This window comes from Salvelinus namaycush, chromosome 5 (genome assembly GCF_016432855.1).
Source record: "Salvelinus namaycush isolate Seneca chromosome 5, SaNama_1.0, whole genome shotgun sequence".
NCBI classification, from domain to species: domain Eukaryota; kingdom Metazoa; phylum Chordata; class Actinopteri; order Salmoniformes; family Salmonidae; genus Salvelinus; species Salvelinus namaycush.
In genome coordinates, this window is record NC_052311.1 from 54,040,500 (window position 1) to 54,184,678 (window position 144,179).

The 144,179-nt window shown below is 44.9% G+C and overlaps 2 protein-coding genes across 3 annotated transcripts; one reads left to right on the plus strand and one right to left on the minus strand.

The window, feature by feature from the left end:
• Positions 1-989: 989 nt before the first annotated feature.
• LOC120047189 (C-C chemokine receptor type 5-like) lies at positions 990-2,629 on the plus strand. The gene is made up of 3 exons (XM_038992719.1): positions 990-1,027; positions 1,230-1,301; positions 1,585-2,629. The coding sequence occupies exons 1-3, from the start codon at positions 990-992 to the stop codon at positions 2,627-2,629; spliced, it is 1,155 nt and encodes a 384-aa protein (XP_038848647.1).
• A 16,624-nt stretch (positions 2,630-19,253) lies between these two features.
• Positions 19,254-105,028, minus strand: LOC120048492 (triple functional domain protein-like). Of its 2 annotated transcripts, none has more exons than XM_038994503.1 (53): positions 104,956-105,028; positions 104,158-104,272; positions 102,507-102,699; positions 97,585-98,133; positions 96,622-96,744; positions 88,279-88,470; positions 86,614-86,745; positions 86,147-86,377; positions 84,192-84,314; positions 80,391-80,582; positions 76,246-76,415; positions 75,675-75,849; positions 69,236-69,431; positions 68,165-68,331; positions 66,249-66,368; positions 65,197-65,388; positions 64,702-64,966; positions 64,353-64,468; positions 63,325-63,447; positions 62,491-62,688; positions 62,120-62,235; positions 59,308-59,374; positions 58,938-59,047; positions 58,622-58,691; positions 58,421-58,510; positions 57,861-57,953; positions 57,430-57,541; positions 55,845-56,035; positions 55,520-55,621; positions 54,567-54,706; positions 54,249-54,348; positions 50,583-50,838; positions 36,359-36,642; positions 36,024-36,194; positions 32,908-33,003; positions 32,377-32,525; positions 32,086-32,152; positions 31,616-31,719; positions 31,434-31,503; positions 31,118-31,207; positions 30,783-30,926; positions 30,533-30,610; positions 27,653-27,844; positions 27,291-27,468; positions 26,115-26,902; positions 24,705-24,952; positions 24,339-24,477; positions 23,877-23,904; positions 23,389-23,551; positions 23,078-23,199; positions 22,667-22,946; positions 22,218-22,356; positions 19,254-22,048 (listed from the first exon to the last, which is right to left on the minus strand). In XM_038994503.1, exons 1-53 carry the CDS (start codon positions 105,008-105,010, stop codon positions 21,491-21,493), a joined length of 9,162 nt encoding a protein of 3,053 aa, XP_038850431.1. In that variant the 5' UTR covers positions 105,011-105,028; the 3' UTR covers positions 19,254-21,490. The 2 variants fall into 2 exon arrangements, with proteins under 2 accessions (XP_038850431.1, XP_038850432.1); XM_038994504.1 differs by having other exon boundaries at positions 24,339-24,480.
• Positions 105,029-144,179: the final 39,151 nt, after the last annotated feature.

Below are 144,179 nucleotides of genomic sequence, written 5' to 3' on the forward strand. Positions count from 1 at the left end.
AAATTCAAAGATGAGACAGACAACAATCCTGCTATATCTGTCAATAGGCTCAAATCGTCTTTACAGTAGGTTTACTTTAATTGTTTAATTGTTTGGATCCAGAAAACACACATATCAATCTAGTCATCATAAAATCGATTTTAATTGTTCAAAGACAGGAAGTATATCAGCAGTCACCATATTTTGACAATTGAATGCTAGCAATGATGCTAGAACTAATGCATCTCTCAGTCATGACTCAAAATTATTTCAGTCTTCAGCTAACCACTTCTCAGTAAAGTTAGTTGCCTGAGCAACACTATGAGTATGCGTCTTCTACAGGATATCCTGCTTGGTCTGCATGTCTGCTGCACAGATCAAGCTTTTGGGAGTAGTGGCACTCCTCTGTTCAAAAAAGATAATACATTAATGATCTTGAAAAAGGGTCCACAGTGTTCAATAAACTACACCTGCAGCATGGATTCCTCCAGCTTCCTGTAGTGGTCCAAGCATTCATGATGCACAGGGAATGTGCAGGTACAAATGCATGCCTTTTGGACTTAAATCTGCACTCAGCTATGCAGTATAGTTTGGCCACATCTACCCGCCCACACCACCCCCCACCCCTGCCAAACACATCTGTTGGAGAAAAAAACCCTGCAGATATAGGTTCCCTTGATCACCCACCTTGTTAAGAGTCACTGCGGCCCCCAGAACTAGTGTCACACTCAGAGAGACAACTCAACCCAGTTTGACAGTGAGTATATTATGCTTACTGAATGTGAGGGTTGGCTTTAGGATGCTTTGCAAAAGTTACTCTTCTGTGCATAGTGTTGTACAGTATCTTGAATCTTCAACACTTCAACACTTGCCATTCAAGTTATTTTCATTTATTTATTTTTTTAATGTAATTTTATTAGCAAATTTCATAAAATGAATTGCAGTCCTGTAATTAGCAATGAATAAATCAAAACAATTTCATTGGTCATTTTTTACATTTTATTTCAGGGATGAATATCACTGGATTTCCTGTTCACACCACGGCAAGGTGGGACTTTATATGTTTTATTTGACAAATAGCTCTATTTGAATATTAATAGTGTCATCAATTAATACATTTATCATAATAACTTATAATAATTACATCATTGCTGTAAATAATGTAATGTCATATTTTATGCTGTACAAAATGGGCCATTGATACATGCGCCTGTAATTGAGAAGCTCAAATCATTGGTAATGAATTTCAGGGGGAACACCACGACCATTCCCTGCAGCTCTGTGAGTGTTGAGAATGGGAATTCATCCAGTTATGCATATGGGTAAGTTAAGGTCTAAAATGTCTTGACTTTTAGAAACACACATTTTGAGGAAAGAGTACAATTGGTGATACAAGATTTCTGCCCCAATCTTCCAATCATGTTTTCAAAAATGAAATGTTGCTCATAGAAATAAAGTACTATTTGCATTTACTCCATTGTACTGTAAATATTGTTGTTGGTGGACCACATTTTGATAATAAGCACAACTTTCAGATTGTGGCTTTAAGAATGCTCATTCTTATCATTGCTGCTTGGTTCATTCTCCTCGTCTGATCTTTTACAGCACACATTTTGCAGACGCATTTGAAGTAACCACATACGACTATAGTGACTATGACGATGGTGTTTGCAAGTACAAGCCACACGGAGCCAGCTTCCTGCCAGTGCTGTACTCCCTCTTCTTCATCCTGGGGTTTCTGGGGAACGTTCTGGTCTTGTGGGTCATCCTGATGGGGGTGAAACTATGCAGCATGACTGATGTGTGTCTCCTGAACCTGGCCTTGGCTGACCTGCTCCTGGTCTGCACCTTGCCTTTCCTGGCCCACCACGCTACAGATCAGTGGGTGTTTGGTGACGTCATGTGCAAAGTGGTACTCGGCGCCTACCACATTAGCTTCTACAGTGGCATCTTCTTCGTCACCCTGATGAGTGTGGACAGGTACCTGGCCATAGTCCATGCTGTGTACGCCATGAGAGCCAGAACACGGAAGTACGGGGCCATCGCTGCTGTCGTGACCTGGCTGGCTGGATTCCTGGCCTCGTTTCCTGAGGCACTGTTTCTTAAAGTGGAGAAACACAACGAGAAAGAAAATTGTCGCCCTGTCTATGATGGACACACTTGGGGAATTTTTGGCCTTTTCAAAATGAACACACTTGGTCTGCTAATCCCCCTCGTCATCATGGGGTTTTGCTACACACAGATAGTGAGAAGGCTGCTCAGTTGTACATCCTCCAAAAAGCAGGCCATCAGACTCATTCTCATTGTGGTTGTGGTGTTTTTCTGCTGCTGGACTCCGTACAACATGACGTCATTTTTCAAGGCCTTGGAGTTAAGTGAGGTCTACTCAAGCTGTGAGAGTAGCAAAGCCATCAGACTCACTCTACAGATCACAGAGGCCATGGCCTACTCCCATAGCTGCCTGAATCCCATCCTCTATGTGTTTGTGGGGCAGAAGTTTAGAAGGCCTCTCATAAGACTGATTAACAAGGCTCCCTGCAGGATGTGTCAGTTCATGAAAAACTACCTGCCCTGGGACTTCAGAGCCTCGAGGACAGGATCTGTCTACTCACAGGCCACTAGCGTGGACGAGAGGTCTATTGACGTGTGAACAGAAACTTAACTGCAAAGACAAATACATCTAACATCACATGTACTGTTCATTCCAATACATATGTAAATACCAAATCCAGTTTCAAATGCAATCATCCGAAAATAATAGGCTCTGATTCAGGTGCATGGCAAAGTCAGGAAATTGTCACTCATCTCAGAGTTTCACACCAGGGGGTTGATTTTTACAGAAATCAACCCAATCAATATAAATTCCACAAACCATTTAATTTCCCTTTGTACAGTATTTTCTCTAGTACAGTATATCTATTTGAATATTTTTGGCACATTTTGCAAAGTCATCATTTTCTTTTAAAATGTATTGTAAATCTGCTAGCACACGTTTCCTATGTAAATACAGTGATACTTTTTGATTCTATGTAAATAAATGTATTACAGTAACTTCATCCCCTGTTGCATGTAGCAAATTATTCAAATTAAAGTACTGTCAAGATAATGTAATCAAGATATACTCAATGACCTAGATGTTCCCATGTGTCAGTGCTAGAGAATGTGTGAATGATGGTGCCGCCACAGACCGATATCTCTTACACCTGTTAGCAATCTCACCACAAAGAGTGAGACACCGATTGTGCCTTACAATGTGTACACAAAATCTAATCCTAATGTGATTCACTGCAATATTGTAACATGTCTTATATAACATGTTTATATATCATTATAATGGGGATGCAGATGACATTTAGACTTTAACACATTCATCTGTTTTACCTGCAAGAAAATATTTTAGTGGCCCCCAAAATGTGGAGACAATTGTTTTTGTTTTAAAGTTAATTTCATGCAATTCTACACATTCTGCCATGGTGTGTGAAGAAAATGTTGTAAGTTTTCTGCTATTTTGCCATTGGGCGGAGAGAAAACGTTGCAATTTTATAACACATTTCTTGAAATTCTACTCACTTTGCCATGGTGAGAGAGAAAAAAGTGCATTTTAAAGCAAATGTCCTGCAATTCTACACATTTTGTAATGATTTATGCCATGCTAATATCATATCTGAGTGAGAATGACTAAGAAAACCTATGGGGGCCCCCTGGAGGTCAGAGCCCCTGGGCAAGTGCCCTGCATGCCCGGTCGGTATTCGGCCAAAATTACTACAGAGAAAAACTGCTGATGCACAACCAAATTTTGAAATTGGACCTGCTGTATTCTACTATTGTTACTCTCAATATTAAGTTGAGACCAGAGTTCCTAAACCTTTTTTATATATATATATATAAATATATATACTGTATATATACAGTGCATTCGGAAAGTATTCAGGCCCCTTGACTTTTTCCACATTTTGTTACTTTACAGCCTTATTTAAAAGTGGATTAAATTGTTTTTTTTCGTCATCAATCTACACATAATACCCCATAATGACAAAGCAAAACTTTATTTGTATTTTTTTGCAAATGTATTCAAAATAAAAAAACGTTAATAAAGATTCAGACTCTTTACTCAGTGCTTTGTTGAAGCACCTTTGGCAGTGATTACAGCCTCGAGTCTTCTTGGGTAAGACGGTTCAAGCTTGGGACACCTGTATTTGGGGAGTTTCTCCCATTCTTCTCTGCAGATCCTCTCAAGCTACAGTATGTCAGTTTGGATGGGGAGTGTTGCTGCACAGCTATTTTCAAGTCGCTCCAGAGATGTTCGATCGGGTTCATGTCCGGGCTCTGGCTGGGCCACTCAAGGACATTGAGACTTGTACCGAAGCCACTCCTGCGTTGTCTTGGTTGTGTGCTTAGAGTCATTGTCCTGTTGGAAGGTGAACCTTCACCCCAAGCTGTGGCAGGAAGGGAACGATAAGACCGGAGCGGTCTGGAGCAGGTTTTCATCAAGGATCTCTCTGTACTTTGCTCCATTCATCTTTCCCTCGATCCTGACTAGTCTCCCAGTCCCTGCTGCTGAAAAACATCCCCACAGCATGATGCTGCCACGACCATGCTTTACCGTAGGGATGGTGTCAGGTTTTGTCCAGACTTAACGCTTTCCGGGGGCCCTAAGCGACCGCTGATGTAGCTTATGCCTGGAACTGGACCTGAAAGGAAGAAATTATTAACTGTCCTTTGGTATACTTAGTTCTATTAGAATAGGCTCACCTACTATAGGGACTGTGGCTACAGTCTAAAACAGCCCAGTGATCTAAACACACACAGATAGATAGCTGTTTACCGCTTCCTGTTGACAGGCCTACATGGCGATATAAAACCACAACTTCACACATATGACAATATAATCCACAACAATGTATTTTTTGGGTTGAGCCAGCCAGACGGTTTTGTGTAAGCTGAATATAAAATGGGGGGGACTAAGATAATGAAAATAAAGGAACACAAAGACAGAGGATTGTGCCATGTAAACATTTTTGCACAATTTAGCAAGAAGCAGTATTACTGAACTTGTTTCAAAAAGAGCTAATTGCAGGCAGAGCTTTTAAATCTGTGGGAAGGTCATGCTCTGATACTGCTAATGTAATTACAGATAACCAACAAAGAACTCTAACCAACAAAGGACAAATCTTGCACACATGCTAATATTTTTTTAAAGTTACATTTCACTAAAAAGCATCAGATACGGAAGCAATTGTGATGGGTCCACACTCAAAAGGATGTCACAAAGATGACTTCATAAAATTTTTAAATAAAATACATTTTACTGAATCAGGATAGCGTACAAAGATGTTTTGGCTAAACAGACTTCTCCAGTGAGTAGGTAAAACATTTATTTAATCAGGAACAACATTTGTATATGAGCACCTGTAACAGTTTTGCTTCTGTCCCTCTCCTCGCCCCTACCTGGGCTTGAACCAGGGACCCTCTGCACACATCAACAACTGACAACATCGACGCCTATCGCTCCACAAACGCCACGGCCCTTGCAGAGCAAGGAAAACAACTACTTCAAGGTCTCAGAGTGAGTGAAGTCACAGATTGAAATGCTATTAGCTAGCCATTTCACACCGGTTACACTCACCCCCCTTTGATCTCCTCCTTTTCCGCAGCAACCAGTGATCTGGGTCACGGCACCAATTGAAACGCTACTAGCGCACACCACTAACTAGCTAGCCATTTCCCACCGGTTACACAACCAGTGAGCAGCAGGTGCTTCTAAGGTTGCCAGTCAATTGCCAATCGGTGATGTGGCTTCTCTGGTCTACCTGTATATGTGTTACAATCACAAATAAATACAAAATGACAGGATATGGGAGCGGGCACAAAGGGCAATTGGGGTTATCAGGTGTGAACCATTCATGAATCAATTGCCTTAGATGTCCGCTCACTTGGGTATATTTATCAATTCCTGAGATAGCTTTCCAAAGAACATCAGGCTAGGTCGTTCATACACCACTGTACTGTTTTACACCTGTTGTATCCTGTGCATGTGGTAAATAAACTTTGAAACTTTGGCCTATAGGAAAGAGGTGGAATCTTTTCATAAATTCATACTCTTATACAAGAACACCGTCCATATCATATTTTATCATTTTTGAGTCAGCCCCACATTATGTAGCTACTGCTACTAGTACTACTATTACATTTGATCAGCCAGCCTGGTCTCATAGACTAGACGTAACATAGTAAATGTAAATCAGGGACACCCAAATTAGTATGATATGTAACATTTGGTATGGTTACATAAACCAGAGAGTTACTTAAGGCAAAAAAGAAAGTAGGGTGGTTGGTCGGGGTGGATGGGTGGGAGTTCGAATCTCATCGAGGACAACTTTAGCATTTTAGCTAATTAGCAACTTTTCAACTACTTACTCCTTTTACCTACTACGTCCTGCTCCCTCCAGGATTTCCTCACAGGTCCAGTCCTCCTGACCACGCTGCTTGGTCCGTTGGTGGTGGGATCTTCTGTCACATCCGTCGTTCGAATGAGACCAAGGTGCAGCGTGGTAGGAGTACATTTTCTTTATTAAAATATTCCACCAAAAAAAACAGTAAACAACTCAACGAACGAAACGCTTAGGAGTGCAACCCATGCAACAAACAAAGACAAGATCCCACACAGAAAGTGGGAAAAGGGCTGCCTAAGTATGATCCCCAATCAGAGACAACAATAGACAGCTGCCTCTGATTGGGAACCATACTCGGCCAAAAACAAAGAAATAGACAACATAGAATGCCCACCCCAATCACACCCTGACCTAACCAAATAGAGAAATAAAACGGGTTTCTAAGGTCAGTGTAACGATTGTCTAGTTCTTCCTCCTCCTCGGACGAGGAGAGGAGAGAAGGATCGGAGGACCAAAATGCAGCGGGTTGTGAATACATAATGATTTATTTACAGACGAAGACGAAACACGAAGAACACTTGAAATGATTACAAAATAACAAAACGAAAACGTAGACAGACCTGAACTCTGAGAACTTACATGAAACACGAAGAACGCACGAACAGGTACAGACTACAACAAAACGAACGAACGAACAAACCGAAACAGTCCCGTGTGGTGCGCAGACACAGACACGGAAGACAATCACCCACAAACAAACAGTGTGAACAGCCAACCTATATATGATTCTCAATCAGAGGAAAAGTCAAACACCTGTCTCTGATTGAGAACCATATAAGGCTAATTACCAACCACCTAAACATAGAAACACAAAACATAGAATGCCCACCCCAACTCACGCCCTGACCAACTAAACACATACAAAAATAACATAAAACAGGTCAGGAACGTGACAGAACCCCCCCCTCAAGGTGCGAACTCCGGACGCACCACCAAAAGTCTAGGGGAGGGTCTGGGTGGGCATCTGTCCACGGTGGTGGCTCAGGCTCTGGGCGTGGTTCCCATCCCACCATAATAAATCCCCGCTTCTTTATCCCCCTCACAATGACCACCCTCCAAATACCCCCACCTAAATTAAGGGGCATCACCAGGATAAGGAGCAGCACCGGAATGAGGGGCAACACCGGAATGAGGGACAACACCAGAATGAGGGACAACACCAGAATGAGGGGCAACACCAGAATGAGGGACAACACCAGAATGAGGGGCAACACCAGAATGAGGGACAACACCAGAATGAGGGACAACACCAGACTGAGGGACGGCAGCTCCGGACTGAGGGACGGATCCAGGCTGGCTGGCTCTGGCGGATCCTGGCTGGCTGGCTCTGGCGGATCCTGGCTGGATGACGGCTCTGGCGGATCCTGGCTGGATGACGGCTCTGGCTGGTCATGGCTGGATGACGGCTCTGGCTGGTCATGGCTGGATGACGGCTCTGGCTGGTCATGGCTGGATGACGGCTCTGGCTGGTCATGGCTGGATGACGGCTCTGGCTGGTCATGGCTGGATGACGGCTCTGGCTGGTCATGGCTGGATGACGGCTCTGGCTGGTCATGGCTGGATGACGGCTCTGGCTGGTCATGGCTGGATGACGGCTCTGGCTGGTCATGGCTCGCTGACGGCTCTGGCTGGTCATGGCTCGCTGACGGCTCTGGCTGGTCATGGCTCGCTGACGGCTCTGGCTGATCCTGTCTGGCGGACGGCTCTGGCTGATCCTGTCTGGCGGAAGGCTCTGGCTGATCCTGTCTGGCGGAAGGCTCTGGCTGATCCTGTCTGGCGGAAGGCTCTAGCGGCTCCTGTCTGGCGGACGGCTCTGAAGGCTCATGGCAGACGGGCGGCTTTGCAGGCTCAGTACAGACGGGCGGCTTTGAAGGCTCAGTACAGACGGGCAGTTCATGCGGCGCTTGGCAGACGGACAGTTCAGACGGCGTTGGGCAGACGGACAGTTCAGGTGCCGTTGGGCAGACGGGCAGTTCAGGCGCCGTTGGGCAGACGGGCAGTTCAGGCGCCGTTGGGCAGACGGGCAGTTCAGGCGCCGTTGGGCAGACGGCAGACTCTGGCCGGCTGAGACGCACTATAGGCCTGGTGCGTGGTGCCGGAACTGGAGGTACCGGGCTAAAGCTACGCACCTTCAGGCTAGTGCGGGTAGCAGCAACAGGGCACACTGGACTCTCAAAGCGTACTGTAGGCCTGGTGCGTGGTACCGGCACTGGTGGTACCGGGCTGAGGGCACGCACATCAGGGCGAGTACGGGGAGAAGGAACAGTGCGTACAGGGCTCTGGAGACGCACATAAGGCTTGGTGCGTGGTGCCGGAACTGGAGGCACTTGGCTGGATACACACACCACAGGGAGAGTGCGTGGAGGAGGAACAGGGCTCTGGAGACGCACTGGAAACCTGGTGCGTGGTGTAGGCACTGGTGGTACTGGGTTGGGGCGGGGAGGTGGCGCCGGAAATACCGGACCGTGCAGGCGTACTGGCTCCCTTGAGCACTGAGCCTGCCCAACCTTACCTGGTTGTATGCTCCCCGTCACGACCAGTGCGGGGAGGTGGAATAACCCGCACCGGGCTATGTAGGCGAACCGGGGACACCATGCGTAAGGCTGGTGCCATGTAAGCCGGCCCGAGGAGACGAGGAGACGTACTGGTGGCCAGATATGTAGGGCAGGCTTCATGACATCCGGCTCAATACTCAATCTAGCCCGGCCGATACGAGGAGCTGGTATGTACCGCACCGGGCTGTGCACAAGTACAGGAGACACCATGCGCTCTACTGCGTAACATGGTGTCTGCCCGTACTCTCGCTCTCCACGGTAAGTACAGGGAGTGGGCGCAGGTCTCCTACCTGACTTCGCCACTCTCCCTTCTAGCCCCCCCCCCAAGAAATTTTTGGGGTTTACTCACAGGCTTCCAGCCACGTCTCCTTGCTGCCTCCTCATGCCACCGCTCCTGGGCTTTAGCTGCCTCCCTCTCTTCCTGAGAGCGGCGATTCTCTCCTGCCTTAGCCCAGGGTCCTTCTCCATTAAATATCTGCTCCCATGTCCACGAGTCCTGGTTTCTTTGTTGCGCTCTCCCCCGTCGCTTGGTCCTAGGTTGGTGGGTGATTCTGTAACGATTGTCTAGTTCTTCCTCCTCCTCGGACGAGGAGAGGAGAGAAGGATCGGAGGACCAAAATGCAGCGGGTTGTGAATACATAATGATTTATTTACAGACGAAGACGAAACACGAAGAACACTTGAAATGATTACAAAATAACAAAACGAAAACGTAGACAGACCTGAACTCTGAGAACTTACATGAAACACGAAGAACGCACGAACAGGTACAGACTACAACAAAACGAACGAACGAACAAACCGAAACAGTCCCGTGTGGTGCGCAGACACAGACACGGAAGACAATCACCCACAAACAAACAGTGTGAACAGCCAACCTATATATGATTCTCAATCAGAGGAAAAGTCAAACACCTGTCTCTGATTGAGAACCATATAAGGCTAATTACCAACCACCTAAACATAGAAACACAAAACATAGAATGCCCACCCCAACTCACGCCCTGACCAACTAAACACATACAAAAATAACATAAAACAGGTCAGGAACGTGACAGTCAGGGCGTGACAGTCTGCATAATCAAATAACATTGAACTCAGATACCCCTACATACCCCACAAGACATGCCCACAAGACTCTTTACAGTCCTCAAGTCCTAAAAGAATTCACAGCAATGCGCAGTTTATCGAGAGCCATGGAACTCCCTTCCATCTCCAATTGCTCGGACAAACAACATTACCTTTAATAAACTGATAAAAACAATTAATGTGAGGGACACACACATAATGATTTTGTTTTATTGTTTGTATTATTTTTTAGTTGCATCGTTTGTATATCATTGTATTTTACATTTGTGTGACTTTTGGCACATGCACATACCGATGGGACGCATTGGAAGATAATAGCTCAGTTTTCTACCGTCAAAACCATGATAATATGTAAAATCCGGACAACATCTTTTAAATTAAGCCTTTAAAACCGATAGATCATTATATCCACAAGTAACCGGGAGAGAGTGAGCGGTCAGTTATACACAACAGCAAACCAATCTGTGAGTAAAGCAACTCTGAGACTCTAACCCAACACTCCGTGGCTTCCCTTAGTGGAGAAGACAAAGAACAACTTGGAGATGTAAATGAGAGCAATGAACAGCTGAATGATATCCAGGGGAAAAAAATGCTTTCAATGCTCACCAAAACAAACAAACTGCTACAATATGTTGTTGAAAAAGTACATTTGCTCGAAAGGAAAGTAGAGTCTCGTGTCAGACATGCATACATGGAGGGCGCATGGATGAACAAGACAACAAACGTGGCCTTCTGGAAACAAAGGTGCACACTTTAGAAGATGAACTGGATCAGCTAAAAAACTGATCGAGACAAAATCATATGAGAATATTGTCCCTACCGGAGGATGAGGGAAAAGGGGACCTTTCCAGCTATGTGATCAAGCTGATATCGGAGGTGCTTGGCGTGGATGGATCACCGCAGGATCTTCAGGAATGCCATCGGATCAGCACGAAGCAGAAGAACGCTAAACACCCTCGCATAGTCATCTTAAATCAAAGTCAACATTCTGAGGGCACAGGGGGGAAAGGAGATTAAGGTCCAGGGCCAGTCCATTTGATTAGTCCGGAACCTGTCTTCTTGGCTGAGGAAAATCCGCCAGCAATCAGACAGTCACTGGAGTAAAAAGGAATTAACTCTCAACTAAATTCCCAGCAGTACTGCAGGTATGGAAGGGCCAAGTGCTGATGAAGCCCTGAACATTATAGGAAACATTTCCAGTTGAAAGAGAGCTCATTGCACTGAGGAGAGGCAGAAGCGGATAAAACGGATAAGCACACTAGGCTACATACAGCGGTGTCCAAGACTAACTTATCGTAAATTGAGACAATATTCCTTCTCCCTCCCATCAATACAATCTAGACTCTTTTGTCCCTAAGTAATATAAAAGAGGAAATATGGCATGTAAGTCAATAATTGTCATAATTGCTATATGGATGTATATGTGTGTGTGTGCGTGTGCGTGTGTGTGTGCAAGAGGGCAAGAGGGTGTGAGTGGGTGTATGTGTGGGTATGTGTCTGTGCATATGAATAGGAGTGTGAGGGATGGTGAATATGAATGCTTGTAGGAGGGCAGGAGAGAATGGGTGTGCGGAGGCATAGGGTATATGTTGTGTGTGAATGAAGGAGAATTGATGAGTAAGTAGATGTATAGAGGGGTGTACATGTGTTTGGAAGAAGGGAGGGAGGAAAGACAGAGGTTTGGATATACTAGACCTTGGTGGGTAAGGGAGGGCAAGTAGGGGAGGTGGTGATACGCTTGGCTTGGGGGGGTAAGAGGGAGTAAAGATGGAAGGTGGGGATAATCTTGGCTTAGGTTGAGTAAAGAGGGGAGAACAAGAAGGAGGTGGTGGAGAGGGATGGGGTGACTGGGAGGGCATCAGACACTTGAGGTGTGCATGGGGCCTCCACTCATCCCATTTCAGAAGACCCACTCACCCTAAGTAGACCCCCACCAGCCACTACACTTAATTTATAAGGTAATACAACCAACCACAGTACTTAAGTGGCAGTCTTTCTTTAAAAGTATGTACAGTGGGCTCCAAAATTACTGGCACCCCTGACTGGCAATGCACAAACAATACTTAAAAAAATATAAACAATATAATTATAGAGATAAACTCAAAATACCAACATGTGAAAAATACTTTATTAATGTTTCAATGGAACCCACCAAAATCATTTATTGATTTAATTAAAAATCAATATCCTCCAAATCAAGGTTTCACAATTAATGGCACCCTTAAATATTGTTGTAAATAACATCTACCAAAATGAAACCAGGAATTAAATACCACTTATTTAAGTTCATCTAAGTGTTAAGGAACTATATAGAGCCATTACATCACTTCCTTTTTCACTAGGGTATAAAAATGAGGTAACACGCATCAATATCCCTTTGTCATCCAACACCATGAAGAAAACAAAAGAACTAGCAGTTCAAAAGGGGCAGATGGTCGTAGACCTTAATAAATCTGGTAATGGCTACAAGACGATCCACAACCGATTGAATATATGACTGAGCACTGTCAGGGCAATTATTGAAAAATTCAAAAGATATGGAACAGTTTAAATCCTCACGGGTAGAGGAAGCAAATGCATTTTGCCCCCCAGGATAGGGAGGAGGATTGTGAGAGAAGCAACAAAATTCCCAATAATCACTGTGAAAGAATTGCAGGCCTTGGTGGCATCTTGGGGTCACCAGGTTTAAAAAAGCACCATCAGACACCACCTCCACAACCACAGGCTCTTTGGAAGGGTTTCCAGAAGAAAGCCCTTAAGACACAGACGCAAGCGCTTGGAGTTTGCCAAACGTCATTTAAATTATGATTGGAAGAAGGTGCTCTGGTCAGATGAGAACAGAATTAAACGTTTTGGTCAGATACAGCATCGGCATGTTTGGCGTCAAAACAGAGATGCATACAAGGAGAGGCACCTCATACTCGCGGTGAAATACGGTGGTGGGTCAGTGATGTTTTAATTCCAGAGATCCAAGGGCACTGGTTAAGATTGATGGCATAATGAATTCCACCAAGTACCAGGCAATTCTGGCTGACAATCTGGTTGCCTCTGCCAGAAGGCTGGGACTTGGCCGTAGATGGACTTTCCAACAAGACAATGACCCAAAACAGACCTCAAGATCCACACAGAAATGGTTCTGTGACAACAAAATCAATGTTCTGCCATGGCCATCTCAGTCACCGGTCCTCAATCCAATCGAAAACCTGTGGGCTGAGTTGAAGAGGGCAGTTGATAAGCGCAAACCCAAGAATGTGAAGGATCTTGAAAGGATCTGCATAGAGGAATGGTCCAAAATCCATCCAAATGTGTTCCTTAACCTTGTCAAACATTACAGGAAAAGACCATGCTGTTATCCCTGTCAGAGGTGGTGGCACTAAGTACTAAATGAGGAGTGCCAATAATTATGAAACCTTGATTTTGGTGAAATGTATTTTGTATTAAATAATTGTATGATTTTGGTGGGTTCCATTGAAACATTAATAAAGTACAGTATTTCTCATGTTGGTATTTTGAGTTTCTCTATAATTATATTGTTCAGCCCACTGTACAATGTATGTATCTACATTCTTTTTTCTTAGTACATTAGGAGAGGAGATGGCGCTATAAAGCACTAAAAAGGCATAGTGCCTCAACTACAAAGATATACTTTGCTTGATGTTACTTTTTTATATTTTTGCTCTATATACTCTATGTAATGTATACAATAACTATGTATTTATACTATGATCCTCCTATTCATGGAATGCCCATCGCCCTATGTCATGTCTGCTAAAAAGTTTTACATGGTTCTTTAGTGAGACGGAACAGATAAGGTTAACTTTGATTCTATACATGTTAAGACCAACAAAATCCAACTTATCACATGACAGGCTCCATGATGGGGGGAAAAAAGCACATGGTTCTCAAACACCTAAAATATAAGGGCACAAGGCGAGAACCAGAGGCAGATGGTTGGAGTCTAAGAATTGTTTCCATTTTTTATTTCACCTTAGTTAACCAGGTAGGCCAGTTGAGAACAAGTTCTCATTTACAACTGCGACCTGGCCAAGATAAAGCAACGCAGTGCGACACAAACAACAACACAGAGTTACACATGGGATAAACAAACGTACAGTCAATAACACGATAGAAAAATCTGTATACAGTGTGTGCAAATGAAGTAAGGAGGTAAGGCAGTAAATAGGCCAATAGTGGCGAAGTATTACAATTTAGCAATTTACACTGGAGTGATATATGTGCAGATGAGAATGTGCAAGTAGAAATACTGGTGTGCAAAAGAGCAGAAAAACTAAAACAAATATGGGGACGAGGTAGGTAGTTGGTTGGATGGGCTATTTACAGATGGGCTGTGTACAGCTGCAGCGATTGGTAAGCTGCTCTGACAGCTGACGCTTCAAGTTAGTGAGGGAGATATAAGTCTCCAACTTCAGTGATTTTTGTCATTCGTTCCAGTCATTGGCAGCAGATAACTGGAAGGAAAGGTGGCCAAAGTAGGTGTTGGCTTTGGGGAATTTGTCCTTTGGTCTGATTAGTCCAAATTTGATATTTTTGGTTCCAACCGCCGTGTCTTTGTGAGACGCAGAGTAGGTGAACGGATGATCTCCGGATGTGTAGTTCCCACCGTGAAGCATGTGTGATGGTGTGGGGGTGCATTGCTGGTGACACTGTCTCCCACTCCTTTTTATATTCTGGTTAGAGCCAGTTTGCGCTGTTCTGTGAAGGGAGTAGTACACAGCGTTGTACGAGATCTTCAGTTTCTTGGAAATTTCTCGCATGTAATAGCCTTCATTTCTCAGAACAAGAATAGACTGACACAAAAAAAAAGTTTTTTGTTTCTGGCCATTTTGAGCTTGTAATCGAACCCACAAATGCTGATGCTCCAGAGACTCAACTGGTCTAAAGGACAGTTTTATTGCTTCTTTAAACAGAACAACAGTTTTCAGCTGTGCTAACAAAATTGCAAGAGGGTTTTCTAATGAGTAATTAGCCTTTTAAAATGATTAACTTGGATTAGCTAACACAACATGCCATTGGAACACAGGAGTGATGGTTGCTGATAATGGGCCTCTGTACGCCTATGTAGATATTCCATTAAAAAATCTGCCGTTTCCAGCTACAATAGTCAATTACAACATTAACAATGTCTACACTGTATTTCTGATCAATTTGATGTTATTTTAATGGATAAAAATGTGCTTTTCTTTCCTAAGTGACCCCAAACCTTTGAACGGTTGTGTATATATACTCAGCAAAAAAAGAAACGTCCTCTCACTGTCAACTGTGTTTATTTTCAGCAAACTTAACATGTGTAAATATTTGTATGAACATAACAAGAACTGAGACATCAACAACTGAGACATAAACTGAACAAGTTCCACAGACATGTGACTAACAGAAATGGAATAATGTGTCCCTGAACAAAGAGGGGGTCAAAATCAAAAGTAACAGTCAGTATCTGGTGTGGCCACCAGCTGCATTAAGTACTGCAGTGCATCTCCTCCTCATGGACTGCACCAGATTTGCCAGTTCTTGCTGTGAGATGTTACCCCACTCTTCCACCAAGGCACCTGCAAGTTCCCGGACATTTCTGGGGGGAATGGCCCTAGCCCTCACCCTCCGATCCAACAGGTCCCAGACGTGCTCAATGGGATTGAGATCCGGGATCTTCGCTGGCCATGGCAGAACACTGACATTCCTGTCTTGCAGGAAATCACGCACAGAACGAGCAGTATGGCTGGTGGCATTGTCATGCTGGAGGGTCATGTCAGGATGAGCCTGCAGGAAGGGTACCACATGAGGGAAGAGGATGTCTTCCCTGTAACGCACAGCGTTGAGATTGCCTGCAATGACAACAAGCTCAGTCCGATGATGCTGTGACACACCACCCCAGACCATGACGGACCCTCCACCTCCAAATCGATCCCGCTCAAGAGTACATGCCTCGGTGTAACGCTCATTCCTTCAATGATAAATGCGAATCCGACCATCACACCTGGTGAGACAAAACCGCGACTCGTCAGGGAAGAGCACTTTTTGCCAGTCCTGTCTTGTCCAGCGACGGTGGATTTGTGCCCATAGGCGACATTGTTGCCGGTGATGTCTGGTGAGGACCTGCCTTACAACAGGCCTACAAGCCCTCAGTCCAGCCTCTATCAGCCTATTGCGGACAGTCTGAGAACTGATGGAGGGATTGTGCGTTCCTGGTGTAACACGGGCAGTTGTTGTTACCATCCTGTACCTGTCCCGCAGGTGTGATGTTCGGATGTACCGATCCTGTGCAGGTGTTGTTACACGTGGTCTGCCACTGAGAGGACGATCAGCTGTCCGTCCTGTCTCCCTTTAGCGCTGTCTTAGGCGTCTCACAGTACGGACATTGCAATTTATTGCCCTGGCCACATCTGCAGTCCTCATGCTTCCTTGCAGCATACAAGGCACGTTCACGCAGTTGAGCAGGGACTCCGGGCATTTTTCTTTTGGTGTTTTTCAGAGTCAGTAAAAAGGCCTCTTTTGTGTCCTAAGTTTTCATAACTGTGACCTTAATTGCCTACCGTCTGTAAGCTGTTAGTGTCTTAACGACCATTCCACAGGTGCACGTTCATTAATTGTTTATGGTTCATTGAACAAGCATGGGAAACAGTGTTTAAACCCTTTACAATGAAGATCTGTGAAGTTATTTGTATTTTTACAAATTATCTTTGAAAGACAGGGTCCTGAAAAAGGGACGTTTCTTTTTTTGCTGAGTTTATATATGTGTATATTTTTTTCAGTCATGGTCAGCAAATAAACAACAAGATACAGTTATAAAGATGTCCATATGTTGTTACCATCCAGAGCGTCTTGCTGTAATTGACTGACACAAGGTTCAGAATTGTCATGATGCACTTATTAAACACCAGCTCAGTATGCCCTCTAGTGGCGAAGCCAGTGTGTGCGTTTGAGTGTGTGTGTGTAAACATTGAAAACAGGATTCGGTCTCCCTACTGAGATAAAATCTCTGAAGATCACCTGAGCTTGCTGAGATGCCTCAGTAGCTGTGGTTGCATGCAAAGCAGCTGCTACTTTCGCTCTAAGAGCAGCTCTGTTGATTTCACACCTGATAAGGCAGAAGGGAAGAACATGCGCCACACATCGGTTAAATACAAACACAGGAACTGTCCCTAAACAACCGTCAAATGTGTAACTTAAAAAACATCCACACTTGATACATTGCTACAAGAATATTGAGTTAAATTTCCTTTTTTCTGCATGAACAACATGATTAACAGAACAAAACATATAATTCAAGATCAATTCATAATTTGAGCAATCAATAAGGTTAAGCAGATGATTTTGGACATTAATAGTTAATTGACATTTGCTGAGTTTTTTAAGTTAATAAAAAAATGACTTGAACTTAACAACCAAATCCAAGGATGGGGTGAACATCTATGATCTTTTCCGGCATCAAACATCATAGTTTGGACTTAACTATGATGTTTGATGCCGGAAAAGATCATAGATGTTCACCCCATGGTCTGAAAGGAAAATGTACATCACACCTACATGAATTGGTAATCATTCTAAAAATCATGAATGACCTTGGTTTGTAGCGCCTGTTGAAATAGATGTGGGGGAAAGAACAGTTCAGTAGTTTTTCAAACACATTTCCAAAGAATAATCTTTGGTGCAAATTGACTGCACAACGCCTGCACCTTGGAGATAAGATCACAGACGCTCACTCTGGTTTCTCATATCTTGTTTATCATCGATAGAGATCTGATTCTGATGAGAAACATCCAGTTATTGTGGACACCATTCACACCTCTTATTCCATTTCCTTCAATAATTGTCAACAACTGTCACCAACAACGTTGTCAACCATGTTGATCTCAGATATAAATGTTTATAAGGTTATAATTAGCTAAGTCTGCACCATTTGCAGTGCCTTCACACCACTTGACTTTTTCAGCCTGAATTTAATATAGATTAAATACCCTATACCCTATTAAATACCAATACCCTATAATGTCGAAGTGGAATTCTGTTTTAGAAATGTTTATAAATTAATAAAAAATGAAAAGCTGAAATGTCTTGAGTCATAAAGTTTTCAACCCCTTTGTTATGGCAAGCCTAAATATGTTCAGGAGTAAAAATGTGCTTAACAAGTCACATAATAAGTTGCATGGACTCATTCTGTGTGCAATGATAGTGTTTAACATGATTTTGAATGACTATCTCATCTCTGTACCCCACACATACAATTACTATATCTGTAAGGTCCCTCAGTTGAGCAGTGAATTTCAAATACAGATTCAACCACAAAGACCAGGGAGGTTAAACAATGCCTCGCAAAGAAGGGCACCTATTGGTAGATGGGTAACATTTTTCAAAAGCAGACATTGAATATCCCTTTGAGCATGGTGAAGTTATTAATGACACTTTGGATGGTGTATCAATACACCCAGTCACTACAAAGATACAGGTGTCCTTCCTAACTCATTTGCCAGAGAGGAAGGAAACCACTGAGGGATTTCACCATGAGGCCAATGGTGACTTTAAAACAGTTAGAGTTTAATGGCTGTGATAGGAGAAACTGAGGATGGTTACTCCACAATACTAACCTAAATGAAAAGATGGAAACCTGTATAGAATAAAAATGACTCCAAAACATGCATTCTGTTTGCAATAAGGCACTTAAGTAAAATTTAAAAAAATGTGGCAAAGATATTAGCTTAATGTCCTGAAGCGTTATGTTAGGGGCAAATCCAACACAACACATCACTGAGTACCACTCTTCATATTTTCAAGCATGGTGGTGGCTGCATCACGTTATGGGTATTCTGGTCATAGGAAAATATTGTACAATCCAGGTGTGCAAAGCTCTTAGAGACGTACCCAGAAAGAGTCACAACTGTAATCTCTGCCAAATGTGATTCTAACATGTATAGACTCAGGGGTGTGACTACTTATGTAAATTAGATATTTCTGTATTTCATTTTCAATACATTTGAAAACATTTCTAAAAACATGTTTTAACTTTCTAATTATGGGGCATTGTGTGTAGATGAGTGAGAGAAAAAACATATTTAATCCATTTTGAATTCAGGCTGTAACACAACATGTAGAATAAGTAATGGGGTATGAATACTTTCTGAAGGCACTGTACATACATAAATATAAAAAAAACTTCCAAGGGTATGTTCCATACGTTTAATGGCAAAATAACTGAGGACTAAATCAAATATTTACAGCAAGTAATGTGTAAACTTAATTTCTGTACAAAGAAATATACATGCAAAAGTAAAAATAAGTAATTTAACATTCAAAAAAACGTAGTATGTATCAAATATGATGAGGTTACATCCAGGTTCCCATGTTCGTCGTCCATGTCTGTACAGCTTTACACATGAATAAATAAAAGGACACAAAATGGGACTGTACAGGTTAACAAACACATTCATTGTATCACTGTGACTACTGCCTTGACATAGACATGAAACTTTGATAACCTTTTCAAGCTTAAAAGGAAATACAGCTGTTTCGTCCGCCTCTCCAGATCAGTTGACTGGCACATTAAAATCAGTTTGAACTCATACAATGATTAATTTACTGAAAACAGCTAGGTCATGGTCACTCTCAGATATAGGTTAGGGTAATAGCGCCGCAACGCCCATGCACAATTGTAACGTTGGTACAATGTTGTGGGCAGTTTTTTTTCTTCTTCAAACCAAAGGCTCGGCAAAGAATGCTACCCCAAGTTTCAGTTAAACCAAGATGTTGATCATTGCAACACAATGTCTAGCGAAATACATAACTTAAAAAGTCTAACAAACTTACACAGCAATCACCACTTTGTGCACAGCTTGAGAAGAGAAGTGTTTGAAATGTTAATTAGGTATGCAGTAACAACCAACCACTAAACAACGTTCTTACAATGCTAATAAATAAAGCCACTGTGAACCAATGTAAACATCTATCTCTAGGTTCAGCATGGTTTTCATAACTTAACATGGTACATTATATAAGACATTTAAAGAGGGTAAAGTACAGTTAACTTTGGTATAGTTACAGAAAATAAAACAAAAACAATGACAAACTGAAAGCATAAGTGCCAATATAGATACAAATCTTTTTTCTTATTTTACATTATTTGCGAAACCTGCATTTTAGGTTTCCAAGATATTAATACTGAACTTAATACGGAAAAGAGTAACACAATACACACATCTACTGCAGTACCAGGTACGTACATGCCTTTTTAGATTACGGGTACAACACAAGTCTTCATAAATAGTTGCATACATGTTAAAGCTGCAACATTGCACATGAGAAATTAACGCAAAATACGAGTGCATTTATAGAAGTATTTCTGGTAGTGAGGGTTTATGTCATTTGATTGGCATGAGGAGGAGCTAGTCTCCCTCAAACCTCTCTTCCATTGGCAGGACTTACTACTCAGCTAATGAAACAGCGTTTGAGACAAATTCTTCAAAATGAGAATGAAGGCAGGAACACATTATTTACAAAGTAAGGCGGATGTATCAGAAATCTAAAGAGCTTTTCCAATAGTGTTATAGCTTTTTGTTGTTTGTTTGCTTGTTTATTTCTCTGCTGAGGTCTGACTAAAATAGCATAATTGTACTAACTGTTACAGGTCCATACAATAGCAAGGCCAGAACAAACCATTTGCTGATTTATTGTAAGTTAATCAACTACAACTACAATGAGTTTGGTCTCCAACTGGTTCTAGAAGTAGTGTTCTGAAGCAACGACCCTGTGGTGGGTCGGTGGTGCTTTGTTCATATGTCACATCTAGAAGTAGTGTTCTGAAGCAACGACCCTGTGGTGGGTCGGTGGTGCTTTGTTCATATGTCACATCTAGAAGTAGTGTTCTGAAGCAACGACCCTGTGGTGGGTCGGTGGTGCTTTGTTCATATGTCACATTCATTTTTGTTTTCATTCTTTTTATTAATAACCTTTGTTTTTGAAAAGGTATATGAATAAAGACATTTCTTTGTTTCTTAACTATACATTTTCTTTACAAAAAGTAATCTCTCATTACAAAAACAATTTTATTATATTCAACCAAAAGTAACCCGATATTACAGTATCGGTTTGTAATACTATCCAAACACAAGGCTTACTCTCACTGGCTCTCGAGAAAGCTTTGTTCTCCCTGTTAGTGAAGTTTGAAATACTTTCAAATAGTTCATACTTTTGTGCAGGCATATAGCCATCATCCATACAAAGGTGGGGATGGAAGGGAAGTATTTAAATCTCTTGGGGGGAAAAATCTCAGTCAAAAATATTCAAAGCAGTCAGCAGCAGCAGGATGCTGGGTAACATAGTTCTAAGGAAGTGGCGTAGTCGGCTGAGAAAGGATGAGATCATCATTGTGACTCGGTTGTTTCTGGGTACTGTAGTCCTCTAACCTGCTCATATCTGGTTGAGGAGTCTGCTGTGAAGGAAGGTCTTGATGCTGCCCACGGGCCTAACGTCGTTCTGGTGTTTCCGCCGCTCGATGAAGGAGATGAGTCTGGAGGTGTCGATGCACCCTGGGTGCTGGTTTTGTTGCTGGTGGGAGTCCCACGGCTGCAGCCAGGGCTCCTGAAGGCATGCGGCGGCCGAAGGTCTCCGGTCCGGCTCGCCCTGTAGGAGGAGACCCACAAAGTCCCTGGCCGCCTGGCTCACACCCTGGAAGTAGTCATGGGGGAAGCTGAAGTCCAGACGACAGATGTTCAGGCATGTCTCCTCAGCGCTCTCATCCAGGAAGGGAGATGCCCCACTCAGTACCACGTATGTTACAACCCCCAGGCTCCAGAGGTCAGAGGTTAAGGATACGGGCTGGCCCAGCACCAGCTCTGGGGCTGAGAACTCTGGACTGCCCAGTAGAGGGTGGATGTAGTGGCCGCTGTTCAGCTGGACGGCGTCTCCGAAGTCTGTCAGCTTGACCACAGGCTGGGCAGAGTTCTGCTCCACTAACACGTTCTCGGGCTAAAGGGATACACACCGATACCCATCCACATACACGCAAAGAAAGATATGATTAAGAATTTACCCATAATTTGAGTACTATCTTTGCTTAAGAACAATCAGTTAGACATCATACAGTACAAAATCACATTTAACTCCTACTCTACATGTCACAGCCTTTGTGCCTCACCTTCAAGTCCAAGTGAGCTATCCTCCAGCTATGCAGGTAGTGTAAAGCTTCAAGAATGTCCCTAAGGTACAAGGCCACCTTCTCTTCAGTGAGGTTACCCCAGCTGACTATGTAGTCCAGGAGACGGCCTTGATCAGCCCTGCAGACACAAAGCACCAGAGCACGAGAGAGAGACATTAGCCCACCGATATGGTAGATGTACAAGAGGGCTGCTTGAACATGATTCAAAAGCACAACACAGTGAATAAATATATACAGTAATATATTGTTCAAAAGGGTAATCAATTCTATTTCAATTCAGGAATTCTAATTACAATTTTCCTCAATAATCATAATACATACAGTGTGCGCGTCCCAAATGCTATCTATCCCTCTGTAGGATACTACTTTTGATCAGTTATAGGGAATAGGGTCCCATTTGGGGCCCATCCACAGTTTTTCTAACGTACATCTCCAGCACTAGCACGTAGCTGGTGGCTGTCTCGAAGGTGTCCAGCAGGCCGACAAGGTGTGGGTGTTCCAGACACTGTAGTATCCTCAGTTCCTGGAGCACCTGCTCACGCCGCATCAACCGCTTGTTGACATGTTTGGCTGCTACGGCACGCTTGCTCCCACGCTGGTCACAGCGCTTAGCCACTGAGAACCTTCCCCTGCCCAGTTCTGTGACCTCTGTGTAGAAGGACTCAAAGTTGTTCTTCCAAATCACTTCACTCCCATCGTCGGAGGCCTCTGGGAAAATAGAAACATTGAATGTTACAATGCAAAAGTACTGAAGAAGTAGTGTGAATATAGAGGATATACTGTACCCCCACAGGAGTCTACAACTCAACTCAACTTAATGTAACTCAACAGTGACTAACCTGAGACTCTGAGGCTGGCGGAGGATGACACGCTGCCCACTACGTTGGTGGCAACACAGGTGTACACCCCGTCATCCTCCACAGACACACCCATGATGAGGAGAGTTGCCTCGCCCGTGTCACTGCAGAGAGAGAAGGGAAGTCACAAGGTAAGTTTCAACAATAGCAACACTTCCTTTAATTCAACTACAACAGAACATTGTCTTCCAACAGCTAAGTCATTCTAACACGTTGCAATGATCACTGCAAATCCCTCTGGAGAAGAGTATCTGCTGAATGACTCAAATGTAACGTAGAATGCCGATGTGTACCTGTAGGTGATGCTGTAGTGTCCGTCGTTGCTCAGAGTGCTGTGGTCAGGTCCTCTCCAGGTGACCGAGGCTTTGGGTCTTCCACAGACCTTACTCCTCAGAGTGACACTCTCCCCCAGGTTACAGGTCACATCACTCAGAGGCAGCAGGAACTCTGGGGGTACTACAGAGGTGACAGACAGAGGACACGTGAGTTTGACTATGTCACATGCTAACTAGCCTTGCAATATACTAGCGTCCTGTCCATTGGGTGTACTTTCGTTTTTCCAGCTGCCTCACACTACAGAAACAGGAGACAGGCTCCATTCCTACACACTGTTCTGGCTCGGAGGAGGATACTTACATGCAAACTACACAATCCAACATCTGAGCTACCCAATAGACAATAAAAACGTGTTTTATTGAACCCCTGGTATGTGAAAATATAGATGTGTCATTCAATTACTGTATAGTAAAGCCCAAGCAAAAGCATATACATGTATACATACCATCATAGATGTAGTTGGGGTTTAGAAGCTGAAAGAAAAATAGGAACACAAATAAGTTTCTTCTCCTAATTAGTTTTACCACAAAGACATTAAATAATTACAACATGAATCCATTAAATGAGGTTAATGTAGAGAGGCTTTAAGTCTTACAGCCATACTGAGGTTAATGTAGAGGGGCTTTAAGTCTTACAGACATACTGAGGTTAATGTAAAGGGGCTTTAAGTCTTACAGCCATACTGAGGTTAATGTAGAGGGGCTTTAAGTCTTACAGCCATACTGAGGTTAATGTAGAGGGGCTTTAAGTCTTACAGCCATACTGAGGTTAATGTAGAGGGGCTTTAAGTCTTACAGCCGCACTGAGGTTAATGTAGAGGGACATTAAGTCTTACAGCCATATTGAGGTTAATGCAGAGGGGCTTTTAGTCTTACAGCCATACAGGTGATTATCAAATCAACTCTACCTTTACAGAAACTTTATTAGTCAGACAGTCTTGAGACTTGCGGTAGCCGTTTTCCATCTTATTTTCCTTCCTGGTCTCCTTTTCTCTCTTCTCAGACTTTCTCCTGATGCGGAGTGCTGTGTGCCACGAGGATGACTTCCTGCTCCAGACAAGAGAACGAGAAAGAAAGGGGAAAAGAGAGAGAGAAAGAAAAAGGAAGAAAAGAAGAGAAAAGTTTAACTTGTGATTTCTACATCTTTGTCTACTGTTTCACTTTTATGATGGCAGAGCTCATGATGTGAAAATGGAATTGTCTTTGGGATGATAAAGCTTTTCATTCAGTCATTCAGGTTGGTACATGGAGTAGCAGCAGTGTCTGTCTCTTACTTGATGGTTCCTTCGGGGAGGTCGGGGATGATGGTGGAGGTGTGACCCAGTACGTAGCCGGGGATCCAGCCCTCGGCGGCAGGGCCCTGCTCGATGGCAGCCCGGAACACCAAAAACATGTTCTGCTGATTGGAGGCCAGCATCTGGACCACCTCGCCCTGGGAAACACTGATCTCATCCTCCTTCAGGGCCACGTAGTCCTGGGTCACCAGCATGGTGCTGATGCTGCTGCTGCTACTGCTTTCACTCTGGAGGAGGGGGAGGCAGGGGAGGATGGGAGGCAGGGGAGGAAATGGAGTCAGTAAGGGTTTATAGGTAGGGTTACACAAAGAGAGAGGCATAGAGAGAGAGAGAGAGGACAGACAGACAAATGCACACACACACAAACTGACTCTAAAAGACTAAACAAATTCAAATGTTATTGATTTGATTGCACATGAGCATCATGTTGTTCATCTGTTTATATGCTAGAGCTCATGCACAAAGGACTCATTTCAAAGCATTCATTACAAAAGGTTCATAAAGTAGAGTGAGGAAAGTCATACTGTAGCAACTAACATCTGGTTCCTACATGTCTCATAACTAGACCTTCTCATTTGTATAAGCGAAGACAAGGTATCCAGAAGTCAGAGAGACAGAGGAGAGTTAACATGGAGTGGGTGTCTCTCAAAGACAGTGAGAGTAGAGAGGAAACAGTCCGTTTCAGAAGAGACAGAGCCTGAAATAAAGTTTGAAGTGAGGCCAAATATATTTGGTGTGAGTCAAATGTATTCAGGAGCAAGGCAAGGAGAGAACGGGAACAAGGATGTGTCATCAGTCCCACAGGACCAAGACATAAAGGAAGCAGCATGGTCAGAGCAAGAGCTAAGAGAAAACAGGAGAGACGGCAAACGTTTCTTTTTACATCAGAGCTCCTCTTCTTGCAGGCAGGTGAAGTCGAAGTCAAATATCAATCTTCCATTATATCAGCATTCATTTGCATTTAACCCATAAATACCTTGATGTTTTTTTTTTAGATCCGACCACAATAGGCTGAAGCAAAGGGACAGCAAAAATTCAGGTCATGTCTAGAAAATGTTAGAGCCAAGACAGAGCTGGGTGTGTGAAGTTAGGGAAGCAGAGGCAGAGAGTCATACTGGAAACACTTACCAAGGAAGAGGAGAGGACACCAACATACAGTACAGCAAGCTGAGTTACTGTAGCAGTTAGCTGCTGTACCAGCCAAAAACACACTGTTAGTAGAGTCTGAAAGACCGCAGGAAGGAAAACTCACACCATAGGCAAGTTAGTGTACTTAGATAGTTTAGTATGCACTTGTGGTTAAGATGACCCAGGAGAACTTCTGGTCAGCCAGTAAGGTTAGTAGGGACTAAGCCGGACAGAAGCCTGGGACTCGAGTAGGGCTCTTACCCCGTTACTCTGCATGGACTGTACGGACTGCTCACTGGTGGAGGAGCATGTGCTCATGCGGTCTATATCCTTGCTGTGGGTGGAGTGGTGGTGGCTGTGGCTCTCCCTGTGGCCCAGGGTCGAGTCTCCACTATCACTGTGGTAGGAGAAGGAGCCAGGCCGGCTAGCTGGGGAGGCTGGGACCGCGGCGGACCAGAAAAAGGAGCCTTTCTGGGCTGGGCTGCCCGGGATGAATTCCTCCTTTATGGGGCAGGTCAGTGGAGAGACTGTCCCTACCCGAGGCTTGGCAAGATTCAGAGGGGCCATAGCCAGCCGTGGGATGGGGATCTGAGGGTCCTCCCCAAGGTAGCTCTCCTTGAAGCTGCCCTCAGCAACGCCCAAGGACTTGCCATTGCTGTTGCTGCTGGTTCTGCTGCGGGGCCGGGGACCATCCAGCACTCGCATCTTGGGGACATCTTGGGGCCCCAGGTCCCCCTCTGCATGGTCAGGAGGACAGGGGGTCTGGGAGGAGGAGGAGGGGGGTTGTCGGGACCACGTACCTGCTGTTCTGTCCGGTCCGTCAGACCCCGGGGGGTGGTGGTGGTGGACAGGCTGTGGGATACGGGAGGAGGGCTGGGGGATGCGCGAGGGCCGGCGACTCTGGGGGCCACACAGAGAGTTACTCCCAGGGCCCACTACAGAGCTGCTGCAGCCACCTCCTGCCAGGCCACTGCTACTGCTGGGGGCCCCCAGGCCTGCTCCGCTTGCCCCCACATGGTTCCTCTGGTACTCGATAGGGGATGTCAGTGCTGGGGGACACAAAGAGAGAGACAGACAGAGAGAAAGAGAGAGACAGACAGACAGACAGAGAAAGAGAGAGACAGAGAAAGAGATAGAGACAGAGAGAGAGAAAGAGTCACCTCAGTGGTATGAGTACACACTGTCTAGCTATGAAACAAAAATATAAAAGAATTCTTTGCATTTTGCATTCTAGTACATCATGCTATAGTCCATTTAATTGTGTGTTCTAAACACTTATTTTCTCAGAACGTTGATACATTCTATGGAGTGGATGACTACACAGGGAGACAGATGAAACATTGTAATCATATGGTATGATTATGCTGCCACCTGGGAGAAGCTAGCATAATATCACTACACAGTTACACAGATGAACCGTGATGTGTCTTTTTTTACCATTGAGAAAGTTGCGTTGGCTCTCCAGGATCTGGGTGATCTGGTGGACCCACATCTGGCTGACTCCAGGATTGGCTGAGTGCATCACGTAGGTCTCCACACCGCCACTGGATGACCGGGAGGTCAGGGTGAACTTACAGGGGTCGTCTGTGCTCTCCTCCAGGCCCAGCCAGCTCACCTGGACACAAGATACAGGGGAGAGGAGGGGATGTGAGTGTTTTCAGAATCAGACAACTATTCAAATGACTTTGGCTCTTAGGGCAATTCCTATCCCAGCAATGTCCAGCCCCCAAAAATACATCCACTGTAATATGATCTAAGTGGATTGATTAGGGGAGATGATCACAATCGATGCTCCATACCTTGACGCTGTTCTTGAAGAGGTATCCCGGCTGGGAGTAGCCTTTCTTCTTGTCCAGGGGCTCGCTGAAGATGACGATCTGTTCGAAGAGGAAGACCCTCCTCTCCTTCATCCTTGTGAGTAGCCCCCCGTCCTGATCTGATACCATGAAGGTATCCTGGAGCAGTAGTCTGCCTTGGGCCACAATCTTGCCCTGCATGGGGGAATACCAATGTATTGCCTGTCTGGTTAAACAAACGTTTAAGGCCCAATGCAGCCGTTTTAAATCCATATCAAAATATTTCTGGGTAACAAGTAAGTACCTTGCTGTAATAGATCTCCATTCAAATGGGCAAACGTAGCTTTTAGCAAAACACTATTTCTCAAGCAAGAATTTTGCCAGGAGTGGGAGTAATCTAAGTGGGGAGGGGAAAACTGAAAAGTAGCTGTTATTGGCAGAGAGGTTTGTAACTCTTTGTTGTTGGTCGATTAACCAATTTACACATGGTGATCGCCGCGGGCCCCGGACAGGAGGGCGACTCTGGCGGCTCCGGACAGGAGGGAGACTCTGGCGGCTCCGGACAGGAGGGAGACTCTGGCGGCTCCGGACAGGAGGGAGACTCTGGCGGCTCCGGACAGGAGGGAGACTCTGGCGGCTCCGGACAGGAGGGAGACTCTGGAGGCTCCGGACAGGAGGGCGTCGCTGGAGGCTCCGGACTGGAGGGGCGTCGCTGGAGGCTCCGGACTAGAGGGCGTCGCTGGAGGCTCCGGACTAGAGGGCGACGCTGAAGGCCTCGTGCCATAACTCCTCACTGGAGGTTTCGTGCCATGGATCCTCACTGGAGGCTTCGTGCCATGTATCCTCACTGGAGGCTTCGTGCCATGGATCATCACTGGAGGCTTCGTGCCATGGATCATCACTGGAGGCTTCGTGCCATGGATCATCACTGGAGGCTTCGTGCCATGGATCATCACAGGAGGCTTCGTGCCATGGATCATCACAGGAGGCTTCGTGCCATGGATCATCACAGGAGGCTTCGTGCCATGGATCATCACAGGAGGCTTCGTGCCATGTATCATCACAGGAGGCTTCGTGCCATGGATCATCACTGGAGGCTTCTTGCCATGGATCATCACTGGAGGCTTCTTGCCATGGATCATCACTGGAGGCTTCTTGCCATGGATCATCACTGGAGGCTTCTTGCCATGGATCATCACTGGAGGCTTCTTGCCATGGATCATCACTGGTGGCTTTTTGCCATGTATCATCACTGGAGGCGTCGTGCCATGGATCATCACTGGTGGCTTCTTGCCATGTATCATCACTGGAGGCGTCGTGCCATGGATCATCACTGGAGGCTTCGTGCCATGGATCATCACTGGAGGCTTCTTGCCATGGATCATCACTGGAATGCAGAGACACACAGGAGGCCTGGCTCTGGGAGAAGGCACAGGACTCACCAGGCTGGGGAGACATGCAGGAGGGTTAGGGCTTAGCACAGGCACCGGATGCACTGGACCGTGGAGGCGTACTGGCGGTCTCGAGCGCAGAGCTAGCACAACTCTTCCGGGCTGGATCCCCCCTGAAGCCCGGCAAGTGCGGGGAGTTGGAACAGGCCACACTGGGCTGTGCTGGCGAACCGGGGACACCATGCGTAGGGCTGATGCAGTATACCCCGGGCCGAGGAGACGCACTGGAGACCAGATGCGCTGAGCCGGCATCATCCCTCCTGGCTCGATGCCCACTCTAGCCCGGCCGATGCGAGGAGCTGGGATATAGCACACCGGGCTAAGAACGCGTACTGGAGACACCGTGCACTCCACTGCATAACACGGTGCCTGACCAGTACGACGCCCGCCACGGTAAGCACGGGGAGTTGGCTCAGGTCTCCAACCTGGCTCAGCCAATCTCCCTGTGTGTCCTCCCCCCCAAAATATTTTGGGCTGCCTATCGGGCTTCCTTGCCAGCCGTGTTCCAGTGTAATCCTTGGCCCCTCTCCTAGCTGCCTCCTCAGGACGGCGATTTTCACTCCTCTGTCCCCAGGGTCCCTTGCCTTCCAGGATTTCCTCCCATGTCCAACTCTCCAGGTAACCACGCTACGCTGCTTGGTCCTCTTTTGGTGGGTAGTTCTGTCACGGCCGTTTAAAGGAGTGGACCAAGGCGCAGCGTGATTAGAATCCATTCTTCTATTTATTTAAACGAAGAACACTTAACAAGCTCACAAAAACAACAAACCGAAACGTGAAGCCAACGTAGTGCTCACAGGCAACTAAACAAGGACAACGACCCACAAAACCAACCTGGAAAATGGCAACCTAAATAGGCTCCCCAATCAGAGACAACGATAAACAGCTGTCTCTGATTGGGAACCCATCCAGGCCACCATCAACCTACATACCCCTAGACAATACAAAATCCCCATAGATAACAAAAAACCCTAGACACGACAAAAACTAAACAAACCACCCCTTGTCACACCCTGACCTAACCAAATAATAAAGAAAGCAAATATAACTAAAGACCGAAATCAAATTTGTTCACACTTTTACAGTGTCAGTTTAATATAAAAAACAGGAAAAAAGAATTTTGACTGTGCTGGGCCTTTAAATAAAATACATACAAATAAAAGGAGAGAGGACAGAGGACAGCCTCAGACTCATTCTTAGCCACTCAGGTGAAATATGCATATTATATGCATGCTATTATCATATAATACAACGAGTGAAAATAAAGAGAGAGACAGCAAACCCAAGCCCTTCTCCCATGTATCATATGATCCTTATCGGCTGAAATCATATTCAAGTAAGCTATTTTGGAGAATTTGTGACCTAAACTGAGCCAGATCGAACTGAAAGACTACATTCTCTATTCCCTGAAGAAGACAGAGCCTGTGAGTCTTACGTCGAAGCCTTGGAGACGCCCAACGTTCATCATGTCGTTGCATCTTTTGGGCACAACACACATGACCTCCACCGCTTTCTGGGAGAAACAGAGAAGATAGAAAACACAATTTTAGAGGGAAAGAAAACATAATCACAGCTTTATAACAAGTATAACTTTCAGGTAAAAACAAAATCATAGCAATATTAATGCTTGTCCATGTTATTAGGGGTGGAAGGCCATCAAATCAAACCCAGATTGTAGTTCTTACCTCCAGCTCCGTAGTATCTACTGCAGCCTTTTTGGAGAACTTAAGTAAATCCTTCAGTAGGAGCTGGTACTTCATGATGCGCTGCACAGGCTTAATGAGAAGATCAGTGATCTGGAGTCTGTGGCCCAGACGCTGCTTGAGCTCCTAAAATACACAGGGAGCCATTAGATTTATTTGCACACAGTAAAAACAAAGGACTGCGTAAAAATATAACACAAGGTATGAGAACAGGAAACAATGAGGCTCTTATGATGAAATATGTGCTCCGTTCGAGAGACTGGAATAAACCCACTTGTGGGGCATGTGTGGGGTGGAGGGAGTGTGTGTATTCTTACCTCAAAGTAAGTGTCTATGTACTCAGACACGATGTGCTCCGATTTGGGCTTGTTCTGACAGTACACGATGTACATGTGTAACCGTCGCTCCTAGCAGGAAAACAAGGGGGAAAAAACAAGGGAAATGGTGAGGAAGTGGTATTATGGTCCTTGGTATCTGGAATCTTTGGGATGTCCATACCCCATTTCAATTTAAATGAGGGATTATGGTTAAGGTTAGGGGTTAATGTTAGGGTTGAGCACTAACCTTGATGCACAGCGACATCCACTACTGATGGTATATTTTGGCCAATGAAAATCATCAAATCTCTCTTACTTGTTTGACGAACAGGGGAGCCAGCCTATCAGGATCCTCCAGGCACTTCTCTAGCTCTCCTAGGAAGAAGCTGTGGCCAATGAGCGAAGAGTATGAGAAATATTAGTGTGATAAATATACTAATATAAAAGTCAAACTAATAATAACGCTAGTACTGTAGGTAGGTACTATTCTCGTCTTACTCTCTATGCCAGTCGTATATCTGGTGGATATTCCCAAACACTATCTTGTCTTTTCCCCTCATGTCGTCTGGCACGCCGTCCTCCTTCATTTTGCTGATGTAGCCCTGAAGGGGAGATAAGACATTCAGGTGACCACAGGACTAGACACAATGCCAAATTCAGCCAATACTATTCCAATGCCCTATCCACAAACAACCTCTGTCCCTTATGGCACTTGTGGTGATCTGATCTGATAGGTATATGCACTAAATGTATGTTTAGAGGGCAAGGTGGAGCTGTTACCATATTGATTTTACCTATACGGTTCATTTCGATTTATATGGAGAGCCTAGGGGTCGTAAGGATTAGGGATTGTTTTGTGGACGGGACCTAGCACTTTGACCAAGTCTAGAACGTGAACAGAGTGTGATGGAGAGGAGTGAGTCATTGATTATGGGCCTACAGTAAAGTAAGAAAGAATGTGTTCTCACCTCCACCACTGAACCCAGGTCTCTCACATAGTCCCTCTCTGTCTCCACCAGCTCCAGTAACACATAGCTGTAGGGGAGAGAGGTGTAAGTAAACAATGAGAGGATTGCTTAGCTAGACCACCACAGGACAGTTTTATCTGATGGCTCAAGGCACATTGTAGGCTTTGAGACCCTAGAAATAGAATGACTAGAAAAGGACCATCATTACGGCCTCATTGGCTTGAATGAGGACGACCCTTCTAGTCATTCTATTTCTACATATGAGACGTTGAGGAGTGAAACTGAACTCACTGGCGTCTTTTGAGGAAACCCGACTTGCGCTCATCCATCTCATCGATGGGGGAGGAGGAGGACAGGAGGGAGTTGTCGGAGGGGTTGAGGGAGGGGCTGCTGCTGTCCCCATGTTCCACAGAGAGAGAGCTGGGACGGTCCTCCAGGGACTGAGAGAGAGAGAGCGAGAGAGAGAGCGAGAGAGAGAGAGAGAGCGAGAGAGAACTTACTGTATATTCATTGTGAACATGCAGTGAGTAAGCTGAGCTTCTCCATACAATCACTGTGCTAGCAGAGAGAGCAGTGGTGTTGCTGCTATGAGGGTGTGACAAAGTATGGCAGCATTAAAGTGCTGTGCCAGGTCTTATGAAGAGAAGGAGTCAGTTGGTGTGGTGACTCAAATGGTTCACAGATGACTGGTGGGCCATGGCACCGTCACACGTCACATCCACCCTGGCACCAGACTGGCCTGAGCTGAGCTGGCAGTGTGTGTGTGTGTGAGTGTGCGTAACTGACAGCAGTGTGGTAGACTGATGGATGGCTGGGTCTTACCATCTTACTCTTGACTAGCTCCTCGATGGCACTGACCAGCTCAGCCGCACTGGGTGTCTCTGAACTACTGGGTCGGCCCGATAGACGAGAGGCCGCCTGGAAGGGAGGGAGAGAGACAGAGTCAGACAGAGACAGAGAGAGAGACAGACAGAGAGAGACAGAGAAAGGAGAGCGAGCGTGAGAGAGACAGAGAAAGTAGAGAGCGTGAGAGCGAGAGAGAAATTAGAGACCGCGAGAGAGAGAGTGTGAGAGAAAGAGCGAGAAATTAGAGAGAGCGTGAGAGCGAGAAAGAGAGGTGTGTGGTTTAATGTTCAAATCAAATCAAATGTTATTTGTCACATGCACCAAATACAACTGGTGTAGACCTTACAGTGAAATGCTTACTTACAAGCCCTTAACCAACAATACAGTTGTAAGAAAAATAAGTGTTAAGTAAAAAATGGATCAGTTAAAAAAAATATATATATATACAGTTGAAGTCGGAAGTTTGCATACACCTTAGCCAAATACATTTAAACTCAGTTTTTCACAATTCCTGACATTTAATCAGAGTAAAAATTCCCTGTCTTCGGTCAGTTAGGATCACCACTTAATTGTAAGAATGTGAAATGTCAGAATAATAGTAGAGAGAATGATTTATTTCAGTTTTTATTTCTTTCATCACATTCACAGTGGGTCAGAAGTTTACATACACTCAATTAGTATTTGGTAGCATTGCCTTAAATTGTTTAACTTGGGTCAAACGTTTTGGGTAGCCTTCCACAAGCTTCCCACAATGAGTTGGGTGAATTTTGGCCCATTCCTCCTGACAGAGTAGGTGTAACTGAGTCAGGTTTGTATTCCTCATTGCTCGCACACGCATTTTCAGTTCTGCTCACACATTTTCTATAGAATTGAGGTCAGGGCTTTGTGATGGCCACTCCAATACCTTGACTTTGTTGTCCTTAAGCCATTTTGCCACAACTTTGGAAGTATGCTTGGGGTCATTATCCATTTGGAAGACCCATTTGCGACCAAGCTTTAACTTCCTGACTGATGTCTTGAGATGTTGCTTCAATTTATCCACATAATTTTCCTCCCTCATGATGCCATCTATTTTGTGAAGTGCACCAGTCCCTCCTGCAGCAAAGCACCCCTAAAACATGATGCTGCCACCCCAGTGCCTCACGGTTGGGATGGTGTTCTTCGGCTTGCAAGCCTCCCCCTTTTTCCTCCAAACATAACGATGGTCATTATGGCCAAACAATTATATTTTTGTTTCATTAGACCAGAGGACATTACTCCAAAAAGTATGATCTTTGTCCCCATGTGCAGTTGCAAAACGTAGTCTGGCTTTTTTATGGCGGTTTTGGAGCAGCGGCTTCTTCCTTGCTGAGCTGCCTTTCAGGTTATGTCGATATAGGACTCGTTTTTACTGTGGATATAGATACTTTTGTACCTGTTTCCTCCAGAATCTAAACAAGGTCCTTTGCTGTTGTTCTGGGATTGATTTGCACTTTTCGCACCAAAGTACGTTCATCCCTAGGAGACAGAACGCATCTCCTTCCTGAGCGGTATGACGGCTGCGTGGTCCCATGGTGTTTATACTTGCGTACTATTGTTGTACAGATGAACATGGTACCTTCAGTCATTTGGAAATTGCGCCCAAGGATGAACCTGACTTGTGGAGGTCTACAAAAAAATATTCTGAGGTCTTGGCTGATTTCTTTGGATTTTCCCATGATGTCAAGCAAAGAGGCACTGAGTTTGAAGGTAGGCCTTGAAATACAACCACAGGTACACCTCCAATTGACTCAAATGATGTCAATTAGCCTATCAGAAGCTTCTAAAGCCATGGCATAATTTTCTGGAATTTTCCAAGCTGTTTAAAGGCACAGTCAACTTAGTGTATGTAAACTTCTGACCCACTGGAATTGTGAAACAGTGAATTATAAGTGAAATAATCTGTCTGTAAACAATTGTTGGAAAAATGACTTGTGTCTTGCACAAAGTAGATGTCCTAACCGACTTTCCAAAACTAGTTTGTTAACAAGAAATTTGTGGAGTGGTTGAAAAACAAGTTTTAATGACTCCAACCTAAGTGTATGTAAACTTCAACTGTATATAAAAAATATATATGTTTACACTACATTTTATTAATATTTTCTGGAAAGTATTTGTCACTGTATTAAAGATGTTTCTACATATTACAGCACATGATGACATCACCGCATCATACATTAATTTCTTAGAGAAGCTCACCATTGACGTGTTTTGACACCGCCCGACATTCCAAATGTCCCCAAAAGGAATGGGTATGGTCTCCCTAATCAGGGCCAAATAGGGGCCTAGTGGGGCCAGGCTAGCATGGAGGATACAGGGGACGAGGCGGGGGTTGGGGTTGGTTGGAGCAAGGTTCTGAGCACTGGCACCACAGTGGAGCACATGACTGAACAATGTATATGTGCTGTTAAATACTCCATTACAACAGGGGTAACACGGGCAACAGGCCAGTCACAAGCACAGCTAGTCTGGCTAAACAATAGCAACAGGCTAAACAAGGCCAGGTTTTTAAAGGGGTAGTCAGTCAGTTCTAGTCAAACTTCACTAACTACAGCAAATGGAGTATTCGTCACATCCGCAACATTAGTCCTTGAAAAACATAGGGCAGCGAGGGTGAGGAGATAGCATGACTGAGGATGGATGGCTGGGAAGTAAAATAAAGACTGGGTTGGTTGGTTGGTTGGGGGAGTGTGACTAGAGCATAGGCAGTTACATGGAGAGGTACGGGAACTGAGACAAAACAGAGGCAGAACACAAATCAACATAAAGCTATGGTAAAGTTACAGCAAAGTTAAGAAAGAAGAGAAAACAGTGATATTAGTGTCAAAGAAACGCCCATCGCTCTAGTTACAATAACTATTCTGTGATGATGAGTGAATGAAGCTAAACTGCATAGGTATAAGATATCTACCTTTTCAGACAACCTGGTCTAAAATAAATACATTCATTGATTTACCAATGTCTCTTTTTATTTTCCAAAAGATTTTACAGGAAAGATGATTGTCCCCGCTTTGATATTCTCCAACTAAACCTCATGGAGGCCTGTTAAGTGTGTGTGAGTGTATGTGTCTCACCTTGTCGTCCTGAGAGTCAGCCTGCAGCAGGCTGTGTTGTTGGATGGCCATTGGGGGAGGCAGGGGTACAGCATCAGCCCCCTCCTCTCCCTCCTCCTCCCCACAGCTCTGCATCCCAGAGGAGGAGGACTTGGACAGAGTCCCACTGCTCAGCCCCTCGTTCCTCATCCTCTGTAGAGGGACAACGACAACAGAGCTTACAACTACATAGAACACAATCGGCTCAAAATAAAGGAGAGAAGGAAATTAGGGAGATATTTAATGTTGAACAGATCATGTAAAAGAGAAAGAAAGGAAGTGATATATGAGTGATAGGGGTGACCAATCGAACGGACCTCCTCGATGGTCTCGTCCTGTGGCGTGGCGGCGTTGTCGTCCGAGTCTTTCTGGGAGCCGACGGAGTCTGCGTTCTTGCTCCGTCCGTCGCGGTTCTTCTTGTGCTTGTGGGCCAGCTTCTTGACGTGTCCGTCGGCCTTGCCGCTGCTCAGGCGCCTCACTGGGCTGGTCAGCCACTTCCTCAGCGTGTTGCCCGGTCGCTTGGGCCCCGGGGAGCTGTGGAAGCCCAGGGTGTGGCTGGCGCCAGGCTGGATGGCATCGTTACTGGACACAGACAGGGTGTCTGCAGGGGGAGAGACATGGAGAGAGAGAGAAAGAGAAGGAGAGAGAGAGAGAGAGAGAGAGAGAGCGAGAGAGAGAGATAGCGAGGTCAGTCACAGTGCACAGTATCTTGGGAATGGGTCTGAATTCAGCTATGAGGGTACCAATGAGATTAGATGCACTTTTGCAAGGTACTTCATTACCTAGGAGGCATAATTATTTATGTATCTATACTCAGACATTCCATTTTAGTACATGTTGGTTAGAATGGAGCATCGCATCCTAACATTGCGTGTCCACCCTCTGCATTGAAGCGTCTATCGATAGACGTTCCTCCTTTGAAAGTGAACTGGATGAACCTCATTTTAAAAACCATGGAATACACAACATTATATAAAAGTTGCATAAGCTATTCTCTGTGTGTGTGTGTGTGTATCTACTTTATGCCCACCACCTCCCTCTTCTGTGGTTCTATCTCCCCTGAGAGGTGTGGGAGAGGACTTGGCTAAGGCTGTGGGTTTAAATGTGGTGCAGTGTGGGGTGCTTCTGCTGATGTAAACTGAGGGATGCTACTCAGGGTGGATAGATTGCCCAGGTCCCGGCTTCATAGAAATGTTGTATCCTTCAAAAACAGAACTTTTGATGAATAGACGGATACATTCTCCATGTGTTTCTTCTGTCTCTGTGTGGCCGGGTTCTTAGCCCACTGACAGCAGTAGAGTAAAGTGTCCAGTGAGGTGACCTCTGTGTTCTCAGCGGTTGGTTCTGTCTCTCAGTGAACTGAACTCTGTGTGACCAGATCCTCCTACTGATCTGATCTAACCACAACAGCTTCTGACAGGGCATGATGACCATCCTGGAAGGGTCAGGGTTCCCCAACAGTGCACCCACTCGCTCAGTAAAAATAACATGTACCTACAGTATGCTGCCATGAGAAAAGACAACAGGCCTTTAAGAATCTTAGAACTTCTAACACTGAGAAACAAATCAATTCAAAACAACAACATATGAGCTGAGAAATCTCTAACAATCCTATACAAATCTGAGTGGGATAGAAAGTGATGGCTCTGAATTGACCCCATGATTATCATGTACTGATCGGGCCTTTGGCATGGACTGATCACACACGCATTATTAACAGGGTGCTGCTGCACTAGTGCATCGTGGTTCATAGTGGGTCTTAGCAAGGAGAGAGGAGTGTGTGACTTTTCTTTTTCATTTGTACAGTGAGACTCGGGCCAAACGGAGGATACACCCATGGCCATGTCGAAAGGGTTTCTCTTAGCAGCCAAGAGCAATCTCAGGAGATGTTCTCAAGCCAGGCCATGGATGATTTCATGAAGTTTCTACAGCTGTTTTCCTAAAACCACAGCACAGTAAATTACTTCCATACTGTTTCAAAATGTTGCGCAAACAAGTCAGGCTGAATGGTGTGCCAGATGAAAGACAGTGTATGAATAGAGTTAATAACCTTCCCTTCAGTTCCAGATGTATTTGATACTATGTTGGACTATGTTGTTTTAAGAATAGACAGTTTTAGTTTACAATCGTTTTGATGTGCATGCAAGGGTGCCATTTTCACAAAATTATTCAAGGTGTCATTTGACTGCTTTATGATGTCACAATAGGTCTGCTGAGATGGTCTGGGGCTGCATTTCATTGGCTCAGGCTTTGATACTCAGGCAGGGTTGGATTGTGACATCATGACAGTCTAACGATGTCAAATGGCACTCAAATGATGTCACAAGGGGACCGCTGAGGGTGATCTGAGGCTGCCACTGGCCCAGGCCTTCATTCGTTCCTCAGACACGGTTGCATCAGACTGACACATCTATAGACCTACAAAGAGCCCAGGAGCAAATAAGCCCAGGAGCCTTTTGGGGCTACTTCATCCTCACGTTTAGCCTTACTTCTTCTCAAGATGGTGTGCATTGACATTGGCGTGCAGCACTGCAAACTCCCAACCTGGTCCAGAGTTGGCATGGATATGACACCAGACGAGTTGAGACATGTGGTGGACAGAAGGGAGGAGTACAAGACCTCCATCCTGGACTCCATAACCATGCCTGACGTGGACTGCACCATCCTGGCCCTCGGGGGGGTAATTCTGGTCATCTGCCTGGTTTGCCTTTGGCTCAGCAGGAGGAAGTGGACAAGGCAAGGCCAAGGGAAAGGAGGTCTGCTCCAGTGCCAGGCTAAAGGGGACAGCAACAAGGCTGTTCTGATGATGGAGCTTCAGGAGAAGGTTCTGCTGAGGATGGAGGGCATGGAGCAGCGCCTCGACGCCATGGAGGACTTCATCAGGTCAGTCTCAACTCTTAGCCTAAATGAAAGGGTGCTTGGAACCGAAAATAGATCACGTCAACTATAGATAAGGGCCAGAACTCACTTCCATATAAGATGAAATTGAAGGTTAAAATGTTCATCTCATAGCAACATGTATTAATAGACCACACTGATTGGTACGTTTTGCCTTGTGCCTTCCTTAGCTGCATGGGGAAGAAGAGGACCATGGAGAAGACAATGTACGGCAAGCAGGAGGCTGCTGGTGACAAGAGCAAAAGGGATGCCCTGCGCTTCTCTGACTGCTCTGACAACTCCAACTAATGTCTCAAGACCTGTTTATGGACACTGTGCATTTCTTTAAAAATACATTCAACTGATTTGAAAATAAAAGATTGAAAAATAAGTAACTCTTCCTCTCCTCTTTTCACTCTGTGGGGAATAGCATTGTATGTAGTTACAGTATATTCTGATAGACACTTCACATGTGGGTCTTTCGTGACAGTGAACATGTGTGTCACAGGGTGGGGTGGATGGTGGGTTTTGAGGGGGATCACAATCCTTAGTTAAAATGGCTTCAGGAGACCTATATATTGTAGTGTAATATCCTGCTGATATAAAGCATGTGTTCGCTCTACTCTCGGTCTAACCCAGCTGTGGGAGTCCGAGCCAGTGAGCCTGAGAAGATGAGGTGTTCACACAGCCCTGTACTTTTCTAAAATGGTGTTCTGTGTCTGCAGGGGAGAACCAAGGGCTTTCAAGAGACTTGTAAATAACTCATAGCAGCATACCATGAAAACCTGACTCCATTTATCAAATGTGTTGCAATATTACTGACATAAAGGAAGGTGCCATTACGGGCTGTTTCAGTCATGCTTCAGGGTCCTATCGACCAAGTGGAGCAGTAGAAGGCCAGCAGGACCATGTGTTACAGTAACACTGGATGTGTACAGCAGACTATGCCAGACCCACTAGGCAGACACCTCCAGGCCAGCCCAGCCGTACCCAGCCCCATCCTCCATTCTGAGAGGAGGAAGGAAACAGGCATCAGATCTCCACCTGAACAAACCTAGCCTTCTAGTACACCACAGAGACAGGGCTCAGTGTGTCCCTCCCCACAGGCCCACCTTCCCTCTACTTACCTGAGGGAAGTACACTCATGCCACAGTGCCCAGTAAAACTTTCCTTCTCTCCAATACTGTACAGAGCTGTCGCACAGTGTATCAGTGTTATTACATTGAAGGAGACACACAAATAACTTACTCCGTGTCCATATTGTCTCATCTAGCTGGCTAAAAGGGTACAGTTATAGTATATCTCTCACATTTACATCAAATGCTTTTGAACTCTTCCATTAAAAAGCCCTGCCAGTGGGTTAGTGGCAGGGGGGCAAACTCAGTCTGGTGCACAGTTCTACACATGAGTGTGTATCCACTCCACATATTGAGCAAACAGGACCGAGGCATGCAAGGGGCCTGACCCCTGGTGTAACAGCGCTATTTGAGAGTAGGTCTGAAGAGCTCTCACAGGCTGCGGGCAGCCCATCAATCACCTCAGAAAGTGGGCTACGGGGTATCATATACTGTATGAAGGAAAAATAACTAGCCTGGTTGACTGGGACACCAAAAGTATTTTCAGTGAAGAACACAACATAACTTCTCTTTTAATATTGTATTTGTACTCATGTATTTTTGTGTGGTTGAGACAAAGATGTCCAAGACCAATTTCCCCTCAGGGACAATAATGATTATCTGATCTTACAGTCCTGTCACAGCTACAAAGCAGTGTCACTAGCTAACTTTGAAGTGCTGCCCTGAGAGGTGCCTCCTGGGGCGAGATATATTATTGGTTTGAGAGATCTGCGTGTCCTCGTAGACGTAGACAGTGATTTAACAGAAGGAGGGTCACCAACCTTGACACATTTCTGTCCATTGTTTATTCAACAGGGTGTAAAATAACCCCAGACATCACAGACATGCCCCCCTGTGGGACACTGTCTCTGTGTCCCTAATGGCACCCTTTTCCCTATTTAGTGCATTTCTTTTGACCAGGTAGTGCACTATATAGGGGATAGAGTGCCTTTTGGGATGCATCCTGTCTCTGGGTACTGGGTAGGAAAATAAGCACTGCGGTGACCTCAGTCTGATCTCCCGCCAGTGGGTCTTCATCAGTCACCTCAGTCACTGAGCTCACTACTGCCACCTGTCCCAAACCCGGGTCTGCTGTGACTATGTGAGCCCGCTGAGCTAAAGCCTAGGGATTAGGAGACACAATAGGTTCTGGGATGACACATACAGTACGTTCAAACACATGTAAATATGGTATCCCTGTCTGCCTAGTACATTTCAGGTCACTATCAGCAGTAGAGTATGAGACAGAATGGGGGTGAGCAGTAGAGCTGGCATGGATTTTGGATGACGGTTATTGGCCAGACAAATGCCCGCAGTCACCGTAATAACCGTTCGAATAGCAAAAAATAAATAATAATAGTATATATTATTATATATTTTTGAACATGTTTTTTTTTCTCCTCTCCTCTGCTCCTGGCTGCATGTGCTGCCATATAAATAGAACAGGCGTCCCCAATCAAGTTAATGATGGCATAATGGCTGGACTGGCAGCAATTGAGAAAGTACATATAGAAGAAAAACAGGAAGAAAAGCAAGAAGTAAAAGCAGGAAGTGTACCATTAATATGTGCTGTGATTTGTTGATTCAACTCAACTTGTATTACAAAAAATGCATACCATTGCATGAGCCACATCATGAATGAATATTCTACATTACCATGGAAATTATTGCATCACAATTAGGGTTGTGGCGGTCACAAAATTTCGTCAGCTGCTGATTGTCAAGCAAATAACTGCTGGTGTCACGCCCTGACCTTAGAGATCCTTTTTATGTCTCTATTTGGTTTGGTCAGGGTGTGATTTGGGGTGGGTATTCTATGTTCTATTATTTGTATTTCTATGTTTTGGCCGGGTAGGGTTCTCAATCAGGGACAGCTGTCTATCGTTGTCTCTGATTGAGAACCATACTTAGGTAGCTGTTTTTCCCACCTGTCTTTGTGGGAAGTTGACTTTGTTTATGGCACATAGCCTTAAGCTTCACGGTTTGTTTTGTAGTGTTTATTGTTTTGTTCGGCGTCTTTTCTAATAAAAAGAACATGTACGCTCACCACGCTGCACCTTGGTCCAGTTCATTCAACGGCCGTGACAGCTGGTCCCACGGTAATTGACCGTTAATGAACCTAAACACATTTATAATTTCCTGGCTTCCACACATTGTCTACAAGCCACTGATGCTGACTTTTGGAACATCTACATTTAATAAATCCATGTAATATAGCCTACACCTTCACAAAAAATCTATTATTTATTTTAGACAGGTTTAAAGAAACATGATATGAAGAAAATGTAGTCTATTTCAGAGGAACAGAATAGCATACTCTGAGTTGTCCTTATGTTAGGTCCTGATCTGGATATGCCATATGGCTGTGGGCTACACTAGTTAATTTAGCAGACAAGATTTGCTTAGATTTCCGTGGCATTATTTTATAGTATGAAGAATACAATTGCACAAAGCTGAATAAAATAAAGGATATTTTCTCCAAACGATTTGAGGGAGTGCGCACATGCAGCTATTCAGTGTTGAGCGGTTAACAAAGAAACAGGTACTCCTATATGTTTAATTTAGAGTTATTACGTAACTTTAGTTGTGGTATTTGAGTTTTAATACATTCTTAGGCTACATGACGTGACTCTAATGATGATTTGAAAAAAGTTGCATTGAAGGCATGAGCTCTGCTTTGTTTTTTTGTGCAGGCTGTACACACTTCATCAGTCTCTCCTTCACAATTTGACAAGCACTTGATAATGACTCGAATTTCCCGGCAGCATCCCCTTTTTGTGGCCGTAATGCCCCCTAAAAAAAGACATGCCTTTTGCGGCTCGTGGCCGTTGTGCTGAATATAATAATTGTAATTCCCTTCTCCCTGCGTGCTGTGTGCTCCAAAGCACCTCTCACTCACATTTCTCTCCTTCACCTCATCGAGTCTTTCTCACAACTGCGCGCGTCCTTATCCAATTCCGAGGAGCATATTGAAGATATTGGAAGAACTGTCCACATTTACATTTCGTCAGCCAACAAGATGAGTAGGCCTAACGAACAACAAAAGCACTAGCCTATGTCAATCTACTATCCCCCATAGTACAAAAGTTGACCTATTCTATTGTTGGGGTGGCAGGTAGCCTAGTGGTTAGAGCTTTGGGCCAGTAACCGAAAGATTGCTAGATCAAATCCCAGAGCTGACAAGGTAAAAATCTGTTGTTCTGCCCCTGAACAAGGCAGTTAACCCACTGTCCCCTGGTGGGCTGTCATTGTAAATAAGAATTTTTTCTTAACTAACTTGCCTAGTTAAAAAATAAATATATATAATAATAATTCTGTGCGAGAAATAAATATTCCAAACATAGTCTGCGACAGTTGTGGGATGCGATAGATCCCAAATGAATACAACCACTAGCATAAAAAAAAAAAGCATTTTACTCAATGAGGCTGACGCTGTCGTTCTGCCCCTGAACAGATTAAAATGTTGATAAATTATTAGGCTATTTATTTCTTCACATTATAAGCGCAGCAATGTGCACATGGAAGTAGGCTATACGCGCAAATGTTCCATTAGCGAAAAAACACCATTATCAAAAGTGACCACAAAATGTGATTATGCATGTAATGCTTTTATTATAAAGGTGCATTTTTATGGTGAAAATTATCTTCCCCAAACTTGAAACTCATGCGCTGTGTATGTATGCCAGTTAGGCTCTACACCCATTGAAAAGCAGATTAATGTGCTTAATTTTAAGAAGTTATTTGGCCACTTTTGTGATACAAACCTTATCAAAACATATAGGCCCATGGGATAGGCTACATAAGGTGTGGGACTATGATTTGAAAAAGTCGCAAAAAAAAAGGTGTTGTTTCATGCCTTACCTAAATGCCTTACCTAAATGCACCTAAATGCACCTAAATGCACCTTTATAATATCATTCACAAGTGATAATATTTCATTCACAAGTGATACGCTAATATTGTCACCCATCAGACTATTCTTGATTTAATCTTGTCTTTACATATACTAAATAATATGTGTGAAATTTGTTTTGATTTAGGATGCACCATTATCATGCACGTCTCAAAAACGGGGTCAGGAAAAAGATATACATGTCATCTATGCAATTAAATAGCAAAGGAGCTTTTCCCGTGGTTCCTGTTGTTAAGAGAAGCATTGTGCTTAATATTAGGAAAGTTGAGAAATAAATATAGTAGGCCTAGCCTATAGAAAGCTGATGGGATTCTCCTCTATTTAATAGAGGCCATCACTCTGTTTTCTCAGGCCTATAGAATTGTTACGCAACATGAGCTTATGGGCTCTCATTAAGTGTTTGATTAGATTTTCGAATACATTTTCATTGAGTTCAGGGTGATTAGAGGGATAATAGAGTGCTGAGTACAAGTCAGTTAGCAAGTTTGGTAGGCTACCAATGACCATCAGCAGCATCAGAGTTTGGAGAAGCCTATTTACTGTGAATAAAAAGGTAACGTGGAATTTGACTGCCTTCATGACTTGTGATTGCCGGTGTGGCGGTAATATGGTCACCATAACAGCCCTAATCACAATACCAGGGAGCCATTGCGAGTGTACCCATGAATTTGCCAGGGTTCGCGGTTCCAAGCATGTTTTATTCATTCTATTTATACGTTAGCTATTTCTACGTTTGCTGCAAGGAGCAGCAAAGTTTCATTATGTTGTTAATTGTCCATGTTACCATAGAAACGGACTCAACCACAAGAATGCCCGGCAGTCCCATCTCTCTCCTGTGTTCGTTCCACAAAACCAAAAAACGAATTATTTAAAAAAATATAGTTAAGACCAATATTTTATTCTCACGACGTTTACACGGTTATACGGTTATTGTGCCAGCCCTAGTGAGGAGACATGTGGCACAGTCCAAGCCAATCAGAGTGGTGGCTCACTGTCCTCTGTCACAATTGGATTAAGATGTCTGGCCCACTTCCTGGGAAACCTAACAAGGCTCATTAGACACAGGACAGGAGGGCACACAGGCTAAGCCAGCTGTGTGATGCAGTGGGTGATACTGTGTGTGTCTGTCTGTTCTCCTCATGTTTACAATAACAAGAATATCACCAGAGGGGTGGATCATCACAAAGCAAGGATCAATCAGCCGGCTAACATGAATACACATTCAGATGTAACTGTTGATCAGAAAGCTATGGGTTATTGACCATGTCAAGTTATTCATACATTTCTATTTCAAGTCAATCTTTCTCTATGAGCTATACGAACTATGGAGTTTTTAAAGATGATTCAGGAAAGTGAGCTGGCTAACTATTTGATCCCGGTGAATGGGCGAGGAGGAGGATAGGGTTTGGACATCACTGAGGTGGGTGGGATGCACCAGGAACAAACACAGTTACTACAGCTGTATAGACTGTTCGTTCCGTCAACAGGTAGTAACATGGCTGATTCAGTCAGTCAATCAGTCAGCCAGCCAGCTTGCATGCCTTCCTGCCGGTCTGTTTCTCTGTCTGTCTGGTTGTCTGTGTCTGTCCCACATGTGACTCAGAAGCTCTTAATCTAGTCCAAAGCGTGCCAGCTTTAATACGGTATTTCAATCATTTTTATGCACCAATATAATCCACTCCATAACACCCATTCAATCAATATAATAGCCTACTGTCCTTATCCCCCAGGCTCTCACATACAATACAGGCATTATTGTTTATATGTACTCTACAGTAGGCTGTGAAAAAAATGTATGCTGCAAAATAATGTCAACAATAATTCAATATTTTACTTCATTATACCAATGATCACAACAATAACAATCCATTACAAAGTTGGAGCCTGTTCTACACTGTTAATGGACTGGAACACTTAAAGGACTGGTTCTATGTAGGTCCTATACAGTATCGTTACATACCCAAATCCAGCAGCCAGAATTTGCAGTTTTCTGAGGGTCCCGCTTGAGAACTCATATGGTACAGAGGACTAACAGCAAAAATAGACTGTATTCCATTTGCCATGGCAACCTGCCCTGGTACTATTCAAGTTCTCACACTGTTTAAATCCAATTCTTCAAAATAATTTTATAAAACAGATAAAGTATCATGTAGTTTAAGAAAAAGCTACAGGAAGCAGCTGTATCCTCTAGCTCAGATCAGTCTGCTGTGTTTGTGGGATGGGATCTGCTCTCTCTTCTCTACTCTCCCAGAGAGTGGGCTGTTGTACTGTGAGGGCAAGCCTCCTCTGTCCCAAAGGAACATTTAGAATCAGACGGCACACTTTACCGTAAAACCCCTAGTAGAAGCTCCAGCCCTCAAACAGCATGGGCTCAGCTTCCACAAATCAAATCAAACTTTATTTGCCACATGCACCGAATACAACAAGTGTTGACTTTAGCGTGAAATGCTTACTTACAATCTCTTAACCAACAGTGCCTTACAAGAAGAAGAAAATATTTACCAAGTAGGCTAAGATAACAAGTAATAATAAAAAGTAACACAATAAGAATAACAATAATGAGGCTATATACAGGGGGCACCGGTACCGAGTCAGTGTGCAGGGGTACAGGCTAACTGAGGTAATCTGTACATGTAGGTGGGGGCGAAGTGACTATGCATAGGTAACAAACAAACAGTGAGTAGCAGCAGTGTACAGGGGGGGGGGGGTCAATGTAAATAGTCCGGTGGCGATTTTTATGAATTGTTCAGCAGTCTAATGGCTTGGGAGTAGAAGCTGTTGAGGAGCCTTTTGGTCCTAGACTTGGCGCTCCGGTACCGCTTACCCTGCGGTAGCAGAGAAAACAATCTATAACTTGGGTGACTGGAGTCTCTGACAATTTTATGGGCTTTCCTCTGACACCGCCTATTATCTAGGTCCTGGATGGCAGGAAGGATGGCCGTTCGCACTACCTTCTGTAGCGCCTTACGGTCAGATGCCGAGTAGTTGCCACACCAGGTGGTGATGCAACCGGTCAGGATGCTCTCGATGGTGCAGCTGTAGAACCTTTTGAGGATCTGGGGGCCCATGCCAAATCTTTTCACCTCCTGAGGGGGAAAAGGTTTTGTCGTGCCCTCTTCATGACTGTTTTGGTATGTTTGGACCAAGCAGTATGTATTGTAGAAATGTAGCATATATAGTCGCAGCTTTACTTTTCAGCACAGTTGCAATGTCCTTATTTAAGCTAAGCTCAATACACTTACATTAGTTTTATTGCTGACAAAAACAATGCACAAAGAGAACTTTCAGCAGTGTGACTGATTGTAGCTGCTAAGGTGCCTCTCACACATTTGTACAGTCAGATCTCAATCTACCCTGCAGTGCATACAGGGCTGGAGGAGTAAAACAGACAGCCCACACAAAGCTCTCCCTGTTCAACTGTGTTTTCTCATCAGGATCTCTGGGCACTAACCACAGAGCCTGTTTCCTGTAAGAACCAAAACACACGTGTGCAACGTGCACAACGCACACACGTGGAACACACACCCGGAACACACACCCACACACACGTGCACCACACCAAAAAAGCTAAGGCCTCCCTGGTACCTTTGAGAAGGTAACCGTTTTAAGCTGAATCAGCAACTGAAGGGAGATGTTGCTATTGTCTCTTTAGCACATTTTAGAAATACGCTAAACGTATTGATGGTCCCTAGTCCCCCTACTGTACACTTCGGTCCACACTGATCTAGCTGGGGATAGTCATAGTGGCATTTCCTAGTCCAGGGATCCTCATCTAGATTCAGCTGCGGGACAATTTTTTCTTGGGCGGATGGTCTGGGGCCGGAACATAATAAAAAAATATATATTTAGAATGCAAACTGCCCGCAAGAAACCTAAACAGATCAAATATTTGACAAAAATATGAAACATAATTTCAAACCTTAATTACATTTGTCCTGCGTAGGGTGCCGTCTTTCAGATGGGATGTTAAAAAGGGTGTGCTGACCGTGTTCACCCCGGTTTCATGGCTAAATTCCCAACCTGGCCACATTCCATCATGACCACCTAATCCCCCCCCCATTCCTAATTGGCATATATCACTCCTCACCTCTCCACCTGATTGATAGCTGATGTGTGGTGAGAGTTCTGGCACAAAAATGGCCGCCATGCATCACTGAGGCGGGTGCTACACATTGATGGTGGATGAGGTGATTTCCCCCCTACTATGTAAAGCGCTTTGAGTACCTCAGGTGGTATAAAAGTGCTATATAAATCCAATCAATTATTATGAATTATAATTATTTGTATACGATCACCAAAGTCTCTCTATTATGCGTGGGAATACTTGGAAACATGTTTCCAAAATGTCAATCACTTGGAGCTGATTTTCTGGTGTTTTTAGTCTTTTATGTCCAACAATGAAAATTAAAAAAAATATATATATATATAAATACATATATACATTTTTTTGCCCAGAAAACCTGGGGGACCAAATAAAACCACCCGCAAGCCACCAGTTGGGGAACCCTGTCCTAGTCCATGGTCCTATAGTTGGAAAATACAAAAATAGCCAAAAAGCAGTAGCTTTGTCTAATTCAGTTTACAAATTTAATTGCAAAAACATCACAGGAGTCACATCAACAGCATTTTCTGAGAACTTGTGGGGTTTACACAAGCTACGACAGCTACTAATTCACCACAGGCAACCAGCCAGCAAGGGCTTTGTTCTAATTCCAAGGGATGGGGAATGCAATGAGGAAAAACAACGAATGAGGGCAAACCTCCTGCTCACAGCCTGCACTCATTCTGGCCCAGCCATGCATCTGGGTGACAGCACCAGTCGGGAGTAGGACGAGGAGAGTTCCCAGATCTACACCCAAACCCCTAACCCGTCCACTGCCCTGAGAAAAAAGCCTAGGCCTACATGCTCTGCTTCAAGGACAAAGCACCACAAAGACAAGGGGAGCACCAAGGACAGGTTCAGCCTCCTAGTTCTAAAAGAACTCTGCTGAGGGGAGTCTTCAGTCTGTATAACAATTCACTGGCCATTACAGAAAATAGGAAAGCTCTGGCACTGCGCGGGTATAAGAACGGACCGTCTAAGAAGTTCTGATGCTCCTACAGGCCCTCAGGAAAAACATGGGAAAAAAGCACACATGAAACTTGAAGGTAGCACAATAATAAAGAACTGGATGGGAAATCCTAAAGTTTGTTATTAGTTAGAGAAAACCATCCAAGTGTGTAACATGCATCAAACACTACCTGGTTTAAGCCAAAATACAGGATTCCCCACTCCCTTATAATGATGAAGAGCCTAATGTTCAGGAAACAATGTTATCCTTTATTTAACTAGGCAAGTCAGTTAAGAACAAATTCTTATTTACAATGAAAACCTACCGGAGAACAGTGGGTTAACTGCCTTGTTCAGGGACAGAACAACAGATGTTACCTTTGTCAGCTAGGGGATTCGATCCAGCCACCTTCGGGTTACTGGCCCAACACTCTAACCACTAGGCTACCTGCCGCCCCAGGTAGCCTTGTGCCGCACCATGGAAACCACCAGTATATAGTACACAAACATCACCTCTACCTTATTACAGACAGGACAGGAGGAGGGCGGGCCGTCTGACAGGAACAAAGCTTTACTTTGTGACTCAGTCAAGACAGAACAGAAGCTCCAATTGCCACCCAGGTTTCTTTGATCTCATCCCCTGGGGTCTGGAATGGGGTCAGGTCATGGAGCTCAAGAACTACTTCTCCTTTGAAGAAAGATGAAGAAAAACCACTGTCTAGTCAAAAGGACAGGGTCATATTGAAGGCCACACGGTAGCAAAACGTTTTGTAACAGAAAACAAAAATGCATGTGTTTTATATTGGACAAGTTCAGGTAGTCTCTACCTGTTTCAGTCAGTTTTCTTCCGTTTGGTGCCTGACGAATATGGACCATGAGAGACAGGCCACGTATGCAAAGTATGAATTCCCAGAGTTAGTCATGTCTATATGAATTCCCACAGAATAATGTAGGTGGTAATCAATATGTTTTCCACAGCAGCACGTGAGTCATCAACACCTCCTCTACAGACCGTAAACCAGGGAGCACCTGGAATCCTTCACTGACTGCAAGTACACACTCGCCCACTAGAAACCCCCTGGGACCAAGGTACAGACGGTGCCTGTGTGTGTGTGTGTGTGTGTGTGTGTGTGTGTGTGTGTGTGTATGTATGTATGTATGTATGTATGTATGTATGTATGTATGTATGTATGTATGTATGTATGTATGTATGTATGTATGCATGTATGCATGTATGTATGTATGTATGTATGTATGTATGTATGTATGTATGTATGTGTGTGTGTGTGTGTGTGTGTGTATGTATGTGTGTGTGTGTGTGTGTGTTTGTGTGTATTTGTGTGTACATGTGTGTGTTCCAGACCTAACGGTAGATTGACGCCAGACTTTTAATTTTTTTTAAACTTTTGCAGAACATATCATTTGATCTCCAGCACCTGCTTAGAACCATATGATGTGTGCATGTAATCGTTTCCCGTACTGTATTCCAGGTGCCTCACAACAGCAAGGCTGACAGTGTGTCTATGTATCTGTGTCTGTGTATCTGTGTGTGTTCCAGCCTTCTCAGTCCCAACATCAAGGCCTACCTTTGTGGTGGTGGTTGAATAGTCCTTCCATCTCCATACTGGAGCGTGAGTGAGCGATGCAGAGCATGGCACAGGGTACTATGCCCTCCTGGGCAGGGGAGCGATCCGTGGTCCTCACCAGGCACCAGTCTGGCTTGTCATGGAGCCTCTCCAGCACCTCCACCGTCTGACCCCTCCGTAGAGTTAGCTCAGAGCTGCTGCCATTACTAGCCACAAAGTCATGGATGACCACGGTCAGCTCACAGCCACCAGAGAGCTGGAGAGAGGGAGGGATGGAGAGGTAGAGAGAGGGAGGGATGGAGAGAGAGAGAGGGAGGGATGGAGAGGTAGAGAGGGAGGGATGGAGAGGTAGAGAGGGAGGGATGGAGAGGGAGAGAGGGAGGGATGGAGAGGGAGAGAAAGGGAGGGATGGAGAGGGAGAGAGAGAGAGGGAGGGATGGAGAGGTAGAGAGGGAGGGATGGAGAGGGTGAGAGAGAGGGAGGGAGGGAGAGGGAAAGAGGGAGGGATGGAGAGGTAGAGAGAGGGAGGGATGGAGAGGTAGAGAGAGAGAGAGGGAGGGAGAGGGAGAGAGGGAGGGATGGAGATGGAGAGATGGAGGGATGGAGATGGAGAGAGAGAGGGAGGGATGGAGAGGTAGAGAGGGAGGGAGGGAGGGATGGAGAGGTAGAGAGGGAGGGATGGAGAGGTAGAGAGGGAGGGATGGAGAGGTAGAGAGGGAGGGATGGAGAGGGAGAGAGGGAGGGATGGAGAGGGAGAGAGAGGGAGGGATGGAGAGGGAGAGAGAGAGAGGGAGGGATGGAGAGGTAGAGAGGGAGGGATGGAGAGAGTGAGAGAGAGGGAGGGATGGAGAGGGAAAGAGGGAGGGATGGAGAGGTAGAGAGAGGGAGGGATGGATGGAGAGGTAGAGAGAGAGGGAGGGAGAGAGGGAGGGATGGAGATGGAGAGATGGAGGGATGGAGATGGAGAGAGAGAGGGAGGGATGGAGAGGTAGAGAGGGAGGGAGGGAGAGGGTGAGAGAGAGGGAGGGATGGAGAGGTAGAGAGGGAGGGAGGGAGGGATGGAGAGGTAGAGAGGGAGGGATGGAGAGGGAGAGAGAGAGGGAGGGAGGGGGAGGGAGAGAGGGAGGGAGGGAGGGATGGAGAGGTAGAGAGGGAGGGAGGGAGAGGGTGAGAGAGAGGGAGGGATGGAGAGGGAAAGAGGGAGGGATGGAGAGGTAGAGAGAGGGAGGGATGGAGAGGTAGAGAGAGAGGGAGGGAGAGGGAGAGAGGGAGGGATGGAGAGAGGGAGGGATGGAGAGGGAGAGAGAGAGGGGGGAGAGTGAGAGAGGGAGGGATGGAGAGGGAGAGAGAGAGGGAGGGATGGAGAGGGAGAGAGAGAGGGAGGGATGGAGAGGGAGAGAGAGAGGGAGGATGGAGAGGGAGAGAGAGAGGGAGGGATGGAGGGTGAGAGAGAGAGGGAGGGATGGAGAGGGAGAGAGAGAGAGAGAGAGGGAGCATGTCAGATTTACTATAAACATTACATGACATAAAGGAATAGTTTGAGGTTATGAAGAAACAGACTGAATGTATTGATGTTTAGGAGCAGTATCATAATGAGGGTGTGAAATATAACTACATGTCATTAAATTGTGAGATTCTTAGGATGTACTAATCAGCAATAGCGAGTTTATTATTAGCATGTCAACAACTGAGTTCTTATATGTGTTTGCAGGTCCCCAAGTCCCCCTGAGAATTGCTGATTTGCCACTTGTCAGTCATTCTGTTTCTCCAGACCCAGTCTCAGTCACAAGGCTAGAGTAAGAGCTTATTCTGATGGCCATCAGAGCAGACGCGCAGCACAGTGCAGGCTCCAAACCAACCACATACTGTAGCTACTGTAGCTCAACTGTACTGGGTTGTACTGTAAAAATGTCATTCTGGTGAGTCACTCGCCACACATTCAGATGCCTCAACATGACCTAAGAAACGCTCTGACATTCTAAAGCAGTAGATGCAGGGGGAAAAAAATGTCCATTAAACTGCCATATACACTATTCCATTCAAATATACATTGACGATGATGGACACATCAGGGACGTTTCAAACAGGGAAATCAGTTACAGGAGAATGACGATCGACCTCGGCAGTTCCACACTGACAACACGTTCTTCAAATGACTATCAAATCAAACCAATTAAGGACTCCAACCAACATCCAACCGACATGGCTAGTTAGTAACTGCTAGAGATCCATACATACCCATTGGTAGTGAGGCAAAGCCAGCGAGTTCAAAAGCTGAGTCACCGGACCTGAGTTTTTATTGTTCTCCATGATTCTGTCCTCTGTCCTCTTCTCCTTCATACTCTGATGCTCCTGATGCTGAATCTAATCCATCGACGCGACACAAGGTTAACTTAACACTGAACCACACTGACCTGAGGTAACACGCAGGCCCACCTACTCTCATATCCCTCCGCCCGATGGCCCTACAATGGTATCTAGGCACTATATACCAGAGCCAAAGCACTCCCTTCCTTGTCTACTGTACCAGCTGTGCCTTCTCCAAGAAGAGGCTGGAGATATGACACTGACACAGAGAGTGGTACAGCTAGTGGGAGGCTGACACACTCGTTGACGCGTCGCCGACACACAACTCCACTCTGTCATTGCCTCTCATAGATCTCACAACACCAGGCGAAGAGGCAGAGAGCGAGAGAAAGAAAGACAAAGAGAGGGAGGCAGAGAAAGAGAGGGAGAGAAAGAGAGAGTTGACTGTGAGTGATTGTGCCCTGCATTAAAGGAACCATAGCCCATTAGTGGACATGAGAGGACACAAGGAATCTCCCTCCTCACCTCTCTGTGACCTTGACTGACCCTCTCTGTGTTGTTTTCTGTACCCTGACAGAACCAGAGCTACACTGTGTCAGGAAGGACACTTACAGAAAGGGACATACTATGCATGTCTTCCAAATGTCACCATATTAATTTTGCTGTGCATTATTTTTGACCAGGAGTGCACTATAAAGGGAATAGGGTAGCATTTGGGACTCAACCACTGTGGCTAAGTCAATTTGAACCTAATTCCTTGAATTAGGAGCATAGCTGCATAGAGCAGAATAACTGCTAGTCCAGCTTTGGCAGGGAAACATGGTCCCTAAAGAGGCAGAGTGTTTGTGTGAGAGAATATAGCTCTGACTGTGAGTAGGAGTGGTATCCTTCTGTGCTGTTATTGCCTGATACAATCACACTATCTGTTCCTTCCCGAAGAAGAGCCATGTTTCTCATGTTCATCTCTGAGATGGAAAGGAAAAGTCTAACGAAAGTTTGGTTTTCAGACAGTCCCTTATCAGGCAACAGGTTCACAGGAAGCCAGTCCAAATTAAAATGTCTTGAAATAGTAATTTCTAATTGACTTGTCTGGTTGCGGTCTCCCCTAAAAATGACTGGATTTAGAGGCTACAGTTTGAAACGCTGTTGAAAAGACGTCTCTAGAGTCTAACGTGTCAAATGATACTGTGAAGACCTCCGCTGTCCACAACAGAGACCAACAGCCATCGTTGGTGAAGCCCTAAACTGCAGGGATTGTAGCAGCAGACCATTGTCTTACATCAGACTCCGGAGTTGGCAACGTGTCGTATTTGAATGGCGTAGCTGTTGGAAGGCAATGGGCAGCATATGATGACTCACCTTATCGCTGTCCAGTGTGTTCTGAGAGGTACGGGAGGCGATAGAGATGGTGTCTGGCTGACTGCTGGCATCACCCTGGCTGTCCAGGTCATCTCCATGACTACAGAGGGACAAGAGGAAGAAGACGTCAATCAAGATAGGGCGGAGCAGCTCTCACAATCATATACTGTTGGGGCACTTTAATGTTAGGTTGTGCTGCGGTATTGACGGAACAATAACTGTAATGTATGAAACCAATGTTCAATGCAGTCGGTCCTGTATGGTCCGTAAGAAAGGCTGTGAGAAGTGCTGAGGTTGATACAAGGTGGAGCACTGTACCTTCTGCCCTTGTGTTTGGCTGTGGTGGCCTTGGGGATGTGAATAGGCTCCTTCAGGGCTCCTCTCAGGTGGATGGTACGCTCCTGGATCACCTCCCGGATGTGTTTGATCCAGTCCTGCTTGTTCTCTATGCTGGACGCCTGAGGGGACAGACGGACGGACGGTCAAGACAGACGGGCGGGCAGAAAGATCTCAGTCCACACATTCCCAATATTTCGACACGATCTATGATGCAACACTAACTCTACACTCAGAGCTGTTCAGTCAACACAGTCGACCCTGATGCCTTCATCGATGCGTTCACTGAGTCACAGTAATTATCCCAATGCTTACTATTTTTTACCAGAGTACATGGACAGAACACACAAAGGACATTTTGTCATGTTCCTGTCATTCAGTAAGACCCTTTCAATCGATTACAGTATGTTTCACAATTGAGGAATTCCGAGGAGCCATTTAAAGGGCCCTTCAGTGCTGTGTGAATGATGTGAATGCGTGGACACACAATTAGCATATGACTCACTCATGTCTTCATGGGAACTATGCAACAATAATCAAGAGTATGCTGCTTTTATATAACGGACAGATTAAGATGGGCAGTCTGCCATTATATAATGTGTATAATATATACATAGCATGTGTGTGTGTGTGTGCTGTGGCTCACAACGCATCAACGCGCAGATATGTTACTAAGTGCATGAACTGTTATGCAAATCTTCAAACTTGAACACATAGGCCTGGTAACGCCCACTCAAAGAAATATGTTTTGGGCGGATTTGTAGGAGTACATTTAGTGGTCATCAAATCTTAGTGGGTTGAACTTAAATCTTTAAAACACACAGTAACACCCACTTAAGGGAATACGTTTTGGGCAAAAGTGTGAGTAAATACATACATATTCATTGTGCTTGACTGTGTGCTGGGTTACTGTTAAGTCATAATGTCCCAGTTACCTTCAGCACCATCTTGTTGTCTGAACTGGGGGTCCTCCCAACCCAGAGAGCAAATTTACACGGATCCCCCTCCACGTGTTCTGTGACACCCAGCTCTGAAGTCTTAGGAGCAGAGACAACACAAAAACAGAGTTAGAGAAAAAACAGGAAAGAAAGAGAGTAAATATAGGGTTGATAAAAATGTATTGACTTGAGATCCGCGCAGGCAACTATTTTGGTAAATCCTTCATTGATGTGAATGGGAGACTTTAATTTAAGTTAAGCGTGCAGATCTCAAGTCTGAGTTCCAGCCATTGTGATGAGAGAGTGGACAGGTTGTGCTTACAAAGAGTTTGCTCTTGTAGAGGTACTTGTTGCGTCCGTTAGAGTCCTTGACCTCCTTGCTGAAGACCAGGGACATCTCAAATAGGAAGAGGTGGCGCTCGCGTCCCTTACGGATCAGAGTCTTGGGATCCCACACCTGGAAGGACTCCTGCAGGATCAGCTCTCCTTGTGAGTCAATATTCCCATCGAACCCTGGAGGGGGGAAGAGGACGAGGAAGAGAGGGGACTGTCAAGTCACTTGATTCAAATAATAATTTCTAAAGCTACACTACAGTGCAAAAGTTTGTGGTCACTTAGAAATGTCCTTGCTTTTGAAAGAAAAGCACATTTTTTTGTCCATTAAAATAACATAAAATTGATCAGAAATACAGTGTAGACATTGTTAATGTCGTAAATGACTATTGTAGTTGGAAACAGCAGATCTTTAATGGAATATCTACATAGGCGTACAGAGGCCCATTATCAGCAACCATCACTCCTGTGTTCCAATGGCACATTGTGTTAGCTAATCCAAGTGTATCATTTTAAGGCTAACTGATCATTAGAAAACCCTTTTGCAATTATTTTAGCACAGCTGAAAACTGTTGTTTTCTAGGCAGAGTTTCTCTGTCCAGTGTCTGTGTTTTGCCCATCTTAATATTTTATTTTTATTGCCCAGTCTGAGATATGGCATTTTCTTTGCAACTCTGCCTAGAAGACCAGTATCCCGGAGTCGCCTCTTTGCTGTTAACGCTGAGACTGGTGTTTTGCGGATACTATTTAATGAAGCTGCCAGTTGAGGACTTGTGAGGCTTCTGTTTCTCAAACTAGACACTCTAATGTACTTGTCCTCTTGCTCAGTTGTGCACCGGGGCCTCTCACTCCTCTTTCTATTCTGCTAAGAGACAGTTTTGCTGTTCTGTGAAGGGAGTAGTACACAGCGTTGTACGAGATCTTCAGTTTCTTGGCAATTTCTCGCAAGGAATAGCCTTCATTTCTCAGAACAAGAATAGACTGATGAGTTTCAGAAGAAAGTTCTTTGTTTCTAGCCATTTTGAGCCTGTAATCGAACCCACCATTGCTGATGCTCCAGAGACTCAACTAGTCTAAAGAAGGCCAGCTTCATTGCTTCTTTAATCAGAACAACAGTTTTCAGCTGTGCTAACATAATTGCAAAAGGGTTTTCTAATGATCAATTAGCCTTTTTTTTTATTAACTTGGATTAGCTAACCCAACGTGCCATTGGAACACAGGAGTGATGGTTGCTGATAATGGGCCTCTGTACGCCTATGTAGATATTCCATAAGAAATCTGCCGTTTCCAGCTACAATAGTAATTTACAACATTAACAATGTCTACACTGTATTTCTGATCAATTTGATGTTATTTTAATGGACAAAAAATATGCTTTTCTTTCAAAAACAACGACATTTCTAGGTGACCCCAAACTTTTGAATGGTAGTGTATATTCCATGAAAGCGTCCTGTGAGTTAGCCCAGCCTGCTCGACTAGGAGCTAAAAGAAATGTCCAGGAAGTCAAGGCCTAGTCCTCCTACTACTGATAAAAGGGGAAACCCTTAGCTAGTTCTATGTATATTTACTCCTACCGTCCATCATGCTGAGGTGCATGGCGTCGTTGGCTCTCTTGGGGACACTGAGCATCACCTCCAGACCATCCTTGATCTCCCCCTTCCCCTCCTCACAGCAGGTCAGCAGCTCCTGAAGAGGAAACGCAAACACACACACAGAGAGAGAGAGAAACAAACACAAAACTTCAGTTGCATTTCACAAACCTCAAGGTCCAACGAAAGATAAAGGCTGTACAGGACTGTGTTCCATGCAAGATGCAGTTTAGCTTCCAACACTGTAGCTTTGTTGACAACTAGCGATGTGTTCTACAATAAACAAGATCATTATACAAGCTAGATTACAGAGGGTGAGAGAACAGAGGGCGCACCAGAACCTCCTGTGCTGTATGTTACATACTTATTACAGAGAGTCATCTAGCGACTGTTTCTGTTTGGCCAGTGTACAGTACCTTGAGAAGCAGCTGATACTTGGTTATTCTCTGGACAGGCTTGATGAGGTATGAGGATATGGAGTTGGCCAGCCGGTGTCTCTGTTGAATTTCCTGGAAACCAAAAGACAGAGACGTCTTAAAGGGCGCAGAGACGCCGAGGCAGCAGCCGCCAGCGTAATCCTGCTCCTAGACCTAGACAGACAGCACTGATGGAGATACCCCTCTCCTCAGAGCTGGAGGTCACTGACAGCAACGTAAGGTCAATTTTCTGTGAGTATGCTTCATCTACCCCTCTTCCTCCCTCCTGTACTACAACCACAACTCCTGTTAAGATCAGCCTCACTGCCAAACACCCAGAAATCACCCGGATAAGCCAGATTTGGAGGCTACCGTCATAACTGATATACCAGCATAATATTGCTTCTTTGCATTTATTCAAAACTATTAGCATAAATAGTACTTCAAAGGATCTGATTCAAAAGACCATATAATAAGACCTCGCAGAATTTGATTAGTGGTTCAACATTTGATGTATTAAGTATTATAGCATGCCTAAGTTGGTACTCATCTACACGTACATCAAAATAGGGTCCTGCATGCTCCAGAATGAGCTGGGTAGAGTCTGGTTTGTTCTTGCAGTAGTTCACATACATCTGGAACTTATCTGCCTGCAAAATGGACACACAAATGTTAAGAGACACAATATTCCAGCAACATCTCAGCCATGTCAACCTATGTCAGTGTTGTAAGCTGGCTTGTCCAGACAGTGAGACACTCACCCAGGTGACAAAGCAATGACCCACATCCTCAGGTAGCTGTTCGTATTTCTCCAACTCCTTCAGAAAGATGCTGTACAGAAAGGGAGAGATCAGGGTTGTATTAACTAGGATCCGAACAGAACTAAACGGGGCAAAACGAGGAGGGACTACCTGAACTTGTCCAATAAGAAACACTTGTTTTCATTTTTATTTATGGTGTGTACTAATGAATAGGACCCAGGTTGAGTTACTATAGACAGGCCATAGGTTGACCACTCCAGTGCATCTAGAAGGCAATGGGAGTCCGGTGTGGGTAACTCCAGTACAGAACACTAACTTGTGGTGGAACTCGTAGAGGTCCAGCATGTTGCCAAAGATGATGTGCTCTTTGTTGACGATGCCTGGAGGGATCTCCTCAACACCGCTGGTCATCTCCCACAGGTAGGTCTGGAAACCACACAGAGAACAACACATCATCTTTACCTGGTTGTATTCCTGACATTTCTACAACCAGAAAACCACCAGATGACAAACTAAAACTAAACCAGATCAATCAAGCATACCTTTTGCATTGCCCCTGGGCCTTGGCTTACATAATGTTTTCCTTTCAAAAAGTCAACCCCTTAGGGGCCACTGTATAAAGTCTGTCAGTAAACGAGTGTGAATATGCCACAAGTTGAATGGAGTGGTGGTTTCTCAGTACTTACATCTGTACACTCCCGCAGGTCTCTGACGTAGGCCTTCTCTGTCTGAATGAGCTCTGCCATTATGAACCTGGGAAAAAAAAACATTCAACTTGTGGGAACTGCAGCAGAGAGAGAGAGAGAGAGAGAGAGAGAGAGAGAGAGAGAGAGAGAGAGAGAGAGAGAGAGAGAGAGAGAGAGAGAGAGAGAGAGAGAGAGAGAGAGAGAGAGAGAGAGAGAGAGAGAGAGAGAGAGAGAGAGAGAGAGAGAGAGAGAGAGAGAGAGAGAGAGAGAGAGAGAGAGAGAGAGAGAGAGAGAGAGAGAGAGAGAAAATGGCTTTTGTTTGGGTCTGTTTTGTGTGAGTCAGGGGCATAGACAAATGTCACATGTGACACAGCAGTGGTTTCCTCTTTTCGGAGGAAAGGAAAAAGTTGGGAACCACTGATATATTCTACGTCCCAAATGGCACCCTATTTCCTATATAGTGCACTACATTTGACTAAGGCTCTGGTCAAAAGAAGTGCACTATTTAGTGAATCGGGTTCCATTTGGGATGCAGATATACAGTACAGTAAAACCCCTGAAAAATATTGTTTTATTGTCAAATACACCAGATAGGTGCAGTGAAATGTGTTGTTTTACAAAGTCAGCCATAGTAGTACGGTGCCCTTGGAGCAAATTAGGGTTAAGTGCATTGCTCAAGGGCACATAGACTTTTCACCTTGTCGGTTCGGGTATTCAAACCAGCAACCTTTCGGTTACTGGCCCAATGCTCTTACTGCTAGGCTATCTGCTGCTCTTTAAGGTGATAAAGGGAAAAGGGGAAGAGAATGAGAATGCTCTAGCTGCTATGCAGTTTGAGGTGATAGCATGACCTTATTCTCATGGTGATAGTATGACCTTATTCTCATGGTGATAGCATGACCTTATTCTCATGGTGATAGCATGACCTTATTCTCATGGTGATAGCATGACCTTATTCTCATGGTGATAGCATGACCTTATTCTCATGGTGATAATATGACCTTATTCTCATGGTGATAGCATGACCTTATTCTCATGGTGATAGTTTGACCTTATTCTCATGTTGATAGTATGACCTTATTCTCATGGTGATAGCATGACCTTATTCTCATGGTGATAGTATGACCTTATTCTCATGGTGATAGTTTGACCTTATTCTCATGGTGATAGTATGACCTTATTCTCTTGGTGATAGCATGACCTTATTCTCATGGTGATAGTTTGACCTTATTCTCATGGTGATAGCATGACCTTATTCTCATGGTGATAGTTTGACCTTATTCTCATGGTGATAGCATGACCTTATTCTCATGGTGATAGTTTGACCTTATTCTCATGGTGATAGCATGACCTTATTCTCATGGTGATAGTATGACCTTATTCTCATGGTGATAGTTTGACCTTATTCTCATGGTGATAGTATGACCTTATTCTCATGGTGATAGTATGACCTTATTCTCATGGTGATAGCATGACCTTATTCTCATGGTGATAGTTTGACCTTATTCTCATGGTGATAGCATGACCTTATTCTCATGGTGATAGCATGACCTTATTCTCATGGTGATAGTATGACCTTATTCTCATGGTGATAGTATGACCTTATTCTCACGGTGATAGTATGACCTTATTCTCATGGTGATAGTATGACCTTATTCTCATGGTGATAGTATGACCTTATTCTCATGGTGATAGCATGACCTTATTCTCATGGTGATAGTATAACCTTATTCTCATGGTGATAGTTTGACCTTATTCTCATGGTGATAGTATGACCTTATTCTCATGGTGATAGCATGACCTTATTCTCATGGTGATAGTATGACCTTATTCTCATGGTGATAGTATGACCTTATTCTCACGGTGATAGTTTGACCTTATTCTCATGGTGATAGTATGACCTTATTATCATGGTGATAGCATGACCTTATTCTCATGGTGATAGTATGACCTTATTCTCATGGTGATAGTATGACCTTATTCTCACGGTGATAGTTTGACCTTATTCTCATGGTGATAGCATGACCTTATTCTCATGGTGATAGTATGACCTTATTCTCATGGTGATAGTATGACCTTATTCTCATGGTGATAGTATGACCTTATTCTCATGGTGATAGCATGACCTTATTCTCATGGTGATAGTATGACCTTATTCTCATGGTGATAGCATGACCTTATTCTCATGGTGATAGTATGACCTTATTCTCATGGTGATAGCATGACCTTATTCTCATGGTGATAGTATGACCTTATTCTCACGGTGATAGTATGACCTTATTCTCATGGTGATAGTATGACCTTATTCTCATGGTGATAGTATGACCTTATTCTCATGGTGATAGCATGACCTTATTCTCATGGTGATAGCATGACCTTATTCTCATGGTGATAGTATGACCTTATTTTCATTTCAATTTAGCATGCCCTAAATTTGTAAGTCTTACACAGAGCAACATCAAACACTAAGTCCCAAAAGGAAAGGGCAACTAAATACAAGTAGCTCAGAATTTTTCGACGGCCTCATTATTTCAATAACCTTCTAGTGGCTCTGACTTTGAAGTTAGATACAGTATGTCATATTTTTTTTTTTTATCTGAATACTAATTATCAGATTTCATGAAAATATCTTCAATGAAATAAATGGTAAGTGTTAGACAATACTAATGTTAATTACTGCAGTATGAATACGTTAAATATTTCAGTCACCCGGCGCAAACTTTCCTGTCTGGTATTCCCAACTGCTAGTGCTTTGAATAACAATGATGCTTCTCCACCAAACTGTGTAACCACTGTGTATGTGAATGCTTACTCTTTCCTCCTGGCAGACTTCCTCTTCTCCTCATTGAGTTCGTGGGCAGCATCCCTCAGCTTGACCTCTGACCCTGGGACGCTGGCGGGGATGATGTCCAGCTGCAGCCCTTTACTCTGTAGGACAGACAGGGGACTTTACGAGGCACCGCCCGCCGAGGGGACACGGGCACAGACACACACAGATACAGACTCACGCACAGACACAGAGACACACACTCTTACACATGAGCGTGAGCACGCAAATACACACACTCACCACCTTTCATCTGTTTCAAACACACACACACAACCTCCCCCTCCCACACATACACCATCTTCCATCTCAACCCTCCACTCCAACATTCCTCCACCCTGTCCTCCAGTACTCACGGCCTTGTTGGAGTCAGAGGATATGATGCCCAGTGCTTTCTCCAGACAGGACCGGTACTTGTCCATACGGAGGGAGAAGTCTCTGTAGCGCTTGTCCACAGAGGTGACCCATTTCTTTATCTCCAGCGCATGGGCGTGCCCTTTGTCACAAAAGCCATCGGCCAGCTGGATCAACAGTTTCACCCTCTCTTTGGTTTGCTGTCAATACAAAGAAAGAGAGAGAGAGTGAAAAAGAGAATGAACGGGGGCTGTGGGGCGTGTGTGTGTGTGTGTGTGTGTGTGTGTGTGGGTGTCAACCCCGTGAGCCAAATCCCACTGTGCCAGAGGTTCATGACTACAATAGAGTTTTCTGCCACACAATAACTCAGGAGGCCAGAACATCAGGGACAATGGGCTGCCCTGTGACTGGGCCTCATAGATACAGCATCATAATACCTAGCACAGGGCCGCAAACAGGGCAGGGCAGCAAAACACACTACCCGGCAGGGTCCCAAATGGCACCCTACTCCCTAATATAGTGCACTACTTTTGACCAGGGTACATAGTGCTCTGGTCAAATGTAGTAGGTGGGGAAGAGGGTGTCATTTGGGACGCGTACACGCAGATGGCCAGTACCCTGCACAACCTAAACAGATCCTAGACAGCCCTACGCTAGTCCCTTTACATCTCAACACACTGGCTAAGGTTCTTACAGGCGTCACAGTCTAAACAACCCATACAGTCTGATTCAGAACTACAAAGGTTATACAATACATAGATTACATCCAGTAGATGCCATTTGATTGAGTGAGGTGGTGTTTGATAGTGTTGGACACTGCTGGAGGGGACCTTCACCTTGGCTGTGATCTGGAAGTCTTCGTGCTCCTTCAGCAGCTCCTGTGTGTGGTGAATACTGGATCCGGTGGAGGTGTGGGTCGACAGGTAGAACTCTCCCGTGTCGTGGATCCACTCCAGAGCCTGTGGACCAATCACAAGGAGACGAGGTCCAGATCATTTATCTGTCATCACACTAATGTTTAATTCCTATTCCCTAGCCTTCACCCTTTGAGGAAGTGTGCACTTGTTCACGCCCCCTCATGGACATAAAGCTAGAATCCTTAATTGAAACAATATCAAAGCGGACTCCCTGCCCCTGTTTTGCTAAACAACTGAGGGATGGGGCTAGAGAAATGTAACCACTCTCAAATTCATAGACAGAGCTATGGATGCAAGGACTGACCATCCATGATATCAAACGTATAGTTTTAACCATGTTTAGAGGCTATACAGTATTTGTTTACAAGTAAGTTGTTTACAAACATTGCAGTAAAACAAGCTTATATTGTGGGTTCCTTACACCATTCTATACATTTGACATCTACGCGGGGATAGGAAGTTGCACTCTTCACTGCTGCCTCTCCAGACCAGTGTAATGCTAACACCAGACCACATGGGGGAGCAAACAGTCTACAAACGAGATTTAGTTGTCTGCTCTGCGGCACACATTTGGTCCGTCAATCAGCACTGACTAAATGAGAGGAGGCGGTTTGGAGCGACTGAGGACAAGAAAGACACTGCACTACAATAAGCCAGTGTTAAAATGTAGGGCATGTAATTATAGCTGTGGTAACACTACTGTTGTGTTGTTACCAGTCTACCTGGAACGTAACCAGATTTGGAGGCTTTGGTTTGGTCAGCCCTTGGTCAAAACATTAGACCAACTAGTGCTTAGCTGAGCAGTTTGCACAGGGTTCAACATGGTGGTATGTTATATGACCCGCCATATTGTTATATGTCTACTTTTATAGCTTGTGTGTGACCGTGTTGTTGTAGTCATGAATGTTACCGTTCTGGTATAGTTCTCCTTGAGGAGCAGCACTGACCTGCTTGGCGCTGCGTTCAAACACCACATACTGCTGACACTGGTCCAGTCTCCTCTTCCTCATTGTCCAGAAGTGCAGCACCCGGTTCTCTCTCTGGAGCAGCTCATTCAAGATGTCTGACAAAACCACAACAGACACGTTTATCATTTAAACCATGGCTATGTCACAAAAGGCAAGCTAGTCCTACAGTCTACTACTAAAGCACTTAAGTAGTGCACTATATAGGGAATAGGGGGCTATTTGGGGACACATCCCATCTGTCTAAAAGAAGAGGGCAGCTGAAAGGAACACCACAGTAAAGAACGATCTAAGGTGTATTTGATTGGGAAGGGAAAAAAGAGCCACTTACTTTTGACCTGTGTTTCAGGAGCCTTGACGTGAGACAGCATCCCTGGCATGTTGACACTGTTTCTGTGCAGGTACTTCAGGAAGACGTCAGCGTTCCGCCTTGCTAGTGTACAAGCCTTGAGGAAGGCCTCCTTCTGCTCCAGGTGTTTGCTGATCATGGGTGTGACATGGTCTGACTCACTGTTCGGGCCCAGTTTATCAGCTCCCCCACACCAGTCCTCCTCACGCTTATACTCCTGCTCCAGGCTCTCCAGCACACTGCACACCTACAGAGCAGCACACAGCACAGGTCAAAACTACACTACCCACAATGCACCACCGAGCCCAAGCTAAGTACATGAACGCAAATACATGGCAAACTGCAGTGTAATACCATATAATACCACCCTATCTAGAGTGGTTAATATACCCTAATCTGGGCCATGTTACTGGACTAGGGGCCAATGGGCCTCCTCTGGCGGGTTGCCATGGAAACAGTTAGCGATGTCCCACCCACCTGCTCGGAGGTCTTGTAGAAGGCTACAGAGGCGTTGACCAGTTTGAGCCGGTCCTCCATCTTGAGCATAAGCTGCTGCCAGTGGTCGGCCACCTTCTCTGCACAGTCCCGGATCATGTCCATGTCGTAGTGGTTGGCTTGGAGTAGGGCCTCGGCCTTCTGCTGCACCTGCAATGCACTCTGGTGGGTTTTCTGAGGAGAGGGAGCGCGAGAGGGAGCGAGAGAGGGTGGAAGGTGATTAATTAAAGCGTTTCCACTTCATAAATATTGTTCACATTAACATCTTCAAATTTTCACAAGAACACGGAGGAATGTGATTGGAGGCTACAGCTACAGGAAATGAGTCTGAGTGTTACATACTGTGTGAGTCTTCTGCTACCATGACTGTTAACACACCACAGCATTAGACAATATCATTACAATCCCATAATCAAATCCATCGAGTAACTGGGACTAATAATCTCCAACAGGGTTTTTTCCTCTCCTTCCACAGTGAGTAGATGACTCCAGAAACCTGCTTGCATAATCTCAGCCCTGCAGAATGTAGTCCTTTATACAGTACGGCTGCATTTAAAATGAGCCCTGCTCAGAAGAGTTCAAAGGAAACATGTTCTGGGGTGAAAACAGGGGCCTGTTTCTGGTGAAATCAGAGAGGGTGATGATATATGACCAATAGAGGATGAAAAGAGGAGTGGGGGAGGTTCGGGTTTTTACTGAGGTGTGTAGGAGGAGGGTAGAAGGAAGGAGAAGAGGAGGAGGAGAATGAGAGAAGGAGGAGAGGAGAGGAGTACGAGGGGGATGGAGATGAGGAAAATAATAATAATTTGCTGGGTGTTTATATTTGTCCTATTTCACACATGTACAAGTGTGAATTAATACGCATGTTTGAATCGGAAGTGTGTTTTTTACATATCCCACTCTCCCTGAGACATCCTCGGAGAGTGGGGTCATGGCCAGGGTCACGGAGGGAGGAAAAGAGGAGGAGGAAGAGAAGGAGTGGAGAGGGATGGAGAAGAAAAGGAATACATGAGAGAGATGGAACAGAGAGTTACCTCTATGGCATGTTGGAATTGCTCGTGTTCCTTCTGTAGCTGTTCTGCCTCCTGTAGAGAGCTGGCTGTGATCAGACCTGCATTCAGCATGGACTCTCCATTACGGATCCAACCCAGCACCTGAAACACACACACACACACGCACGCACACACACACGAAGAGAGAATCAGTAATGGGTCAGACGAAGATAAACAGTCACACACACAGCCCCTACATTAACCACAGACACGTTGATAATGGACATGATAATCATCATCACAGATAAGCACAACCTCCAGTATACAGGCCTAACCCACCATGTTGTCAGGCCTAACCACAGTATACAGGCCTAACCACCCTGACACACACACACACAAGGGAATACATCAAGCGTCAGGGCAAGGTCAAGTCAGCTGTGACGCGTCACCCCCGACACTTTCGCCTCCCCACCTCTCCCCCGCCCACCCTCCTCTTTGTCCACACAGGGACGGCCTGCCAGAGGCCCCAGGGAGGATTCCACACCGTCTCCTCCTCCGGGCTCCGCTCTGAGTCAGCACTGCACACCTGCTGTGTATCTGACACATGCTCTGTGCTATCACTGCTGCCAAACTCCTAGCTCAGCATAGCGGCTGTGTGAGGGAAGGGGCTAAACGCTGCTCAGTGAGTAACAGACAGACAGAACACCTACTGCTGTATTCTGCCTGGCCTGCTCTCTCAGCTTATAGCCACAAAAACACACATAGGCCTCTCTTCCCTTCCAGGACACGGGTAATCTCTCGCTCTACAACAATGACCGAATGAGGAAAATAAAATAAATGAATAAACAGAATAAGATTAACAGATGATGCTCCTGCTGGCCTAGTTTCTCTTTTTTCTCATTTTCGGGCCGTTGGTCATCTATAAAGGACTGCTCTACTTTCCCAGCACACATTGCAGTGTTTCAGTCTTTCAGAGAGCAACTGCTGGCCAGTTGAGTTCAGATAGAATAGAACAGAAGAAAGATGTTGTGTGCTATTAATGCAGAGAAGAGATGCTAACTGATATATTTATTGGCCTTTGAGAGTTTATCTATCTTAACTGTCTTTTTATTTGTATTTTATTTGAAGAAGATCTGGGTTCCAATCCCCTTACGCATTTGATTGTTTTTTGACAGGACAGGTGTAAGTACAGAGTGGGAGATAGGCATGGAGAGGGGTACAGAAAGTGGTTAAGGGCACAGACAGTCGGGGCTCGAACCCCTGTTGCCAAGGGGACAAGTGTGGTCTGGATAATAGACAGCCACACCAGACTCCGAAATGAAAGTGGCTCAGTGAAGATATTCTCGAATATACTGTAAATGGTCAATGCCATAAGTCATGACCATATCGACTGGTCTCATATTTCCCGTTGTACAATCTAAGAGAATCAACCCCGTAGATGTCAATACATCTGCTTGGAAAAGCATTTCACGCTTAATATTACATGCACAGAAAGCAATCTATTCATAATCACGTGCTCTTCACATAATAATACACCTTCACTTATTTCACAACAACTGCATCTCATGGTTGTCATCCCACATTCACTACTGTACTTGGAAAGAGAAAAAGAAAGAACGAAAGAGAAAGAGACAGAAAGACGGTATGTGAGTAAGGGATTGAGAGAGGGTGTAAATGAAAGAGAGAAAAAGTGAGAAAGCGAGTGTGAGAGAGAGAGAGAGAGAGAGAGAGAGAGACCACAAGTGAGAGCAAAAGTCAAAAGTAAGAGAGAGGGAGAGAACACAAATAGGAGAGAGAGAACACAAGTAGGAGAGAGAGAGAACACAAGTAGGAGAAAGAGAGAACACAAGTAGGAGAGAGAGAGAGAACACAAGTAGGAGAGAGAGAGATAACACAAGTAGGAGAGAGAGAGAGAACACAAGTAGGAGAGAGAAAGAGAGAGAATGACGTATGTTTACCTGTTTGACCTCGGCCTGAAGGTGGCGTAGCTGGACACACTGTTCCAGATGCCTCCTGTGCTGCTCGGCCGCCACGTCCAGCTCCTGCTGCTTCTCATGGAGGAACTCCAGCAGGTCCTGAACACGAGTAGCCATGTCCACATCCCTGTCACACAGCAACTCCACACCTGGACAGAGAGAGAGGGGGGGAGAGAGAAAGAGAGAGAGAAACAGAGAGGGAGACAGAGAAGGAGAGTGAGAAGGAAGGAGAGAGAGAGAGAGAGAAACAGCGAGGGAGACAGAGAAGGAGAGGGAGAAGGAGAGAGAGAGAGCTCATCAGCTACTGTAGCAAATCCTGAAAACAACACAAAGAACAAGAGCCATTATGCAACCCAAACCTAACAAAAATATTAAAAGAGAGAAGCAAGGTCTCTCTCTCTCTCCTCATACAAGACAATCAGTCTCGACTACATGTAAAAGATTGACAGTTAGGTAAGCATAGAGACATACATCAGTAATGCCATATGTCCAGACAGTCACACACACAGGATTGAATCTGCCATTAACATTATATTACTTACATTTCACTCCTGTGTTCCAGACCTGCATTGGGCTGCATGGAGTACAGAGTCTGTGTGTCATAGAAGCACTGTGTGTCTGTCTCTTTGGTGTCCAGGAGAGAACTGCTCTGGGATGCATTCTGATTATGCAAAATCCCCTCTGTGTATGTCGTCATTGACGTGTGTGTGTGTGCCAATGCAGCCTGTCGTCCTGCAGCACTGCCTAGTGGTTTTACTCAGCGACATGAGTTCATAGGATTACTGTGAAATCTGCTCGTCTGGCCTTGGCCTGCTGCCGCTACTGTGCCGAGTTCTCCAGCGTCCGATAGCTGGGTTAAACAGCCCTCCCCATTCCTCCCCTCACCATATCTCCTCACCCACAACGCTGAGCTGACCCGGCCTGGCTTACAGCTCATCTGCCCTGGCAGCAGCAGCAGCGCTTTGGCCCATCCGATGTGTCGGTGTGTGAGAGTGTACGACAGAAAAGGTGCATGTGTGTGTGCATCCGTCCGTGTGTTTCTCCACTACTCACCGCTGGCCTGGACCTCTGTAACGTACTGCAGCAGCTCCTGTCCCTGATGGATGACGTCGAAGGTCAGGTTGTTCATGGTGAGGGCCTTGTCAGCATGGTGCTGGAGCCTCTGCTCTGCCAACGTCAGGTCCTCTGTATCAAACTCACCCATCTGCTGGGACAGCTCCTCATTCCACGACTCCAGGTCTGAGATGATCTGGGAGTGTGTGAGGGAAGGAAAAGGGGTAACACTTCATTTGGATAGTCCTCTATAGAGGATCTATAGACACTCAAACTATCAACTGCAACAACAAACTATCTACTGCAATGGAAGTGTACAAATAGACATAGAAACACTGATCACTGGGATCATTGTAAATTTGTTTGAAATAAAGGTGACATAGCACGTACAGGACAACCAGATGTACAAACACACACACACACAGATGATCATTCCAACCCTCCAGGTGGAATATGACCTGGGAGGGGTGTAAACTAAATCGGCGTCAGAATGAAAGGATTTGTAATAATATCAAAACACCAGCCAAGCTGATCTTCGAGACAGTAGCTAAGTGTTTAGTGTTTCCTAGAACGATACACTTCTCCCTTGGTTATAGAGGGACTACCCAGACTAGCTGGCATGACCGTAGGCAACACTGTAGATGGAGCGTCTGCCTGTGATGTTAGGACTTGTTTACGGACCCACCCACGCACACTTGCTGAAGGAGGGTGAATCATGACGCCCATCCATCTTGGCACAGTGATGGGTACTCTGTCAGTCTATTCTCTGTGATGCCAGTGTGGGTGGTGCCTGAATGGGCTTACCTTCCCTAACCTACAGCACTGCTTCATTGTTGCCCTCCACATTCATTGGAATGAAGTCAAAATCAATCAATCAATGTAGTGACCAAGGACCAAGAGGGAAGATGCTGGGTGGTGATTCTTTTTATTGCCAAACCGATCCGAAATATCATGGCTGCTCACAATGACTGGCTTTCCATTTCAATTTGTCTTTATATTATACAAATCCACTGTCTGTTTTACAGAATCGCTTTCCTGATGCTTCAGAGAGAGACAGGCTGGCACTAGTCTCCATTCCACACATGGATCACAATCCCATTCAGCTGCTGCTCAGCCACATACTTAAGAGCTAAATGTAAAGAATGTGGCCGATGGAAATTCAAGGCGTCCAGAGTGATGGTCGTCGAGGGGAAACTATGGAAAAGTAATACGGGTCATGAACTAAAGCGGTGGCTGGCTATCCAGCAGACGTAGTAAAAAAGAAATGACTGGGAGGAAATTGAGAGGCTCATACAGCTGCCTGCATCCATTCACATGAGCAGTGAAATCAAATCTCAAGGCATCTGACAATGAAGAAGAGAAGAGGAGTCAGAAAAGGAATGGGAGAATGAGAGGATTCCGAGGCAGGAATGGGAGAATGACAGGGTTCCAAGTCAGGAATGGGAAAATGTTAAAATCCAAACCGCAGTACTGCGAAACAAATAATTATTGATTCTCTCCACTGTGCCATTTAATTTCCTCTGGATGGCCCTCTGCACCCTCTGCTCTGCTCCTCAGGCTCCGGCTCTACTGTACTGTATTATCTAGTACTGTACTATATTATCTATTACTGTACTGTATTATCAGGTACTGTACTCTACTGTATGATCTAGTACTGTACTGTATTATCTAGTACTGTACTGTACTGGTTAGAGAATCCCCGAGCTGACAAGGTCAAAATCTGAGCAAGGCAGTTAACCCACTGTTCCCCGGGTGCTGAAGACGTGGATGTCGATTATGGCAGCCCCCCGCAACTCTCTGATTCAGAGGGGTTGGGTTAAATGTGGAAGACACATTTCAGTTGAATACATTCAGTTGGACAACTGACTAGGTATCCCCCTTTCCCTTTCCCTACTGTATTATCTAGTACTGTACTGTATTATCTAGTACTGTACTGTACTGTACTGTACTGTACTGTACTGTATTATCTTGTGCATTACTGTACTTTACTGTATTATCTAGTACTAAACTGTATTATCTAGTACTGTACTATATTATCTAGTACTGTACTTTACTGTATTATCTAGTACTGTACTGTACTGTATTGTATTGTCCTCTGGGGGAGAACATGTGAGTGAGGAGGTGGAGGGGAGGGTTCCATGTGGTAAGGGCTATAGGGCTAGCTCTAACTCACTGAGCGTATGGCTGCTTCATGGAAGGGCCAGGCTACAGGGGGCTTAGTAGTGTACACTCTCACTGTTTATGTACAAGTCAGAGACTAAAACGCGGTAGTAATTAACCACAAACTCCCTTCAGCTATGATCCATATGCTAATCCATCGCTGATCACCGTTTAAGATCTTAACCTGGAGATAATGTAACAGCAAACCAAGCCTTTATCATCTAGCCTAAGCAAATTGATAACTGGATCAACATAATATCATAATAGTTTTTCACAGAAACAAAACATAGACCTGTGGAGATATAGGATGTGGATTGTTGGCTTCTCATGATTATCATTATGCAATAGTAGTTCTTTGGCAGAAGTATTTTCTGTCTATCTTTGAGATGGTTTATGATTGAAACATGCGACAGCGCTCTATAGTAAGCAACCTGTACGGTCAACCAAATATCTTTGTAATTTCATAATCCAAGAAGCTGTGATACTGAGATCTACACCACCTCAATCAATAACAGAACAGTTCTTCTCTTGTTTTGACAATATGAGAGAGAGTCATGCCTGCTACCACAGACAGGCACAAACACCATTATTTATACTGCACTTCTGAGGTTGAGAACGGCCCATTCTTTGCACAAGGCAAACAGCCAACAACAACTGTCATAACAGAAAGGTCTGATGAAACCTCATTAAAACACTGCAAAGCAGACAGCAAAGCAGACAAGGTAACGTCAGCAGTGTAATGTACAGGTAATAGTTGCTCTGTGGACACAAAGTATTCAGCAAGCATGTACTAACAACCATCTAAAGACATGTACATACGACATCCAAAGATATCTGTACTTCCAAGATTACTTCTCCTCAATTCTGATCAAAAACTAGTGATGGGGAAATTCGATATAGTTACATATCGGTTTATTGTTTTTGACAATATATCGTACTTTGTCGTTTTGACAATATGCCAATATTATTTTTGTGCTAGTTGGCTGTACCTGCACCAAATCTCCAGTATTTTTCCTTCATAGCTTGTTCTCCATCTTCTTTTTAAATAGGGAGTCCATTTGTTTTCAGCACTTTTATTTCCATGACTGATCAAAACTTGTTTTCTCATGGCTCTCTCTTGTCCCTCTGCAGCAGACATACAGTATGGTGAGAAATATGTTTGGAACATCAAATCGCAATAAAATCCCAGTATCGAATCTCAATACATATTGCATCGGCACCTAAATATCGTGGTAATAAGTATCGTGATAATATTGTATCTTGAGTTCCCTGGCAATACCTAGCCCTATCAAAAACCCTTCTCAAAACATTACGATCCAGTCCAAAGTGCTACAACTCCAAAAATCCCAAACTCACTAATCTCTCTTGAAAATGTCTTGCTGACTGTTCTGTAGGAGTCATATTCACTTAACTTATTATGGCTGGGGGCAGTATTGAGTAGCTTGGATGAATAAGGTGCCCAGAGTAAACTGCCTGCTACTCAGGCCCAGTTGCTAATATATGCATATTATTAGCAGATTTGGATAGAAAACACTCTGAAGTTTCTAAAACTGTTTGAATGATGTCTGTGAGTATAACAGAACTCATATGGCAGGAAAAAACCTGAGAAAAAATCCAACCAGGAAGTGGGAAATCTGAGGTTTGTAGATTTTCAACTCATCGCCTATCGAATATACAGTGGGATATTGGTCATATTGCACTTCCTAAGGCTTCCACTAGATGTCAACAGTCTTTAGAACCTTGTTTGATGCTTCTACTGTGAAGGAGGGGGGAATGAGGGCTCTTTGAGTCAGGGCTCTGGCAGAGAGCTATGGGCTGACCACGCACGTTCACGTGATAGTTAGACCTGCGTTCCATCGCATTTCTACAGACAAAGGAATTCTCCAGTTGGAACATTATTGAAGATTTATGTTAAAAACATCCTAAAGATTGATTCTAAACTTCATTTGACATGTTTCTACGAACTGTAATATGACTTTTCGTCTGAACTTTCGCATGGACTTGCCCGCGCGTCGTGAGTTTGGATTGTGTACTGAACACGCAAACAAAAACGAGGTATTTGGACATAAATGATGGACTTTATGGAACAAATCAAACATTTATTGTGGAACTGGGATTCCTGGGAGTGCATTCTGATGAAGATCATCAAAGGTAAGTGAGTATTTATAATGCTATTCTGACATCTGTTGACTCCACAACATGGCAGATATCTTTATGGCTTGTTTGGGCTCTGAGCGCTGTACTCAGATTATAGCATGGTGTGCTTTTTCCGTAAAGTTTTTTTTATTTTTTATCTGACACAGCGGTTGCATTAAGGAGAGGTTTATCTAAAGTTCCATGTATAATACTTGTATCTTTTATCAATGTTTATTATGATTATTTCTGTAAATTGATGTGGCTCTCTGCAAATTCACCGGATGTTTTGGAGGCAAAACATTACTGAACATAACGCGCCAATGTAAACTGAGATTTTTGGATATAAATATGAACTTTATCGAACAAAACATACATGTATTGTGTAACATAAAGTCCTATGAGTGTCATCTGATGAAGATCATCAAAGGTTAGTGATTCATTTTATCTCTATTTCTGCTTTTTGTGACTCCTCTCTTTGGCTGGAAAAATGGCTGTGTTTTTCTGTGAATAGGTGCTGACCTAACATAATGATATGTTGTGCTTTCGTCGTAAAGCCTTTTTGAAATCGGACACTGTGGTGGGATTAACAACAAGTGTATCTTTAAAATGGTATAAAATACTTGTATGTTTGAGGAATTTTAATTATGAGATTTCTGTTTTGAATTTGGCGCCCTGCACTTTCACTGGCTGTTGTCATATCGATCCCGTTAACGGGATCCCAGCCATAAGAAATTAACTCATAAGCACATTACAGAAGGCTGAATGACAGCGAGGCAAAGCTCCCAGGCATAAATACCACAAGCCTTTAGTCATTTTAACATATTTTCTTCCCCTGCCACTCTCCTCTTCGCTCCCGTTCCCTCCTTCCCAGGCGCCAGGATCCAACTTACCGGGCCGGGCTGCTCTCACAAAGCAGAGTAGAAACCCCTCTCTGAGTCTAAGTACACACACCATCTTTCGCTCCTCCTGGCTCATGGAGAAGAGACTGGCTCCGTGAGGACTGGAATCCTGCTCTGGGACTGACTGGGACACTGTGTGCCGTGCCTCTGCCTCACCTTAAACCTGAACCTGAACCAGCGCGTTGCTGCCTAACCCCTCAGTGGGAGCCAAGAAGGAACAGCGTCCCAGGAGTGTGAAGAGGAGGAGTGGAGGGAAAACAACCTCTCCCTCCCTCTCTCCTGTGTTATATTGACTGACTGACATATCGCTCCGTCCCTCCCACAGATCACAGCTAATGTGAAGGCTTTACTGTACTGCACCTCTGAGGTGAAAATACTGTACCAGTCTGGCTGTGGTCTCTTACCACACAGACTAGTGTGACTGCTGCACAACTATTTTGACATTACACCTCAGTGTGAGATGGGCTGCATGTGCAGACTGGCAAGGGGCAGTGTGTGCCAAGCACGGGTCGATATTTTACTGACTGTAGGTTTCCACTTGGGAGAGACATGTGAGACATCTTTATGAGAAAAGTAATAGGAATATGAATGCAATGTCATGTGATTTGTTGTAATGTCAAACTGCACTGTAGTCTACTTAATGTGCCGAAAAACGAAACGTCCTCCTCCTCTATCCGATGACCCTGTTATTGCACCACAACACACACACACACACACACACACACACACACACACACACACACACACACACACACACACACACACACACACACACACACACACACACACACACACACACACACACACACACACACACACACACACACACACACAGCCTTGAATGAGTCATCACCTCAGTACAATAACTTCCCAGAAAGGGGGATGATTACTTCATGAATATCAGTGGTCCAGGCTTTATCATTTCAAAGGCTGCTGTGGTTAATGCTTCATTTCTAGGATGTGAATCAATATCATTAATCAACCACTGTACTGCTTCAGTCCTTTGATGGTGTAACAGGACTGAGAGAGATTAGAACAACAGCAGCAGCAGAAATAGTCCTTTGATTCTCTCAGCAGGGACTGAAGGCCTTACACTATCAGATAAAACTACTACAGAAACACTGACTGTGAAACATTCAATCTCTGGAGAAGACACCGGTCAGATACGGCCAACAGAGGACATGATAGATTGATTGATTGATAGATTGATCGATATTAACTTTTTTGACATGGGTGCCACTTACGTCGATGGCGTCCCTCTCGAAGATGCGTAGCTGCAGGAAGAGTTCCAGTTTGATCTTCCTCTCCTGAAACAGGTCTTCCATCTGAGCCTGGGCCTCGTCCAGCTGCTGTAGGACACTCTGAATGTGGGCCATGGAGCTGTTGTGGGGAGTCTTGTTACTGGAGATAGCAGAGTCCCTGTGTGGAGGCCAGAGTCAGAGGTTAGATAGGTCAACAAACACATTAAATGCACTCCTTTCAATATCATGAATGACATGTAACATGGTAGGTGGTGAAACAGCTAGCAGAGTTTAATTATGTGTTAGACGCCATGCTCTTAGAAGCTTCAAATGCACCTCTGTTGCCAGTTAGTAGCGTGCAGTGCTGCTATCAATGTCTCTAAATGGTATGGTAAATGCAGACTAGGGGGACAGTAATACTGCTCTACAATGCTGCACAGTTCTAAATAAACTACCTTTATTACTTGGTAAATTAGCTCAGATCTACAAAAGTAGAGGGGTTAGCATATTTCTATGGCGGGTAGGGGTTAGAAGGGATTGATTTAGGATGGAGGATGAGTGCGCTGTGAGTTACCTGAGCTGCTGGATGAGGTCCTCTCCCTCCTTGATGACGTTGACAGTGGCCTGCAGGGTGGTCTGTTGCTGCTGGCCGAAGCGTTTGATCAGGTCCTGCACCGCCTCCACGGACTCAGCATACACATCGTCCAGCAGCTCCTTCTGCAGCTCCTCCAACCACGTCCACAGCTGCATGGGCACACAGTGACAGACAGCCCAGGCGGCCAATCAGAACTACAGTAAGAGGTCTGCCGGCCAATCACACGAGAGCAACTTGTTACGCTACAAACACATTAGAAAGGTAAAGGAGATGACTGCTATCACACAGAGGCAGGTAAAGATGGACAAATGAAAAGCAGAGGAGAGAGGGAGAGGAGTGAAGGAGGGAGCTGCATTGAGTCATTGTGGCAGGATTAACCATCTGGTTATATTGGCATGGTGGCCCAAACCAAAGCACCCGTACCAGCATGTCGGACCCTCCCTGCCCAATCTACTACCCACCGCTTTTTTTCTCTACATCCCAAATGGAACCCTATTCCCTATATAGTGCACTACTTTTGACCAGCTCCCGTAGGGCCCTTTTCAAAATAAGTGTGCTATGTAGGGAATATTATGCCATTTGAGACCAAAAATGTGTTTTGTTCCAGTTCATACAGCTCTATTTTTCCATAATAACACACAAGGACAGGCAAACACAACACAGGCTAAGAACAGAGGAGGAAAGTTGGAACCGGGCCTAATCCAACCACCTCTATACAACAGATGGGTATTATTACACCATATGGACGGATAAAAGAAATGATGAATTCATATGAATATCAGGCCACCACCAACCACTGTGTGAGTCATGCACTGTAAAGATGATATCAATGTCAGCTCACAGAGTAAAGTACAGCGCACTGGCACAGAACCTTTACAGAAAGGTTAATGCTGTTCGTTAATGCCTAAACCAATGACATGGATTGAAACAACACATACTGCAAGTTAACGTTCTCATAAAACCTTCATGTCGTTTTTAGGAGACTACAGTGAAGCACCACCTCTATAGGTAAACCTGCCACCTCTATCTCAGCCACAACATTGAACAATGGGAAGAAACACTCATTCCAAAGGTCTGCCTTCTTACAAGGGAAACCTTTCAAACACAACACACGTAATCTTCACCACAAATAAAGGCATGACAAATTACAGCTTTGAATAGAAGGCATTTCAGAAACAGAACAGCTTCTTAAATTGTGGCAATAGCTAGAGGCTCTAGTCTAGTGGAAGAGAGTAGAGGGGGAGGAAGGCACTGTGTTTAGGCTGTTGGAGATGTGTGTTACGCTCAGGAAAAGAGGCCTATATGTCAGTGTCAGAGTCACTTTGGGCAGCCCCCCTGCTGTCACAGGACACATCATTAAGTGATGATGCCCGAGAATACGGTGTTTGGAGGATATATTGGCACGGGTGTTGTTAGAGGGCCGGCAAATCTATCCTGCCAATTTATCCTCCAAACACCGGCTTCGAGGGCATTATCACTTTTATATTACGGGTTACCAACATATTCAAATAATGATTTACATATTTTAATTCAAATGTTATTGTGATGAATTTATTCATACTATTTCATCCTTCCACAAGATATAGTCCCGACTCAAATCTAGGGTTGCTACCCAAGCTGGCTGGTCGTTCGTTCGTTCTATCGGTTCGGTTGCCAGAGACGCAACCCACTCTTAAGGATCCGTCCCTTTTTTTCAATTTTCGCCTAAAATGACATACCCAAATCTAAGTATTTTTGTTCTGTATCTGGACCCAGCCGTTTGTTCTAAACGTTCCATTGCCATACTGGCTGGCAACATTCTTATGCCTTGCTTGCTAGCTAGCCAATAACGGCTAACTTACAGTCACATCAAACAGTGCAGCCAGAATAACAACAAAGTAGCTGCATTTGCATTTGTTTAAGCTATTTTCTAGTGACATTTATTTGGATACATCCATAACAATGAGCTAATGAGTGTGGTGTCGGAGTGTGGTGTCAGGAAAATAACCTCACACTCAACGTCAACAAAACAAAGGAGATGAATGATCGTGGACTTCAGGAAACAGCAGAGGGAGCACCACCCTATCCACATCGACTGGACAGTAGTGGAGAAGGTGGAAAGGTTTAAGTAAATCGGCGTACACATCACAGACAAACTGAAATGGTCCACCCACACAGACTGCGTGGTGAAGACGGCGCAACAGTGCCTCTTCAACCTCAGGAGGCTGAAGAAATTTGTCTTGTCACCGAAAACACTCACAAACTTTTACAGATGCACAATCGAGAGCATCCTGTCGGGCTGTATCAACGCCTGGTACGGCAACTGCTCCGCCCACAACAGTAAGGCTCTCCAGAGGGTAGTGAGGTCTGCACAACACATCACTGGGGGCAAACTACCTGCCCTCCAGGACACCTACACCACCCGATGTCACAGAAGGCCAAAAAGATCATCAAGGACAACAACCACCTGAGCCACTGCATGTTCACCCCGCTATCATCCAGAAGGCGAGGTCAGTACAGGTGCATCAAAGCTGGGACCGAGAGACTGAAAAACAGCTTCTATTTCAAGGCCATCAGACTGTTAAACAGCCATCACTAACATTGAGTGGCTGCTGCCAACATACTGACTCAAATCTCTAGCCACTTAAATAATAAAAAATTGGACATAATAAATGTATCACTAGTCACTTTAAACAATGCCACTTTATATAATGTTTACACAACCTACATTACTCATCTCATATGTATATACTGTACTCTATACCATCTACTGCATCTTGCCTATGCCGCACGGCCATTGCTCATCCATATATTTTTATATGTACATATTCTTAGTCATTCCATTACACTTGTGTATATAAGGTAGTTGTTGTGTAAATTGTTAGTTTACTTGTTAGATATTACTGCACAGTCGGAACTAGAAGCACAAGCATTTCACTACACTCACATTAACATCTGCTAACCATGTGTTTGTGACCAATAAAATTTGATTTGATTTGATGATGCGCGATTTCACCTAGCATAGAAGGTGTGCTCTCTCATCAGGACACTGTTGTTCAGAGGAGCTAGCCTACAACACAGCTAACACAATCACTTCAAACTGAAGCTGGAAAGACAGCAAACTAGCTGCACTTCATTTTGTTTGACCTGTTTTCTATTGATATTTCTTTGTATATATCCATACAATTTATGCCGATTCATGACTTCAACTGTCTGAAAAAAGTTGCCTGTCTGTCTCATCCCAACACTTGACTCCCGACACCTTCATTACTATGTGACAGCAGGAGATCGAATTTGAAAATTTCAACAATGTTGCAAATGTCGGAGAGACATACCGCAAGGTTTATACAAATCTCCTCTGTTGAAAACTAAATGTTAGTCGAAAAGAAATGTGAGAAAATGTATAGATGCTTTTTATAGTGGAGATCAATTTTATAAATTGCCTGGCTGGGCTGATGAGACAATGGATTGCACAGTCAGATGGAACAGAGGCATTTTATCGTAATAGATTTAGCCGGTGGTAACTTATGGAAAAGACACTGGCTGGAATGTGGTTTTAACCAATCAGCATTCAGGATTAGACTCACCCGTTGTATAAATACAATATAATGCACGCAAGCACACACACTCACACTTCCACTCTTCAGTGTGTGGGCGGTGTGTTGTGTGGCAGTACTGATGTAATAAATTCTTCATGCCACTAAACTCCTGTACCTCTTACTACCCTGGCAGCTGTCATCACTTTCACAACACTAACTGGGCTGGGACAAGGGGGGAGGTTGAACTCCTTTAAAGGTTGAACTTAAACTTTCCTCGGGGTGAGCAGGGGAGAACCCTCACACAGCCCTACCATGAGAACATCTACACCAGATGTCATTACCACCTCCAAAGGGGTATCAATATTACAGCAGCTAGCTGGCAGGTCTCAATACACACAACTTTCTTTAATAGTTAAAAGGGTTTAAAGTCATTTCACACTCAGATTCATGCAATTTAGTAAACTCTGAGCCATAGGCCTGACTAGAGACATACTGTAGATCGAATACAACAATAACTTTCATTAGTAAAACATTTTAAACAGGTACAGTACATCTACATACAGGTACATCTACTGTATAAGCCTATAAGGGGACCCAGGCTCGTACCTCTTTGACGTGAGTATGGAAGGCCACAGACATGTCCAGGAGGACCTTACGTTGCTCCACGCGACGTACAAAGTCCTGGATGCGGTCCTCTAGCTGGTGGGCTGCCTGGTAAATCTCCTCTGGATCACATTCTCCTGTCTGGGCCAGCTGCTCTGCTGCCTCCAGCAACTTGTCAGCGTTAGTATAGGTGTTCTGGACAGGGGGACATTAGAAGAGGCATTATGCGGACTGCCACATTACAGGTAATTATAAACTCAGCAAAAAAAGAAACATCCCTTTTTCAGGACCCTGTCTTTCAAAGATAATTTGTAAAAATCCAAATAACTTAACAGATTTTCATTGTAAAGGGTTTAAACACTGTTTCCCATGCTTGTTCAATGAACCAAAAACAATTAATGCACATGCACCTGTGGAACGGTTGTTAAGACACTAACAGCTTACAGATGGTAGGCAATTAAGGTCACAGTTATGAAAACTTAGGACACTAAAGAGGCCTTTCTACTGACTCTGAAACACAGCAAACGAAAGATGCCCAGGGTCCCGGCTCATCTGCGTGAACGTGCCTTAGGCATGCTGCAAGGAGGCATGAGGACTGCAGATGTGGCAAGGGCAATAAATTGCAATGTCCGTACTGTGAGACGCCTAAGACAGTGCTACAGGGAGACATAACGGACAGCTGATCGGCCTCGCAGTGGCAGACCACGTGTAACAACACCTGCACAGGATCGGTACATCCAAACATCACACCTGCGGGACAGGTACAGGATGGCAACAACAACTGCCCGAGTTACACCAGGAACGCACAATCTCTCCATCATTGCTCAGACTGTCCGCAATAGGCTGAGAGAGGCTGGACTGAGGGCTTGTAGGCCTGTTGTAAGGCACGTCCTCACCAGACACCACCGGCAACAACGTCGCCTATGGGCACAAACCCACCGTCGCTGGACCAGGCAGGACTGGCAAAAAGTGCTCTTCGCTGATGAGTTGCGGTTTTGTCTCACCAGGGGTGATGGTCGGATTCGCGTTTAGGAATGAGTGTTACACCAAGGCCTGTACTCTGGAGCGGGATCGATTTGGAGGTGGAGGGTCCGTCTGTCACGGCTGTTGAAAGGAGAGGACCAAGGTGCAGCGTGGTGAGCGTACATTTTCTTTATTTAATCAAAATGACACCAAACAAAACAATAAACACTACAAAAACAAACCGTGAAGCTCAAAGGCAAAGTGCCCTAAACAAAGTCAACTTCCCACAAAAACAGGTGGGAAAAAGGGCTACCTAAGTATGGTTCCCAATCAGAGACAACGATAGACAGCTGTCCATGATTGAGAACCATACCCGGCCAAAACATAGAAACAGAAAATCATAGAAAAACAAAACATAGAATGCCCACCCCAAATCACACCCTGAGCAAACCAAAAAGAGACATAAAAAGGATCTCTAAGGTCAGGGCGTGACAGTACCCCCCCCCCCCACCAAAGGTGCGGACTCCAGCCGCAAAACCTAAACCTATAGGGGAGGGTCTGGGTGGGCATCTATCCGAGATGGCGGCTCAGGTGCGGGACGCAGACCCAGCTCCACCACTGGCTCACCCCACTTTGGTGGCACCTCTGGTGCGGGGACCCTCGTCGCCGGCCCCGGACTGGGGACCCTCGTAGCGGGCCCCGGACTGGGCACCCTCGTTGCGGGCCCCGGACTGGGCACCCTCGTTGCGGGCCCTAGACTGAGCACCCTCGTTGCGGGCCCCAGACTGAGCACCCTTGTTGCGGGCCCCGGACTGAGCACCCTCGTTGCGGGCCCCGGGCTGGGCACCCTCGTTGCGGGCCCCGGACTGGGCACCGTCGCTGGCAGCCCCGGACTGGAGACCGTCGCTGGAGGCTCCGGACTGGAGACCGTCGCTGGGGGCTCCGGACTGGAGACCGTCGCTGGAGGCTCCGGACTGGGGACCGTTGCTGGAAGCCTGGTCCGTGGAGGAGGCACAGGATGAACCAGGCTGGGGAGACCTACTGGAGGCCTGGTCCTTGGAGGAGGCACTGGATGGACCGGACTGTGGGGGAGCACAGGAGATCTGGTGCGTATCCCTGGCACCACTCTTCCCGGCTGAATGCCCACTTTAGCCCGGCACCTCCAGAGCGCAGGCACAGCTCGAACCAGGCTGTGGGGGAGCACTGTAGATCTGGTGCTTACCACTTGCACCTCTCCTCTTGGCTGAATGCCCACTTTAGCCCGGCACGGGCGGAGCGCAGGCATAGGACGCACTGAGCAGTCACAGCGCACCGGAGACACAGTGCGTAGAGCCGACGCAGGATACCCTGAGCTTCCACAGCCTGCCCTGGCTGGATGCCCACTCTAGCGTGGTCCTTACGGAGAGCTAGCTCCGAGCGCACCGGGCTGTGCATGCGCACCGGAAACACTATGCGCTTTACCGCATAACACGGTGCCTGCCCGGCTCAGGTCTATAACCTGCCACCGCCAATCTCCCCGTGTTCCCCCCCCCCAAAAATTGGGGGCTGCCTCTCGTGCCTGCTTCGCTGACTTGCCTCATATCACCGCCTCTCAGCTTAAGCTGCTTCCAGTTCCTCTTTCGGACGCCGATATTCCCCAGCCTGCCTCCAGGGTCCTTTCCGTCCAGAATTTCCTCCCAAGTCCATGAATCCTGAACCCCCTGCTCCTCCTTACCACGCTGCTTGGTCCGTTGATGGTGGGAAGTTCTCTCACGGCTGTTGAAAGGAGAGGACCAAGGTGCAGCGTGGTGGGCGTACATTTTCTTTATTTAATCAAGATGACACCAAACAAAACAATAAACACTACAAAAACAAACCGTGAAGCTCAAAGGCAAAGTGCCCTAAACAAAGTCAACTTCCCACAAAAACAGGTGGGAAAAAGGGCTACCTAAGTATGGTTCCCTATCAGAGACAACGATAGACAGCTGTCCCTGATTGAGAACCATACCCAGCCAAAACATAGAAACAGAAAATCATAGAAAAACAAAACATAGAATGCCCACCCCAAATCACACCCTGACCAAACCAAAAAGAGACATAAAAAGGATCTCTAAGGTCAGGGCGTGACACCGTCATGGTCTGGGGCGGTGTGTCACAGCATCATCGGACTGAGCTTGTTGTCATTGCAGGCAATCTCAACGCTGTGCGTTACAGGGAAGACATCCTCCTCCCTCATGTGGTACCCTTCCTGCAGGCTCATCCTGACATGACCCTCCAGCATGACAATTCCACCAGCCATACTGCTCGTTCTGTGCGTGATTTCCTGCAAGACAGGAATCTCAGTGTCCTGCCATGGCCAGCGAAGAGCCAGGATCTCAATCCCATTGAGCACGTCTGGGACCTGTTGGATCGGAGGGTGAGGGCTAGGGCCATTCCCACCAGAAACGTCCGGGAACTTGCAAGTGTCTTGGTGGAAGAGTGGGGTAACATCTCACTGCAAGAACTGGCAAATCTGGTGCAGTCCATGAGGAGGAGATGCACTGCAGTACTTAATGCAGCTGTTGGCCACACCAGATACTGACTGTTACTTTTGATTTTGACCCCCCCTTTGTTCAGGGACACATTATTCCATTTCTGTTAGTCACATGTCTGTGGAACTTGTTCAGTTTGTCTCAGTTATTGAATGTTGTTATGTTCATACAAATATTTACACATGTTAAGTTTGCTGAAAATAAACACTGTTGACAGTGAGAGGACGTTTCTTTTTTTGCTGAGTTAATGAACATATGACTAATAATATATAAATGAACAAGTTCATAAACTATAATACTCTTTTCTGTGTGTGTGTGTGTCCCAGCTTACCTGGGCCACCTCCTCAAAGTCCTCGTGTCTCTTCTGCAGGGCCCGAGCTCTGTGTAGGGACTTCCCTACTCCTGTATGCTTACTGAGGAAGGCTTCACCATGGTTCTCTATCCAGTCCAGCACCTACACACACACACACACACACACACACACACACACACACACACACACACACACACACACACACACACACACACACACACACACACACACACACACACACACACACACACACACACACACACGGGCGAGAGAGTGAAAGACTGAAATGCCCCCGGTACAGAGAGGGTTTGCCAGAGCCGTGTCTAATAAAGGCTGTTATTAGGACACTAGAGTGATGTAGCACATGCTCGATCACAACATCTGTGTACAGTGATAGGCCTTAGGATAGTCGCTACTTGGAATCAGATACGTTGGTTGAGCCTGCCTGGCTACAATAGAACCAATTTAATAGGCTGGTCCCAAAAGTGCACACCCAGCACAGATACTATTTGAACCCAGGTGTGGTATGAACAGGGATGTTATTGGTATGTATGCGCTGATCTGATGTGCTGCGCCACAAGGGGGAGCTTTGGGACTTTTAGCTTGACGAACTGTGTCTGGGACAGCTCTATAGATGGCCCTGTTCTGTCCAAGGCTACTGCCATAACATAATGCCTTCCCAGTTCAGACCCACCCTCTACCCTCTGCTCTGCATCACTGTGCCAAGTCTGGGCCTGCGTCTCAAATGGCCCCCTATTCCTAGTCCATAAGGTTTTGGTCAAAAGTAGTGCACTATATAGGGAATAGGGTGTAATTTGGGACACAGCCTGGTACTTTTAATAAGGAAACATGGATGAAGAAATCCATAATCCACTACAGACCAACGTGTCAGCCTTTCTATGGACTGTGATAATATATCTCAGTTAATAACGGCCTTATTATTTATTGAACAGATGGGTGGCCAGCTGCCTCATCTCACTATTATTGCTGAATAGAAGAATAAACAGGATTTTGATTGTGGTTTTTCAAGGTCTCTCCTCTTAGATCGCATCATTCTATGGGACATATGGATCACGCAACACATTATGTGGCAGTAAATTGGATTACCAAAGCAACTAGTACGTATCAGGAGAGAGAGAGAGAAACAGAGAGAGAGCGCGGGAGAGAGAGAGAGGGTGAGAGAGAGAGAGAGACAGCGAGAGATACAGAGAGAGAGAGAGAGAGCGAGAGATACAGAGAGAGAGAGAGAGAGCGGGGGAGAGAGAGAGGGAGGGGGAGAGAGAGAGAGAGATACAGAGAGAGAGATACAGAGAGAGAGATACAGAGAGAGAGAGAGACCGAGAGATACAGAGAGAGAGAGAGAGATACAGAGAGAGAAAGAGAGATACAGAAAGAGAGAGACAGAGAGAGAGATACAGAGAGAGAGATACAGAGAGAGAGACAGAGAGAGAGAGACAGAGAGAGAGAGAGAGAGAGAGAGAGAGAGAGAGAGAGAGAGAGAGAGAGAGAGATAGAGAGAGAGAGAGAGAGAGAGAGAGAGAGAGAGAGAGAGAGAGAGAGAGAGAGAATAGCGAGCATGTCCACAGGGCACAGAAAAGTACAAACCAACTCAGTCCTAATCACAAGGGTCTGTCAGCCACTCACACAGATACGTTTTCACTCAGAAACCCCAGGAGCCACTGAAAAAGCTTTGAAGAAAGTGGAGATGGATATATGTACCCCGCAAAATTACAACACAGTTCTCTTTAGTTTTGAACATGCATGAAAATCAGGTTTTATATGAATAAAACACTGTACAATAAGTATAGTGGTCTCTGACAATGATGGTAAGGTGTCTGTGTATTATGTATTCTGTATGTTTGTTTGTGTGTGTGTTTGTGTGTATGTTTGTGTCACTGTGTGTGTGTGAGGTGTGAGTGTGTGTGTGTGTCGTTGTGTGTGTGTGTGCCTGCGTCTTCCTTAAGTGTGTGTACCTGCTGGACATCCTGTTGGAAGACACAGAGCTGCAGGCGCTGGTGCAGCCGGACCTTGCGGTGTTGCCAGATGTTTTCCAGTTGTCTCTGGTGGTGCAGCACCTCGTGGATGATGTCCAGTACGTGGTGCACCGCCTTGGAGTAGTTGGCCGAGGCCGTCAGCGAATCAGCACTGCCCGGGGTCAGGGGCCGCTGCAGCTTGTCCAATAGGGACTTCCCGTCTTGGCTCACCTGCGAGAGGAAAGGAGAAGATAGGAGAGATCCCAGGTGAGGTGGGATGAGGTTGACAATGAACTTTGAAAACACAACTGAATCGGAATTATGCAGGATTACTTTAGTGCATGTTGCAGATGCTATTTATTTTACTTTAAAGCACGACGACACAAAAAGTGCTAATCACCGACTAATCCCTTCAGTACATAAGCACTGGGCACTAGAATGTGTAGTGACTGCAGGCCCCATAGTACCTCAGAGTAGGCAGTGGTGATGTGCTCATAGAGTCCTGTGTGATGGTGGATGGTGTCCTCCAAGTCCTGTAGCTCAGAGGGCAGGTCTCCTTCTCCACACGCCTTACACCACGGCTCCACATTACCCATGTACTGGAGGAGACACACACACACACATGATCACACATTATAATGGTAATGAGAAGGGGGTGTGTGCATGGTGGTGTGTGGTACAGAAAGTAAAGAGATCAAAACCTATAGAAGGTTAAAGGTAAATTATACTAATTCTAAACAGCACATTAGTTCTACTACTTGAACACTTTTCTATTTTAGAAGGGTTAAATAACGTCATGACTACCTAAATGTACCACAGCATTTGTATGTGCAATCATCCAACCACAGTAACTAGCGCACACAAAAACACTTCTTCTAAAATACAAAAACGTGTAAAGAGCAAAAACAGGCATTGAAAAATACTTGTACTTGTCCTCGTGTCTGTCTCTCTAACCCTCCCTCTCTGTCTGTCTCTCTGTCTGTCTGTCTGTCTGTCTGTCTGTCTGTCTGTCTGTCTGTCTGTCTGTCTGTCTGTCTGTCTGTCTCTGTCTGTCTGTCTGTCTCTGTCTGTCTGTCTGTCTGTCTGTCTGTCTGTCTGTCTGTCTGTCTGTCTGTCTGTCTGTCTGTCTCTGTCTGTCTAGTATATCAGTCAACTACACATTCATGGCAGGGGATGAAAGCAACACATTGCCTTGCAGGCAGCCCTAGCTAACATTATTATTAGCTCTGCATCATCCCAGCAGCGTACTACAATGCCATTAAGAGATAGGAACTATTTTCATCTGTTCCTGTGGGAGCTGGCCAGGGAGAGGAGGAGAGGAAAGTAGAGCAGAAAGTACTTCAGGAGAATAATGATACAAAACAAGTGATTATTCTAGAAATGGAGGGATGAAGAGAGCGGAGATAAAAGACATAGGCATCATGTCATAAAAAAAGGTCAGTGTGTGCGTGTCTCTCTCTCTTTGTGTTTCAACTCAACCATCCCCCCGTCCGTCCCCAGACTGACAGAGAGATCTCAGTTTACCACAGCTTCAGTAGAACCATGGTAAAGAAACACAGAAACACACGCACAGAACTCAAACTTAGCTTCACATGCCAACCGCACACAACCAAACATCAGATACGACACCTCCACATGAATCAGTTGGTTGGAAAACACATGACAACAACTAAGTCCATAGAGAAAATGGGCTTACAATACAGCCTCTACCAAAGCAGGGGAAGATTCAATCTATGGAGTAGCTTGAAATCCTTGGGGATAGTAGGGTACACAAACATGTAGTCTATAACAATACTGGCCACCCTGCTACTCTGGACATCTGGTTTCAACCTGACCTCATGCACTACAATAGAGGTGAAGAGAGAAGAAGGCAGAGAGGGAGGAGGAGAAAGGAAGACAGACGGGACGAAAAAGCTTAAGTGATGAAAGACAGAGAAAGGAGGGAGAGCAAATCAAGGCAGAGAGAGGAAAACAACAAGAGTGTGGGTCTCTGTAGGAGCACACCGCTGAAACAGGTAGTAGAGGGTCAGAGTGTTTTGGCCCTTTTCTGTTCAATCTGGAAAATCCCAATGTGTGTGTGCGAGTGTTGTTGTGTGTGTGTGTGTGTTAATGTGTGTGTGCTTCCTCCTCACCTGGTCCACCTTCAGGTGGAAGGCAGCAGACATCTCCAGTAGGGTGGAGCGTTCATCCAGGGCAGCAGCGAAGGCCTTCCACTCCTGCTCCAACTGACCTGAGATCTGCTGGATCTGCTGCGACGCGTAGTGACCAGACTCCAACAGCCGGTTCCCCACAGACATGATGCGGTTGATATTTACATAGACATTCTGGAAGGAGAGTGGAGGAGACATATTAGATATTCTGTAAGAGGGGAGAAGACATGACGAGGTTCATAGTTACATAAACATTCTGTAAGGAGAGGGAGGGGACATGATAGACATTCTGTAAGGAGAGGGAGGGGACATGATAGACATTCTGTAAGGAGAGGGAGGGGACATGATAGACATTCTGTAAGGAGAGGGAGGGGACATATTAAATATTCTGTAAGGAGAGGGAGGGGACATGATAGATATTCTGTAAGGAGAGGGAGGGGACATGATAGACATTCTGTAAGGAGAGGGAGGGGACATGATAGACATTCTGTAAGGAGAGGGAGGGGACATGATAGACATTCTGTAAGGAGAGGGAGGGGACATGATAGACATTCTGTAAGGAGAGGGAGGGGACATGATAGACATTCTGTAAGGAGAGGGAGGGGACATGATAGACATTCTGTAAGGAGAGGGAGGGGACATGATAGACATTCTGTAAGGAGAGGGAGGGGACATGATAGACATTCTGTAAGGAGAGGGAGGGGACATGATCGACATTCTGTAAGGAGAGGGAGGGGACATATTAAATATTCTGTAAGGAGAGGGAGGGGACATGATAGATATTCTGTAAGGAGAGGGAGGGGACATGATAGACATTCTGTAAGGAGAGGGAGGGGACATGATAGACATTCTGTAAGGAGAGGGAGGGGACATGATAGACATTCTGTAAGGAGAGGGAGGGGACATGATAGACATTCTGTAAGGAGAGGGAGGGGACATATTAGATATTCTGTAAGGAGAGGGAGGGGACATGATATACATTCTGTAAGGAGAGGGAGGGGACATATTAGATATTCTGTAAGGAGAGGGAGGGGACATGATAGACATTCTGTAAGGAGAGGGAGGGGACATATTAGATATTCTGTAAGGAGAGGGAGGGGACATGATAGACATTCTGTAAGGAGAGGGAGGGGACATATTAGATATTCTGTAAGGAGAGGGAGGGGACATATTAGATATTCTGTAAGGAGAGGGAGGGGACATGATATACATTCTGTAAGGAGAGGGAGGGGACATATTAGATATTCTGTAAGGAGAGGGAGGGGACATGATAGACATTCTGTAAGGATAGGGAGGGGACATATTAGATATTCTGTAAGGAGAGGGAGGGGACATATTAGATATTCTGTAAGGAGAGGGAGGGGACATATTAGATATTCTGTAAGGAGAGGGAGGGGACATGATATACATTCTGTAAGGAGAGGGAGGGGACATATTAGATATTCTGTAAGGAGAGGGAGGGGACATGATAGACATTCTGTAAGGCGAGGGGAGTAAAGTGTTACCAATATTTACATAGACAGAGGGAGGCAGGGAGGGAGGGGGGAGGGAGGGAGAAAGACAGAGATAGAGCGAGAAGGAGAGAGAGGGAGTGAGACAGACAGACAGACAGGGTGACAGACAGACAGAGAGGGAGGACGACAGGGAGGGAGTCACAGACAGACAGGAAGGGAGGAGGGAGACAGAGAGGGGCGGTAGAGGGACAAACATAAAGACAGACAGAGACAGAGAGAGAAGGAGACAGAAACACAGACCTGCAGACAGAGAGGGAGAGAGACAGACAGACAGAGAGGGAGACAGACAGACATAGAGGGAGGGAGACAAACAGTGCGGGAGGGTTAGAAAGACAGAGATCAGCACAGGGTGGGCCATGGCTACAGACCCAGCCACAGGAGTGCCTACGTCCATAGTAAGGGCTTGGGAGGCTGGTGAGAAGTTAACACAGGACATACACAACACAACCTACTGTACACACACACAACCTACTGGACACACACACACACAACCCAGTCCAAATCAAACACAAACACCCAGAGAGACTATTACTCAATGAGAAGAGAACAGAACCCCTCCAGTCCAAACGAAAACACCAGCTAGCCTCGGCCTCTACTCTCTTACGTTACAGTGAACAGAGGGGAGGTAAACTGTCAACTGGAAACAGCCAATAAGGGGACTACTATCATAGTGCTAAGTGCCTGTATTGTGAAACCAAACAAATCTGCATCCTGTCAAGAAAATACATAGAATGGTCAAGTCAGAAATGTGTTCAGAATTGAGAATATCAGTGAAGTCAAAATAAAAAAACATTTCGCATTTTCAGTGAAGTAAAAAAACACTTGAGATTCATGGTAAATTACATGTTACAACATTTCTAAATGGTCATCCAACTGCTGAACCAACAAACGCAGCCAATCAAAAGCTTAAGGAAGTGACGGTGAGTGTGCAGCAGGCAGCTGATGTTAGTTATCCTGTGAAGCGTAGCGAGCCGAGCGGAGGGGCTACACCCGTGGGAGAGGAGGAAGTCCCTCTAGTCTGACCACATCTCCACATGCTTCCACTCAGCCAGCTCCAGCCAGCCCCCGGACACCCACAACACTGTGTGTGGCTGGGTGGGGAGAGAGAAGGGGAGGTGAGGAGAGAGAAGGGGAGGTGAGGATAAGGGAGTGCATAGCAGGAGATCCACCCAGACAGAAAGGAGGTTTAGTCACAAGTCATGAGTTTCTCCCTCTCCTTTATCACCCATATCACAGGGCTTAAGGCTACACCGCTCACTGCCTGCTGCTCAAAACGTTACACTTTGGATGGGTTTGATTGTAGTAGTACAGCTTCCAATCCACAGAAAAGTGAATAGGGGGATCTAGTGTATGGTACAGTCACACACATGCTGTGTTGTACTAAAACAGTGGTCATTACTTTCGAGTCCTATTGGATCTAGTACAGCTCAACAATGGCCAAGCTTCCCCTGTTTGAGAAGCCCTTTTAGTAGGCTTCCTCTTTCATGTGGTCAGAGCTACAACGTTATCCCAATGGTTTAATGAGGTGTTTATGGGAGACGAGCTCTCGCTGCCAGCTGTAGACACACACACACACACACAGTTGATGAGCTCTCGCTGCCTGCTGTAGAGATCTACGGCATGCTGGGTAATTAAGGTTAAGGATCGATACCCTCCCTGACGCTGTCAGCGTCATCCTACTACTTGCACACTAAAACCAAAACAACACCATGTCCCTTTCATTTTGGTCCACAAAGCTGTTGTGACAAGATAGACATAGATCAGCAAACACAAATTAATTATTCAGTTTTTCATGCAGGACTGTTAGCATTCAATTACCCCTGGCTGAAACGATTACAGGTTTTTGTAGCCTGGTTTTTATCTAAATGAGAGGCTTTAATGAACCACACAACACCGCACGCAGTGTGCTCTGAAACAGAGGTGGGTGAATCCTCATTATACTAATCCATAGCAAGGGAACATCAATGGACCAATGTTCAACATCTCTTGTCTGTCTGCAAACACTTTTTAAACTGATGAGAGTTGTGAACACCACAAGCGGACAAACAGACAGACATACGGACGAGCAGAACGAACACACACAGGGCTGGGCTAGATAAAGACATCTGCCCTCCTGAAAAACGACAAACGTTTCTGACTCTGACGACATCTGTGAAGCATTAAAATGTGAGGCTAAATAACAGCCTCTCTCACTACATGTCTTCATTCCTGGATGTAAATGACAAGCAGCATGGTATCTTAGCCAGGGGGAGCTAGACAAAGGGCAGGCCTAATGTAAAACTCCTGGAAGACCCGGGTTAAAGGGAGTAAACACTGGGCCAGGCCTCTGCATACTATCCATTGACTGATCACATTACATACACCACCAAGGCTTACCCACACAGCAGCATACCACAGAACATTCCTCTGTCTCTTAAGCATCACATATACTGAGCACTTAGAGCAGGGAGGGTCCACTCTACAGAGGAAAATACTGGCACTTATACTGCTGTCACAATGCCCATTTTTGCATGGCAAAGATATGAAGTGTGGCCGCTTTCCATCTCCACATCCCAGACTTGGGGAATTCAAAACAAATGCAATCAAGAGTTATTTGTCTACGCCACAGGGACTGGTCCGACACCGGGTGTATAGTGACACATGTGAACATGATAATGATAGTGTTTCCATTGTGTATAGTGACACATGTGAACATGATAATGATAGTGTTTCCATTGTGTTTTCGGTGAAACAAACAGGCAACATTACAGATAGGAGATAGGATCAGGATGGAACAGGAAGAACTAATCAATGAGACTGACACAGTAATGGAGGGCTTGGCATACGCCAATAACCCAAGTCTGCGTCCCAAATGGCACCCTATTCCCTATATAGTGCACTACTTTTGACCTGGGCCATTTGGGACACAGACCTAGACCCAGAGACTCTGAGAGGGTGAGGGAAGAGAACGTCTTGAACAGGAAGCTCCTGGGGTTACTGGCTGGCGTTCTCATAAAATGAGGAATACGACAGAAAGGCTATTTTTTATTTCATATTTACCTTGTTTTAATATTCACACAGAGAGGAGACACTAGGAGACTAGGCCACAATGACATCACATGTCCATTCTAGCATTACCACTTCCATTATGTGTTTCAAACAGGCTTCCATTCCGTCGCTATCGGATGGCCATCTGCTTTTCTATTGAACTGGTTTTGAATTTCTGGGCCGTTCCTCCCCAAAGTGGAACCATAGAGTGTAATGTTACAACACCCCCATAGGGGGCAGACTACCATCACATCTCCATACGATTCATTTGCATATTACAAATGACATAATCATAGATGATCATCAGCCCCAGCCTAAATGGCTGAACTCTAGTCTAGCTGGGGACTCGGGGATATTGGGATATTTACTCAAGGTGGCAAAAAGCATATTTATCACAACAGTGAACGCATTAACACATTGTGATTAATACTGCTGCTGTCCATGATGCTTTCATTGTGATATTCTGCCCTTTCAAACGTACGCACACATTTTACCCTCACAGTATCATCATCAGCAACTAGCTCTACCTCCCAAATATGATCCAGGCAGTCACACAGTCTTTCTAGTCAACAGGAAGCATGGCATCCTGGGGAAAAGGAGGCGTCAGTCCCTCTGTTCCAGAGTCCCCCTGCCTGTTGTTGACATTGCACACTGATGGCTAAGTCATGCAGAATAATGCCTGTGTGACTGTGACCAGGGCTGGGTCTAGGTCTGGGTGATCCCCCTGCCTCAATGGGGCCTGTCTGTTTGTCAGCTTCTCAAAACAAGCTAGGCTGGCTCAGCACAAAATAACTCGATAAACCTCTTACAAGCAAGATCATACTAAATGATAAGAGGATCATTTAATTGTATAGAGAAGTGGTTCCCAAACTGTTGGGCGAGGAGTCAGCATAAAAAATAAATACAAATATTCTTTTGAGGAACTCAGTCCGGATTTGAACTTACTCTTGAAAGTTGTAATAGTAGAATGCACAAGGTGCCATTTGGAAATTGGGTAATTCATCATCAGTTCCTCTTGTCTTGTCAGTCATTGCATACCTTAGAGCTATTTATAACTTGTCAGAAATGTCCAGATTCACTAGCCCATGTCTACGTTTTTAAATTCAGTTTTTTTAGCCCATAGATATTGTTGTAATTTTATTGTCGCTCAAATATCACACAAATAGACATTAGACATGGCAAAATGTATAGAATTGCTATAAAATGTGCTCCCTCTCCGACCTCTAGGTCACCAGGCTGCTCGTTATGGCGCACATCTGTCACCATCGTTACGCGCATTATGACACTCACCTGGACTCCATTACCTCCTTGATTCGATAGGCTCCCATGCCTCAGCTGGCTCGATAGGCTCCCATGCCTCAGCTGGCTCGATAGGCTCCCATGCCTCAGCTGGCTCGATAGGCTCCCATGCCTCAGCTGGCTCGATAGGCTCCCATGCCTCAGCTGGCTCGATAGGCTGCCATGCCTCAGCTGGTTCGATAGGCTGCCATGCCTCAGCTGGTTCGATAGGCTGCCATGCCTCAGCTGGCTCGACAGGCTGCCATGCCTCAACTGGTTCGATAGGCTCCCATGCCTCAGCTGGCTCGACAGGCTGCCATGCCTCAGCTGGTTCGATAGGCTGCCATGCCTCAGCTGGCTCGACAGGCTGCCATGCCTCAGCTGGTTCGATAGGCTGCCATGCCTCAGCTGGTTCGATAGGCTGCCATGCTTCAGCTGGTTCGATAGGCTGCCATGCCTCAGCTGGCACGATAGGCTCACATGCCTATCGATAGGCTCACGGTTCGTCAGATTTCTGCACCTCAGTGGAGGCGACCGGTCCGCTCCTGATCCCCAGGATGGTCCCTGTGGTTGGCGTCCTGCGGCTGTCGGGGAGGGGTTACTGTCACGTGTGCTCCCTCTTCGGCCTCTAGGTCACCAGGCTTCTCGTTATGGCGCACACCTGTCACCATCGTTACGCACATTATGACATCACCTGGACTCCATCACCTCCTTGATTACCTGCCCTATTATATGTCACTCCCTTTGGTTCCTTCCCCAGGTGTCATTGTTTCTGTTTCATGTCTATGTGCTGTTAGTGTTCTTGTTTTGTTTTATGTTGCATTTATTTATTAAAACACTCACTCCCTGAACTTGCTTCCCAACTCTCAGCGCACATCATTACAAAAACTGCAAGTAGAATTACTGGAAATAAGCTGTAAACCTAAAAATTCACTCCACCATAGAAATAGACACGGTGCGCGCAGAGGTGGTAGACGCGGGATGTTCCCCTATGCAGGACTGGGGGACGGGACGGGGTGGTTTGGGAACCCCTGGTATAGATGAATACGTCCAAGGAAACAATATCATACAGAAAGAGCACTGCAACTCTGTGTAAATGTACTTTACAGTATTATACCACCATACAATCTAGAGCTAGGTTCCCCAACTGGCGGTCTGCAGGGTGATTTCATTGTTCGACATAAAAAAATGCAAAAACACCACGGAATTAGTTCCAAGTGATTTAATAGAGAGATGTGATCATATACAAATGTAAGTAAGATTTGAAATGATTATGTTTTAGTCAAAAATGATATCTGTTTGGGCTTCTTTGCGGTCAATTTGTAGTCTAGAAATGATTTGTAATTACTGTATGTTCCGGCCCCATGACCATCCGCTCAAGAGAAAAATCGGCCTGCGGCTGAATCTAGTTGATGATCCCTGATCTAGAGAATCCCAAAAATACAGTACAACAAAAAGCTAGGGCTTCAATTCATGCCCTCATTTTTCCCTTGTTGGTCCCATGAGCAGCAGAGAGTAGATGGCGGCCGGAGCTAGGGCCCTGTACTGACTACTGACAGCCGGGGCAAGGCACAGGAGAGGGCAAGGACGAGTGGAGGGAGAGAGGGCAGGGAGACCAAGTGATTCATCATCTCCCCCTACAGAACACAGCTAGGGCCTTTAACCCTGCAGGCAGCCAGTGTAACGGCGTTCCTCTTCCTCTTCATCCGAAGAGGAGGAGCAGGGATTGAACCAAAATGCAGCTTCGTGATATGACATGATATTTATTGAACAAGACAAAAACGAACTATACTTGAATAACTAACAAAAATAACAAACGACGTAGACGAACCTGAACATAAGAACTTACATGACACGAAGAACGCATGAAACAGGAACAGACTACATAAACCGAACAAACGAACAAACAAACCGAAACAGTCCCGTGTGGCGCAACGTACATAGACACAGACACAGGAGACAACCACCCACGACAAACAAAGTGAAAACACCTACCTTAATATGATTCTCAATCAGAGGAGATGAAAACCACCTGCCTCTAATTGAGAACCATATCAGGTACCCATAAACCAACATAGAAACACAAAACATAGACTGCCCACCCAAACTCACGTCCTGACCAACTAACACATACAAAACTAACAGAAAACAGGTCAGGAACGTGACAGCCAGGGAGGTTCAGGGCAGTCAGCACACACATACACGCACGCACACATACAGACAGACACACACAAACACACACATGCAGGAGATGGACGGCTTGTCTCAACCTCACACTGCAAGTGGTAGCTACGGTGAGGACTGTTTCGTTTAACCCATCATTATGTGGCCCTTTTAAAGGGGGGGGGGGGTGACTATAATTAAGCTATATATTACTATAAATAAGGTATAGACGACTATCAATGAGCTTCAATGTATTTTAACACAAAGCTGAGGGGTACAGTAGTTTATGGTCATTGTGTTACACCATTGAGTCAATCAGTAAAGTAGAAGAGTGTATTCTTACCATACAGTTCATGGCAAAGTGGTTGTGCTGGGTCTGCAGCTCCCCGGCATGCTGGTGGTTCCCTCCTATCTCTGTGTAGCTGGTCAGGAACAGGCCCTTGTTGTGCACGATCCAGTCAAACATCTGTGGACGGTGCGACACACACAGCCATGGGCACACAAACACGCAGGCAGGAAGGCAGGCACACAAACACAGAAGAAGATCTCTATTAGCAGGTACTGAATCTTACAGCTCTGGAGGGGTGAGAGAGGGGGGGGGGGGGGGGGGGGGGCGGGCTAAAAGCTGATGACATGGATGTTTGGACACTCAGGAAGGCAGATGGAATGACTCCAATCCACTGTATTGAACTGTGGACTCGTGATGTTGCCACTGGGAACGCCAGACAGCTGGTCGAGTTTCTTATCACCCTGGAGTGACCTCTAGCTAGCATGACAAGAAACCTCAGTGTGACAGCTACCATTTCAACTTGACCTCTGAGACATGCTTTAATAACCGGGGACAATAATAACATGCCTAGGGAGGAAGAGGAAGAGGATGAGGTGGTGGTGTAGGAAGAGGAGGAGGAAGAGGAGGTGGTGGTGGGGAGATGTAATTAAAGCTTTGCTCTGACTAACTGACAAACATGTTTGTTTCCACAGCAGGGAGGCATCACATCGCCATCTGGCTGATAGCTGCATGACATCCATATAACTGTAGCTGGATCTATGCACACTGACAGGCTATGGGCCATTACAGTATACTGCAAACAAGCACCATTACTCCTGCAGCTACGTATCCCATTCTGTTTGCTATGAAGTAATATTCTCAGTGCAAATCCAGACTTCACTGGTGAGCTTGGGATGCTTTCTTTCTAGTTATGCTAGGATGAGAGATATGGACCAAAATGTGAGTCCTTTGAATAGAAACAAGCCTTATTCTATTAACACAAAAGTGAAAGTAGTGTGTAGTTAGTTCATAACATACCTTCTCTGCATCCTGCTCAAACAGTCGCAGCTGGAAGCACTGGTCCAGTTTCAGCTTGCGCATGTGCCACAGCTGCTGCAGGTGCTGGCGTGTGCCATGCAACTTGTCCAGCAGGGCACTCACTTTTGGCACCAGGTTGTGGGCATCTGGGTGGCCTGTGAGCCCATCGTTAGCATCCGTTCCCCCGCCGCCGTGGTTAGTGTAGCCTCCAGGGGTGACACTACCCTGCTGAAGCCTCTGGAGCAGCCTGCGTCCCTGTGTGTCCAACTCCTCCACCGAGGCCTTGGTGGCCCTCTTCTTGAGTGAGGCGTGTTCCTCCATGAGGCGCCGTGCACACTCCAGGTCGCGCGGAAGGTCACGCTGCGACAGGATCTCCTGCAGCTCCTCCAGCCGCGCCAAAGCCCGGGCGGCATCGCCGGCGAAGTCTTCGAAGGCCACGCGCACCTCGATCCACTCGTCATGCTCGTACTCCAGGCTGCCCTCAAAATCTGACGTCAGCTGGGAGGGGTCCACCACCTTGGTCAGGCCCTCGAGAGACACCATGACCGTCTGCAGGAAGAGAGAGGGGGGAGGGTTCAGACACTAATATAAACAGCAGTCTGTGAGGAAGAGGGAGGGTTCAGACACTAATATAAACAGCAGTCTGTGAGGAAGAGGGAGGGTTCAGACACTAATATAAACAGCAGTCTGTGAGGAAGAGGGAGGGTTCAGACACTAATATAAACAGCAGTCTGTGAGGAAGAGGGAGGGTTCAGACACTAATATAAACAGCAGTCTGTGAGGAAGAGGGAGGGTTCAGACACTAATATAAACAGCAGTCTGTGAGGAAGAGGGAGGGTTCAGACACTAATATAAACAGCAGTCTGTGAGGAAGAGGGAGGGTTCAGACACTCATATAAACAGCAGTCTGTGAGGAAGAGGGAGGATTCAGACACTAATATAAACAGCAGTCTGTGAGGAAGAGGGGGGGTTCAGACACTAATACAAACAGCAGTCTGTGAAGAAGAGGGAGGGTTCAGACACTAATATAAACAGCAGTCTGTGAGGAAGAGGGAGGGTTCAGACACTAATATAAACAGCAGTCTGTGAGGAAGAGGGAGGGTTCAGACACTAATATAAACAGCAGTCTGTGAGGAAGAGGGGGGATTCAGACACTAATATAAACAGCAGTCTGTGAGGAAGAGGGAGGGTTCAGACACTAATATAAACAGCAGTCTGTGAGGAAGAGGGGGGGTTCAGACACTAATATAAACAGCAGTCTGTGAGGAAGAGGGAGGGTTCAGACACTAATATAAACAGCAGTCTGTGAGGAAGAGGGGGGGTTCAGACACTAATATAAACAGCAGTCTGTGAGGAAGAGGGAGGATTCAGACACTAATATAAACAGCAGTCTGTGAGGAAGAGGGGGGGGTTCAGACACTCATATAAACAGCAGTCTGTGAGGAAGAGGGGGGATTCAGACACTAATATAAACAGCAGTCTGTGAGGAAGAGGGAGGGTTCAGACACTAATATAAACAGCAGTCTGTGAGGAAGAGGGGGGGTTCAGACACTAATATAAACAGCAGTCTGTGAGGAAGAGGGAGGGTTCAGACACTAATATAAACAGCAGTCTGTGAGGAAGAGGGAGGATTCAGACACTAATATAAACAGCAGTCTGTGAGGAAGAGGGGGGGTTCAGACACTAATATAAACAGCAGTCTGTGAGGAAGAGGGAGGGTTCAGACACTCATATAAACAGCAGTCTGTGAGGAAGAGGGAGGGTTCAGACACTAATATAAACAGCAGTCTGTGAGGAAGAGGGAGGATTCAGACAGTAATATAAACAGCAGTCTGTGAGGAAGAGGGGGGGTTCAGACACTCATATAAACAGCAGTCTGTGAGGAAGAGGGGGGGTTCAGACACTAATATAAACAGCAGTCTGTGAGGAAGAGGGAGGGTTCAGACACTAATATAAACAGCAGTCTGTGAGGAAGAGGGGGGGTTCAGACACTCATATAAACAGCAGTCTGTGAGGAAGAGGGGGGGTTCAGACACTAATATAAACAGCAGTCTGTGAGGAAGAGGGGGGGTTAAGACACTAATATAAACAGCAGTCTGTGAGGAAGAGGGGGGGTTCAGACACTAATATAAACAGCAGTCTGTGAGGAAGAGGGAGGATTCAGACACTAATATAAACAGCAGTCTGTGAGGAAGAGGGGGGGTTCAGACACTAATATAAACAGCAGTCTGTGAGGAAGAGGGGGGGTTCAGACACTAATATAAACAGCAGTCTGTGAGGAAGAGGGAGGGTTCAGACACTAATATAAACAGCAGTCTGTGAGGAAGAGGGGGGGTTCAGACACTAATATAAACAGCAGTCTGTGAGGAAGAGGGAGGATTCAGACACTAATATAAACAGCAGTCTGTGAGGAAGAGGGGGGGGTTCAGACACTCATATAAACAGCAGTCTGTGAGGAAGAGGGGGGATTCAGACACTAATATAAACAGCAGTCTGTGAGGAAGAGGGAGGGTTCAGACACTAATATAAACAGCAGTCTGTGAGGAAGAGGGGGGGTTCAGACACTAATATAAACAGCAGTCTGTGAGGAAGAGGGAGGGTTCAGACACTAATATAAACAGCAGTCTGTGAGGAAGAGGGAGGATTCAGACACTAATATAAACAGCAGTCTGTGAGGAAGAGGGGGGGTTCAGACACTAATATAAACAGCAGTCTGTGAGGAAGAGGGAGGGTTCAGACACTCATATAAACAGCAGTCTGTGAGGAAGAGGGAGGGTTCAGACACTAATATAAACAGCAGTCTGTGAGGAAGAGGGAGGATTCAGACAGTAATATAAACAGCAGTCTGTGAGGAAGAGGGGGGGTTCAGACACTCATATAAACAGCAGTCTGTGAGGAAGAGGGGGGGTTCAGACACTAATATAAACAGCAGTCTGTGAGGAAGAGGGAGGGTTCAGACACTAATATAAACAGCAGTCTGTGAGGAAGAGGGGGGGTTCAGACACTCATATAAACAGCAGTCTGTGAGGAAGAGGGGGGGTTCAGACACTAATATAAACAGCAGTCTGTGAGGAAGAGGGGGGGTTAAGACACTAATATAAACAGCAGTCTGTGAGGAAGAGGGGGGGTTCAGACACTAATATAAACAGCAGTCTGTGAGGAAGAGGGAGGATTCAGACACTAATATAAACAGCAGTCTGTGAGGAAGAGGGGGGGTTCAGACACTCATATAAACAGCAGTCTGTGAGGAAGAGGGGGGGTTCAGACACTAATATAAACAGCAGTCTGTGAGGAAGAGGGGGGGTTCAGACACTAATATAAACAGCAGTCTGTGAGGAAGAGGGGGGGTTCAGACACTAATATAAACAGCAGTCTGTGAGGAAGAGGGAGGGTTCAGACACTCATATAAACAGCAGTCTGTGAGGAAGAGGGGGGGTTCAGACACTAATATAAACAGCAGTCTGTGAGGAAGAGGGAGGGTTCAGACACTAATATAAACAGCAGTCTGTGAGGAAGAGGGAGGGTTCAGACGCTAATATAAACAGCAGTCTGTGAGGAAGAGGGAGGATTCAGACACTAATATAAACAGCAGTCTGTGAGGAAGAGGGGGGGTTCAGACACTAATATAAACAGCAGTCTGTGAGGAAGAGGGAGGGTTCAGACACTCATATAAACAGCAGTCTGTGAGGAAGAGGGAGGGTTCAGACACTAATATAAACAGCAGTCTGTGAGGAAGAGGGAGGGTTCAGACACTCATATAAACAGCAGTCTGTGAGGAAGAGGGGGGGTTCAGACACTAATATAAACAGCAGTCTGTGAGGAAGAGGGAGGGTTCAGACACTAATATAAACAGCAGTCTGTGAGGAAGAGGGAGGGTTCAGACACTAATATAAACAGCAGTCTGTGAGGAAGAGGGAGGGTTCAGACACTAATATAAACAGCAGTCTGTGAGGAAGGTATGGAAGGAGATCCGATAAGTAGAATGTCATCTTATGACACTTATGACACGTCATTCTTATTCTATGGAAGAGGCCCAATGAAATTACACCCTGATGCATGAGATGCCCCAGATGCAGATATCATTATTAAGGACTATCATGTTACTAAACCAACTGAATAGATTGATTCTGTTATCAAAATTCTATAACCAACATAATTAAACATGGATTATGAGGAGTGGTCAACAACAGATCTATTACGTCCAATGTTCACTTGAAAAGGTGGGCAAAAACATTCCAGGAATTGTAGCTGCAGCCATGTTACCAGTCATAACACATACAATCCCTATGAGATAACATCAACACATGCAGTATCCACAGCTCTTTAAAGCCTATTCATGTGTATGTTGTGTATTCTTTAGCAGTGGGCTCCGACTAATGCCAATCTGGATGTCCCTAATCAGACTGCCCTCTTTACTGAGACTCTGCTCTCTCTGAGGCCCATATATCCTTGTTCCACTCTAAATAGGTCAGAACTAAATTTAACAGCTCCAGCTTCCTACCCACACGGGACTCTCTCTGTCACAGCTTTAATATCACTTTCCAATTCCACACAACACTTCCTAGGGCTCATAACGACATCTTGGAACACTTATACACAACTTTAAATTCAATTTGAAGGTAAACAATTCATTTGAAGAAAAACGCATAAAAACATTCACATTGCAAACTAATTTCCTCATGCATTACAACTCCAGAGACTACAAACATATTCTCAGTATAGCCTAAAGATGACTAAGATATCAAATCTCCTCAGACACTTTTGGGAAAAGATCCACATCTGAGGATCGATTCAAAGCGGTTGAGTCATAATACTATAGTAGCATTCTCAGAACCCATAAGGCAATCTCGCGCTAGGTAGTTCGCTCGCTCAAATTATTCTGTATGAATGTCATCCCAAGAGACAATCCAGGGTGGACCTACCTCAAATTCAAACTTGGAGCTCCCGAAATTGGTCCTCTGTTTCTGCCAGAAGTTGTCTGGTTTGATGATGAGGGCGACGTGGATGCAGGAAGGGAAGGACTCCTGCAGGATCTTCAGCAGAGGCTTGATGCTGTCCCACTTAGAGCCTCGCATGTCAACGATGACCGTGAAGCCATGTCTGCTCACCTCCTCACTGAGACAAACCAAGACAACAACCACAAGCAGCCATGAAATTCACAAATCACCACTCAAATATTTTGTTTACTTCCATGACAATAAACTATTGTTAATATTCAAATGAAAATGAAATGGGTGGTGAAAATCTCATTCACCAGGTGCCTCAGAAGACAAAAACGTTGAGCTGTTCAATGACTCCGCTTACCAAAAGTGTCCCGTTGCAAAAGTACCATAAAAGGATATCCCCAGTGTTTAAGGCTTAGCGTGAGTGTCTCACAGCGCAGGAGGCCCTGTGCTCTGAACTAAATCACTGACTTCACTCTCGGAAAAGACCAGCCCAGCCGTCTCCCCGAGAGAAACAATAAGAAAACAGTGGGAGAGAACGAATGAACCGGAGAGAGAGCAAAATACAAAGTGAGAGCGAGAGTTTGTTTGTGTGTATAAAAGAGAGTGTAAAACTGCCCTCCCGCTGAGTGGACAGCACAGACAGTCTCGCCGAGGTAACGCTCCACTAGCAACTCCGATAGCCAACCGCCCACGCCATCCACATCCTAGTCCAGACCGACGCCCCTTCCCTCCGGATGCCACCCGCACCAGATCCCCTAGACTGTTTTCCTAACCACTAGTCAGCCTCTAGGCTAGTATCCAATAACACTGAAAACAGACAGAGAAGAGGAGAAGCTTGCCTGCAGCTAAACAGCAGAGAGAGAGCGAAAAGGAGATGGCCTGAGAATATCTATCTGCAGTTAGTTATTAGTAAGTGACCCACTCCGCTGTGCTCTCCTCTCCTCTGCTCTGCTCTGCCTGCCTGGCGTCATCAGCCCCTACAGAGAGAGGCCCAGGGGGAGTCTAACCTACATACAGCCCTGGACTGCACTGCACTACACTATAAACACGCACATGCGCGCACACACACACACACACACACACGCATACAGACAGACACACGCAAATGCATACAGACACACACAGACACACACACACTGTATACTGAGTAAACTATGTCAACAGTCAGTGGTAACGGTACTGCACCAGGCTGAGGGCTGGAGTATAATACTCTCTCAAATGCTGCACAGGGAGGTGGCTGCTTAAAAGGAAGAATCTATTTCAAATAAAGCAGAGAGGGAAATCACGGTTGGGGAGGAGTTGAATTTGAAAACACACAGCGATACACAGGTAGTCTGGGGAGGGTTTCCTCGTTCATGCTGGACTCCAATAGAATGTGACACGGAGGAGAGTCAACAAGCTGGTTTTCATTATCCAACTTTCAGAGTTAATGCTATGTGTGTGTGTGTGTGTGTGTGTGTGTGTGTGTGTGTGTGTGTGTGTGTGTGTGTGTGTGTGTGTGTGTGTGTGTGTGTGTGTGTGTGTGTGTGTGTGTGTGTGTGTGTGTGTGTGTGTGTAGTGCAGGGAAAGGAGGCCGGGCTGGGTTCAACAGTGTGTTCAGTTATCATTTATGTATAAGAAACAGTACCTGGGGATACCAGCGAGGTAGGCTATGAGTCTGCGGAGGTCCTCTGTTCGTATTCTGTCATGGTTACTCCTGGCTGGGAACGTAAGGACGGGACCCCCACGTCTATCTCGGCCACCTGGGGAACACATGAACCAGGACCATGAGAAACACACAACAACGGACAACCACTAGACAGGGATTTACAAATCCTGCTAGTTGTCCTCACCTTTTACAGTATAATGGACTCTTATTGTAATACCGGCAACTGAAGAATGCATCACTATTTTACAATAATAGGAGTACTTTGAGGTAAAATCCCTCATATTTATAGCTGTTTACAGCATACTTTATAGCTTTTAGTTAGTGGCAAGACTAAGTCATGAGTCTTGACATGACTAACTCATGCCAGCAGTAAGTCACAGCAGGTCAGGGTCATGGCACGGTTCACACAGACAGCTCCACTCACAGCTTAGCTGAAGCTACATCTCCCTGCAGAGGAAGCCTTGCCTGCCTGATGTTTCCCTGTGTTGTGTTGTAGGCTGTTGTTCCCACCATAATGTGCTGCCTATTCCCAGTGCTCTGCTGTAAATGTAGAGCTGCAGTGAATCATGTGAGGCTGTGTGTGTGTGTGTGTGTGTGTGTGTGTGTGTGTGTGTGTGTGTGTGTGTGTGTGTGTGTGTGTGTGTGTGTGTGTGTGTGTGTGTGTGTGTGTGTGTGTGTGTGTGTGTGTGTGTGTGTGTGTGTGTGTGTGTTCCCATGCCATTCTACAGACCATATAGAATGGTAAACACCATGGATCAGAGACATTGTGTTTCTCACCTGATATGAAGGCAACCTTTTCTTTAAGGATGGGCAGAACGTCTACGGCCTTCATCTCCTCATTTCGATGAAACCCTGAAAAAAACAGAACAGCAAATCAGACCATCAAGGTTCAATTCTGTATTGAAGTTGACTTGATAACATGATGTCAGTCAATCAGTCATGTTCTCATTACCACTAATACACAACCTGCTTTGGGTTAGGACTGAAAAAGTTAAGGGCCACAGAGGGCACCAGCTAAAAATCAGTCTCTGAGTTGACCCAGTTCTAGCAGCAGAACCCTGACATGAGATTAAATCAGCCATCTCTTTGTCATTACAACCCTATGACAGGTTGAACTCTTGAGAAGGCCTAATATGAATTCAGGATGATGACAACCACTAATAACAACAAAAATAGACCATAGAAGTTATGAGCATGATCATTAACAGAGTGGTTAAATCCTTATTGTACAACCAAGCAGTCAAAGAGACAAAGCCGTGACTAGATAGATAGCATCATATCTATAGCTCTGGTCTTAACTCATATACTCACCTACTCACCAGATGGCTTACACTCAATATAGAGAGCAACCCACACGTGTACGTACGACCACACACACACCTTTACATTGTGTCATAGCATCATAGCGCAGCCGGTACATTTGGTATTTTTTATTAAACCTTTATTTAACTAGGCAAGTCAGTTAAGAACAAATTCAAATTTACAATGTCGGCCTCGGAACAGTGGGTTAACTGCCTTGTTCAGGGGCAAAACAACAGTTTTTTTTTTACTTTGTCAGCTCGGGGATTCAATCTAGCAACCTTTCGGTTACTGGCCCAACGCTCTAACCACTGGGCTACCTGCCGCCCCAAATAAGACAGAGTAAATCCTGTAGACATACAGTGTAGTAGTAAACTCAGCAAAAAAAGAAACGTCCTCTCACTGTCAACTGCATTTATTTTCAGCAAACTTAACATGTGTAAATATGTGTATGAACATAACAAGATTCAACAACTGAGACAAACTGAACAAGTTCCACAGACATGTGAGTAACAGAAATGGAATAACGTGTCGCTGAACAAAGAGGGGGTCAAAATCAAAGAAACTGTCAGTATCTGGTGTGGCCACCAGCTGCATTACGTACTGCAGTGCATCTCCTCCTCATGGACTGCACCAGATTTGCCAGTTCTTGTTGTGAGATATTACCCCACTCTTCCACCAAGGCACCTGCAAGTTCCCAGACATTTCTGAGGGGGAATGGCCCTAGCCCTCACCCTTCGATCCAACAGGTCCCAGACGCTCAATGGGATTGAGATCCGGGCTCTGCGCTGGCCATGGCAGAACACTGACATTCCTGTTTTTCAGAAAATCACGCACAGAATGAGCAGTATGGCTGGTGGCATTGTCATGCTGGAGGGTCATATCAGGATGATCCTGCAGGAAGGGTACCACATGAGGGAGGAGGATGTCTTCCCTGTATCGAGATTGCCTGCAATGACAACAAGCTCAGTCCGATGATGCTGTGACACAACGCCCCAGACCATGATGGACCCTCCACCTCCAAATCGATCCCGCTCCAGAGTATAGGCCTCGGTGTAACGCTCATTCCTTCGACGATAAACGCAAATCCGACCATCACCCCCGGTGAGACCAACCGCGACTCGTCAGGGAAGAGCACTTTTTGCCAGTCCTGTCTGATCCAGCGACGGTGGGTTTGTGCCCATAGGCGACGTTGTTGCCGGTGATGTCTGGTGAGGACCTGACTTACAACAGGCCTACAAGCCCTCAGTCCAGCCTCTCTCAGCCTATTGCGGACAGTCTGAGCACTGATGGAGGGATTGTGCGTTCCTGGTGTAACTCGGGCAGTTGTTGTTGCCATCCTGTACCTGTCCCGCAGGTGTGATGTTCGGATGTACCAATCCTGTGCAGGTGTTGTTACACGTGGTCTGCCACTGTGTGGACGATCAGCTGTCCGTCCTGTCTTCCTGTAGCGCTGTCTTAGGCGTCTCACAGTACGGACATTGCAATTTATTGCCCTGGCCACATCTGCAGTCCTCATGCCTCCTTGCAGCATGCCTAAGGCACATTCACGCAGATGAGCAGGGACCCTGGGCATCTTTCTTTTGGTGTTTTTCAGTCAGTAGAAAGGCCTCTTTAGTGTCCTAAGTTTTCATAACTGTGACCTTAATTGCCTACCGTCTGTAAGCTGTTAGTGTCTTAACGACCGTTCCACAGGTGCATGTTCATTAATTGTTTATGGTTCATTGAACAAGCATGGGAAAACAGTGTTTAAACCCTTTACAAGGAAGATCTGTGACATTATTTGGATTTTTACGAATTATCTTTGAAAGACAGGGTGCTGAAAAAGGGACGTTTCTTTTTTGCTGTGTTTAGTAAGTTCATGTCTACTGTACTGACTAGAGCTGCAGCTTACTGTGTTAGACATGGTAGAGCAGCAGCTTACTTTTAGACCTGGTAGAGCAGCAGCTTACTGTGTTAGACCTGGTAGAGCAGCAGCTTACTTTATTAGACCTGGTAGAGCAGCAGCTTACTGTGTTAGACCTGGTAGAGCAGCAGCTTAATTTGTTAGACCTGGTAGAGCAGCAGCTTTCTGTGTTAGACCTGGTAGAGCAGCAGCTTACTGTGTTCAGACCTGGTAGAGCAGCAGCTTACTGTGTTAGACCTGGTAGAGCAGCAGCTTACTTTATTAGACCTGGTAGAGCAGCAGCTTACTGTGTTAGACCTGGTAGAGCAGCAGCTTAATTTGTTAGACCTGGTAGAGCAGCAGCTTACTGTGTTAGACCTGGTAGAGCAGCAGCTTAATTTATTAGACCTGGTAGAGCAGCAGCTTACTGTGTTAGACCTGGTAGAGCAGCAGCTTAATTTGTTAGACCTGGTAGAGTAGCAGCTTAATTTGTTAGACCTGGTAGAGTAGCAGCTTACTGTGTTAGACCTGGTAGAGCAGCAGCTTAATTTGTTAGACCTGGTAGAGTAGCAGCTTACTGTGTTAGACCTGGTAGAGCAGCAGCTTACTTTGTTAGACCTGGTAGAGCAGCAGCTTACTGTGTTAGACCTGGAAGAGCAGCAGCTTACTTTGTTAGACCTGGAAGAGCAGCAGCTTACTGTGTTAGACCTGGAAGAGCAGCAGCTTACTGTGTTAGACCTGGAAGAGCAGCAGCTTACTTTGTTAGACCTGGAAGAGCAGCAGCTTACTTAACTAATAAACTGGAGAGAGGAAACAGAGAGAGGGAGAGAGAGGGAGAGAGAAAGAGTGAGTGGGAGAGAGAGAGCGAGCGAGAGGAGAGGGAAAATGAGAGAGAAAGATGGAGGGAGCGAGCGAGAGAGAGGTCTATTTCAAATAAAGCAGAGAGGGAAATCACAGTTGGGGAGGAGTTGAATTTGAAAACACACAGCGATACACAGGTAGTCTGGGGAGGGTTTCCTCGTTCATGCTGGACTCCAATAGAATGTGACACGGAGGAGAGTCAACAAGCTGGTTTTCATTATCCAACTTTCAGAGTTAATGCTGTGTGTGTGTGTGGGTGTGTGTGTATAGTGCAGGGAAAGGAAGCTCCGAGGCCTATGCTCTTACTCTGAATATTTTATGGACATGCTAATAGGCAGTAGCTAGATTTTATCTCCTGCAAAGCTGCAACGTTATATACTGTATTTCCCACTCACTGTTCCACCCCATGGGGAGAGGTGGTTTGTGTCCCAAATGGCACCCTATTCTACATGGGGTCTGGTCAAAAGTACTGCAATAAATAGGAGATATGGTGCCATTTTGGATGCATTCATGGTCATATTACCATATCAAACCACTCCTCGTAGTCTCAAACTGCAGTCCCCTGTCCCCAACCCACTTTGTCACAGCTCAATGGATTTGTTGTTGTTGCAATTATCCAAAATTGATTATTCATTTTACTGTAACATAAAATCTGACTTTCACAAGGCATTGCATGATATGATTAATAGCATCCTATCAAAAAAGATGGTCGACTCAATAAGTGTGAATGTCGATTAAAAGTACTAGTTCATTCTGAGGTTAAAACAGTTGCCAGATACGGACAGAAAAGAGTATGAAATAAAGGTTGTCAATCACTCTGTCTTGATAATGCATGAATAATCACTCAGTGTGCTGCCGTGTACCCTTTGAAAACAACTGCATAGAAACGGCTTTATACAATTTTGGCCTACTACCGTGCCTCGCTGGAGAGAAAATGTACCTGTTTAAACGGGAATGGTTAATGCCAGGTGAGGCCAAGGGAAGGTCCTTTTAGGATGCCGCTCTCATCATTCTGTAAGATCTGTTCATGACGTAACATGTAGTACTGAGTACTGCAGTTTATACTCAGATGCGTTCGTTTCTGGGCGTTTTGCCCTGTGTTTGAGGCGTGTTTGCCTTTGTGGGCTAATGAGTCGATTTCATCTATTGCTATTGGCCAAATTCGTTATGTTTAATGAAGTTATGTATTTTCCCCTAACCAGTGTTACCATTTTCCTCATCTCTCTGTTGTATATTTTGTCAATATAACACTGGATCCAGTCCTCTCTGTCACCTCCACTGTAGGCTTAGGACACACTCTTAGAGAAAAAGGTGCTATCTAGAACCAAAAAGGAAGAACCCTTTTGTAAACCTTTTTTTTAAGAGTATACAACCAATGACACCTGATCGACCGACTCTGTTGTAACTTGTTGTAACTGTTGCTGCTCCACACCAACTAGATAGGATGGAGGACGCAGCAGTCTAACACAGGCCTACTGTAAGTACCAGAAAGTATCCAGAGTAATCAGTATTTTCTTAGATAATATCATAAATAGACTACCAGGAAATATCATAAATAGACTACCAGGAAATATCATAAATAGACTACCAGGAAATATCATAAATAGACTACCAGGAAATATCATAAATAGACTACCAGGAAATATCATAAATAGACTACCAGGAAATATCATAAATAGACTACCAGGAAATATCATAAATAGACTACCAGGAAATATCATAAATAGATTACCAGGAAATATCATAAATAGACTACCAGGAAATATCATAAATAGACTACCAGGAAATATCATAAATAGACTACCAGGAAATATCATAAATAGACGACCAGGAAATATCATAAATAGGCTACCAGGAAATATCATAAATAGACTACCAGGAAATATCATAAATAGACTACCAGGAAATATCATAAATAGACTACCAGGAAATATCATAAATAGACTACCAGGAAATATCATAAATAGACTACCAGGAAATATCATAAATAGACTACCAGGAAATATCATAAATAGACTACCAGGAAATATCATAAATAGACTACCAGGAAATAGCATAAATAGACTACCAGGAAATAGCATAAATAGACTACCAGGAAATAGCATAAATAGACTACCAGGAAATATCATAAATAGACTACCAGGAAATAGCATAAATAGACTACCAGGAAATAGCATAAATAGACTACCAGGAAAAAGCATAAATAGACTACCTGGAAATAGCATAAATAGACTACCAGGAAATATCAGAAATAGACTACCAGGAAATATCAGAAGTAGACTACCAGGAAATATCAGAAATACGTAGATTACCAGGAAATATCAGAAATAGACTACCAGGAAATATCATAAATAGACTACCAGGAAATATCATAAATAGACTACCAGGAAATATCAGAAATACGTAGATTACCAGGAAATATCATAAATAGATTACCAGGAAATAGCATAAATAGACAACCAGGAAATATCATAAATAGACTACCAGGAAATATCAGAAATAGATTACCAGGAAATATCAGAAATAGACTACCAGGAAATATCAGAAATAGACTACCAGGAAATATCATAAATAGACTACCAGGAAATATCAGAAATAGATTACCAGGAAATATCAGAAATAGACTACCAGGAAATATCAGAAATAGACTACCAGGAAATATCATAAATAGACTACCAGGAAATAGCATAAATAGACTACCTGGAAATAGCATAAATAGACTACCAGGAAATATCAGAAATAGACTACCAGGAAATATCAGAAATAGACTACCAGGAAATATCAGAAATACGTAGATTACCAGGAAATATCAGAAATAGACTACCAGGAAATATCATAAATAGACTACCAGGAAATAGCATAAATAGACAACCAGGAAATATCATAAATAGACTACCAGGAAAGTAGGCTTGCAGCTTTCACCATTGGTAAAATAAAGTGTTACCGATGATTCTACCAGTTTATTGCTGCTGATAAAAATACTATTTCATTTGGAGAGAGGCTAAAAACGGTTGTCACAGACGAACTGCGTAGATTAGACCAAGGTAATAGGACAAAGATGCTTCCACCAGTAGCCTGTCAGTCCGTTTGAATATCTGATGCCAATAAAATCCAGCGGGGAGGTCTGTGTGAGTCGCGCTCTGGGAGAGCAGAGGCCAACCGATACAACATGGCTACTTCGATATTGATTCAATCCCACATCTGACCCAGTCAGCACTAGTCAAGCCTGACTGGACATCATAACACATTATGTAATAAAAGGAGATTGCAGAGCAGTGCTGGGCCCTAAAGAGGATCATCTATTGCTTCAGGTAACCAGCTGGGACAGGGACCATTCGAGAGGGACAGGGGAGGTAAAATGCTTCTATAATCGTTGTATTGTATTAGTGTGTCTGTGTGTACCCACATCCAAAGAGCAGACACCATAGGTGGCTGAACTTCAGGGCTGTGTGTGTGTGTGTGTGTGTGTGTGTGTGTGTGTGTGTGTGTGTGTGTGTGTGTGTGTGTGTGTGTGTGTGTGTGTGTGTGTGTGTGTGTGTGTGTGTGTGTGAATGCCTGCATGCATGCCTGCATGTCTGTGTGTATCTGTGTGCATGTGTGTACTCACCCCCATGTCTCATTCCAGTCAAGTTCAGAATACGAGCAGTGTACAGCTCTGATCAAACTAAGGAAGAGAGGTGTGAGCATGACAACAATAACACCATAGCTGTTAAAGCTGTCTCCCTCCCTCCCCCCTCCTTATCGTCCAACTCCCTTTCATGATCTGACACACGCATGTCAGCCCAGTCTAAACATTCCTGCAGCAGCATGTGAGAGTGTAGACCTGTGTGTGTGTGTGGGACAGTAACACAGGGCATGGGCCCCACTGGAAACACAACTCCTCTGTTTCCTGTCAAGTGTGCCCACATTCCTCCCCCCCTCTTTCTCGCTCTCACTCTCCCCCCGTCTCTCTCTCTCCCCCCACCTCTCTCTTTATCTCTCTCTCTCTCTGGTGTTTTTATGTAACAGCCTGATAATGGCCCACATCCAACACTGATCTCCACTGCACTTCTAGAGGCACCGAAAAGGGTCAACACCACACACACACACACACACACGCACGCACGCGCACGTGCACGCGCACGTGCACACGCACACGCACACACACACACACACACACACACACACACACACACACACACACACACACACACACACAGTTAGAAGTACAGATCAGGGTCAGCAGGGAGAGGCAGAGTTCCACTATGTTCGTCTCAGACAATGCTCCGCCTAGAAGACAGGCCAGACACACCTTGTTTAGTGGTTGTTGTGTGTTTCTCATGCTGGCTCCTGTGTTATCCAGGTGGCCAGAAGTAACCGTGAATACGAACAGAGGCCCTCTACAGACTCATAGCCTACCTCACTGGCATCCCCAGGTACACACACACACCTCTCACACACACACACACACACACACACACACACACACACACACACACACACACACACACACACACACACACACACACACACACACACACACACACACACACACACACACACACACACACACACACACACACACACACCTCACACAGTGCTCTGCACGCAGTGTGGTGCAATAAGTCACTTCTGAACCAGAACATGTAGAATCATCAAATTAGCCCAAGCAATTGAAGCATATGAGCTCATATAAGATTTTCACTGCTAGGCCTACATGTTCAGCCTGTTTTACATGAGTACAAACCCCAATATCCCAGCACCTTCACTGCAATATCCCTCCATACGGTAATTGGTGAACAATCATTATAACGCAGGCAGAACCACGTAGCCTTCATTTACAAGTCTGCCAAGCATGAAATGAAGGTTGTCAATCACTCATCCTTGATAATGCATTAATAATGAGGGCAATCCATTCTACTCACTCAGTGTGCTGTCGTGTGCCCTTTGAAAACAAACTGCATAGAAACGGATTTCTACAATATAGTCCTACTACTGTGCCTCGCTGGAGAGAAGAGAAGGAAACACTACTTGTACTATCAAATCAAACTTTATTTGTCACGTGCGCCGAATACAACAAGTGTAGACCTTACCGTGAAATGCTTACTTACAAGCCCTTAACCAACTGTGCAGTTCAAGAAAGAGTTAAGAAAATATTTACCAAATAAACAAAAGTAAAAAATAATAAAAAGTAACACAATCAAATAACAATAATGAGGCTATATACGGAGTCATTGTGTGGGGGTACAGGTTAGTTGAGGTAATTTGTACATGTAGGTAGGGGTGAAGTGACTATGCATTGATAATAAACAGCAAGTAGCAGCAGTGTACAAAACTAATGGGGGGGGGGGGGGGGGGGGGGGGGCATGTCAATGTAAATAGTCCGGTGGCCATTTGATTAATTGTTCAGCAGTCTTATGGCTTGGGGAAGAAGCTGTTAAGGATTCTTTTGGTCCTAGACTTGGCGCTCCGGTACCGCTTGCCCTGCGGTAGCTGAGAAAACAGTCTATGACTTGGGTGACTGGAGTCTCTGACAATTTTTTGGGCTTTCCTCTGACACCGCCTAGTATATACAGTGACAAGAAAAAGTATGTGAACCCTTTGGCATTACCTGGATTTCTGCATAAATTGGTCATAAAATTTGATCTGATCTTCATCTAAGTCACAACAATAGACAAACACAGTCTGCTTAAACTAATAACACACTAACAATTATACGTTTTCATGTCTTTATTGAACACACCGTGTAAACATTCACAGTGCAGGTTAGAAAAAGGTATGTGAACCCTTGGATTTAATAACTGGTTGACCCTCCTTTGGCAGCAATAACCTCAACCAAACGTTTTCTGTAGTTGCGGATCAGACCTGCACAATGGTCAGGAGGAATTTTGGACCATTCCTCTTTATAAAACTGTTTAAGTTCAGCAATATTCTTGGGATGACTGGTGTGAACTGCTCTCTTGAGGTCATGCCACAGCATCTCAATCGGGTTGAGGTCAGGACTCTGACTGGGCCACTCCAGAAGGTGTATTTTCTTCTGTGGAAGCCATTCTGTTGTTGATTTACTTCTGTGTTTTGGGTCGTTGTCCTGTTGCATCACCTGACTTCTGTTGAGCTTCAATTGACAGACAGATAGCCTAACATTCTCCTGCAAAATGTATTGATAAACTTGGGACTTCATTTTTCCGTCGATGATATCAAGCTGTCCAGGCCCTGAGGCAACAAATCAGCCCCAAACCATGATGCTCCCTCCACCATACTTTACAGTTGGGATGAGGTTTTGATGTTGGTGTGCTGTGTCTTTTTTTCTCCACACATTGTGTTGTGTGTTCCTTCAGAACAACTCAACTTTAGTTTAATCTGTCCTCAGAATATTTTGCCAGAAGCGCTGTGGAACATCCAGGTGCTCTTTTAAAAACTTAAAACGTGCAGCAATGTTTTTTTTGGACAGCAGTGGCTTCTTCCATGGTGTCCTCACATGAACACTATTCTTATTTAGTGTTTTACCTATTGTAGACTCATCAACAAAGATGTTAGCATGTTGCAGAGATTTCTGTAAGCCTTTAGCTGACACTCTAGGATTCTTCTGATCCTCATTGAACATTCTGCGCTGTGCTCTTGCAGTCATCTTTGCAGGACGGCCACTCCTAGGGAGAGTAGCAACAGTTCTAAACTTTCTCCATTTATAGACAATTTGTCTGACCGTGGACTGATGGACATCAAGGCTTTTAGAGATACTTTTGTAACCCTTTCCAGCTTTTTGCAAGTCAACAACTCTTAATCTTAGGTCTTCTGAGATATCTTTTGTTCGGGGCATGGTTCATATCAGGCAATGCTTCTTGTGAATAGGAAACTCAAATTTTGTGAGTGTTTTTATAGGGCAGGCCAGCTCTAACCAACATCTCCAATCTCGTTTCATTGATTGGACTCCAGGTTAGCTGACTCCTGACTAATTAGCTTTGGAGAAGTCATGGGGCCACAGTGTCACATCGGATGGGGCCACAGTGTCTCCTGACGCCTCCTGTCTCAGCCTCCAGTATTTATGCTGCAGTAGTTTATGTGTCGGGGGGCTAGGGTCAGTTTGTTATATCTGGAGTACTTCTCCTGTCTTATCCGGTGTCCTGTGTGAATTTAAGTATGCTCTCTCTAATTCTCTTTCTCTCTTTCTTTCTCTCTCTCGGAGGACCTGAGCCCTAGGACCATGCCTCAGGACTACCTGGCATGATGACTCCTTGCTGTCCCCAGTCCACCTGGCCGTGCTGCTGCTCCAGTTTCAACTGTTCTGCCTGCGGCTATGGAACCCTGACGTGCTGTTTTCAACTCTCTAGAGACAGCAGGAGCGGTAGAGATACTCTCAATGATCGGCTATGAAAAGCCAACTGACATTTACTCCTGAGGTGCTGACTTGCTGCACCCTCGACAACTACTGTGATTATTATTATTTGACCATGCTGGTCATTTATGAACATTTGAACATCTTGGCCATGTTCTGTTATAATTTCCACCCGGCACAGCCAGAAGAGGACTGGCCACCCCTCATAGCCTGGTTCCTCTCTAGGTTTCTTCCTAGGTTTTGGCCTTTCTAGGGAGTTTTTCCTAGCCACCGTGCTTCTACACCTGCATTGCTTGCTGTTTGGGGTTTTAGGCTGGGTTTCTGTACAGCACTTTGAGATATCAGCTGATGTAAGAAGGGCTATATAAATCAATTTGATTTGATTTTGATTTGATTAGCCTTGGGGTTCACATACTTTTGCCAGTCTACACGGCGAATGTTTAAATTATGTATTCAATATAGACAAGAAAAATACAATAATTTGTGTGTTATTAGTTTAAGCACAATGTGTATGTCTATTGTTGTGACTTTGATGAAGATCTGATCAAATTGTATGACCAATTTATGCCAAAATACAGGTAATTCCAAAGGGTTCAAATACTTTTTCTTGCCACTGTAGGTCCTGGATGGCAGGAAGCTTGGCCCCAGTGATGTACTGGGCCGTACGCACCACCCTCTGTCGCGCCTTACGGTCAGATGCCGAGCAGTTGCCATACCAGGTGGTGATGCAATCAGATCAGAAATATTCTGTTCAAACAATGGCAAGAACAACTTAATCATATGACTTATTCATGAAGTCTGATCTACTTCAGGAGATGACAGCTGCTGCATCATATTGACATCAACCATTCATTGGCAGGAAATAAATGGCTCAACAGAACCATGATGGTGATGATAGGGAGGCGGTGCAGCATTTGATGCTGTCGATGTGTTGCCTTATAATAGATGATGTTTCACAATGCACACACAATGTTCACTTGAGCTATGGTGTGGTGTTGGCTGATGTAGCTAATAACAGTGTTGTCCTCAAGTCACTAAACGTCATGTGAGGCATGCTTCTACACCTGCATTGCTTGCTGTTTGGGGTTTTAGGCTGGGTTTCTGTACAGCACTTTGAAATATCAGCTGATGTACGAAGGGCTATATAAATACATTTGATTTGATTTGATTTAAATCGTGACTTGAGTCATGGTTTGAAGGATATACATTCCTTCCTTTGTCTCAGCTAGGGTTCATTCCCCCCACCCCCATATCGCAGCAGTGGAAGTATTGCACAAGCTGAAAAATATGCTACCGGATTCTGGGTACATTATCATGTAAAAAAAATAGTGCTCCCTCCCTCCCGTAGATGGAATTACAATGTAAATTATGAGGGAGCAGAAGGAGTGCCACTGCCGACAGATTTACTGAATGAATAAAACAAAAATCCTTATAGCCACACAGTCTGATGAAAACAGCACTGTGCAGAATACAGACACACTCCACCAATACCTCAGCATCCTGTCTACAAGTTCCTCTATATCTGTTTTATCATGTGGATATATATCACTTTGGGAGCTCTTGGAGAAATGTAAAAAGTAGACCTGTCACAACAGTATGACCGGGTGTATGGACAAATGGAACAACTGTAGATTGAACAGAAAATAAACTCCACCACTCCAGCTCTTTGAGAAAACATGCATAAATAAAAGATGAATTTAGAGAGGTTTTGGACCCACAACACTGCGTATACTACTACACTAAGTTGTCCATGTCTGCCTCCCAAATGGCACCCTATCTCCTTTATATTGCACTACTTTTGACCAGGGCTCATGCAGTGCACTATATAGGGAATAGGGTGCCATTTGGGCCGGAGACTTTTAGCCTCTCAGAGGACTGACTTCCACACCAGTGTGATAGTACACAAGTACTCACTCTCCCCAGTCAGTCATGTTCATCATAGTGCTCTGCCCCGAATAGGATGTTTTGTGGACGACCTTTGTGGATGACCTATGCTGCTACAAGGAGCAAAAGGCTTTAAGTAAGTAGCTTGAAAAAGCCAAGCACAGGACAAGTAAGTTCATTTTGGGCTAGAGGATGAGAGTAAAACCAATCAATAAGGACATTCTGGACATAATAATTTAGCAGCTAAGGCAGGCCGACTACTTCCCCAGTCCCAACGTTATACAGTAGCTAAACCCCCAAACAGTGAACAAACAAATGGAATTAAATGGTTCATCCACCACTTCCCTTATACATCCTAAATGCATTTCCTGCCCTGGTGCAAATGTATGGGGATGATTTCTGATGAGGCGAATCAGACCCAGCGTTCCTGGCCACAGCCGTCATGTATTCAGAGCTTGTCTGTTTCCCAAATGGCACCCTATCCTTACATAGTGCACATTTTTGACCAGAGCCCTATAAACGAGTGCATTGTATAGAGAATACGGTGTCATTTGGGATGCAGCCCCTTGTGTAAAGAAAGCCATGGCCATGGCTGTGATGGGAGCCATTCTTCACAGCTGTGTCATGCGATCAGCTCAGCTCGACTCTGGAGCGCTTCAAATCCAGAGGAAGAGTGGGTGTTTCTCTTCACCCTGCAGGTCCAGTCACAGAGGCCTCAGACACTCTAATCTCATTTGGATGGAGAGGGAAACTTTGCCTGTATGCTGTGTGCTTTGGCCTGGCTCTGCTCTGCGCAGCACCGACACCCTTTTTCTGGGGGTTTAAGTATAGCATTTCCTCTGAGGTAACGATGTGCCACTTTCTTTTGCCAGTTTTTGAGACCCTAAATAAGCAGAAGGCAGAACAGAAACAGGACACAGTCCTGAGTGACCAGGTCTCTCAGCGCTACAGAATGTGTCACTGCTGTTTTCTGATCCGGTTCTGCCGTTAGTACATAGCAGACCTGGGTTGAACATTTTATTTGATTTATTTTATATTTTAGGTGCGCTTTATTGAGCTTACCAGACACGCTGGGTGGGCACTGGGCAGGGTTTGGATTTATGGTGAAATCTTAGGTATATAAACTGATACATTCTTAAATCCAGGTTTCTATGCTGTGCTTTCTGAATATTGTTGGACCAGTCATAGACGATTAAAGACCAATTATATGGTGCTGTTGATATGTTGTTTTCCATCTCTCCAGTGTGACAACCTACCCTATAATAACAACAGTCTCATGTTCCATTAGTACCAGGGGGAGCGATGACACCAAACAACTAAAGAGCTGTACGACCTTCACAGTCAGTTGGAAGAGACCCAGCCTTTCTCAGTTCAACAGATTCACAATCTCTTTCATTGTGCTGTTGCAGCTTCTTTAAAACAATGTTACTAAATGAAAAACACTAGGCTAGGCTTCTTCAATACTGTGTTGTACTACGTAGAGAAATTCACAGCTGTGTTCTTACCGTTATTTATTAAAACACCACTCTGCCATATAAAACATCATTGTAATCAGTATGTTAATGTATTTTCCGTGCATCACCCCAAAAAGCCTATTAACTAGTGAAATGACCCTTTTCTCCCTGCCCGCTTTTAAAGGTAGCACTGTGGCCATCTGTCGACTGATCCCTCTCTTACACAGACACTTCCAATACTGTCCTCACCTCGTTTATTTTACGGCTCCCTCTCCTTCTATTGACCGTGGCATTGTTAACTCTACCATTGGCCTCTCCATGGGCAACCCTCTCTATGTTGTGTGTTCACCCTTTGATCCATCCCTCTAAATCTCTTCTATGAGCCTGGTTCACAAATCACAAGTGCAATCCAAAGACAATGTGTAATGGTGAACACTAAGCTATAGTCTACAGGTTAACACTTGGCCTGTACAGGACAGAGAATGTAGCATGTGTCCGTTCTCCATTCTATACAGGGCAAGGCCAACACTAGACTATACCTTACATTTGTTCTCCCATCTTCTCTAGTATCCCACCTCCACCAGACAACAAGCCCTCTCAGAGGAGTGTTATGATGAGACAGAGACAGGCCAAGGTGATATGAGACAGACAGGAGAACAGGGCACTGTCCCAAATTGCACCCTATTCCCTATATATAGTGCACTACTTTTGACCAGGGATGTAGCCCATTGGGATGTAGCCCAGAGCTGTAATGAGAAGCCCCTGGAAGAAGAAGTGACAGGTTGAGATGGTGGAGATTTACAGTCGACCCTGATCTCATTCCGTAGCTCTCTCTCAGCTATCTTCATGACAAATGGCCTTCATTTTCTCCTGTCCCCTCGGAGGGCGGCGCCAGGAGCGCCACAGATTCTTCTGCATTTATTATCTCACCACTGGTCACAGGTGCATCCCAAATGGCACCTCCTATTCCTATACAGTACACTATATAGGGCTCTGGTCAAAAGTAGTGCACTATGTAGGGAATAGGGTGCCATTTGGGATGCAGTTACAGTCTCCAGGCTGGACAATAAACCACAATCACATTTTTCTGAGTAAACAAGCAATTCCCCCCCATTTTTACTTACACCGGTCTGTATCTTCTGTGATCAAAAAGAGAGTCAGTGCATGGGCTTGCTTAGCCAGAGTCCACATCGAAGCCCGGATGGTCATTGTTCAATTCACTGTTTTCAGATAGATAAAGTGAGCCCCAAATGACACCCTATTCCCTATATAATGAACTAGTTTTGATCAGAGCCTGGCATGGTAGTAGTTCACTATATAGGGAATAGGGTGCCATTTGGTACAGAGACATAGCCTATAGCTAATACATAAGGAAACTACAGCATAGGGGCTCTGGTAGACTAGGTGGCTGGAGCCACAGAGCTTCATAAGTCAAGGACACTCCACCCTCTTCCCCTCTTCCCCTCTTCTCTGAAAGCTGATAGCACCTAATGCTGCAGAGGGAATCTGAACAGCAAACCACACAAGTAGAGACTAATGTCCCTTAGCAATACAGTAATGTACAGAAATAGACAAACACAAACCATTCACACAAATTACATTGTATTTAACAAAACAGGAGAATCAACTAGCTTCCCTAATCATGCACCAAGACAGACACAGAGAGCAACAACAGGGTGAATACTAATATCTGAGATGACCACTGTAATGTTACCTGACAGTTGGATGAGGGTACTCCCTGCCTGTGCATACTGCCAGCTGTGGTTATCCAACACCGCCATCATGACAGGTACCACGTGAACTCCTGATTTGACCTTTCTCTGTCTAACAAAGGAGCTAGTGAAATCCTAGGTCATAGAGAAATCCTAGGTGGGCAGCCAACCATTAGTCTGGGTAGGCAGGTCCTGTATGTCAGGAAGAAAATCAGACAACCTGCCTCTCGGCCTCCCAGGAACCAAGTGTTACCTCGAAGGCAATGCCAGGTCTTTTGACCAATTGGAGCTTTTCTTTCTTGTCCCCCGCTGCCCCCCAAATAAGATTTACTGACGAGGAGTGTTGCTTTGAATTAAGCAATTCTGCCTCACTCTCGACTCCATGGAAAAAAGTTAAGCCGGACCAAACAGTTGTCGTACATGGATTTGCGGTGGAATAGGCTTTATTGATGATTGCTTTTAATCCCCTCTCTAATTTCTGGACCCCTGTCCACTACCCAGCAAAATGCAGCCATTTACATCCCCCTTACAACTAGGGCTGGGCGGTATACCTTATTTTACTATATACCGGTATTGATACAGGAACCGGTTTGGGTTTTACTTTACCCTCTATAACGATATTTCAATGTTTGTTTTGTTAAATGTGATATGCAACTCCAGCGCATGTAATGTCCATTTTTATGGTTTACTCAGTTTGCTACATGAGTCATCTCTCGCTCCGCTCCTCTTGCTGAATGCTGCTTCCCACACGCCCCGTCACTCATGGAGAGAGCACTTTTCTTGCCGTTCATTCTGCAGTATACATGGTCAGATGCAAACCTATGTTGGTGACAACGATGCTGCTTTCTGCAAGCGTTCTATAATTACAGTATTAGTTTGTGTATCATACTATCTGCTAGTATTTATTTTATTATCAAGTTCTAGCTAAAATAAATTGTGTTAGCCACTAATGCTAATCACTGGTTAGCTGGCTACCTAGCTTGCTAAATGTACTAAGTCAGAGCAAACTTTGGTAGCTAATACAGCCTGGTATTAGTGCTGATGTAGGCCTAGATAAACATGTTGTTTGTGCAACGGTATCTTCCAAAAAAGAGAGGAATAGACGAAGCATGAATATGTTAGCTAGCTAGCTATATGAGGTAAGAAAACATGTATTGTAACATCTAATTAGGGTACCCTGGAAACACTGACCAACACTTTGGTTCCTACCCTGTTGATAATTCCTCCCTGGCTTATTCCTGCGTTGTCATGTCAAAGAATGTATTCAAGGTGCTGCCCACTATATTCCAACTGAATTAGATTCAGCATTCTATTTCCATGACTCCAACAGTTCACCATTTAACTAGGCCAAGATGTTTTCCCATATTATGCAGCTCTGTGGGGCACAGTATTTTTTTTACATTATGAAGGGCTTGACATTAATTTATGATTTTTCACTTGATCTGTAACACCATGGGCCAAATAGGTGACTGTACATTGACATTGCATTGTATTGTGTTGTATGATGTAATATGCAAAGTATTATTATTACCATACAGAGAATTAGACAATGTAGGCTACCCCTAAGCCTATTGGCTTATTTGCATAGTCAAGCCTGTCTCAAAATACAACACTGCCCCTTTAATTAAGACATAAGCTTTTTACCTGACTGGCTTTTCAAACATATGACCAGAACCAAGAACTCATTGATACCCCTATTATAGCCAGTATCTTTAGTCAATCAGAGAGAGGCTGTCCAGCAGGCACATTACCATGTAGCTAGGTTTAAAGCTTTTCAAAGGAAAGTCAAGGGGGAATTGCCATTTGTTTCTCTTAATAGGGGAGAAAGCAGAAGTAACTTGGAGGTGGTTTATTTAGCCTTGACTCACAAAGGCAAATGATCTGTAAAAGGTCTTTACTTACAGCCAATAACACACAAAGACAGACCACCTGAATGACGTAACGTGGCGCTAACACAGAAAGCATATAAAATAGGTGAATCAAATTCAATCACATTAATTTAGAAAACCCTTCTTGCATCAGCAGTTGTCACAAAGTGCTTATACAGAAGCCCAGCCTACAACCCCAAAGAGCAAGCAATGCAGATGAAAGCAAAGGGTATTAGGTTTGACATACCATTCTCTTCAGAAGTTTGACTTTGGTCCGTTAGCGCCAGTCTCCCCTGCGGTCTCCCCTGCTGTCTCCCCCTGTCCCTCAGAAAGCCCATGTAGAGGAAGCGAAAGAGAACTGTGAGTCCTGCCATGACCAGATCAGATCTGAGGTCTCTCTACCAACTGGAGATGACTAAAACCAGTCAAGTAAATTTGGCTCCCAGTCTAATAGCTGACTGCCTGGAAACTCCACTTAGGAACAACAAGGCTCTTCTCTGAGGCCTGTCCAGGGTGGTCGGTCGGTCTGTGGTCAGGCACGTATCTCACTAAGCCATCAGGAATAAATAACTGGGGAGGCATAACAGTCCTCTGGAAGAGGGGGAGTCAGGGGGAGTCAGCTGTCTGTCAGAGAGAGTGAGAGAGAGAGAGAGAGAGAGAGAGAGAGAGAGAGAGAGAGAGGGGGGAGAGAAAGAGGGAGAGAGAGAGAAAGAGGAAGAGGGGGTAGGGGGAAAATACTGGCAGTAGTGGTGGGTTGTGAGGTGGCATGACAAAGATGGGTTGTAGGAAGACGGGTGTGGTGGTGAGGTCGGTGCCCACAGCTGCAAAGACATGGCAGCAGCAGCTGTGCCCTCCCGTTCTTAACCCCCCCACCTTTAACCCACCGATCCATTTCACCAACCCCCACCCCCAAATGCCAACACACCTCTACAGTATCCACAGAGACGCTCCTGCCATCCTGAGTTAGTCAGGTGACCAGGGTGTAAACAGCCTCCGTTGTTTAATTATAACCCCTATTATAACACAGTGGGATTTAGCCTGGCTGCCCTATTCCACTGAGGCGAATCAAACCAGATCATGCCCAGCTCCTCTCACTGCCCCCCTCTCCCCTCACAACAGAGAGCCAAACACAGAGCCAGGAGAGAGAGAGAGGGGGAGAGAGAAAGAGAGGAAAGGAGAGAAAGGGAGAGGGAAGAGAGTGAAGAGAAAGGGAGAGAAAGAACACAAGCTGATAGAGAGAGAGTGTATAAGGCCTTCACAGAGTCACAGTGCTGCAAACTGGGCAGCACAGCACAGCAGCTGAGGCCAAACGATGGAGGTCAGACAATGGAACCAGTGCAGAACTCAGTGCGCTCTGAGAAGCCTATTCATTAGGACATTCTATGAAATGTAGCTTCGATTGTGAGGCGGTAACAAAAGCAACTCAATAAACCAATCGGAATTAAATAACACTCGACAACCAAGCACAGGGGAGAGAAAGGAGATTTCTTTGTGGATGGTTTCCAGACAAATGCAATGACTCTGTAAGAGACATGGTCCTCTGTCTCCAGTGGTCAATAGAGAATGTGCCTTTTTAACGGTCAGTCGTTGGTGCTTTCCTGATGTATTACACTAACAAATACACAACAACAGACTATTTCAACAGCTTATTTCTAAGAGTCAATGTGCACCATGTAGTAGATACACAAGGAGAGAACGCATGATTTTAAAAACGGTTATGCAGTAAGCAATATTACCTGTATACAACGGTAATGTCACATCATAACCTTAGCGCATCGTACAGTTAGCCTTGTTAGTGTGCGTCTGAGTGGGCAGCATGGGTTGTAGACGTTTGCGTTGTGGCCCTGGTGGCCTATCTAATGTCTAATGATGTGTGAGCCAGTCTGTGCTGTTGTGACCATCCCTGTCAGCTCAGCTGCTCTGAGGGAATGAGCAGTTGTCAGGCCAGAGACAGATGGGAGGAGAGATGATAGACGTCACAACTGTACACATGCGCGCGCTATGGACCCAGCCTAAATTCTTCACCACATTCTACAAGTAGGGCCATTAACAGCTAACTTCTGCAGCGGTCTCCAGCAGGAAGACCTGGGAGAGTTGATTGTTGGTACAGCATTGCACAGTGCCAGTTAGCTAATGAGCTACATTCATCTGCAGTCCCTTATGCAGGGCAGTATATGTTTTATTTTTATTTCACCTTTATTTAACTAGGCAAGTCAGTTAAGAACAAATTCTTATTTACAATGACAGCCTACACCGGCCAAACCCGAACGACGCTGGGCTAATTGTGCGCTGCCCTATGGGACTACCAATCATGGCCGGTTGTGATACAGCCTGGATTCGAACCAGGGTGTCTGTAGTGACGCCTCTAGCACTGAGATGCAGCACCTTAGACCGCTGTGCCACTCGGGAGCCGAGCATCTGATCTGCTCCGTGTTCTTTTTATGCTTGCTGCACTACATGTTTTTAGTGTGAGCCGTCCTATTGTCTTTTGAGGCACCAGCCATTGAGAGGAACCAATAAAGTTGTGTGTGGTGTTCCCTGGGGTGAACTTAAGGAGGAGGAGCGGGAGGAGGAAGAGGGGAGGAGGAGGAGGGAGCGGTAAGAGAGGAGGAGGGAGAGGGGAGGAGGAGGAGGAGGGAGCGGTAAGAGAGGAGGGAGGGAGGAAAAGGAGGAGAAGTAAAAGTTATTTATTTTCCCTTTTGTACTTTAACTATTTGCACATCATTACAACACCGTATATAAACATAATACGACATTTGAAAAGTCTTTATTCTTTTAGAACTTTTGTTTATAATCTATTTCACTTGCTTTGGCAATGTAAACATATGTTTCCCATGCCAATAAAGCCCCTTAAATTGAATTTGAAATTGAAGTAAGAGGAGTAATTTCCCACTGGACACAGATGTCCGTACACTGCTAAATAGTGTCTACTTTTGACCAGGGCCCAGGGTTCAATGATGTCTGTATTGAACCACAAAAAAACCCTTGGGATTCCCAGAACCCAACCCACATCAGCCATTGTGTAATAAAACACTGGCTGTCAGGGCAGATAGATGAATGCAAACACAGTTGTTGTGGACTGACTGGTCTTAGTGAGCTACTGACTGTCTGTCTGCCTGCTGCTCCTCTGTTACATAAGTAGAATGTTAACAACACACACAGGTTGTTTTTCTGGATGAAAAAGGGGCATAGGTGTGGGTGTGGCAGGGGCATGGCAATGGGCACAGCTGAATTTCCAACACCCCCCATCTTGGAAGTGTAGAGACATTTTAGAATTTTTAAGACAATTTGCTGCAATTCAAACATTTCTCCATGGAGCTGAGGGAATTTGTTGCAGTCTTAAAGCAAATTTGCTGCAATTCTATGCATTTTTCAATGGAGCTGAGCGAAAATTGTTGCAGTTTTAATTAAAGGGTATTTCCTGCAATTCGAAGCACTTTACAATGGCTAATGCTGTGTTCTTATGCTCAAACATAATAACAAGATCCAAAATGCTAAATTCATTCTATTATATTTTCTACATACTTTATATCTGGTTTTAGTAATTTAAGTTTTTCCATCCAAACTTTTTATTACATTTCTTACACTGTTTGGACGTGTTGCCCAATTTAACACTTAGGCTGCCCACCCAAGGATTACAATGGCAGAAAAATCCCTACACACACCCCCCTTGGGGTTCAGTCAGCCAATCGTCACAGCGGTGATAGCCCTTGTTGCCGTCTCAGGAGTGAAGGCTTCATCTGACCTGGGTTAAACTGCTGGCTGCAGGATTGTTATCCAATCATGTAGGCTACGATCTCTAGCACCCTCCAATCATTGGTGATGATAGGAGGGGTGGTAGGTGGGAGCTTAAGGAGGTAACATTACTCAGCCAAGAAGACAGCACAGATGAGCTCATTTAGACATGGAGGTTGATAGTTTGACCAGGGCTCTGGTCAAAGCTGTGCACTATATAGAGAATAGGGTGCCATTTGGGACCCAGTACTAGTCTCTGATGGGAGTATTGGCAGCAGCTTTGTTACAGAGATACTAAAGCCTGGCTCACATCCTCTCACATTATCTTTATATTTCACTATGTTTTTTTAAATGTTTAAATTTGATTTATTTCACCTTTATTTAATTATATGACATTGGGCCAGTTACCTCTCACCCACCTTATTATAAGACCCTGCACATTGTAAATATGGTACTGGAACTGACTTTAAAAATATATTTCCTGTATATAGTATGCTTAATTACTTACTTTATTGTGTATTTCATATTTCTTATTGTGTTTTTTTCAAGTAATACATTGTTATTGATTATTGTATTGTTGGGTTTTGAGTTTGCAAGAAAGGCATTTCACTGTACTTGTGCATGTGACATTAAAACCTGAAACTTGAGACCAGCTGGGTTCAAATAGTACCCCAAATAGTTTTATTGGTCTCTTTCTGTCAAAAGGATCCTTTGACTACACAATCCATGTCAGATAAAGTGCATGGGTCTAAACAGGGTCAACTTCCGTGCTAGTTCCTGCCCGAGCAATGGAAATAAACCGCTCAACATGGGTCACGTCCCAAATGGATCCCCTTTTCCATATATAGTGCACTAGTTTTGACCGGAGCCCTATGGGGTATTGCACTATATAAGGAATAGGGTTCCGTTTGGGATGTATCCTTGATGTGGACACAGACCAGGAGAAATCCCAATGTCGTGACTGAGGAGGACTACAACATTGACAGCAGTAGAAATGCTTGGCTAAAACACTACCTGCCTAACAGAGAAACCTTCCAAACCTCACAATAAAAACACCAGTCTGCATCTGCAAAATACTGACACCAGCTAAACATAGTGAAATAAAAAGGTGTGAGAGGATGTGAGCCAGGCTTTTAGTATCTCTGTAACAAAGCTGCTACCAATACTCCCATCAGAGACTAGTACTGGGTCTCAAATGGCACCCTATTCCCAGAGCCCTGGTCAACAGTAGTGCACTATGTAGGGAATAGGGTGCCATTTGGGATGCAACCAATGTCAATTCTAATGCAGAATCAAAGACCGGTCCCAGCACCCTGCTGCTCATCACTATGAAACACCCACAGACACATCTTCCATATTCATGTCTTCATTGAATTATATGACATGGGGCCAGTCACCCCTCACCCACCTTATTACCAGACCAGCTGGGTTCAAATAGTATCTGTTATCTTTCAAATCCCTCTTTGAGTGTCTGCCTGGGGTGCCAGATGGGTGTGGTTTGCCCTTTTGGGACTATTTCATTTGTTCCATTGAGCCAGAAAAGCTTAATAAAGTGTAGCTTAAGTATTTGAAAGAAAACATCTTTAATTATTTGTAACTTTTTTTTCTTATTCTTTTTTTTTTAAGGTATTTTTTATTTTAATTTATTTTTAAACTGCCTTGTGGGTTAGAGTTTGTAAGTAAGCATTTCACTGTAAGGTTGTATTCGGCGCATGTGACAAATACAATTTGATTTGATTTGAAATCATACTTGGACCCAACTACCTGAGGGGAATGAGGGGAATGACTGAGAAAGCTCTGCAGGTGTTACTACAGAGGGACAGTTGATATATGACAGACCATTGAGACATACAGCAGGTAATAGACCCCTAAAGGTAACCCTGTCCCAGACAATGTTTACAGCAGGGTGAGGACTCTCCCTTGGGCAAACTTATGTCAGGCTCGGTAGAACACTAGGCTAAAGAGCAGGCCTGAGTCGATCTAACAAGGCCTGTCAAGCCATTCATTGACCACCACACATACATGAAAAATACCCCAGATGCGTCCCAAATAGGAGCGTTTTCCCATTATAGTGCACTACTTTTGACCAGAGCCCTATGGGGAATAGGGCGCCATTTGGGATGCATCCTGTCTCTCTTATCAGCTGCAAACCAAGCAGATGACCTGGGATAGCAGCTAGCTAGCATACCAGAGGAACAGCCTGAATTCCTGTATTCTAGAAGTAAACAAGACAGTTTTACAATGTCAATGGAATGATGAATTCTCAAAAACAACAGATAACAGTTTTCTCAGCCTCTTTCTGTCAATATAATCATTTGACTAGACAATCCATGTCAGATAAAGTGCATGGGTCTAAACAGGGTCAACTTCCATGCTAGTTCCTGCCCGAACAATGGAAATAAAGCTCTCAACATGAGTTTTTCCCAAATGGTGCCCTTTTCCCTATATAGTGCACTAGTTTTGACCAGGGCCCATGTAGTGCAATAGTTTTGATCAGAGCCCATGGGCCCAGGTCAAAAGTACTGCACTATATAGGTAATAGGTAATAGGGTGCCATTTGGGATGCAGCCTTGAAGAATAAGAAAGACATCTAGCTAGAAGGAGAGTGTGTGTTCAATCCAAACACCTGCAGGGCTGTGAGTCTGTTAAAACTTTGCTGGTTCCTGTTTACAAGCTTTGGAGTCACAGCTTGCTCCCACAGGAACAACCATGGAGGGCTTTCAATGGTCTACTAGTCTACACACACACACACACACACACACACACACACACACACACACACACACACACACACACACACACACACAGACACACACACACACATGAGAGACAGACAAATAGGCGGTAATAGCTGGCTTTTGGACAGTGTTGATTTTTTAAGCCATATAAATAAAACTGCCGCTGGCCAATTGAAAAAAAATCCCACTGTAAAATAATGCTTTTTAGCCTATTCACTGATGGAAATACCAGTCGATGTATATACATGTACGTATATACTTGTGGCTGCAAGGAGCCAAGGTAAGTTGCTAGCTAGCATTAAACTTATCTTATAAAAAACAATCAATCTTCACATAATCACTAGTTAACTACACATGGTTGATGATATTACTAGTTTATCTAGCTTGTCCTGCGTTGCATATAATCAAAGCGGTGCCTGTTAATTTATCATCGAATCACAGCCTACTTCAACTTCGCCAAACGGATGATGATTTAACAAAAGCACATTCACGAAAAAAGCACAATCGTTGCACAAATGTACCTAACCATAAACATCAATGCCTTCCTTTAAATCAATACACAGAAGTATATTTTTAAACCTGCTTATTTAGTTAAAAGAAATGCATGTTAGCAGGCAATATACTTTTAGCAGGCAATAATATATAATATACTTTTCTTGCGTTCAGTGCAAGCAGAGTCAGGATATATGCAGCAGTTTGGGCCGCCTGGCTCATTGTGAACTGTGTGAAGACCATTTCTTCCAAACAAAGACCGTAATTAATTTGCCATCATTTTACATAATTATGACATAACATTAAAGGTTGTGCAATGTAACAGCAATATTTATACTTAGGGTTGCCACCCGTTCGATAAAATACAGAACGGTTCCGTATTTCACTGAAAGAATAAACGTTTTGTTTTCGAAATGATAGTTTCCAGATTTGACCATATTAATGACCAAAGGCTCGTATTTCTGTGTGTTTATTATAGTTAAGTCCATGATTTGATATTTGATAGAGCAGTCTGACTGAGCGGTGGTAGGCAGCAGCAGGCTCATAAGCATTCATAAAAATAACATTTTACTGCGTTTGCCAGCAGCTCTTAGCAATGCTAGAGGCACAGTGCTGTTTATGACTTCAAGCCTACGAACTCCCAAGATTAGGCTGGCAATACTAAAGTGCCTTTAAGAACATCCAATAGTCAAAGTTATATGATGTTTTTGCATCATTTAAACCAAATTGAACATGTTTCATTATTATTTGAGACTAAATAGATTTTATTCATGTATTATATTAAGTTAAAATACAAGTGTTCATTGTTCATTCAGTATTGTTGTAATTGTCATTATTACAAATATATAAAAATCGTCCGATTAATCGGTATCGGATTTTTTTGGTCCTCCAATAATCGGTATCGGTATCAGCGTTCAAAAATCATAATCGGTCGACCTTTATTATGAAGCTTACCGGTACTAGTCCCCAGTCATGTGGTGTTTGTTTGCAAGCACACAACAACAAGAGACCGGAGCCTTGTGAGTCACTCACTGTTGGCCAGCCAGGTGATCTAGGTGATCTAGTTGTAGTATGGAATTCACAACTAAAAGATATGTTCTAACTATTAAGTTAACTGTTTAAAAATTTGCAAAATGTTCTGCAGTTGTGCATTTGGTGTTTTAATTAATTAGCTAGTTAGCCATCTATCTAAGTGGTTAGCTTCTTCCAAAATCATGTTTTGCTTGGTAACACAGAGAATCCCCTCCTGAATCAAAAATAATATTTGTTTTGTGCATGCAGCAAACTGTGAGAAGCATTTTTTAGCTACTTGTATAACTTCATGAGCTGGGATGTCTGTCCTGCAAATACTTTAGGCCAGAGACTCTATAAAATGTTCACAATGCGCTTGTTAGCATCTAGTTAGTATTCTCTATGGGATTGTACATGTACTTTCTAGTAATGCTAACCTTCTTATTTCAATATCGCCCCTTGTGTTCAGTGCCGGTATTACTGAATATACCGGTTTGCACAAGGTCAGTATGAAGGTATAACAATCTGGATACCGCCCAAGCCTACGGGTGTCTATTTTCGTTACTCGTTATGTTTATCACACACACACACACAAAGCATGCATATACAAAGCCTATGAGCGGAAAATTGTCAGCGTGAGAGCTGCTGCTACAGATTCTTATACAGCTCATTAGTTGCTGCTGGAGTGAAGCATGTGCTTTTATAAGCCCAATCATTGCGTAAAAATTCTAAATGAGATTGCGTGTTAAAAAAACGATTTTGATGGCCACGGGAAAAAAAGCTATTATTTTTATTTCTCAACTGGTAATTGAAGCACACTTCCCATTCGCCATTCAAGTGCATAAAGGCAACGGTAGGCAGGCTTCAGCGCATCACACACCCCTTTGCAATGAGCTGGAGGCAGTAACATGTGCATTTTCAAAACATATACTTAAATGTTTGAAACCTGAACGTTTTACTTCCTATTATGAGGCATGTCTTACATTGCTTCAAAGTAAGATCCGACCATAGAAACGTGGTGGCAATTATTTTATAAAGACTTATGCCGTGGAACCAGTAGCCTACTTCTCTCATGTTCGATTGGTTTCAAATCAGCTTTATTTCATTGTCTAGCAGTTAAATTAAAATGTCAAATGTCCAGCACCACATTTTCCGAACGAAAACCCTGACACACACATACAGAAACAAACACAAACACGCAGCTTCTAGCATGAAACAATAACGCCTGTTACTGCCAAATCTTGTTATTTACCAGTACATTCAGAAAGAGTCATGTTAGAGAGGCATTTTCTTTCACAGATGCAATCAGTGCTGTTGTTTATCCTTGTCCAGTCAGCACAGTGAGATAGTGATGGATATGGGATCTTGTGTTACTGTGTGTGTGTACTGTATGTCCCTGCGTGTGTGTGTTGAGCATCCAGTGGTGCACAGACCAGCCTTAGTGTTTATGAGCTCATGATATCCCCAGGCAGTGCAAAGACAGCCCCTGCCCTCTCCAGCTCTACCACTGAATAGGCTTTCACTACACTTCTCCCTCTCAAAAAAAACAGCCAGTCCTCTGAATACACAGACTGGACACCAGAGTACATCTCATATGTTTTCCTCTGGATGGAGGGTCACATACTATGTCCCAACACTGTTGTTGTAGAGCTGGAAAGTCAAACACTCCTTTTGTAAACAGTAGCCTTCCAACAACAGCCTCTATCTGGTGGAATATCAGATGGCCACAGCATAACAACAAATACGGAAAACAGCCAGCTAGAGCCACACTATTAGCCATCTGTATGTACTAGTGAGCCTCCTCTTGACTGAGAGTGTGGACATATTTAAAGCACCACAAAATTAGCAAAAGATTGCACGGCTATTCAGATCATTGGCAATTAGATTTTCTTTCTGGGTTCTGCTGCAGATCCTATCCCAAGGATTAATCTGCCAGCTGTTTATTTTGGTTGAGCTGAGAGCTCTCCACTATCTTTAACATTGGAAAACAGGCCATGCAGTGGGAAAGAAGCTGCAGTTCCTAATTGTGGATGTTCTGCTGCTCTTATTTGGCTAATTGTAGGTCTTTTGGAGTTAGGTTTCCATTCAAAAACAGCGCATAACCACATCTGAATGTGTACTCTGACTCCACCCCATCTTTGAATGGAAATAAGACTACAGTACCATAGGGTGGAAAAAGCCTCTCCTTCTCAGTCACAGTGCTAGACAGCCAAGCATGTAAACATTGAATTAAGAAGCTAAATGCAGTGTAAGGGCAGATCGTGCCCCCTTCTTTCCCCAGCGTTTACTAACAAATTCAAACTGTCCTCCTCAATATGGCTGCCTGTCACCAACATCCGGGTAACCAGGGCAAAGAGATCTCAAGAATGCACATCATGTGAATAATGTGTTTATGTGAGACAGAAAGAATACTGTCCACATTACCATTTTATAACCGTGTTAAAACCGGGTCAAAAGTAGTGCACTATATAGTGAATAGGGTGCCATTTCAGATGCAGCCCAGCGCCTGGTTCCTGCAGTCCGTGGTGCCTCCCTCCCAGTCCAGCAGGTGTCAGTGCACACTGCCCAGTCAGTCACAGTGAGGGCACAGGCACACCAGGCAGGGAGGGAACCAGCCCCAAATCCTCCATCCGGTCTCCACTGCCCCCAGGGGGGAGAAAGGAAAATAGGGCACAGCTTAGACGAGAGGTCACCTTCCGTTGATTCTTAATGTTTTATAACGAGTGAACTAATGTTACAACATACTCAGTGGTACGGTAAAGGTCTGCAATTCCAATTCATATTCATTATACTGGTGTTTTCTCTTCCTCACTTACTTGGCTTAAACCTCCCCCATGGCTCTCCACATGGCTTGAATAAAGGGGGTTTATTCATTAGACCTACACCTAACCTTCCACACACTGTCATTTCTTTATAATAGAGATTAGACGATCAACAGCAGAAAGGCTCACTCACTACTAGGGCCGTAATGCTACTTGAGACAACTGACAGGGAAAAGGGACACACCTGCCAGTCTGTCTGTTTAGAGACTAGCGAAGAGCTGACCCAATCCAAGGCTTACTGTAGAGGAGCAAGGTATTCATAGGGCAAAAATATATATTTCAAAGGGGATTCTACATTGAGCATGCTTTTTAGTCAAGGAAAGCCCATAGAACCTAGCCAAAAACACCTCCAAGTAGCATATTCATTTTTATATATATATATTTATTTAACCTTTATTTAACTAGGCAAGTCAGTTAAGAATAAAAACTTATTTACAAGGATGGCCTACCAAAAGGCAAAAGGCCTCCTGCGGGGACGGGCCTGGGATTAAAAATAAAAATATAGGACAAAACACACATCACGACAAGAGAGACACTACATAAAGAGACCTAAGACAATAACATAACATGGCAGCAACACAAGACAACACAGCATGGTAGCAACACCACACGACAACAACATGGTAGCAACACAACATGGTAGCAGCACAAAACAAGGTACAAACATTATTGGGCACAGACAACAGCACAAAAGGCAAGAAGGTAGAGACAACAATACATCACGCAAAGCAGCCACAACTGTCAGTAAGAGTGTCCATGGCTGAGTCTTTGAATGAAGCAATGGAGATAAAACTGTCCAGTTTGAGTGTTTGTTGCAGCTCGTTTCACTCGCTAGCTGCAGCGAACTGAAAAGACGAGTGACCCAGGGATGTTTGTGCTTTGGGGACCTTTAACAGAATGTGACTGTCAGAACGGGTGTTGTATTTGGAGGATGAGAGCTGCAGTAGGCATCTCAGATAGGGGGGAGTGAGGCCTAAGAGGGTTTTATAAATAAGCAATAAGCAATAAGCATATGAAGGGTATACAGAGATGACCATTTTACAGAGGAATATAGAGTGCAGTGATGTGTCCTATAAGGAGCATTGGAGTCAAATCTGATGGCCGAATAGTAAAGAACATCTTGCCGCTCGAGAGCACCCTTACCTGCCGATCTATAAATTACGTCTCCGTGATCTAGCATGGGTTGGATGGTCATCTCAATCCGGGTTAGTTTGGCATCTGTGGTGAAAGAGGAGCACCTACGATAGAGGAAACCAAGTCTAGATTTAACTTTAGCATGCAGCTTTGATATGTGCTGAGAGAAGGACAGTGTACCATCTAGCCATACTCCCAAGTACTTCTATGAGGTGACTATCTCAAGCTCTAAACCCTCAGAGGTAGTAATCACACCGGTGGGGAGAGGGGCATTCTTCTTACTAAACAACATGACCTTTGTTTTGGAAGTGTTCAGAACAAGGTTAAGGGCAGAGAAAGCTTGTTGGACAATAAGAAAGCTTTGTTTTAGAGTGTTTAACACAAAATCCAGGGAGGGGCCAGCTGAGTTTAAGACTGTATCATCTGCATATAAATGGATGAGAGATCTTCCTACTGCCTGAGCTATGTTGTTGATGTAAATTGAGAAGAGCGTGGGGCCTAGGATTGAGCCTTGGGGTACTCCCTTGGTGACAGGCAGTGGCTGAGACAGCAGATGTTCTGACTTTATACACTGCACTCTTTGAGAGAGGTAATTAGCAAACCAGGCCAAAGACCCCTCAGAGACACCAATACTCCTTAGCCGGCTCACAAGAATGGAATGGTCTACCTTATCAAAATATTTGGCCGTCAATATAAATAGCAGCACAACATTCCTTTGAATCAAGAGCAATGGTGACATCATTGAGGACCTTTAAGGTTGCAGTGACACATCCATAACCTGAGCGGAAACCAGGTTGCATACCAGAGAGAATATTATAGACATCAAGAAAGCCAGTCAGTTGATTATTGTTTTTCCAACACTTTTGATAAACAGGGCAAAATAGAAATTGGCCTATAACAGTTAGGATCAGCTTGCATCCCCAGCATTCCTATGTTCTACCTACCAACCTTTTTTCTATAGTCATCACTGTGTTAGAGACGCATACATACGACAGCCTCTTGAAATATTAAATGTTTTAATGCCAGTGCACTTTTTCTCAACACAAATGTCCATCCTACTTCATTCATTTCCACTCAGGCCTGGCTACATTGCAGAGATCTGAAACAATCTATATATTTTTTTTAATGTAATTGAAAACATAATTGTGCAGGCCTGTGTGTATCTCCTGTTGGAAGAGTCATTACAATTATCTTAAAGATCTGTCAGTTACAAATTCAACCATAACTGTAAATATTCTTACAATCTGTTGAGTCAGACACCCACTCCTTTGCCCTCTGATTCAGGCAGAAGGACATTCACGGTCTGGGTATGTTATCTGGGCCAAACTCAAAACTCCCTCCAAGCCTCTTTATACAGACTAGTTCTGCATAATGGGTTGTGGTGTCCACACCAGATGAGAGCCTTGTGACGTAGCTAGCAGCCAGGATGCCTTTGGATTACCGTAGCCAAGATAATGGTAATAGTGATGGCATGGTACTGGAGCAGGTCCAAGGCGACACAGTCAGAGATTATGACCTCCTCAGACGAGCTGAGCTCTGCCTGTTCAGTTACGCTGTCCTGCCCTTTGGACAGGCTCAGTCTACAGCTATCGCTCCCTCAGAGGGACAAACAAGCCACATCACACCAAATCCTCACAGCACTGTGAGATAAATAAAGCATAACAACTCTAACCCCCCCCCTCCCAAAAAAGACATAGCCTAAGTAACACATCTACGACAATAAACAACAGCTTAGCCCTCATCATGTCTGCAGCAATGAATAAAACATTTTTTAGAAAATAGTCCAAAATAGTTTCTTAGTCATTCAACACATGACCACCCGCTTTTCTCTCAGCTCGGTGACCTAATTTGCCACTAGAGGATGAAATGAAAGGACCAATTATCTACAGGGATCTCTGAAAGGAGAGGAGAGCAGTGGAGGACAAACAGTATCAAGTGTCAGGATGAAAGAAAGACTCCCAACACATGAAGGAGAACATGAAGACTGACCAGACCAAGCCATGTTCCAAACTAAATGACATAGGTCATGTTCAGTAGTGCACACTGTAGCAAAACGTTTTGAAATGGAAAACTAAAATAAGTGTTTCTTATTGGATAAGTTCAGGTAGTCGTTCCCCTGCTTCCCTCTGTTTAAAAAATGTTCTCCATACTGGAAAGTGACACAATCATATTAGCCTCATGATAACTGAGCTAATCCCATTCTGATGAGCACAGTCAAGGGCAGCAAGCACAACTAAACAGATGAATCATAGAAAAATACATGACAGAAATACATGACAATATCAGAAATAAATAGCTTTTCGTCCTGTCCTGATTCAGCACTGACTGTCTCCATAAATAGGCCATTGTTTGGTGAAGAAAGAAGAGAGCCTCACTAGCCATGCAACCATCAGGGATGAGAATATCATTCCACAAGGTAGCTACTTACAGAGTCCTATGGAGAGAGTCTGCATGGCCATGTCTCTTCCCTTCTCACACTATTCAGCTCATGAACAAGCCAGGTAGCAGCAGAGAGGAACGACTCTCACTAGAATAGCTTTAGCTCCATGGACCAGGGACCAGTGAGGACCAGTGAGGAAGGATGGTGCTTGCTATCTGCTATCTCTGTGTTCTCCCCAGTGCTCTGTATGAGCATGTCAACAGGCCCCTGTGCTAAGAGCTTTGGAATAGAACCAGCCAAACCCCATCCAGCTTCCTTTACATTACAGTCAGTGCAATACCACCACCTCCAACCAACCCAATCTCTGGACCATGAGAGCTATCTCTGCCTCCCTATTGGTTGGTGTGGGGGAGGAGGGCCCTTCCAGAGGCTGATGATGGGAGTGTGATGGACTAGAACCTCTCTCTCACATGCATCAGTGCTTTCTAGCAACAGAACCGGCAGTGCTCTCTCTGAGGTTGTGTCTCGTCCCTAGTCCGTCCTCCGAGGTGTATGTGTGTGCATGAATGTGTGTGTGTGTGAGAGGGGTTACGTCTCCCCCCTGAGGGCACTGCCTGCCGTCAGGCTGTGTTTTGTCATTCTCTAGGCAGGCTAGGCTGAGTGCTGCTGCCTGTGAACTGACTGACTCTGGGAGGGACATTGGGGCCATGGACACAACAGCAGAGGTCTGGACAGGTGGCTTAAACACCAGAAATGACCGCCAGACACTGTGTGTCCCAAATGGCATGCTATTCCCTTTATAGTGCATTACTACACTCACTCTCTCTCGACTACAAAGTACTGTGAAAGGTGTGTTATGTTGTAACTTGTAACAACTGTAAGCCAGTACATTAACTTCAGCTAGATCCAGCTTTCCTGAAACAATGTTCCTTTTGGCAGCACACCACATTAACTCATCTACAGTAATCCATTCATACTGACCACATTGCACTAAAGAGTCAAATCCACAGGTAACAAGCTAATCCAGAGGAAGTGGTAACCTAGTAACATGGATGTGTTTTGGGTAAACTAATAATACACAGGTTGAGGTTGCTGTGGCTGGAACGAGGTGTGATGATGAGTTGCCTTTCCTGACACCCAGGGTTAGCCTGGTGAAACCAGACTGAACAATGCATTATCCACTTTTTCAGTCTGGTTGAACCAGGCTAACACAGAGAAAGTGAGAAAATGAGCAGAGGCTCAGCGGCAGGGTGTATTAATAGGCGACCTGGATCACTACCATGCTGCCTCTCTGTCGCCCTGCCAGGACGCTGAGTCTGATCTGAGACCAGTCAGTGTTTGTCTATATCAATTCATCAACATACCAGGACTACAGTCTCAATCTGCAATAATGGACGTTTGAACCACAGCTAGGCCTGTGTTGTCTCTGTCTAAAAAGACTGTTGGTTTCTTGTCATTTGATTACTTATATTATTATATATATATAAGGCTCAGTGCAGTCAAACTCAGTGCAGTCAAATACTTTTCCTGTGTTTTATATATATTTCCACACTATGAGGTTGGAATAATACTGTGAAATTAAAAAATATATAATAATGCCATTTTATTGTAATAGCTATTTAAAAAGACCGCTGGAGTTATGGCATGCCTGGTGACATCACCAGGCGGTCAGTTAGTTAATAGACTGCTGCGTCGAGGCTGCCTATTCCTTTATGACATTAGGTGATGCCTAATGCTGTCCGTAATATGGATGTGAGCTTTCTAAATCCATTAGCTCGATGAGAAGGTAGTAAATTATTGTGCTTTCACTGTCAGTTTTGATTTGCAGTTTCGCTGCTGTAGCTAGCTGTAGCTAAATGCTGTAACAGGCTCTGCTAGCTGGCGCTGACTGGGTCTTTCTCAATATTTGCCACATGGGCTTTATTCACATTCTAATTCTGCAGATGAAACTCAGAACTATCCTTAGTCCTGTTCGAACCACACAGTGTGGTTCGTCCTCCCGTTGGATCTCGCTGTCTGAATAATAATAACCATGGCCTCCAGACTGGCGTAGTGGTCTAAGGCAGTGCTAGCTGTGCCACTAGAGATTCTGGGTTCGAGTCCAGGCTCTGTCGCAGCCTGACACGACCGGGAGACCCATGGGGCGGCACACAATTGGCCCAGCGTCGTCCGGGTTAGGGGAGGGTTTGGCCTGTGGCGGGCCAGGTGCACGGTGTTTCCTCCGACACATTGGTGCGGCTGGCTTCCGGGTTGAGTGGGCATTGTGTCAAGAAGCAGTGTGGTTTGGTTGGGTTGTGTTTCGGAGGACGCATGGCTCTTGACCTTTGCCTCTCCCGAGTCCGTACGGGAGTTGCAGCGATAAGACAAGACTGTAACTACCAATTGGATATCATGAAATTGGAGAGAAAAAAATGATAAAATAATAATAACCATGGACATGGCTACTAGGCTCAAACAGTCTGACAGATCCTGATTCCCGCCAGCCTCCCAAGCCTTGGACTGTTTTAACCAGAGAAGGAATATGGGTGAAAATTGTGAAATTCCAATAAAAATACTGTTACAAAACCAGAGAAGGAAGTGGTTTCTGGAGCTCATTTGATATTCTGTTACACTCTGCTCCATAGAGAGAGGCCAGGGTAGGGAGGAACTAAGGGAGGGGAGCTGGGTTGAGGTGGTGACACTTCAGCTTTCATTACTGCTCATGAATTATTTCCATGTCCCTTGCGTATGAAGACGCACGGAGGCAATTAAGGAGTGGGAACGGAGAGACAAGCAAGCAACTGCTCACAGGCAGCGGCCCGGAAGCGGAAGAGGAGGGAGGAGGAGAGTGGAGGCATGTTAACTTAACAATTAGCATTAAGACTGGTTGTAATGGAGTAAACAGCACTGTTACAGTAGGTGGGCTGTGGGATTGGGTTTGTTGTGTTGTGCTGAAGGCAGGAGAGACAGGGGGACAGGTGGGCAGGCAGACAGGGTGGGACAGGGGAGCAGGGTCGAGGCATCATACAGGTTGTCACCGCCTCCTACTGTTAGGGGCCAGGGGGTGTAGAGGCGTAGGGAATGGCAGAGTGGGGCCAAGTGGACCCCTGTGGTATATGACATGGAGACAGCTGTGCTGGGTCATGCAGTCAGGGGAGTAAGGGAGAGTAAATGCGAGAGCAGTGAGCAGCCTCTAACAGGATCATCATGAGGTGCTGGGCTTATAATGGTACAGCTTGGATCCTCACAGCAACGGTAGAGTTTCATCAACAGCATCATCTTCAGCTAAGAATGACAGCAGAGGAGATTAAAACAGATGATAAAAGACTAAAAAGGAGGAGACAGAAAGAGATTATATATATATATATATATATATATATATAGAGAGAGAGAGAGAGATATACAGTTGAAGTCGGAAGTTTACATACACCTTAGCCAAATACATTTAAACTCCGTTTTTCACAAATCCTGACATTTAATCCGAGTAAAAAGTCCCTGTTTTAGGTCAGTTAGGATCACCACTTTATTTAAGAATGTGAAATGTCAGAATAATAGTAGAGAGAATGATTTATTTCAGCTTTTATTTATTTCATCACATTCCCAGTGGGTCAGAAGTTTACATACACTCAATTAGTATTTGGTAGCATTGCCTTAAATTGTTTAACTTGGGTCAAACGTTTCGAGTAGCCTTCCACAAGCATCCCACAATAAGTTGGGTGAATTTTTGGCCCATTCCTCCTGACAGAGCTGATGTAACTGAGTCAGGATTGTAGGCCTCCTTATTCGCACACGCTTTTTCAGTTCTGCCCACAAATTCTATATAGGATTGAGGTCAGGGCTTTGGGATGGCCACTCCAATACCTTGACTTTGTTGTCCTTAAGCCATTTTGCCACAACTTTGGAAGTATACTTGGGGTCATTGTCCATTTGGAAGACCCATTTGTGACCAAGCTTTAACTTCCTGACTGATGTCCTGAGATGTTGCGTCAATATATCCACATAATTTTCCTCCTCATGATGCCATATATTTTGCGAAGTGCACCAGTCCCTCCTGCAGCAAAGCACCCCCACAACATGATGCTGTCACCCCCGTGCTTCACGGTTGGGATGGTGTTCTTCGGATTGCAAGCCTCCCCCTTTTTCCTCCAAACATAACGATGGTCATTATGGCCAAACAGTTCTATTTTTGTTTCATCAGACCAGAGGACATTTCTCCAAAAAGTACAATCTTTGTCCCCATGTGCAGTTGCAAACCATAGTCTGGCTTTTTTATTTTGGAGCAGTGGCTTCTTCCTTGCTGAGCAACCTTTCAGGTGACATCAATATAGGACTCGTTTTACTGTGAATATAGATACTTTTGTACCTGTTTCCTCCAGCATCTTCACAAAGTCCTTTGCTGTTGTTCTGGATTGATTTGCACTTTTCGCACCAAAGTAAGTTAATCACAACAAAGTCCATTCATCTCTAGGAGACAGAACGCGTCTCCTTCCTGAGCGGTATGACAGCTGCGTGGTCCCATGGTGTTTATACTTGCGTACAATTGTTTTTACAGATGAACGTGGTACCTTCAGGCGTTTGGAAATTGCTCCCAAGGATGAACCAGACTTGTGGATGTCAACATTTTTTTTTCTGAGGTCTTGGCTGATTTCTTTTGATTTTCCCATGATGTCAAGCAAAGAGGCCCTGAGTTTGAAGGTAGACCTTGAAATACATCCACAGGTACACCTCCAATTGACTCAGATGCTGTCAATTAGCGTATCAGAAGATTATAAAGCCATGACATAATTTCTGGAATTTTCCAAGCTGTTTAAAGGCACAGTCAACTTAGTGTATGTATACTTCTGACCCACTGGAATTGTGATACAGTGAGTTATAAGTGAAATAATCTGTCTGTAAACAATTGTTGGAAAAATGACTTGTGTCATGCACAAAGTAGAAATTTGTGGAGTGGTTGAAAAACAAGTTTTAATGACTCCAACCTAAGTGTATGTAAACTTCCGACTTCAACAGTGTATATATATATATAAATATATAAATATATATATATATATATATATATATATATATATATATAGCATTTCGATTACTAGTGCAAATATATGCAAATATATATATATATATAGAGGGAGATATATACTGTATATATCATCTTTGCACTAGTAATCGAAATGCTTTTCTGTTCAGAATAGCTGTACTCTGTAATTGAAAATGCTGTTGTGAGCTCACATGCTATGCAGCCCAGGCAGGACCTCAACAGTGTTGTCATAGACATATGGGGCACATGACCACCAGGCCTGCAGGCGGAGGGTGGGACTAAGTCAATTACTGGGTAACACTACTTCCCTCTTCCCTCCCCCACCACCACATCACTCTACCACTGTCTGTAGCATGCAGCCCTCCCTGGAGAATGAACACTGCTGACAGCTAGGGCCTATCAGGGATATATGGAGAATTATATAGGGAAATATACAGTATAGTGTGATATATATCATTATTATACAGTGCAATATAAATATTAATGTCTTCACGACACTGGTAGCTCAAGAGGCAATACCAAGGTACCTATTGAGATGGGATGATAATCTGCTAAGGGTCATCTATTGTGCTATTTATCAATAGGAGTCATCCCGAGTGGCGCAGCAGTCAAAGGCACTGCATCTCAGTGCAAGAGGTGTCGCTACAGTCCCTGGTTTGAATCCAGGCTGTATCACATCCGGCCATGATTGGGAGTCCCATAGGGCGGCGCACAATTGGCCCAGTGTTTGGCAGGGGTAGGCCCTCATTGTAAATAAGAATTTGTTCTTAACTGACTTGCGGAGTTAAATAAAAAATTACCTTTGGTGATTTGTGCTGCACTTAAAGACTCTTCTGCATTATTATTATAATGTAATAGAGCATTATAATCAGTTATTTGTTGATGCTATTTTCCATATTACAAAAGCTTTTCATTTTCTAAATGACATATTATGTATATTGTGGGCAAGTTTAAGTAAAAGATCTATGCGGCTTTTGCAGCATGTCTTGCTGAGTGTGGTGACACTGACAAACTGTCGTCCAGGACATTTATCTGGATGCAAACAGAGAACCAAGCTGTACTGCTGCTGTATAAAATCAGACATTTATGGAAATAGGGTTCTCCACCTGCTGTACATCGCTCCCTGCCGCGTAGCAGAGAACAGTGAACACACTCTGGACTCATTCTGTGTGTAAACACGAGACTTAATGGTCCTCAAAGGGATTTCCTGGAATTGCTCTCAGAATAAAGATGGCAGCCTGAGATGTGTCTCTGTTCTTACTATAGGGAATCCTAAAGTCCTGCTGTGCCATCTGAGATGCATTTGGCTGTATATATGTTTAATGACAATAGACCATGGGCAAATGGTTCACAGAGTAAATGTCTATTGTTGCTACTCACTTCCTACTGTATGATCGTATTCATCTCAGTAATACAGTCTGAGGGAGTGTGTGAGCGAGAGCTAGCAAGCCTCTCCTCTCCTCCTGCTTTCAACAGACATGAAAGGAGTGCTCTCATGTTTTAATGCATGGCCTATCCTAGCCCTCCTAGCAAAGTCCTCCTAGCCCAGCCCTCCTAGCCCAGCCCTCCTAGCCCAGCCCTCCTAGCACAACCGTCCTAGCCCAGCCCTCCTAGTCCAGCGCTTCTAGCCCAGACCTCCTAGCCCAGCTCAGCCCTCCTAACCCAGCCCTCCTAACCCAGCCCTCCTGACCCAGCCCTCCTATCCTATGCCTCCTATCCTAGTCCTCCTAGCCTAGCCCTCCTAGCCTAGCCCTCCTAGCCTAGCCCTCCTAGCCTAGCCCTCCTAGCCTAGCCCTCCTAGCCCAGCCCTACTAGCCCAGCCATCCTAGCCTAGCCCTCCTAGCCCAGCCCTCCTAGCCCAGCCCTCCTAGCCTAGCTCTCCTAACCCAGCCCTCCTATCCCAGCCCTCCTGACCCAGCCCTCCTATCCTATGCCTCCTATCCTAGTCCTCCTAGCCTAGCCCTCCTAGCCTAGCCCTCCTAGCCTAGCCCTCCTAGCCCAGCCCTCCTAGCCCAGCCCTCCTAGCCTAGCCCTCCTAACCCAGCCCTCCTATCCCAGCCCTCCTGACCCAGCCCTCCTATCCTAGTCCTCCTATCCTAGTCCTCCTAGCCTAGCCCTCCTAGCCTAGCCCTCCTAGCCCAGCCCTCCTAGCCCAGCCCTCCTAGCCTTCCTAGCCTAGCCCTCCTAACCCAGCCCTCCTATCCCAGCCCTCCTGACCCAGCCCTCCTATCCTATGCCTCCTAGCCTAGCCCTCCTAGCCTAGCCCTCCTAGCCCAGCCCTCCTAGCCCAGCCCTCCTAGCCTAGCCCTCCTAACCCAGCCCTCCTATCCCAGCCCTCCTGACCCAACCCTCCTATCCTATGCCTCCTATCCTAGTCCTCCTAGCCTAGCCCTCCTAGCC

Coding starts and splice junctions, on each gene's coding strand:
- LOC120048492 (XM_038994504.1), bottom strand. CDS start 105,010: ATGAAGGCCGTAGACGTTCTGCCCATCCTTAAAGAAAAGGTTGCCTTC. Junction 80,583..84,191: donor ACTTTGAGGAGGTGGCCCAG/GTAAGCTGGGAC, acceptor CCCCCTGTCCAG/AACACCTATACTAACGCTGA. Junction 24,953..26,114: donor AGTCCATGCAGAGTAACGGG/GTAAGAGCCCTA, acceptor CCCCTCCTCCAG/AGTGAAAGCAGTAGCAGCAG.
- LOC120047189 (XM_038992719.1), top strand. CDS start 990: ATGAATATCACTGGATTTCCTGTTCACACCACGGCAAG. Junction 1,028..1,229: donor CCTGTTCACACCACGGCAAG/GTGGGACTTTAT, acceptor AATGAATTTCAG/GGGGAACACCACGACCATTC. Junction 1,302..1,584: donor TCATCCAGTTATGCATATGG/GTAAGTTAAGGT, acceptor GATCTTTTACAG/CACACATTTTGCAGACGCAT.